Genomic DNA, 144179 nt, shown 5'->3' on the forward strand with positions numbered 1-144179 from the left:
CTTCTAAATCCATATAATCATGGCTTTAGTGTTATTACATCAAACTGTGTCTGGATTGCACAAAAGTGGACTTTAGTGTGGAGCTGAATGCTTTAACAAATAACATTAATTGTGTTTATAGTGTGAAGAAAAATGTTGGGTGGAGTGGTGGAAATTAGTGATTTATTTCAGTGAGGGCACTGTGGGATATAGTTTACACAGTGACCAATAAACCTATAATCCTAGCGCCCATTGTTACCCCAAGATCAGGTCGATGGTGGCATTTCTCCTGCTTTCAGTGGCTCGGTCTAACCACCGTGGAGCGAACAGAGGGTGGGTTAATATTATCTGCCACCTGTAAAGTGTCAGTTTTCAGAGAGTGGCACTGCTAAAATTCTGAAAAGTTGATCTCTTGTCAACTTCAGGCACCTTCAGAGGCTGCACAAAAAGCTATTTGAGCTTGGAGAAGCTCAGCTCAGCCTGTGCTCAGTCTCACATGCTTCTTTTTTTTTTTTTTTGGTAACTAAAAAAAAAAAGGCTCATGCTCACAGAAAAGCAACCCCAATGGATCCAGCCCCTCCACCCCCATGACAAATTTGTCATACTCAACATTAAGTGCATCATTTGCATTGGTTTCTATGACAACCAGGAGATAGTGATACACACACAGTATGTAGCTGGGACCTGGACCCATGGTTGCAATTTGAGATGTAATGCTGTATTATTCTCATCCTGCAAACCTTATTTTACTGCAGTGACTAGTCTTCTGATGAAGTGAAATCCCTGTTAGCTCTACGTGTCTTTTCTCATCAGACACTCCTCTGACTCTCAGTCCCAGTCCCCAGTCATGAAATATGCGGCCCTCTGATGAGACAGTTTGCTCTAACACAATGTTTATTTTACAGAAAACCCTCCTTTACAGTTCAGATTTCACACAAAAAGGTAATTGAACCCATAAGCTTTACTGTAACAAGAAGAGCACAGCCAAGCTGGCAACTCTCTAACCTAGAGTCAAAGCTTTTAGCCAGGCTAATCATTATTCTTGTCGATCATTAATTTTGTCTTCATTTTGGTGTTTGTCCATTTTTTTAAAATGATCATGGCACTTTGAACTGTCCTCAACTTTAAACATAAAAAAGATAAACAAAAATTACAGTTCTCTCATGGCTGGGCAATGGAATGGTTCTTAATCCCAAGTGTAGGCTTTGTCATGATGGTAATTAGCATGTCTGAGACATTTTGCAACTAGTATTTATCTGATCCAGCACATCCACTTCTAGAAACAGCATCTCTCTGAAGCTTGTGCATTTGATAAATAGACTTGTACAGTGAGTACCCTAGAGGATAATCCTAATGATCTGTTATGATCCACTGATATCTGTAGCTCCAGTCACCAAATACTGACTTTCTCATCGCTTCAGCTGGTACACAAAAATCTATCCTTCTTTCTTTCCATTCTCATTTCTCCCACAGTCATCTCTTCTCATGAATAACATTAGGTGAAGTACACTATTAAGGGCTTCATGATCAGCCCTTACCAATGTACTTTACTTAATATTATTGCCAGCCACCATTTGTGCTTTGTCAAGATCTTGAAATCCACTGTAGCTAGTTATTCATCTTTTCTTTGTGGCATCACCTAATTCTTGTAGAATGAGTGAGTCATGATTCAACCTCTGCAAATAGCCTCGTAGCCTCAATTCACACAGCTTGAATTGAGTAGAGATGTGTGAATACACTTATATGCTTTGTTTTACACGGGCTTTCATGGCTTATGTTTTTTTCTTTTTTACAAGTCAAAGTCATTGCATGTGATACATGTTCTGAATTCATCAAGTTATGAATCATGTATCAGGATCTTTATAGATTTCATTGTCTACAGAAAGAGACATGTGGGGAGATACAGTTCCAACATCTGATTCATTCAAGCTCAGAGTGGTGCTGTTATACACAGGGTAAACCACTCAGGCCTGTGCTGGCATTGTTATGGATAAATGTACTGTCAATATGTCTGAGCCCTAGACCAGAGGTGACTGACACACTCCCCCATATACTGAACACGCTAATTGCTTGGCCTGCTGTATGTGCTTTATAATAATTGTTCTTACTGGCTGCTAAAAGAGAGACTGGATAACTGAGACTATGACACAACATGTGACTTAGCCATTGGTGTAAAATATAAAGTACAAAGTTTATAATTCTATTCCATTACATTTCAGAAGGAAATATTGTCCATTTCCTTCACCGTATTTATTTCACTGTTAAAGCTGCATTTAAAAAACATATGATAAACCAATAAAATAAACTGCACAGTAAAAAATTAAACCAGTGGTCTAAGACCACTTTTAAAAAGCAGCGTCTAGTCACATTTCAGATTCCAGAGGTGTTATCATTTGTATTCAAGGCCCAATAAAGTATTCAATATTTCACTAAAATAGCAAAGATTATATTAAAGTCCAAAGGAATCACATCTTTTTCCACTGATTAAACACAAAAACATAAAGTCTAACATCAATTAAAGCTGAATTTCCCCCCTTTTTACTGGTTTTAATGAACTGCATTTTTGTTTACAAGTCAACCATTGGGGCTTGGGGAGTACTATGGCATATGTGAGAAGAGTTGCAAAAAGCCTTCTGTGGCTCCAGAGGGAGACGGAAGAAGTCTGATAAATCATCTGGGCCTAAAGGACTACAAGTTTGAAAAAGGAGTTAGAAAGAAGTGAACTTGCGAGACCTCTGCAGCCTTCTCCTCATCTCCATTTGAAGCTAGCAGCTCAAGGCTACATTAGCCACTAATAGAATAACACACCTGCAGCCTCTGATGGCTGTTGAGGTGCATTGTGAATAATGTAGACACCAGTATCTTTTATCACAAACACTGATATCACAATTTAATAACATAACATACTTTGATACATTCTTTATTGGATAATACTTACACGCTTTATTTAAGAGGCTAAATAGGTTTTCTAATGGAGTAAAATTTTAACTGCAGTATTGTTACTTTTAAGTAAAAGATCTATGTGCTTCTTGCACCATTAGCCTCAGCCAACTGATCCATCAGCACAGCGTAGGCACTTCACTTGTGCACAGCAGGTACCAGCTAATGCTCCAGCAATCATGAGCCAAGATGAGCATGTGAATTTAACACTTCACCTCAGACTCACCACCCATTTACACTGAGGTTATTGCTGGTGATTACTCTTCTCCACTGAGAGACGGCCATTAAAGCAGGATCACCTGCAGCATATAGATAGTTCACCCACAATTTAATTGATACTGTAAAACACTGATATTGAATGCTTGCTTTTACACCCCAGCAGAGGACTAATTAATAAGGCTGTCTGTTCAAAGTAATTGAGTTGAGAACATGACATTTTTTCAGAGATGTTGCATCTTGAAGTTAATGAATCTATCAGTATTTTTGTCACACTTTTCATATAGGAGCAGTTTGATTGTTTCTTGACACTGATGATGTTATTTGCACAGGCCATGTCTATTTCACTCTGCTTTCATCAGCTGAGAAACAGTGTCACTGCATGTCATGGATACATACATAATATTCTGTATTCTCTGATATAGCATCTCTGGGGACATTGAATCCATATTAGCTCCAATGAATAAAACATTTATAGAACAGAAGCTTAAAAGGATGCTGCTTTTCGTTTTTCTGAAAAGGATGTTAGTGGAAATAAATAACCGATGAGTGTTGTCATGTGCCTTAATTCATTAAGGGAGTGTGAATTGATTGGTTCCATTATAGCAAATTGCTGCTGGCAAACACAGACCATCATTAACTCTGAGTTTGAAGTTAGCAGATGAAATATTTTTAATGTTGTTAGCTTGAAACTGCCATTTAATAATTCACTAATTCACTGCTTTTCTTCTTAGACGTCTCTGTAAAATGTCTTGCTGGTCCTTGGGTTCTGGGTGGAAATCAATTCCTTTTCCACCATCCTTTCAAAGCGATCCATCTGTGGTTGCCGCGGAAACGTTCACATGAAACAACACCCAGAGGTATTTCTGAATGTTAATTTGCCTGAGACTGAGGCCAGAATCCATCATTGTCCTAACTAAGCTACTTACTCCTGCCTCTGTTTTCCAACCATCCATCTTAAATAAGGGTGGTCCTGTTGCATAAGAAACCAGCGAAAAGATGGATTTTATCTCTGCTAGAATCAACCCGGTCAGACGCAGAACATGAGTTTCTTCTGAGGATAAGATGCATAAAAGTAAAGCGTCAATGGCCTGTATTTGTGGGCTTGAGCAGTTACATGTATATTAGATTTACAGCGTCACTGGAAAAAAATATACATAGGGCAAAAGTATTGAAAAACCTGTAAGGGTGATAATAAATGACACATGGACACCAGTACAAATTGTAGTAATATAAAATAATGTCTCAAAAGCCATGTTTTGTTTTCCACAGGTGATGCTCAGTGTGGACATGATGCTCCGTCCTGCAGTTTTGTCCCAGTGTCACGCAGTTCGCTGATGGATGGATGATAGCTGACAGCAAGGCAGACAACATGTCAGAGCTTGTGTTTGGAACAGGAGGAAGCAGCAACGTGTCAGACCGAAGGTTGTGAGGTTGCATCTGAATGCTACATGATTCAGGATTCAGGATCTTGAGCCAACCTGGCCACAGCAGGGAAAGCAACCCACGGCTGACCCTGTTGATTTGGCAAAATCTTTTCTACGCACACTGGAGCGTGCTGGAAAATGTGCTGATGCCTGGGAGCTTGAGTGACTCATCTGAGTTTACAAATGAAGTGAGTAAGTAAATAAATGAGATTAAATCTTGGCCCTTCACTCAACAGCTTACTTACAGGTGGTCAGCACGAAGTTGTTAGAGCTTCTCTGGGATCCATGTGCCTCTCCTGTGCACATGGATCCTTCATTAGAACTGACAGCAACCACCAGGTGATATAACAGGTACAATGGCTCAGAAAAAAAACAGGGGGGAAGAGGTAAGGCATGAGGAGCATACATCTACATGTTATATAAAGTTAAATGTGTCAGGAGTCAGTCACTGTGTCATGCCTAGTGAGGGGCTTTTTATTTATTGGTCGGTATTGGTCATTACTACATGAATCGTAGCTCTGAATAAACAATTGGTGACAGTGGTCCTGTCTGCCTATTCTCTGTGGCATGACTCATTCTTGAATTGTTTGAATGAGCTTGAACCTGTACTGACTCTCTAAACCTTTAACATGATTTGATTTTGATTCTGTGGTTTTTATGATAATGATACAAAATCATAACACAAGAGGACAGACGCAGACAAGCGCTAAAAAAAAAAAAAGTAATACTACAAAATACATTAGTGCCATCAACAAAGACTGAAAAGACTAAAAAAGTTTTTCTGTCATGGGAGTGAGTTCTATTTATGCATTGTTTGAAAGTAAGTTGGATTGAATTTGGTACTTTTGGGTCAACACAAACTGTCTTTTTGCCTAGTGTCTATTAAAACAGTTACATGTATCAATACTTAGTAATAAGTTTTTATACAAGGTGTATGGGATCTTTGTTGTTGTGGTCAGTATCAACCAAAAGTGGTCCAAGGACGGACAACCGGTGAAACAGTGACAGAGTCATGGGCACCCAAGGTTTACTGAGGGGAGTTAGGGACAGCCCCTCTAGTCTGCTACTGTAGCAGCAACTGATGAAAACATTTCATCTGATTTAACTGGTTAACATTTTGGCATTATTCTTGGAACTTGCTGGTCCTGATTCCAGTGGTTTTAGCTTCTGAATCACTCAGGGATCACATTAACTGTGTAGCACGTTCAGTGAACAAATTACTGAACATACACTGTGCCCTCACAGTGAAAAGATCTAGTGCAGGTATTCCTTTGTACAAACGTTGTACGTTCGGTGAATGAATTACTGAACATGCACTGCTCCCTCCGATCTTGTTAGTGAGTGTATCTCTACGAAAGAATCGATAACCTGAATCACTCACTCACTCACTTTTGAACAAATCAGGAATGAGATACCACAATACCGCAATGTTCTGCTGGGTCCTGGATGTTACCTCGACATGTACCACCCACCTGAACATTGTTGGAGACCAGGTGCACCCATTCATGTCACTGGTACTCCTTGATGGCAGCGGCCCCTTTCAGCAGGACTATAATGCATCCTGCCACACTGCAAAAGTTGATCAAGAATGGTTTGAGCAACATGAAGAATTCTATTCTCCAGGTCTCAGCCTGATCCATCTGCAGGATGTCACATCCATGAAGGCCCCACCTCACTTACAGTGACTTAAAGGATCTGATGCTAACATCTTGGTGCCAGTTACCAGAGGACATCCTTCAGAGGTCTGTGGAGTCCATGCCATCGACATGTCAGCGCTGTCAGGCACAAGGAGGACCTCCACAATATTACATATTTATTAGTGTTTAGCTTAAAGATGCTTTATTTCTGGTCACAAATAAAATTAAGATGAAAAATTTGATACCCAAACTATCAGTGTGGAGCTGAAATTTTGCAGGTAAATAGGAAAGGTGAAGTGATTCATCTGTTCCTGGAAGTTAGTTAGATGGTTATTCAACTTTAGAAAATAGCTGAAAAATATGATATAATCATGTAATTTGTTAAATGAATAGTAAGAGGGGCTACATGGAAATCAGTTTAATTTGACAAAAGTGATTTACGGTGACTGTGTTGGGACCCAGAGGTTCATAAAGAAACAGTCAATAATAATGGATGTCCCAGGCATCCACAGTAATGTCAGCCCGCCTTCACTTTTGAAAACCTGACACTGAACTAACATTACACACTAATTAAAGCTCTAACAGTGTGTACACAGACAACACTGTTTTTCCTATGACCCCACTGAATTGATCCTGCTAAATTGAATTCTGCTCCCTTGTAGCAGACAATGGTTTCACTACACGCTACGCAAGCCACGTTACAGAGAGATTAATGCAAACACACAGGTCACTGCCTGTTTTGAAGGCAGGCGGATTCGGCTGCATGTGCAGACTTTTAGAAGGACGATCAATGCTGCCTAAAGGTTATTTGTCAGTGAGCCTCCTGATTATGCAGTGATTGCGAATAGATTGCCGGGGCGCTGCTGCCTCCTTCCATACCTTCGCTCCGCAATCCTTTTCTGCAGTGAAGTGTGAAAATTAAAGTGAATGTGGAGGAGGAGTCCCTCACTGAGGGTGGGAGAGGGGTGGGAGAGGAGGAGGAGAAAGAGGAAGATACCAGCAACACAAGCAGATAGAGCGCTGTGGAAGGACAGAGGCTTCAGTGTAAAAAGAGTATGAGCATGTTGACAGAGTAGGTCTGCTGGGAGTGTCGTTCCTGATCTGAGCAGAGTGCTGAAGCTTTGGATACTGTCCACACATCATCTGCCTGGTAGGTTTTTATCACACTGCATCTGCCTGATCTGCATGCTGATCCTGCTGCATGTGCAGAATAAAAATGTCTGAAAGAATCTATAGAATATTTGCAATTTGAATTTATGATATACAATTCAGAATTTTCCTGTTTTTAACCATTTGAACACAGGATGCAGAGATGTCATTGCTTCTTGACTGATATCTAAAGTTTGGTTGTTAATCTTCCCACCCAAATTGAGACAGATGAATATTTGATATCATGCATCTGACTCCAGCTCTGTGTCGCTTTATCTGTTCCTGCTCATCAGCCTCTCCTGTCAAAATGAAGATGTTTCCCCACAGTGTCTGGTTTAGACTGTGCCACATCCCCATCACCATCCTCCTCCACCTCCACCTCCATCTCTCTTGCAGCTTCATTACTCATTGTTTTGTTTCCGAAGATTCTAATCATACCCTCACATCCATCACTCCGAGTTCAGCCAAAGTCTTGAAATTCCACAACCTGTCAGGTCGCATGCTCGCTCTGTTACCAGCTCATAAAGCTGCTGTGGATCTATCCCTGTTTTCTTTGATCCACCCCCACCTCCCCATGAGACTGTTGCACATGCTCTGCTCTTGGGTCCTGATATCTTACTGCAGTCGGAAGATTTGATATCAGTCCAGATTGTCGTCCTTGGTGGGGAAAAAAGGGGGGGGGGGGGGGATTCAGCCACACCATAAAAGAGGCTGCTGAAGTCAGGCTTGGAAATAGAGCAATGAAGAAAATTCCTCTGCAGCAACAACCAGCTGATGCTATAACCCTTCCTCTTTATAAGGCTAATAAGTACACATTCTCATTTATTTTATATCCTCTTTAAAGTGTCATTCATTTACCATACGACTGTGATAAGTATATCCTCTTCATTTTGCTCTTAGTCACGATTCTGATTATGCAGATAGACTGGCAGCAGGGTTTATACTCAAAGGATGTTGAAAGTTTAATAATGTTTAATAATTAATTTCCAGCTGGCTATTGCTGAAATTTGAGGAATGGAGGCATAAAAGCCTGAAGATGACTTAAAATAATGTCACAACATATCAGTATTTAAAATCTGCGTTTTATATCCCTCTCCTCTCCTGCTTCATATTCTCTGGTTAGACAACAGCCAAAATAAAATCTAATCTACAAGTAGCTTTGTTGCAGTCTTAGCGCTGCAATATCATTTCAGCTCTACAAATTTCACAAGCAATCACACACTTGTTCTGCCACAGATATGAGGAGTTCATTAATAATGCAGCATGGTTAATTCAGGGTAGGATAATAAGCAACCTTGAGTCATGCTTCTTTTCAGATCAAGCTGCTTTCTTGCTTTAGGGTGATTCCATTAAAAAAAAGCATTTCTTGTCTCTGTTTTTTCATCTCAAAACACCGTGACGGTTGTAGCTTGAGCTTGACACAGCAATGTTATCAAATGTGTGGGTTGTTTTCTTTTTCCAGCTTCTTTTATGACTGGAAATTGCAACCACAACACAAATTCAGTGGCAGAACTCCAAGAAGATAATAGTTACATTATGGATGAAAATGCCTATATTAGATAGTATCTTAATTTGGGTCTTGTTTAGAGACAAAAACATCGAAAGTGCCATCTCTGTCTGCAGTCCACTGCTTGAAGGTGATATAACATGGATTTCTTTCTATACAGATTCCCTTTTAGGAGATGTCGGTTGTTAATGAAGTAAACATGGCAGATAAATTAGAATGTCTTCATTTTTTTCAGAAATTGACATGAAGAGCTGATTAAAAAATACACTTGAACCAAATGCAATGCATCTATTTCCAGCTGCGGCATGGCAGTTTGCCTGTGATCTGGCCTCTTTGTGATATCAGATGTGTCGATGCCTGCGCTGACAAGGAGTACTTGCAGTATTTTGAATAATATAGGAAGTGTAGTACTAATGTGAAAGTTTTAAATTCTCAACTTTCAATTCAATCCAGTTGATCAGCCCTGTATCCCAGAAATTATGCTTATGTACTACTAAGTCGTCTCCTAAATTCTGCTATGAATGAACTCCACAGAAACCAACAACTTTTTGACAGACAACAGCCTGATACTGGCATCAAATCTCAGCAAAGAAAATAACCAACGACACAGGATTTGCAGACCCAGCTGCTCATTAAACACAGTTCAATATGTTGATCCAGAAATAAATGAAGTGATGGACAGATGGGACTCAATTTAGTGTTTGGAGACATTGTCTCTTGTGTGTGTGTATGTGTGTCTTCACTATGACTCATCAACTTCACCATCAAGAGCAGCTCTGTACTTTCAAGCCCCAATTTTGCACCACTCACCATTCAGGAGTACGACAGTTTGACAAGCCTGAGAGTGCAGGTCAGACGTCACTGCAGACATCACAGTATGAGTGCAACACGCCACAGCACAACACTCTTAAACGACACTGCCTTCGGTCAGAAATTGTCAGAGATGAACCACCGTTCACCATAAACAGGTGATCACTTGTGATGTGTTAGTAACTAAAAGCAGAGGTCCCTCAGCAGAGATGGACTTCTGCTCTTTTCATTTTCACTCAGTGAGCTTAACGAGATGACAGCACTCAGACATCTCTGGGTTTAACACAGAATTCTTTGGATTAGAGAGGAGAGGAGCTGAAAACTTCAGTTTATATTTGAAGCCAACAAATGAATATAGTGTATACATGAATAAATGGCAGCAAAGCATTAAATTCTCATTTCAAAGATAACCTCCCTTTTCCCTCGCTTTGACTCTGACAGCAAATGACAGAAGGGTGTAAAGTAAGACATGAATAAATCATTACCATTTAAATAATGTTTCTATTTAAAGTGAAATTTAAACATATGGATCTACTGCACTGCAACCATAGTTGTAATTAGACACTGAGTATATTCCCAGTACACATCTGAGAGAAGGTCGCCAGCCAATTAAAACCAGCTTCTCATTCTTGTCTTATTAGTATGTGTGACATGACTCCACTGGGGATTAATTGGATAAAGAAATTTTCTGGTGCATACAGCCTTGTCAACTTTTTTAGTAAAATTTGAAAAGTTGCAAAGACAAACTCGTCATTAAACCCCTCTGAGTGAGCTCCTTTGTCATCATGTCAGCACTGACCACCAGTGCATGAACACTGGGAGATAGTATTCTCAGTTGATGTGATATTTCCACCCAGTAGACATGGTAAAACAGTCAGATGTTTTATGATAGTGGCTATAATTTGCTTGACACATGTCTCCTCTTTTCTCCCATTCCAGACCTGCAAAAATGTCTGATTTCGAGGATTTCACCAAGCCAGGAGGGCCAGCCAATGTATCTGAAAGCTACCAGCTGAACCCCACCAGCGTGATCGTGTCGGTGGTCTTCTCCCTCATCTTCCTGCTGGGTACCATAGGCAACAGCCTGGTGCTGGCCGTGTTGCTGCGGAGCGGACAGGTTGGATACAACACGACCAACCTGTTCATACTCAACCTGAGCGTGGCTGACTTCTTCTTCATCATCTTCTGCGTCCCTTTCCAAGCCACCATCTACTCCCTAGAGGGATGGGTGTTTGGCTCCTTCATGTGCAAAGTGGTGCACTTCTTCATCAACCTCACCATGTACGCCAGCAGCTTCACACTCGCCGCCGTCTCTGTTGACAGGTATGTGACTTGGTAAACACATTATAGTATTTTCTCATTTCAGCCTGCCCAGCAGTAGGTATGTGATGTTTGAGACATTCACACTTCAACGCAAAACATTTGGGTTTAAATTTACCTGGAGAAAATTATTGTAAACAGATGAGAGTCGATGTTGTTGTGCTGCTTTTCAAAATGGCCACATTTCTCACAAAGCCCTTTGCTTTGCTTTGAAGGATTACTCCTTCAGGGGCTGCAACTAATTAATCTGTCAGCTATTTTTATAATCAACCAGCTAATTGTTAAGTCTATTAAAACATCCCAGTATCAAAAGTCCTCAGAGCCTATGGAGACATCTTCAAATCACTTGTTTTATTCAATCAACAGTCCCAAATCCATGCAGCAAATATTCACATTTATGAAGGTGGGACCAGAGTGTGTTTGACATATTTGCTTAATGAATTACTTCTAATGATGATTAATATTCCTTGGATTAATTGGTTATCTCATAGCTTTACTTAAATGTCGGAAATGTTTAGGTTGAGGTCTGGGTCAGGAGGAAAATGTTCCGATATTCCTCCTTTTCCCCTTAGCATTAATTTATGGTCTCAAAATCTAAATCGCTCACTCAAATGACTAATTCATGCACTCATATGCCTGTAAATCCTTCCCTCAAATTAATTCATACTTTCCCTTGAATCAATATTCATGGAGATGGATTACTAATTGCCCCCTCAGATAACTTAATTCATTCCTTCAAATTAAAAGCTGGAGTCATCACCTTTACTCCTTTCGTCTTTGTCTTCTCTTCCCTCTCATGATGTATTTTTGTCATCCAAGTTCATAAAAACTGTTTCAAGGTCCCAGTGCTATAAAGTAACACCTGCAGTCCTCCAGTGAGAAAAAGTTCACGAAACACTCAGTAATACAGTGGCACAAATTATTAATCCAATAGAATGAATTATAATGTTCAAGGGTGTGAATCACTAAAGGAAGAAAAGGAGTAGCATTTTAAGCACGCAGAGTAATAATTTGAAGGAGGAGGTCTGAACATAACTTTCCTGCTGTTTTGTGCCATAAAAGGAATCCAGCAGATTTTCTAGCAGAATCATTAAATGCAACACAAAGACTGTTTGAAACACTTAACTCAAAATGAGGATGTATAATAAATTCCTGTTGCTCACCATTAATAAATGATCAGGTCCCTATGACTTTAAATATGCCAGCTAAATGTTGCATTCAGTTACACTGAAAAACAACATGTCAGACCCCAGCATTTGCCTCTGAAAGCAGAACAGCATATATTCTGACAGAAATATGAAACAATTTTTTTTTCTATCAAATTCATCATCAAATGTTAACAGCTACATGTTTTTGAATGATCTACTGATTTTTATGTCGCATTCACAAGCGATGGAGTGAAAGATGAGGTTTCCATCCAAATACCAAAAACATCTAGCAGGTGACAATTGACAGATCGGGGAGGATAGGTAGATAAAGTCATGTTGAGATAATCATTTGCAAATGATTACTATATAATCTAATAAAAATGAAATAAAACAGAAGCCTTACGTTCAACGCCCCTCACTTGCAAATGTGACACACTGGATCATCATCAGTACTGCATTAGTTAAACTAAAGTGTTGCTGCTTATTAACAGGAATCACACTGATGTCTTCTTATTAGTAACGAACAGTTTACAACAACAACATTATTATTAGTCTCTACATGCTCTGGTTTCTTTGATTTTCCTTTATCTCACAGTGTCATGGTTAGGTGCATTTAATTTTTTCTCATCTGCAGAAAGAAAAAAAACAACAACTCTGGGAACACTGAGAACAGCACAACTCCAGAGGTAGACAGTAATGGAATTAATCAAAGACCCATAAGACCTTACAGAGACTCTGAATCTGTAATTGAATATCTTATGAAACAATCATGCATTATCCCTGGCTGAAAATTATATCCCTCACAGAGTAAGCTCTAAGCCATCATTATAGCTGTTGGGCAACATTATCAGCCTAGTCAATATGGACAGAGTCGGTGCGCAGCTGCCCTCTGTAGCGGCAGACCTCCTCTGCTCACACCTCCTGTGTTTACACTTTAGAGGATTCAATAGATTTTTTAATCTAGCCAGCCAGACGTTTCCTCCTCAGTCTGTAAAAGAGCAGGAACATCTGAGTCGGGAGGTTAATAAATTTCTGCTGTTTTCGTCCTCAGTTCCTGTAAAGAAAAAAAAAAACACCTAGCAGCTTACAGTTACACTTTAGACCAGGAATCCCCAGCAGGGATTAAATCACAGTTCAGCCTGAGTGAACAGCACACACACACATACACATACACTCCTTTAATGGAAAGTACTTGCTGCTTGCAGTGTACTACCCCGAGGAGGCAGTTTATATGTTTACTGTAATTTTATGTTAGAGAACTACCCACTGTGAAAATGACTCTATATAAAACAAAACAATTCCATGTTATTGCTACTAATTTGCACTTGTTTGAGAACAAATACTTGAGATCTGGTGAGTGCATATAGCTAAAGTAACAGTACCTAAAAACATGATAATAGATGATGCAGAGTTGCACATGCAGTCTTCAACACCTGACAATGAAGGAATGAATATAGATATTTTTTTAACCCTTCTGCTTAAATATGTATGTGTTGTGGCTGCAGTTATAAATTTGCAGGTCTAGTCTAAATTCAGACACAAATCCAATGTGATCAGTGTGAGATCTATGCAGACATTTGGGGAGAAAATACTAAGACAGCTCATCTCATTCAACATGTTTCCCAGTCTGCTTTTCTACAGTTCAGTGGTCTCTGAATCACCAAAACATAATATGGAATCCCAACAAGAAACAGAAAAAACATCTTTTCAGCCATCAACAGACTGTCTATTAGGTCAGTCTTTCATAAAAAATCTGACAATTCTAGCCCAGCATGGAGAGTAATGTCTGAGTACTTGATGTCACTTAAGCCACTGAGCTTCCATATGTGACAAGTAGGTTCAATATATCTGTTTTTTTTCCCCTTTCATGTTGAATGTTAAGTGTCTTTGGCCCCATTTCAGTGAGATTTCAAAGACCAGAGAGGCTGTTTTCTCTGTTTCTGGAGAGCTGGCTGAAGTGTCCTGTAAAAGCAGAGCGGGGAGGACATGGATTTGCAGCTTTTACCTAGAATCCTCACCCTGGGCAAAGGAAACTGCAACACCTCAAATCTATCCATCAGAGAACATTAGCTCATGGAGCTGCATGTTGAAAATGGCAAATACAGCTGTAAATGTTCAAAAATGAGCAAAAGAGTATATGTGGGAGAAAGAAACAGTGTGTGGTGTCATATAATTGAAAGAGATTGATGCCACAAAAACCTCAGGCTCCTCTCTCATGATAGCACGTGGGTATGCTGGGATTTGTGCTTTTATCGCCTACCTGCTCAGCAACATCACAAAAAAAGAGAGCAAAACACAAGGCACAGTCATGTTCTGTGTTATTGTCAAGGTTTTACCAAGCCATGCGTGCAAGATCGGATCCTATTGAAAAGCCTGAAAAAAAAAGTGTCTGTTACATATTTCCCTAAGGTGATTTTTATTCAATAAAACATACAAAACAGCTGCAGTGCGAATGAACACAGAACCTCTGGTGTGAGCTTTGATGCTCGCAATAGTAAGTGCGGAGGTGGCAGCACCCTCGGTAGATAATCCCGTCATATAATTAAATTGTTGGTGAAGTTTCCAAAATCAATTCTCACGTTCCCTTCACTTATGCAGTGCTCACTATGTTTTATATGTCAGATGAAACCAGTTTTGAATAAGTTTAGCTTGTGAACCACTATGGAAATGGAAATTTAGACTTTAATATTACCATAATGATGGAATTGGTAGAATAATCAATAATTAGTCCCTCCTGGCCTATAATTAGCATGCTGTACCACTCTGGCTCAGCATGTCAGAATTCATGTGGTTTGGATCACATGGCCTATTATTATCATTTTTTCCCTTGTAGGTATCTGGCCATTCGCTACCCACTCCGCTCCAGGGAGTTACGAACCCCTTGCAATGCAGTGGTTGCCATGGTGATCATCTGGGGTCTCTCCTTGGTCTTTGCGGGCCCCTATCTCAGCTACTACGACCTGATTGATTATGCCAACAGTACCGTGTGCATCCCCGGCTGGGAGGAGCAGAACCGGAAGGTGCTGGACACGTGCACCTTCCTGTTCGGCTACGTCATCCCCGTGCTGATCGTGAGCCTCTCGTACACCCGAACCATCAAGTACCTGTGGACAGCCGTCGACCCTCTGGATGGCATGTCAGAGTCCAAGAGGGCCAAACGCAAAGTCACCAAAATGATCATCATTGTCACCGTACTTTTCTGCATATGCTGGCTTCCGTACCACGTGGTGATCCTGTGCTACCTGTACGGAGACTTCCCGTTCAATCAGACCACCTATGCCTTCAGGCTCCTCTCCCACTGCATGGCCTACGCCAACTCCTGCGTCAACCCCATTGTGTACGCCCTTGTGTCCAAGCACTTCCGCAAAGGCTTCAAGAAAGTGTTCAGCTGCATCCTTAGTAAAAATGGCAGAAATAAAGTTCACGTGGTTCACGTGGCCAACACTGTGCCTGGGTTTGAAGCAGGCTCCACGGAGGTGTCGCAGATGAACGAGGAGAACATACGACAGAATGAATGTGAAATGATTAACAGGCCGATCGCAGAGCCAAGAGAAGCCACAGTGACACTGAATTTGCCCTTTCAGCGGCAGACTTGACAAGTGATTCAGCTTTGCTGGCAGGCTTAGCACAGATCGCCTTTTGTAACAGACATTGCAGCTAATATCCTTAAAGATAAAAAGTGTTAATGTCTAATCACGATATTCACATTTTTTTGGAAAGACAAATGGTAGGTGATAAAAGGATTCATGCACATTTACACAGATAATACATCTTTTTTTTTAGTTAGTAGAAATATTTAGAACAGAAGGAAAAGGTTTTACTAAAAGTGAAAAATTCTCAGTGTTTCCTCTTTCCACCGTTTGCCTTAACCATAGCTTGCATTTTGGTATTTATCTGTTTTTGTTTTTTCAGTATCTGAAAATCCACATTATTCTAGCACTTTTTCAGAACAGCACAGAATGTGTCTCATAATGTGACAGTATGTTTCACCTGTTCCCTTTTCAAGTAGCCCCAAAGATGTTCAAAGGTTGGCAACTGTGCAAGGAAATCCACGCGAGTCAGCACCATTTACTGTTCGTTCGAGTTCAGACAGGGCTTGTGTAGCTCATGCATTTAAGTCAGAAGGAATGACATTCATCAGCATTCATGCTTCTCCTCTGCTGATGTGAGATCCATCCTGTGCAACACGTCAACAGGCCAGTTGTCACCACATCGCAGTATTTCCAACACCGTGTATGACTCTAAGTCCAGCTGCAGCCATAATCTTCAGTCTGATCAAACTTTTTTGAACCTAATAGTCTGTTATCAAGGTTGTAGTTTTTCTAAGTCTGTTCTGTTTGTTTTGTATCTTGCATGCAGATGCTGTTCTGTCTTGTCAAGATATTACTGATATATTGAATTATATATGTTTTACTCTTTCAGAAAATTCTTCTCAAACATCATATTCAGATATATTTCAGTTTAAAAGTTGGACTGAATACATTCTGGTGTAGGAGGTTCAAGAATCAGGTATTAAAAGGTATGAATTTAGTAAAAAAGAGAACTTCATTCGCTTTTGATAAATAATAGAAACAAACAGTTATCAACAGAAGACTTGAGTCTTTTTGGAAACCACTCGAAAACTGGCGCATTTTATTGCTTTACTCGTATTTTGCAATGATTGTATTCATGGCATGTTTCTCTTTGATGTTTCTCTCTTTAAATGTTATATATTTAAATGACTACATTGATCAATTGAAGAGTTGTGTATTTGAAAAAAGTGTGTGTTTAAAAATTGAACTGATTGTGAACTGATTATGATCATTTACTTTGTTTCTGAAAAACAAATGAAAGCAGATCCTCAGTATCTTTCTCTCTCTCTGTTTTGCTGTAAGCTTGTGTCCTACCTCAGAGCTGTAAAAAGAAAAATCTTCACGCCTTTTGGTTGTTCCTCTTTTGATTGTGTAAGATTTTCCTCAATTTTCCTCTCGAGAGACTAATTTCCAAACAGAACATTCTTATTTGCACTGACAAATATTCCTCCAGTGTGTTTACTGTGCCCTGTGCATCTACGGTGTACTATATCCTTAAGTGTGTTTGTTCTCAGAATGTCAAGTTTTCAAATGTAATAGCCTGTAGATTTTCTCATACATGTATGTATATATACACATATATAGATATAGATATATTTAAATAGATATTCATTAAAAATGTTTTAGAACACAATGTAATACACATTTTAATGACCAAATAAAAATATTTTCTGCCATCAGGTTTTATGGAGGTTTAATTTAACTCACAATGCACATATTTGTCACCAGATAGATAGATAGATCAATATTAAAAAATCATGAGCAGCAGCAGTGTCTCAGCCAGCACTGTCTAAGATCTAAACATCTCTGAATTTTTCTTGTGCCTTGGAGAATTAGAGGTTTTCCCACTTTCCCACCCACATGCAGTCCAGGAAACAGCATGAAACCACCAAAGGGTTTCACTACAGGCAGCAATAGGTCGCCCTCCTTATTAGCTGCTTGATATTCACATGGAGGCAGAAATGTCAGAGATAGAAATCCCAAAACAAATAAAGCAAAAACTCTTTGCATGATTAGACACCCTTAAAGCTTAGTGAGAAAATACATTCACTATCCACTTTTTTGGGTACACCTGTAGAATCTAATGCAATCCAGTACAACTGATCTGCCATATAGAGTACTTTCTATAATGCCTATAATGTTTGGTTTTTGTTGACACTGTCTTTGAAGTGTTAATTGAACTCTATGTCTGAGTATTTAGGTTGTAGTGAGTGGTGGTGTTGCACTGAACTTTAAGCTTATATCCATGTACTGATGAACATTGCATAACATTTTATATGATGAGACTGTTTGGTCCAAGCAACATTCTAACAGGTTTAAAACAATGATCTGCAGACACCTCAGATGGCTTCCTGGATTTTGAGTTATCGGTTCACTATGCTGTGTACATTCCCAGAGGCAATTTTTAGGTGGGTGGTTGGTCACATATGATCATCACTCCCCAGTCTCTGCTGCACTGAGCTTGAGGCTTGTAGGGAGTGATAAGGTCAAAGCATAGAAGTTAAATATAAACAGTTTATTCACATAATGTATTCCTTGTGTGTGCTTGCAGACTGAAATGCACAATTTTGATATTTGCTGTTTTTTTTAAACAACTGGACGACTGATTAATCTACTAACATGGAAAAGTCAAGGTAATGCTCTACATCTATTCCCAAAAGACAATAAATACCAGAAAATATATTGTATACATTTGCCTCTTACTGTATGTTTATACACAATGCAGCTTTTTGTTGCTGCTGTTTTCTGCTGCAGAAGTAAGAGATGGCATTAATGAACACACGCAGCACAACACAGCAGATCCCCAAGAGACTGCTATTGCTGTGGGAGGTGAGAAAAGAGCCGGCAGCATTGCGGGTCATGCTGCACTTTAAAGAAGGCACTAATGAATAAATTAGACTGTTGTTGTCATAAAAGAAGCAGACTAAATTGACATTAGGTAATGATGTCCTAACTTTTCAACTTCTTCCTTTAATTGGATCTCTGTCTGCACAGCAGGGCAAAAGAGAGAAGAAAGGAATCAACACAGCAGGATGTTGTACAAACAAATGTAACCATGCAGCATACAGTGCATGAGCAAAGTTTTGGTTGCAGAAATGGGCTGGGTGACCTAAGTGACAAATTCATCAGAGGTGTAAGGTGGACCAAGACAATGAAGGCATGTATTATAACCGTAAGATGTATCTTCTCTTAGTCCTTAATGGAAAACCAGAGAACAGGACACTTTAGTAATCCATTCATCAGCTACACATAAAAAGTTGCCCCAGGAACAAGCATCATTCATCAGTGTAAAAGACAGCACGTGCTAATGCCTCTCACACATTTCCACCAATGTGTCTACAAGCCCATGGAGTCCTGAGTGTCCCATTATAACAATTAAACACTTTTTTTTTTAGAGGTTAATCAATCATCCGAGTTCTCAATTGCTTAATCACATTTTATGAAACCCAGCAAACACCATATCATTTCATTTCATACTTTCAAATTTCCCCTCTGTATGAGCAGTCTGTTATCCTGCTCTGATGCGCATTTAAAGATATTTGATATGTACATTTAATTTCTGTGCGAAAGCGATGAGAAATTGATATAATTTTTGGAGAAAATGAGCCGTGCTTGTGCGCAGTGCACCGAGAATCATGATTTGTATTTAACAACTCATTTGAATTCATACGACTGAGGAAAACTGTAAAGCGTATCACCGAAGTGTCTTTAAAGTCACGGCTGCTAAACTTTGGAGTTCTCTCCTTTTATTGTGAAGCACTTTGTGATGTCTGATCTAGACAAGTGCTGCATATATGAATACATTTTACTTATTCTTACTACAGAGAGCAGCATTAGTGTCAAAGAGGTCTTGTTGAATTACCATCTTGCATATACTGCTCTTTACGGTGAGATTACGTAAGATACAACCAGCAGGATCCCTTAAGATTACTAAAAAAAAAATAAAGATAAAACTCGTGAAACAACACTAAGTATGACAATATACAGACAGTAGTATATCAACAAAACATGACAGAAAACAGAAATTCAATTACAATCACGTATCAAGTATCTGTTTTGAAATCTCTTCAAGCTTCATTTTCTCGCAATCACAAAAGAATGATTTTATGATCTCAACCCAAGACTCTCTCCCTATGATTCTCACATCATCTACTTTAATGAGCAATCTCTGCCGGTTATGTCTCCTGACACATTTGACATCAGCAGATAACTAACAGACAATTTATGCCTTCATGCAGCTGTAACCAAATATAAAGTCACTTTAATTAATATCCCTGGTTGTCAACAGTTATAGACAGAATATAGACAGAATTATACATAAAGAGATTTAGAAAAGATTTCTAACAAATTTCCAAAAGGTGGTAGAAAACCACATCACAGGAGGAAAAAAGTCTCAAGCAGAGGCTGCTGTTTGTTTTCTGATCACGCATGATTTACATATCAGAACCATGTGTTTTGTGTTATTTAATGCACACAAAAATATGCATTATTCTGGTTAATTGCCTTAACCATTACTGTTACAGCAAAGGTAAATTAAGGATGAAAATTTAATTGACAGTGATTCAGCTGACGTAAAAAGACGCACTGATCCACACCAACAAGAAGTCCATTATCAGGGAAGTTGGATGTGCTGCCGCTGAGGGAACAAAGCTTTTACTGAAACACACATCTCACACTTAAGTGACTAAATGTGTACCTACAAAGTGGGGTTAGAGAGTGGGTGTTCTCTTTTTTTTGTGAATGTTAATGCCTTATGTGATGTAGCCCAGGAAATTATGGCTGTTAGGTTGGAAGTGATTGTAGGAAATTTATACTTACATCACTGATAACCTTGACAGGGTCTGTGTTAGTGCTATGGTTGCTCTGGAAACCACTCTGCAGTTTATTATAGAGATCATTTAAGGGCATAGGGGCAGCTGCTATTTTTGACCAGTTTTGCTGAAAAAATGATGGCTTGAAACTCTCTAAAAAACATTTGTTTAAGAAGTAATGTTTTGTAAATGCTCCTTTATGTTCTGCAAGTACATGCATGTGTACTGTACAGACACACACATCTACTTAACAGCTAAAATTAGATTTAAGGAAGATGTGTGGAGTGGACACAGGGGATGATGGGAAGGTTTGAGTGATCAAGTTCTTCTGGACTGACTATATTAAGCTGCAGGAGAGGAAATTAGATTTCTCAGTTTAGTTACACCTGGCTGATTCCCCTACCAGACATGAATCCTTTGTTGACAAAGGGTGAAAATCTATTGTGTTTAAAAGTGGTGAGGGTTCGATGAAAGACTGAGTCAACCTATGGCAACTAATAATCCAAGACCTTAGGCAATGAAAGAAACCTTGGAGGAAGTAATTCAAAGACCTCTCCAAGACCTCTTTGTAGGAGTATCTATATGGCATAAGGAGAAATTTGAAGTTGTTTCATATGACCAAGGTTGTTTTTTTGTTGTTTTTTTTTTTGCTGACAGACCTATACATAAGACGCAGGAATCTAAGATCAGTTTATCAGTATGCAGTATCAGTGTGTAGCTGGTATGTTACTGAGAATAGTCCAAAACACAAACTGGGTTCACACACCTAAATGAATTAGATATTTTCATTTATTTGGTTTACACTGTTGAGTGAACGCTGGGGAAAATACACCATGCCTTCTTCAACATGCAAAAGTCTGTTAGAGTCATGGTTGGCTCCTTTTAGCTTTTCACCAGCAATCATTGTCAATCAACTAACTACCAACAGGTGTGCCAACTGGCTACCTGTGATCAGATCAGGTGTGCCTCATTAAAAACCTTGCAAGGACTCCTCCCAACTCTAAATTCCATGTTTAACAACCAACAGATGAAACTATACATTCACGGAAATATATGCAGTAGGATAGAAGCTCTAAACATGAGCATTATGATCAATTCCAAAAAAGAAAAAAATTAAACCACTATGGACAATAATAAAAAACTACACAATGAATGAAATGAATGAAAATGTCAGGGAAACCTTTATAAGTCATTGTAAGACAAAAGTTGGTTTAAGAAAATGTTCACAAGTTGTTACAGGAAAGGAAACAGGTTGAATTCCTCATTTAAATTAGCAGCAGACATAGGTGATTAATGCTAAAATCCAACCAGTTTCTCACTGAATTGGTGGTCTTTCTTGATCACCACCCTTTCGATACCAACACACTCTAATTGGGAAGCACAGTGCTTGCTGTCTCTTCAAACAGTGAACAACAAGGGAGGTAAAATCAACATGTCTGATGGATGACTTATTCTTTCTGTTAATTGGCAAAAAGTGTTTCCCACATAGATTTCGAATTCTTGACTTGATATGAAAATAATCACCTGAAAAAATAGTCTTGTTTTGGTAACATTGTCACAGGCACTACAATTTATACAATGAAAACAGCCTTTGATAAAAGAGTTTGATTGTTGGAAAGAGATGGGGATGTCTTATCGGTAAATAGAGTTTAAAGACTAAAAGCACATATTTTTTACAAATGATTTCATCTTTGAGCTAGCTTCCCTGTAAGTGAGCACATAATTAACAGGATATGGCTTCTTTTGTTTGTTTCTCTTGAGGTTTCAGATGTCTCTACTATGGATACTGATCTGTGATACTAATACCCTACTAGTATGTATACAACGGTGGTTTTTCCAAATGAATGACATAATTTCAAGACATTAAAAAAAAACGAAAATGCATACTAATATACACCGATTGGCCATAACACTAAAACCACTGTCAGCTGATGTGATAACATCCATCATCTTGTTACAATACAATGTTCTGCTGAGGAACCATGTGTCCTTCATTCATCTGATTGTTACTTTGACAACTACCACCCATCCAGACATTGTTTTAGACCAAGCACACACCCCCAATGGCAACAACACTCCCCAATGTCAGGGGCCTCCCCCAGCAGGATAATGCTCTCACCACACCACAAAAACTGCTCAGAAATGTCTCTTTTTCGTGTTTCATGAATCATGAAACACGTGTTTCAAGAGCCCCAGGTGCTGACCTGGCCTCCAGACTCCCCAGATCCCTATCTGACCTGACCCAGCATCTGTGGGATGATCCTGAACAAGTCAGATCCATGGAGGTCCCATCCTGCAACCAATAGGACCCAAAGGATCTGCTGCCAGTATCCTGGTGTCAGACACTACAGGAGATCTTCGGAGATCCCATGTCTAAGCCCTAACTGTTTTGCCAGTAGGAAGGGGACGTATGCAATATTAGGCAGGTCCCAAAGGTACTGAATCAGATTGGGGAGTTTAGAGCCCAGGTCAACAGCTTTGGCTCTTTGTCATATTCCTCAAAACATTTCTGAGCAGTTTTTGTGATGTGGTGGGAACATTATCCTGCTAGGGAAGGCCCCTGACATTGGGGAGTGTTGTTGCTATTGGAGGGGTGTGTGCTTGGTTTGTGACAATATTTAGGTGGGTGGTACATGACAAAGTAACATCTAGATGAATGTCAGGACCAAAGGTTCCTCAGCAGAACATTGTGTTATAACAAGATGATCGATGTTACTCACTTCATCCATCAATGGTCATTATGTTATGGCTGATCAGTGTACATTGCAGAATACAGATGAACAAAATTATGAATAAATTCAGTTTGAGTGGAGAGAATATCATTAAAATCAAAAGCAGAATTACAGGTCAGAGTTCTAGGTGAAAATCCCTAAAAGCAGCAACATCACCCAAATTTAAAATTTAAAGTAAAAGTTAAGTACCTAACATGAGTACTTTCCCACGCTCTGTCAGAATCAGGACCTGACATTTTCTTTTAATGACACAACACAGATTTCATTAGCGCATAAAAGACCAGTCCAACTTCAGTATTTTCCAATTGAATCATCTTATAATATATTATATTTGTATTTGTTTTGGATGGTGACTTAATCTTGACATTTTGCACAGTAGAGTCAAGAGTATGTAAGGTCTGACAACATGTTCCACCACAGGTTTGCCAGGAAACCGACTCGAATAATAACTATATAAGAGTATCTTGTCTTATGCCTCTGAGTAGGTCACTGGATCAACCTCTTGCTTGCTACAGTGTGTAAACCAGTGTATGTATTGCAGACCAAATGGTATGCAGTTCCTTTATATACAAGCTATTGCCTCATGGACTGAGGTTACAAAGTCAAGCCCCTACAACTCAAAGGAAGGAGTGAGTCAAACGAGCAGTGTTTACAGGCAAGTCAGCATGCTGGAGAGAGATCTTATCAACGGTATCACAAAGACACAACAGGTAGCAGGAAGTGAAGTCAAACTGTGTCTTTGAGTGGCGTGTATCAAAACACCTGTGGTGCTGCTGTGCAGCTGTGTTTACCACACGTCTGAGGCTGTTAAGACACAATTACACGAGGAATTTAAATAAGCATAAAAAACAGTCTAATCAGTGGCTGTTTGTTCAATTTAACTCCATGAGGTGGCTTTAGGCACTGACCAAACAACGTATTGGCATCACACAAGGGTCGTTTTAATTTTCTAATCTGAGCTGGGTGATTTGTCAGTAGTCCAGTATGAGCCTGTGGGTTGAGAGTTTGATTGGCATGAATCTGAGGGAGGACAAGTCAGACAACATGGCAGCAGAAGCAGCAGCAGTGTAGCCTTATTTGCTACATTTAAGCTGCTCTCCTAGGTACGAGATGTTGATTTGCTTGTGTTAGAAAAAGTAATAGTGGCACAATTCCTGGTAATCTCTGCAGGAAACTGATTCTGAGTCCTGATCAATATGTAAACAGCCAGAGAAAAAGAGAACAGTGCTCCATACTTGTCATGCTCTCAGATGATGAGGTCAGTGCAGGTTAAACAAGAGAATCTCTAATGTTTTATATCCAGAAAAAAATCCATTCACATCTGTATTTATGTTCAGTGCACACATTGATCCATAGTTCTATGCTTATGCATGCACATTATCTGATATGCTTGTCTGATATGTTTTGGTAGAAGGATCACTGAGATACTAATGTATCTGCTACTACAAGGAAACTAAGAGTGCCATCTTCAGTCTGCATCAAAACACTGCAGTTATGCTCAACTCCAAAACAAATGCAAGTCATCTGCCAATTGAAATGCTCCTGGGTGTGCTGTCAGTGCACAACAACACCACAACCACCACCTATACAGGTCCTTTAATCTACAGTACGTCCACCTGCACTAAATGAAGACACAGAACTCAAGCACTGGTTTATTGCATGTATTTATTGTCCAGGTACCTTTAAACGGTAACCATGCTAGTTAGTGAACAGAAACAGGTCTAGGGTACTGACCGTGCTTACTGGGCTGCTGGTTGATGACAATTGAAGTTGTACATATTTACATAGAAAAGGTGGAATAATGACAATCATTGAACAGGAACAACTTTGCAAAATAATAATAAAAAAACAATAACATCTAAACAAAAAAAATATAAAGCTAGTCCCTGGCATTTACGCCCTCACATCTGTCTGAAAGTCAAACTGCAGACATCATTAGCATAGTAATAAAGGCACTCTGATGTTTATATACATTTCATTGATCTTAAATAAGGGAAGTTCGCTTTTGGGGCTTTCACAGTAAGAATCATAACAGATTTGACACTCTATATTTCAAAAGAAATAAACAATGAAAATCAAGATAACACAAAGTATTTAACTTGATCATGTGTAATTCAGCAAACAAACGACCACTGGAGACAAATGTACTAAATATATTAAACTGATTTAAATTAGGAGTCTAAAAAAAGGCAGCATTGAAAAACACATCTAAAAACAAACAAACAGATAAACAAAAAAAGATATGCCCTCTGCTGGGTTTCTATGCAACACATACGATACAGCACTCTGGATTGAAGGTCCACTCATCTTTCTGCCTGCCGGCACAATGATGAGGTACAGAGAAGGAAAAAAAAAAAAATAGTAGCCTTGAATCTAAATGTCATGTAGCTTCCCCAGCGACTCTGAGTCATTGCTTTCAGTTTCATTTAGTGTGCTATTCAAGTGCAAAAGCCTCATTTACATTGCCAAATAGAGGAGACAGCGAATTTAAATTGGCTGTGACATTTTTTTCAGTATTGCAATAACAACAAAATCTAAAAGTGCTGCAAGCTTCATGAAGTGTTTCATCTGAATGTTTATATCGAGATGCATCGGAAAACTGCACTTTATCCACTGCAAAAAAACAAACATAAAACAGCCCATAAAAAATCCTAACAAGGATGCTGTGTAATAAGTACTGCCACAAAATGAAGGGGAATATAAGTGTGAAAGGATAATTCAAAACTGTACCTACCATCTACTTTTGTTCTCTTTGGTGTAACGTGATCTATCAAAAGTAGATCATTTGCACTAAACAATTCATTCCTGCCAGGCACAAGATGTAGCTGTGATAAGCTAGAGAAGGCTACAGATTAGAAATCAGTTCTTAAAGCAGCCCTTTCTTAACTGATCCATCAACTAAGCAGTGATTAAAAGTTTAGGATGGTAAGTCTTGGGGATAGCGGAAATTAATGTACAGACCTTGAAGCTGGGAAAAAAAAAACATTTGATGGAAACATAACTGCAAACATGTCAGTGTCTGTTGGTTCTCATCAGCTCCTGTGGATTTAAATCTGTGATTGCAGAACTTCAGAGAAACGTAAATAGGTCGAACTCTCTTCTATACAGGCTGTACAATGGGAGAGCACTTACAGTGTGTTTAAATATGGCTTTGTATGATCTTAAAAGCACAAACATATCAACATTTGATAGTTATTCTGGTGACATTCACTGGCCTTCTCATTCAAATGCTGTGATGTGGCCTCGGACGAACGAGTCCAAGTACCTCGCTGACAGGCATAACCTTCAGTGAGCAGGTCTAACACGAACCTCTAATGTTGGATAATGTCAAATTTACTTTTAAGTCATTTAGTGTTAAACTGGAAATAATTAAAATAAAATTTAATAACAAGTAGAATTATTATTTTCCAAAGTCTCTCTATTCTTGATTTAGGAGCGAATTCACCCTCTCCTCCTGCAGATCACTTGAACTTCATAGATATTTTTAAGCTGTCTTGGTTTTCCAGATCTTGTCTTGACTTGTCAGTTCATAGTGACATTTCAGACAGTGGAAATTTCAAGCTGGAAGTGCACTGATATCTTTTTATAGCCTCCACTGCTTTGTTAGCATCAATTCAATCGTCATTCAGATATCTTGGTTGTCAGGAGCCCATTGTTGTTGAGTGTTTCCAAAAGGTTTGGAGAGTCAGAGAATCTAAAAGCTTGGGAAATGTCATCAGCTGGCCTGTCTTACAAGTCCTGCTGAGTTAATGAAAGTCTGACTATTTACTGTTTCATTTTTTGTCTATTTTTGAAGTACATGAACAAAAAGTAAGTGCATTAATGTTTGTTAAAAACCAACATAATATGCGATTTGCCCAAACATGTGCATACAACTGTATGTGTGGCCTCAAATTATTCTGAACATTTTTCTAATGTTACTTATTAAATAATCCAATGTAGATTTTAGATGAGGGCAACGTAATTATAAACCAACTTGCATAGATTCACCTTGTGATTTCCAATCATATCTTTCTTTATAGTACAATTGCATCTACTGTTGTTATTCCAAGGCAATTTTCTGTATACTTTAGCTGGGTTGGGTAAAAACAATGCAGTGAATGACTGTACATAAACACAGCCATCAGCCACATCTACATGCAGTACATACCAAATCACCAGAAAAATAAAATAACCTGTGCAATCTGCAGTAATGCAACCCAATAAAACAGCATTGCAATAAATAATAACTTTGTGAAACTGTATCACAGAGGAACTGATGCTAATTTGTTAAAGCTGAGTTTCTGGTGATGTGTTAGATTAGGCTATAATGTGTTACTTATATGTCGAATCCATTACAACAGCAACACAAAGTTACACTTTGCTATTATACTGAATTACATTAGTCTGCAGTGGGGTGTCTATTTTTCTGGTCACTCTGTGTTTGGCGCTTTAGAAAACCATACTGCAGCCTACACCGAGACATAGTCAGTGGTATATAATACAATGACTGAATGCCCCAAAATAGTACTGGTAAGTGAAGTATTAAAAGCACTTAGAAGAGCATAAACATATAGAGTCCAGAGGGCTCTTACAATTAATGAGAAAACAAACAAACAAATAAATCAGCCCTATAAAGGATTTTGATCGTCTTCAACAGGGGCGACACTCCTGCTTCAATAGGATTGAAAATGAGCATTTTAAATACTTAAATAGATATAAAATTTTGTTATCTTTTAACACAAACTGTACACATTTCGTACCAATACATATAAAAATGACAAGTGTGATTACTTTAGAAAGGACACCCTCTGATACATCATATCAAAAATATGTAGCTTTAGTAGCACTTTTGTTCTTCATTTATCTAGTAAACTTTACAGTTCTACATTACACTCCAAGTGAACGAGGTTTTTTTTTTTCTTCTAGTTCAACGTCACTGCAGTGGCGTGACTACTGAGCCTCATTAGTCACAACCACTGCTTTGCTCTTCTTCTCTTCTACGGTATCACTTTCTTCTCTGCTCCTCCGTTCTTCATCCTAAAACACTTCCTCTTCACCATCCAATCGCTCCTCTGCCTGCCACATGCTGGCTCCTCGGCTTTCTTCCTCTTCAACGTGCACTTCAGTCAATTTTTTCGACTTTCCCGATAATCTTCTCCTCAAAGATGGGCAAGATAGCATCATCTTCACGCACCTCTTCGAACACCACCCCGCAGTCAAACTCGTCGCTAACCTTCTTGAAGTAATATCTAAAAAGTAAAACAGCAAAGTTTTCCATTTTAAAGGCTGAAACCTTCAATTAAACTGTGCCCAGCAGGCAAGACTTATGTTGTCTAATGTGTCTACATCAGGAACCAGTTTGATCAACCACAGACCCACCCCCTGCTTGCTGATAATTCATTGAATTCAGATTATAAGGTGTGATACAGCTGTAAATGTCCATAAAGATCAAACAGCACCATAAATCTCACCTGTAATTTCCTTTCTTTGTTAGCAGTTCTTTGAACTGGCCCAAAGTGACGACCCTCCCTTTAACAGACGTCCTGTACGGTATCTGCTCCTCACAGAAGTAATACGCCACAACAGTGTTTTCACACGGCTGCTTTTTAGTGGCTTTATGTCTGCAGATGGAGGGGAAAAAAAAAAAAAAACACAAAATCTGAAAAATGTGTCCACACATTTTTACATATAAGGACCAAAAACATGTTCACACGGACAAGAGTTTGCTAGCACTAAAGGGAATTACAAATACATGCTCATATTAATAAGTAACTGGAGAAACAATGACAGTGATGTAAAATTTCCATATAAACCAAGGGATGAATGAATTAAATAAATAAGTCAAGACACATGGAATAAACAGAATGAGGTTTAGCATCAGTCTGTGTGTGCCAACACCAGACAAACACCAGGCAAGTCTGCAGACAGATGGACATAAAGTCAAAAGAGTTTGTGGTACACAATCTTAATTACATTTTATGAAATGGGTTATGATTCATAAGGTGTTTGTAGTTTGGAGTTGTTGTGCTTGTGGCTTTTTTTTCCTGACAGATGTTTACATAACCTCACTGGGAATGAGGACCTCAGCCAGAGGTCACTGCATCGTGAAGGTTGAACTTTCTAATCAATAGATGCAATCATAAGGAGCAAGTGAAGAGACTAACCAGAGGCTAACGTCCTGCCGTTTTCTGATGACCTTTGGATTACAACAGACCAGTGAACAAATAATAACCCATTCTAGAGGAAAATGCACTAAGGTTATCTAAGAACAGCCTCAACATAAGGACAGAAGATGACAAGCAACAAGATGTAAGGGGGAAAAAAGTCACCAAATAACTAAAAATGGGGCTTAAAAAGAAATTATCTACAGATCTTGCAGTGGACAGTTTGTACAGTTTTCTCTGTGGACTATCTGGAACATTGTTCTCCTGGTTGAGTTCAAATGACATTTTTAGATGCTTAAAAACACCAACACAAAGGTCTTCCAGTATACAGAGGTTATCAGCAGATAGATATCTCAAAACCTCAGCAAATACTGATAAACTCATGAATATCTGCTGGATTCTTTAATATTTTGGGTGAACCGACCCTTGAAGACGCTTGCGACTGAGCTGAACTAAATGGGTGTACTCTCTACGATTTCCTCTGAAATGATAATCCTGGGTGTGGCACGATGCACAATGAGATAGTGTGGTTATCTCAGATGCTTTAAGGCTGAAAAGCCTGATAACTTTTGTATCAACTTGCACAACCACATAACTGCATTTTGTTTTTTTCACTGGTAAGAAAATGGATTTCAGTGACGTCTGAGAGTGATTAGGTTACTAAAGGTTTAGGATAAATGTACCTTTCCCCAGTTGTAGCCAGCAGTATAGTGTTTTCAGTTTGCCTGAATATTAAGTATTCAGTAGAGATTAAGAACTAGAACCACACAGCTGAGTGATGTCAATTCATGTCAGTTAGTCAACACATTTCAAAATGTTACATCAACCTGCAGGAGGTGGCCTGTTTTTCACCGGTCCAAAGTGGCACAGAATTTATGTGACAGTATATTATGGTAGAAATTCTTGAGATTATATATGTTACTTTGTTCCTTCTCTACTGAGTTTCTAATACTGGTGCAGATCAAACTCTGCAATGGCTGTGACACACTCACTGAAGCAATTATGGTACTTTAAGTACAGTACCTAGCAGCCAGCAAGAAAAATCAGAGTCACAGCTCAGTCAGAACTGAACACACAGACAGAGTATGTCATTATTTCTGTCCATCATGTGTGAACCTCCATAAATCCATTCTGAAAATAGAGAAGAAAGATGTTCCTTATAATTCCAGAACTGTGAATCATCACATTTAAAAGTTTTCTTCTGTATTAAAGCGATCCAGTGATAGCAGTTTGTACATTCATGGGTAGACTGCAAACGGAATTGCTAATAGATAATTCCGCACTCTTTTAACGGTCTCAGTCTTCTCTGAGGGGCTATCCACACACGTTGAAAACCCCTGGTGTAGGTCAGAATATTAAAAAATATAATTTGTTGTTACCACATTTCTATGTTAGCTTTTGCTGGTATTGCTGCTCAAATTAAAATGTCTGTTTTACTGACATAAATGATGCTTTACACTTTTATATCTTACACACTTTTATTACCTTTTTAGTGACAAAACAAACCCCACCACCACGTTCTTTCACCAGCATCCTTCTTCTTTTTCAGATTTCAACCTCTCAGCTATCTTTCATACATTTTCAAGTTTGGACATCAGAGGTACTGAAAGGTTCAGTCAATCACACACAAAGTACTGAAAGATTGAACCCCCCAGTCCTCACAGGTCTGACCAGAGGCTTCACCCACTGGCTGTGCCACATAACCTGCCTTTCATCTGCCTCTTGCACAGTTCCCCTGCTCCCCTCCATCTGTTAAGTACCCATCTGAGACAGCAGTAAAACATCAAACAGAAACATGTTTCTGACAAAACATCAAATATATATATATATATATATATATATATATATACACTCCGGCTAGTCTGCCTCTGCATGAACACAGAAAACATATATTCTTACTTCCTCTGTGATCTGGGAAATAACAAACTGGAGATCTGATATGTTTTCCACCATCAAGTCTTATCCTAGTTGTTTATGCGGTTTTTACCACGGCCATTTTCTCAGTGGCTGCCAGGTTTGTGTTAAAATCAAAGAGGGCTGCAGTCAGTTTAACCACTGAAACTGCTACAGTATAGCCGAGAAGGAGAAACTAGAAAGGATGCCACATGAAAGCAAACTCAGGGATAGGATACAGCACAGAGAGGAGGGAAGTGGCCATTACTGATTTCTAAATGGCTTTTTTAGTGGCTCTACAAACACACCTGGTAACTAGACTAGCAGTAATGAGGATGAGAAGTAAGGTGGGTTGCTGTGACCTATGGGGATTTTGGGGATAGCGGGAAAAGTTACTGGTAAGATATAGTGGACATACTCGGGCTCGGAGAGCTCGCTGTCAGAAACGGCGGGCACCACGCTGAGTGGAGGGAACAGTGCAGGCCTGACTGCGGTGCGACCCCTCTGGATCACCTCCATCACATACCTGAAGGACCGAACAACCCCAGCAGTTAGACAAAGATTGGGCCTCAGGAGCACACAGTCAGGAGAACAAAAGGGTGATTGTTTCATTTTGACAAAATGACTAAGAGGACAGATCCGGCTTCTTCCCTTGTGGATCGAGTTAAATAGATTCTGTTGAAAAACTGCACTGATTAACCTGACAGGTAAACGGGACATGTCCATCTCCTTACCTTTGCTTGGGCTGTAGAATTCCAGACTTAATCTTCTCCTCTTCAAGCCGCCGGCAAACCTCCTCCAGCTGGATAAGGGGGCTGGGGGCTGGGTTGGGTGGCATGGTGGGGTCCTGGATGAAAGGGTGAGACGGCTGCACGTTGTTCCGTGGTTGGCCGCTGACGCACGGGTACACCGAACCAGATCTCTCCACCGAGCAGACACGGGATCCCTCATGGCCCGTGGTTCTCTTGGATCCAGTGGTACTCCTACAATGTAGAGTTTGAAACGGAAACACGCTCATGGTTGTGTGGAAATTTTTGCTTACATAAACAGGGAAAGAACAAAGAAACAAACCTGCTGCAGTGGGCGAGGAATGCTTTCAAGTAACACAAGCAGTAATATTTTAGACCAGGCACAGAAGCACTCATATAAAGGTATCACTAACCCATATGGGCTTCTCTTATGTTGAACCATTTCTTTCTGTCCTTCCATCAACCACAAAAGGATCTTCTGGTTTTTCTCCATCTCTTCTCCAGGCCCCAGCATGTCATAAGGCCGCACGTCCTCACCTTTCTTGTGCACTCTTTTACACTGTGTGCCACCTTTGCTGCTGTACATTGGAAAAAAACAACTGGTAAGAGGTAAAGAAAAAAGCATTCTGGGTGAATTCATGCCATAACAATGCTAGAGTTTCTTACTTGTACCCTGTGTGCTCCATGGGGTTGGATCCCATGCCATCTGCATAACTGCGAGACTTTGATCCGTAATGACTCGCCTCCATGCCCCAGGGAAAGCTGCTGTGCACGCGCATGGCTGCCTCAGCCTCCATCTGCTCTTTTGACTTCCCCATACCTGCGTGGTGGATGTGATGCACATGCTTGTGGTGGTACAGGTGGCTGGTCTCTCCCTTGAGACCGTGCCGGGATGGGTGTTTACCCTGGCCCGACGACAGCGGCATTCCGAGTCCCATCCCTTTGCCCCCTGGGAAGCTGTCTGGCGAGCGCGACTTGGGGGAATGGCGGCCCGTCCCTGGCGACTGGCAGCCGGGAGTCTTCATGACTCGCTGGACGTGGTCATCCAGGATGCTCTCGGGGTTCTCCTCGTGAGCGTCTCTCAGGAGAGGACCGCTGTAGGTAATGTCGGCATAGCGGGAGTTGTAGTTCTGCGGATAGGCACCAGGGGGGAACCTGTGATTGGCTAATGATGTGGCTGGAGACATGATGACTTCATCACCATCCTCTTCCTTTAATACAGAAACACACACACACACACACACACAAAATAATATCATTTAGTGGGAAAAAAAACTATACTATACTATAACACCAATTTATAAGGATGGTGTTTAAATATCTATATGAGGCTTATACATCACAACATTTAAATAAAACTTAAAAGACATACTAAATATATCTACATGCATTTCATTCTTTTAACAGTTTATTTCCTAACACATAACTGAGACACTGACAAAACTGAGGGTGCATGTTGTACTCATTTCAGCCAGCAGATGGCAGATTTTCACCACACGCTAATATGAGTCCTCTTGTTCTTACTGCAGCGGTTTGGAGACAAACCAAAAATACAAGAGTATCAGCTAGATTCAGGGTAATATGCATGCACGCAGCACATTTGTGTCATTTCATGTACTGACAAGCAAAGCCAATACAGCCCCAGCTCTGACAGAATCTGCTCAGGGGGAATCACGGGGTGGGGTGCTGCAGGCATTCAGAGTAGGTTTTGATAAGCAGGAGCTGTGGGGAGTGGAGGATGTGCAGTGATGAAATAAGACACAGCAGCGGATGGAGAAATTCAGTCATCTGAAACTGGACACAAGGGCCTCACACCACTATTACTGCAAAACGTATGATAAAATGAAGCAGATATTTCACTCTGAGCGTAATATTTACTGATAAAAAAAACAATCACTTAATACATGATATCAGTGACACAGTTTAAAAGTGAAAACTATATTCAGAAGCATCTCTATCAAGATCTGAACCACTAAAAATGCTTGTAATGCAGCTGGAGCAGTGAGCACCATACGGCAGAGCTTTTATCTGTCCTGTGTAAAGTTAGAAACACTTTGGCAGAGAGAGGAGGAAGGGGAGAGAACAAAGAGATATAGTGGAAAGACAACAGTAGGTAGGGTTTTCACCATGCCCCAACTTTTTATGTCAGTTACGTTAATAATTAAATAAACCTTCACCTGCAAATGTGCCAAAAAAAATAAATAAAAGAGTTTGTCATTGTCCTGTGTGCTCACCATCCATTTGCTGTAACCATACCAAAAATGGCACAGAGGGATTCTCAGTCTGTTCCGACATAATCTGAACCTCTGTGTGCCCACACTGCTTTCTTCAATTCGACTACGCTTTAAAAGATGCCATATACAGCCAAATATATTTTGGCGTGTTTTTAATAAGTGATGTGTCTTCCGGTCTCTGCACCAGACCCAGATATCTGTGTTAGCTGAGCCCACTGGAAGTTATTCATGGAACCATGACATCTTCATTTGAGCACATTTTTTCCACTGGCTCCCGCTTTTTCCATCTGAAAATGAAAATCCTTGGCAAACAAAAGAAGATATTTGATGTTCTACAAGCTAGCTTCGGTGCTTTCTGGGAACCTAGTCTAGCTCATTTATACAGTACCGTGCCTCTCATTATGAATGCGAGCATATTGCACGTGTCCTGCGTGCTCTGTTATTTGTCAACACCAAATAAAAAAGACAATTCAGACAAGTGATGAATATCCAGCTCACATGGTCTTTTAGCCATTGATTACTTATGTGAGTAGCACGCTGCTGCTCTTGTATGTGAATTATTCAGTGTGTAGCTGGACTACAGGGCCCATTGTTCCAGAGCTGTGGGAAAGAGTTACCCATATTCTCACAGCAATAAAATAATAGCATCAATTTTTAACCCAATTTTTAAATCTGATTATATGCTTCAGACTTCCTTCATGCATTATAACCACGTCATTTTAATATCTCTCATCATGATGGTTAACAACTCAGCCCTAAGTCCACCTCCTTTCCCAGATGCACGTATGGGTACGCACGAATGATATGATGAGTATCACTTGTCATTTCACAGTTGCCTCCAGGTTTAATAAAGCAAAGCTCAAACTGTGTGATGGCAGTTTCTCTCCTTCCAGCGCCAAACCACATAAATTGTCTGCCTTGAGACTTAATACTTGGCTTTGTGTACTGAGAGAGATTTCATTTGTGGTAGCGGAGACCATTTCATCACCGTTCAAGTGACATCAAACAGGCGGCACGCTGTTCCAGGCTTACAAGTGGGCGAGTGTGCAGGTGCTCCATCCGACTGATCGACAAAGCCAGATCGTTGACAGGCCAAGGACTGAATTCTCCAAATGATTCATAATGTGTTTTTATTCCCCATTCAAAAGGCTGGCCTCATTAATTTCATTAAGGCCAGACGGATTTAAGTCTCCTTTGTTACTGAAAACTTTAAGCCCAGCGGCCAGGCACACGTCTCGTTTTCTGGCTTAGGAATGGGCTTTGGTGGCATCTACTGATACTCTTCAACCAGCAGTCTGCTTTTCCACTAACTATGGCCATAATTTATTGACTCATTCTTTTATTAAAGAAAATTAAAGTTATTAAAGTTAAGAAAGTCCTCTGATATTAACATTTGAAGAATGAGGATTTAAAATGAGGTCTGTATAACCTGAAGCTTTACACATATTTAGTCTTTCAGGTCTAAAAAAGCAAAACATACAGGTGTTCCAGCCTCTGAAATGCTGCATGTCTTGGATTCATATTGCTGGTTATATAGAATAATGGAATCTGAAGATGCCACCATGGGCTCTGGGAAATTATAGTGGGCACTTTTCACCATTTTCTGACATTATATTGACAATATAATCGATTTATCTAGAAAAAACTGGTCAAAACCGTTTCTACTTTAGGGATTCATAGTTCAATTTTCTTTGGTCACTAATATCATTCAGCTAGTGTCACCAAAGTTAATATTCAAATCTTGACTTATATGTCTAACTTTACTGAGTAAAAAATGAGAAAAGCTTGGAGCAAAAACATACGTGTCTCTTCTTCTTCCCTCAACTTTCTTGATTACATTATGCGAGAGGTCACATAGTCTCCAGACAGTGCTCTCCACTGTGAACCTCTGCTCCCAACTCCTGAGGGATGCTGCTTATTCACACGTTAAACCAAATTAAGAAAACAGTAGCCCTGGTTGTGCTTTACACAGTAGACAACTGGTTCAGGAAATAAAGGGAACATACCAATCGAACCCTCTTCAGTCGCTCCTCTAGTTTCTCCTGAGCCTCTCTCTCCCTCAGTACGCCCTCCAGTCTGCTGATCAGCTCTGCAGCAAACCTTTCTGGCTCCACATGAATGTCCTTTGGAATCCGGTTTGTGCGCTGGGAGGGGGGAGAAATGTCATACCATAAGTGTGTGTGTATTTCTTTTTGCCACCACTGCATTACTGTCAACAGCATATGGGCAGTTTTACCACCCTGACTCTTTAGATTCTGTCATTCCCCCACCTTTGGTGTGATCTTGCAGCTAAACTTCCCATTAAAAATTAATCATCTTGCCATAACATAGCTGTACCTATTTGATAAGGGTGCCTACACCAAAAAGGAATGAATCCAGATTTGACACACAGGCCTTTATACATAGTTTGCATTTCACAATAATTTTGGAATCACAAACATGGGACATAATAAATGAAGCGTAATTAAATGTACACATAATATCATTACCAAAGACATGAATGATATTTATTTGCTCTCCTGCTAGCACAAGATCCTGTACTATAATCGTGACAATTCAAAGCTGTTAACTCCAGATTTGGAACCAGTTTATCATAAAAAAAGAAAGGGTAGAAAAACAAAGTGACATTTTGAAAAAAAAAAACAACCTACAAGCCCTGTCAATCTTCTTATTGCCAGTGAAGTGAAGTCATGATTAATTTGTTGGGGCAGGGGAACGTGAGAGTTATGCTTTGGGGATTTGTTCGCTACTATACAGCCAATTCATGCATCCTAATAGGATGCTACGTGTGGAGTTTTAATTTGACTCTTTACTCCGCGGCCTAATTAGGGCCGGGGTTTTCCTACCAAGAGACAGCCTAAGCTGCAAAGGGAGGCATCAGGCTGTCACAGGGGAGGATTCATGTCTGCTAGGCTTCAGCACACACAGCTTAGGAAAGCATCAAGCTGCATTTAGACAGCCTTCTCTTTCACCATCAGCTATTCTTATACTCCATCACAGGCCCTGCGACACAGCAGAGCTTAAATATGCACACCTCCGATGGTGGAAGCGGAGGAAAATAAGGCAGAGACAGACAGTTAAAGAGAGAGAGGTGTAGAGGCAGAAAGTGAGAGGGAAGGGAAATAACCCATGAATAACTTACTGGAATATGAGGTAGTGGCACTCGCCCATTTGCTTTGGCACTTTCGTGCATCTCCCGGCGATGCTGTTTGCGGTATCTGTAGGGTGGCACCCCATCTCTAGAATTAACAACAAAGACATTTTTCATAAAACATCCTCATGAATAAACAACACAGGCAGCTTTGAAGTTGAAAGCTTCTCACTGCATTTTTGCCTCAAACGGACACCTAGTAAGTCTTGATTAATCAGTACAGCAGGACAGATATTCTCACAGGCTTATTGTGTCCCTCCTACACCACAAGTGGTCTGGCAGATTACAGTTACATGTTAACACATCCATGAGTCTGTAATTCTGTGTGGTATTGGCCATGCTGGGTTTTTACACTCTCCTGTGCTGGAAGCTCTGGACCAATTAGCTGATAACAGCCTCTAATCCATTCAGCTTCAAACACATTTTTGTCCAGTTGTGCAAGCTTTGAAGTTTCTTTGGCTTAATTCCCCTGCGCCATCCTTGCACCTAGAAAACATTATATTTTTCAAATCTTCTTTCACCAGCACATGCCTGGTTTCATGCCTGGCAACTGAAAAACAAGTCCTGCTTCAAGTGATCTCATATGGTAAAATGCACTGCTTTTGGCTCATCTGCTTTTGGACAAACTAAGCTGAGAAAGAACATTTGCTTTGGTCACTGCAAATTAACAAGTGACTATAAAGAATCACTTTGGAAACATTTAAAATCTGTTCTTGTCTCGTATTTGCAAAAGAGGTCAGTAGGTTAGCATTTCCATTTAAATGCATCCTGTCAGGAGAGTGTTGTTAGGATCCCTAATTAGCATTAAAGATCAATTCTAACAGCTTTTAACTGGTATGTCTAATGAGCAGATGGGACTTTAGTTGCTGCTCGTGTTGTAAAGTTTGAGCACAGGGTAAACGGGCAAGAAGTACAATTCTGAAGCCAATTAAACTTTTATTTCTGACTTCTAGCAACGCAAACTTATATGACATGCTTTCATTTTAAATAGCAACTGGGAATACTCAGTATAGCATTGGGTTCTGTCTTTCATTTCAATAACTCCAGTGTTCCAGCCTGACACGGCCTTTATGACCTTCTGTTACAACTTTATGCAAGAAAAGTGTCTTGTATGTGTGAATATGTGCGTGTGTGAGAGATGAGAAAATACGTACACACTACTGTCTGTAAGAGAAATTGTGTCTGCGTCGCTGGACATACTCTGCTGCTCACTATCGTTGGCGCTGGTGGCAGGAGCCATAGCGTAGCCAGTGTTGACATAGTATGGGTTGATGGGCTCCCGACATGGAGCGTGCCTGGAAAAATGAGGAAATACAGGAAATGCTGAGGAATAAAACTCATTTCTAGAAATAAACGATGAGGTCATAGACATGCTTGTAAAAGCACATTTATAAAGACAGTAGAAAGCTCTACGGCATGATCCTAAATTCAGAACATACAGTATTGTTTTATCATGAATAGTTAGATATTGTGATAGAAAATCTGTGGGCCAAATGTTTGTCTGTTCACAGCTGAAATTCTCTAAAGAACACAAAGCTTAAGCACAATTGTTTCATGATTTCATAACAGCTAAATGTCTTTCTGCTCTTGTGGTTTGGTTAGAATCAGTCAGGTGATTCATCTTTTTCTCTACCAGACATGTTAAAAAAAATAATGAAAAATGTCCTTTATAATTTACCACATCCCAAGGTGATGTCTTCAAATGTCTTGTTTTGTTTAGCCAACAGTCCAAAACCCAGAGATGAATTTACTCTCATTTATGACAAAGAAAAGCATAAAATCTTCATAAATGTTTGGCATTTTTGTTTAAGAAATGACGATTAGTTAGATTATCAAAATGGTTGTACTTTAAAGCCATGAAAACTATAGTAACATCTATGTAACATGTATGCTCAGTTAAGAGCATGCCATGGACCGCCATACCATTTCCTGCACCTGGTCAACCTCTGGCTTTATCACACCCAGCGATGCATTGGCTGGCAACACCTTTGTAAACACACAAAATTCAATACCAGAGTATTGAAAAGCAGAGGATAACTGCCAGCCTCATCCTGATGCACATCCTCCAGATAGCATCTACAGAATTACGGGGAAGCTTCATTTGACACCATTTATATTCTCAGTCATTGACTTTGCTGAACACATTTCTTACAGGGCTTTATACACATGAATTATAGATGTTAGGCATCATCTGTTTTTATTCAAATTGGAATTCCCTGAAGCATTTATCCCAAGCTTTCTCCCTGTTTGGAATGCACCCAGAGTTCAAAATGAAACCTTTGTGACCAACCGATTTCCATTTGCATCTCCGTTCGACAACAGCGAATAATTACAGCGGAGGGTTGGGTGAGGAGTTGGGACAAATAAAAAGTTCAGTCTGTGGAAAATGATTTTTAAAGTTGCGATTATACGCGGGAACATTTCTGATAATGAGAAACTAAAGGAATTGACAAGGGAAAGAATGAAAAGTTGCTCTAAGGCAATCTGCAATTTGATGCAAGACCGATGAGATGATTCCTGGAGCAACACTGTCCTGCAACACTGCTCCCAGCTCCCCAGCAATTAATGAGAACATCAACTTCTCATAATCACAAATAAATGATAACAGCAGTACAGTTCACTCACGTAAAGTCAACCATCCTTCACTTTGTTCAATTCTGGATTTTTTTCTCATCTAGCTTCACATCATCTCTTTGTTGCATTACATTTACGTTGGCTACATTTTGTTAACAACCGATTAAAGGAATAAAGCGCTAAAAAGTCCAGGTTGTGCATGATCAAGAAGACTGGGTAAATACATTTGTTTTCCAGGAAGGACCATTACTCACTTAAAAAAAACTCCTTAAACTCTCCATTTATTGCATTTGATATTTTGAAAAATTCTACCAAGATCTAGATAAGCAAATCCTCAACAACAGCTAATTCATACTCACATTTATTTCAGTTTATTTCATTCACACTGCCAATTAGAACATGGCATATTTTTGTATTCTATTTTCAAAAGAATGAAGACATTCTGATACAGAAAGTATTTATTTAAAATTCTTTTGAATTAAAGGCCAGTCTTTGTGTGACTACACCTCAGCTGCAGCTCAACAAATCAACAGTCTGGGAAAATGAAAAGGGGATTCTGTACTAAAGACTGATTGACATCCTTTTTATTTGATTATCTCTGATGTCTCATATATGTGGGGATCTGTTATGTTGGGATCTCTTAATGTCCCGTATGAACACGAGGAGAGATTACAGTAATAAAAACGTTTCAGTGTTCATGTGGACATCTGATTACTGCTGGAAGACAAGACTTGTATGAATGTGAACCTAACCTTTAACACACTGAAGTAATTCTTTTAGGACACATGTAACACATACAGTATGCTTATACTGGATTTTGTTGGCCAGATCTGTGCAAATTTCATTTATTCAACTTTGAATAGAAATTGTTTAAACTGTTAAAGGATATAGCTGGGTTTTTAATCAAACATACATCTCACTTTTGAGAGCATGGTTTGTCGTGGTGTCCTTAGCTACCTGCCACGTAAACTTCCACATGCCATTCTGTCCTCTCCCTCTAGCCAACCTCTCTGTCCTTCGTGTCAGCCGCTAAATGTTGTTGTTCATCTATACTGTATTCCCAAATTTGTCACAACTTAAGTCTGGCACGCAGACTGTTAGGGCCCTCAGCAGATCACTCACAGGCAACAACAAGTTTTCATTAAAATTACAAAGACAGTGAAGTCTTGCCTTTGAAGTACACATCTCAGTTGAATGAGAACAAAACTAAGCTGTTCACATTTCCAAAAAAATCTCCCTAAACATTAATGAATGTATAGGTCATTCTCTTTCAAGTCATTTTATTTTATTTTTTTTAAAGCTGATCTGAAAGACTGTTTAATGTCTTTTGTTGCCTGTCTCTGAAGAGATCAGACACAACTGATGTAAAATTTAGTTTCATAAAAACCCAACGGGCGTTGCTGAAAAACTATTTAAAAATGAAGTGTTTCTTCTCTGTAATTCTGGCGAAAATGCTTGATTGCTGAAATAATGATGTGAAAATAAACTCAAATGGCTGAAATGCCTGCGGTAGTTAAGTTTTCTCAAGTTTTTCCCCTCTTTCTCTCACATTTTTGTGATGATTTCAAGCAAACATCGAACTCCAACAAAACTGCCTTTGGTTGTTTTTTCGTTTTTTTAAATCATTCTTGTGCAAGCATTTGTGTATTCAACCAGAAAAGCTGCATGCAAACATTGGAGAATGTAATGAGATACAATGAGACTAGAGCATAGAAAGATGCGGCAGCAGACATCTGCAGCTGACCAGGCTGTGGCAGGTCTGACCCTAGCTCAGGCCAAACTACTGCCTGTACAGAACTGTGTTCAGTGTTTTTAGTCACAGAGCTGGTTCTATCTGGAAGTTACTGTCTGTCTATCAGATGATGTAAATTCCTGTGTATCCTCTGGTGCTGCAGCAGTAGAGGTCAAATATGGGTTTTCCAATCTTTCTCTTGGGTTGGGTTTAGTTTGCACAACTGAAAGATGACCCTGAACATGTTGTTACTGGAGGTTTTTAACTTTATGTGACCTTAATCCTCTGTTGGAAATGTAACCTTACTATATATACAACAAGCTTTACAAGTTTAAATTAGCAGTGATATAACTTACGTTGTGGTAGTGAGCAGTTACTGATGATTTTATTTCATCTTTCATTATTACACTTTCATTTGAAAAGACACAAAGCAAGTTCCTAAAGTCATTTAACATTACAATCTCTTAAGCTGGAGGATGACAAGTATGTACACAAGCACGCAGTTGGATTACTCACAGCCCTATAGAAATAAACACCGTCTGTTCTTTCTGTCATTGTACCAGCTGCTGCATATTAGACAGATTCAAACCACAAAATCATTAAAATCCACCAATATATTAACCACATTTACACCAGGTCTTGTTTTCCTTGATGAAATCTTTCTATTACTCTGATCTACTGTATTACAACATTGAGATAAACTTTTACCAGAAACCTTTATTAGCAAAGGCCAGCTTGAGCAAAAATCAAATTCTTTTTTTTTCTTTCCAAATTTAAATTTGACATTAACACTGTTAACCAGGTGTCAGTCTCAGTGTGACAGTGAGCCAGCATTCACAACACCAGGCCTGAAAACTAAAGCAACTTAAAGTAATTCAACCTTTGCTACGTTTAAAATTTCTATCTGTGCTTTTTAAACTGTGACAAGTCAAAATGTCTTCCAAGAAAAAATGCCGCTGGCACTTCGCTTCTCATTATGTATCATCCGTATATATTTTGGTCACATTACGCAAGCTGCACATTCAAAGGTTGTGATTTTTCAACCATAGCCAGTACTGCTAGGTTACATGAATATGAAAAATGGAATGTGTAATGTATAATGATCAAGTTAAGGTTTTATTCTTCTTAACAACCTGTCCAAATATGTCAAACCACTTCTCAAATCCTGCCTCAGAGTGAAGAAGAAGGGCTTGTTTAGAGCACACGACTCATCACCTCAATTAACCTGTCATCATGTCAAAGTCAGAAAGGTGGAAATTATACAAAGCACCAACATCAGGTTCAAAAGACAGACTAACTGGATCTGCAAGAATCACAAACAGCCACAAAATGCAGATGACTGACTCATCACAGGGAGAAGAAACAGTCAAGGAGCAGGAGAGATGCTGGTTATTCAGCTGAGCAGTTAACCTCAATGTTCTGTCGAGGATAACTGGCACTGGATCAAACAAACAGCTGAACACTGAATTTAAATCTGGACACAGCCCTCTAATTATGCGTTAATGGTCACATTAAAATAACAAAACAGAAATGTTTCTCAGCATCAATCAGCAGGCTTCAGCAGATTTGATGCTGCAGAGATTATACCAACATCTGGTTGAATCTACTGTGACCTGAAACACTGAAAAAATGGAAAGCATTTCCAAAGCATAGATGCCATAGATTGATTGCTGCTGTTGCACAAACACTGCTGGCCAACACAGTCAACCATTGCACAGCAACAAGAAAGTCCAAAGTAATCAAAAACTTTCTAAATTAACACGGTCACTTAACTATGGAAAAAGAAATTGTTTTTCCCATAAATGCGGACTTAATATTACGAGGAAGAGAAGGGCAAAGAGATGATTTCAGAAAGCTCCTCTATAAAACAAAATTGTGCGGAGCTCTTTCACTACAAAACCTTGTCCAATGTGAAAATGCAAACTTCCCAGAGTGCTTGCACAAGAAAAACAAGGAACACTTCTTCAACCCTTCTAACAGCAAGTTAACTTAGATTCACTTCACGCACCATCTTCCTCTTATCTCAGCTGTCTCTGGTGCTACACTCTGACTCTGTTTTTCCTTTCAAACTCGAGGCAGCATTGATGGCGGTGTGGGGTTTCAGGTTTATTTCTAATTCAGCAGTTTGCAGAGAAAAGCTGTGCGGTTAAGAGCTGAAGTCAAGCTTTCTAGATTGCTGGGAGGATTTACCTGTACTCGTGACTGTCTTGGAATCTGGCGCTGTTGGCAACTCGCTGCGGTGCCGTCTCCATTAGCAGCTTCTGAGTAAGCCGGTTGCTCGGCGTGGGGTCACACTCCGGCTGCTCCTCTGACTCGTGGTCGCATCTCCACTCCTCGTCTTCATTTAGAGTCGGTAAATAGCCCGACAGTCCCTTTCCATTCCCAGAAACAGAGCTCTGATCACTGTACAGCTTGGGGCTTTCTCCTCCTGTCCGCGTATATTCCAAATAAATGTCAGACTTAAGGAATAAAGGGTAGGTGTTTTCCTCCATCATAGTCTGTATCTCAGTCTGAGCCTGGTCAAACATTGCAGGATCAATGTGAAGTTTCATCACACAGTCTTTGATGAAGGACTTGGTGGCTGGTTTGATCTGCCTGGAAACAATTCCATTGTTGTCCAAGATGTATTTCTTATAGATAGCTTTTGCCAGCTTAACCTTCTTCTCCTCATTACCCTCGTTAGCTTCAAGTTTGCGGAAGCCGCTGCATGCAAACCAGAAGTCCAACATATCTGCGCACTCCTCCTGCTTGAGGAACGTCCTAAACAGTTGGATGCCATCCTGGTCATCCAGGAGGGAATGAAGAGATTCTGCCCACTTTAGGTAGGGTGGCGTCGGAGAGGCACTGCCCTCCGGCTCGTAACCCAGGTCCAAGTCGGGTCGCCTGGGTGTAGCCACGGACGCCTCGCATTTGAGGCTCTCATTCTTTGAGGAGAAGCCAAGGTTGCTGCATTGGCGTCCATCACTGCACACCAGCTCACCTTCTTCCCCTGGGACTGGAGGTCTGGGAGCATCCTCAGTGAAGCTGCCTCCCAGGTCTGCTATGTAGCCCCTTTTGTCGCTTATGCTCATAGTCCCAGCATCCATAAACCACGTCCCCGTAGAGCCCACACTGCACAACTATCAGATCCAGATCTCTACTTATGCCACTGCAAAAAAACTCCTGCAAGGAGGAAAAATATATAATGAGACGCAGCTTCATCACATCACTGATAGGCAGACTATTGCTAGTCCTGACAGGGAACTACTATTATATTTTAACACTTATTCTCAAATGAATGGCAAAAACTTCTATGCAGCAATTTACTGATGCTAAGTGCAGGTGAATTCAAATGAACATCTGTTCAAAAAGTTGATTGATTATGCGCCATACGCCCACTTAACAGAGGACAAACACCTCACGAGGAAAATTTTTTAGAATTCTGCACAGTTTGCATTTCTATCAGATTTTCATGAAAAACTCATCATGCGGCCAATTTCCAGCTGAACATTAAAATTAATGCAAATTCTGCAGAAATCCAGGGGATTTGAAAATGTGAGTAAAGCTCAAAAACCAGAAAGTAGCTTCTGGTTCACTTCTAATATGTAGCACGCTCTGTACGGTAGGGTGTTAATGTCAACTGTCTATATTCAGAATGTGTTACTACATTCTCACAATAACTGAATAATGTCTTAGCAAGAGACAATACAAGAATAAACTGAAGAAACGTTCATGCACTCAGTCTGTGGCCGCAGATTCTGCACAGCATCTGCAAACCTGAGCAGAAATTAAAAACCAAAGCCATTAGGCTTTTAATGTAGTTTGATAGTCTAGAGGCAGCTTTGTACCAGGCAGTAGGATGAATATGGTGCAGCATTAATGTAGTATCCAGTATCATCCCACTGATTTATATGCATAAGCATATCATTACTTTACGCAGCCACTCCAGTTACATCCAGATTAGCATTAGTGCATCACCACAGCCACAAATTCACTTGAGATTTATAAACTCAATAAGGAAGCAGTGGTGTCTCCACTGCAAATGATACTTTATTGATCCTTGTGTCATATTCTCTTCTTATTTCGTTCCCCTGCCGTTATAGTGAAAGGTCAGCTGCGGAATAGCATATGTAATGATTTTTGGGACTGAATGTCTTGTTCAAGGACACGTCCTGGTCCTCATGTATTGTGCCCAAGCTTCCTTGCTGGTGAAAGACACGGTAGCACCAATACAGTAGCCTATGTTAACCTCTATGGACCCATACATACTGATTATATTTAAGCTTCCCAGTCCTGGTGGAGTCAGTAACCATTTTAGTGCCAATGTCTTAATGTAACTGCAGTGAGGAAACTATCTTATTTTGACAAAAATTATGGTGACCAGTAATGACTCTGACCAATCAAAAGAGCACAGGAGTAAATGGTGAATCAAAAGACATTTAACATGAATGGCCCTGATTTCACTTTATGTTAGACCCTGAATCTAAATTACTTTCCTATTTATAGCTCTGCGCGCAGTTGACTCTAATGGTTTGCGGATTAAAAATAAATCTTGGGGGGGGGGAAAAGTAGGTTTATAATTTCACAAAGGCTGACAGCCGGCTTTACTCTATCTGTGATTTCACAAGAAAATATTTTTTAATGGTTGCTATCACATTCCCTTTAGGGCACACCCACTCTCTGTCTTGTCCAATACACGCACTAATCATTTTTCCTGATTGAACGAAGACGGTGCAGATAAAAAAAATAATAATTGGAAAGTGTTATTTTCTGCACTATTATTAAGTGTGAGCAGCACGTGCGCAGAGCATAAGGCCAGGTGTGGCTACTAAACTGAACGTAATGATGGTAAAAATGTTGTATACAAGCTAATATCATGCCTAGTTTAACAATGTCGGGGGTTAAAATGCTCAAGGATTAATCCTCAGGTCAGACTAGCTTACTGCTACCTGTATGTGTAATGATGCATCGGCACGAGAGATGGTCGGTTCGGCGCATTAATATTTAAATTGTCGGTTCTGCGGTCACAGGTGTGTGGCCCGACAGGGATATTTAGAAAGGGTTTAGGCGTGATTTCCGCCGGTCAGAGCCGAGTTCAGGAGATGTCCTTTCTTCCCTCTGAAACAGTATCAGTTTGTTGCTTTTGAAGTGAGCCTCTCATCACATTCATGTCTTGGCCTCTCCAGAACGAGCAGAACAGCAGCGGCGAGTGGGGGAGGGGAGCCAGAAACAAACTCCATACACACTCACTCACACACACACACACACACATACATATATACACACAGCACACACACGTACACACACACTCACAGCCAGGCCTTTCTGTGGCCGACGGACAAGTGCACAACTTTGTCACACTATTCACCTATTAATATCTGTGCCGTATCCGCTAACAGCCGCTAAACTAAACGAATAACATGACGACCGCAAACATTTCCCCTACCGTCTGAGGACACAGAGGGAATCCCACATCAATACCCGAACAGACTTAGAAACCAGCAAAGCGATGGCACATATCTCCCGACTACCGCAATCCCAATCTCTGAGCTGAGCGGAGCTGAAGGGGAGGGAGGAAAAAAAGTGACATATACTTAACCGGTGAAAATCTTCTCGCTGCTTTCGAGTGCATCGGGCGTTAGGACCGGCACAAGTCGCCGCGAACAGTGTCATAGTTGCGAACTGCAAGACTTTAAAAATAACAAAGAAAACAGTCTGCTCTGCACCTCTCCATGGCTGTCTCTCACTGTCTGTGCGGAGCTGAGGCTACACGGCAGATGATGCACAGCGCCTCGCCCGTTCACTACACAAATTACCAGTGTTTAGTTTTGGTACATGTGGTGCACTGATTTTTTTCCCTCCTCTCTCTCTCTTCTCCCTCTCTCTTTCTCAAGTGTGAAAATAAATATATAGAAGAAGAGAATGGTGTTTCCTCCCATGCTGTTTGAATTACAACCCACAGAAACATGGTCTATACTCAAAATGACTTCTGATTCCTTACAACCAAAGAAGGAGTATTGCACATTAGCTGTTAAATTCAATAACCTAATTCAAACCAATAACATCCACTGGGGGAAGAAATCATCACTTTCATCTCAATATCACTGTATGAGCTATCAATATTTATCAAAAATAAGTAATTAAGGCATTATTATATGTATATTATGCTGTAAATAAATGATAAAGATGTCTGTGCTAATACATATTAACCATGTCAGATCTACAGCTCACATAACATTAAAGGTGTATTCCAGCTCATTAGTAGCTACTGCATTTCAATTAACTTGGTGGACTTGCTGCAGTAGAGGCTGGGTCCTGGATCTGGATCCTACATTTCCCATAACGCTACTCAGTAGCATCTTTCAAGACTTCCCCTGCCTGGTAAATGCCATTGTCTTCCAGTTTGTGATGCAGACTTTAAATTATAACTTTATTGTCCAGCAGCAAGTGTTTTTACAAACTAAGTAGTAGTCATTATAATGGGTAGACTGAACTCTATGTGTAGAATTGATGTAATGTCCCTTTAAGTGTCCTATCTGGAAAGGCAGAGCCATGATCACAGCTTACATTTACACTGCGATGGAACGTAACTTTTGAGGTACCATTTTATACTATTTTATAGTTGTAGTTATAACGAGAGATTGAACTTTTTACCCCACCAGACCCGTAAATACAAGCTACTTTTCACATCATTATTTTATATCCAAAGCATATGGTTAGTTTATAAAATATGATTTGTCATTGACTGGGCAGCAATAAATGCAGCTTACTTGTACATGTCAGTGAATTAGTATTAGTATATATCCAATAATGAGTACTTTTACTTATGTACATTTTGCTGCCAATATTAATGTATTCTTACTTCATAACAACATGAGTACCCTATGTTTGGAGTCACTGTAATGAAGCATATAAAGTGCACATTTCACTCTTGGTTAAAGCAATGCTGTTTCATGATGTGAGAGGTGTTTATAGAGCAGGTTGGACGAGAACGTGCTTTGGAGGCAGAAAGTCTGCAAGTTTTCATTCCAACCAAAGACTGCACAAGATGACTTCACTGATTACTTTACACGAGCTGAAGGTGCTTTGATCAGTCAAATCAGCTTACCGAGCTACAAGTTTTACTCTTCCTGTTAGACCGTGCGTTCAGGCAGCCTCTGTCATAAATTTTTACCACCAGGAAGTTTCGCTAGAACAGCTGACAAAAGCACTAAAATACAAGTGGTAAACTTAGGGAAACTCCATGATACCTGAGTTTATGAGTTAAGATAGTTTACTTCAACACATAATGGAAACTTGCTAGCAGTACAGCAGGTTAACAGCAAATTCACACAACATACACGATTGTGTAGTAATTTCCAGGCTGCTAACGATGTGGAAAAATGAATTTTTACATCTGGTTTCCAATATATATACATCTTAGACTGTTTTTCACTGGTCTTAGTCATGTGTCATATTTACATGACTCACAGTGACTTGGCTGAGAATAAGTCTGCACACAGACCAACATTAATCTGCCTTCACATGTTCTAACAACTAGTGCTGATGCTTTGAAGCAAGAAATGTAATGCAGCAATGTTTCAGCTCAACTGAACATTTTTCTACATTTTACCAGCACCATTACACACGCACGCACGTGATTCGTGAGTCATTACTTTATGACTTTACAGTACAAAGACTGAGGGATAGACAAACTGCAGCAATAAAGACTGTTGTCAGTTTCTCTGCTTTCATACCAGGCAATCACTGAGCAGTTACTGAGTCCTGGATGAAAGGCTGGTGAAACATCATAAAAACATAAACGCATCTGATTATGTAATTACACCAGACTGTTTAAGAGCACCAGAAGGAACAGGAATACACATTTCACACTCTGTCTCATCATATCACCCGAATTGCCTGCTCAAATCTGGAACCCTGTTAAAGTGTGAATGGTACACAGTACTTACAATATTCATGCCGGCAACATAAAAGATGAAAAAGACCCAACACACTTCAGCTTCCTCAGGGCAAAATTGATTTTGGGCAGCAATAGTTTAAGCATACCGATACTCAAATACTCAGTTTTTTCTTCATCCAGCTACTGTAATTCTATTATTGTTTAATATTGTTGTCATTTCCATTAGCATTTCAGTGTTCCCACATGTCAAAGCAAAGTGGAAGGATTTCTTCCACTAGATATATTGACAAGCCTTCAGAACCTCAGGATTGAAGACATTTCAGCTTTCTTAAACATATCACATCATCATCCATGACTTCCAGACACTGACTTAAACAACCCCCTGTTGATATCTGGACAGGTTTCCATTACAATCACACACTATACATGTAACTAGGAGCTGCGACAGTTAGTCAATTAATTGATCAGTCAATCAACAGAAAATGAATGCCAAATGAATGCCAAAATTCTCTGGTTCCAGACCCAGTTATGTGTATTTTTTCCAGTTTAGTCTTTTATGGTAATAAGTAATTTCTTTTTGGACATGGGGGGGGGACAGCTTTGTTTGGACAAAACACAACAGATGGCAACACCTTAGGTGCTGGGAATATGTAGTGGATTTTTTAATGACCTATCAATTCATTGAGAGAATAAAATAATCAACATGTTAACTGATGATAATTAACAGATCAGTTGTCTTATGACAGACATTTGGCCTCCTCAGTCTTATTCATATCCATGTATTCTGATGAAACACCCAAGGTATAACATTGTTTCACATGGGCGTGACTGAAACCGTTCAAAACTAGCCTACAAAAAGACAAGAAAAATGCAAATCTGCCAACATGACTGTAAGAAATTGTTGCAACAGTGTCATGTGCAAATTTTGTTTGGGAAAACAACATTTCACCAATTCTAACACGTCAGGTATTTTGGTAGGTACTCAGAAGTTGAAGTGGATAATTATTTTGGGAGATCAGAGAGTGTCAGTGTGTAACCATCAGTAGACCAGGTGCACTGCTGCAAGTGATGAAGAGGGAGTCACTGACTTTCACTGAAAGCTAAAGAATTTTAGTTTAGTGGTTTGTGCTTTTGTAAGTGGTTCACATGATGATGATGAAGAACATGCTGATTTCTATGCAAATTAACATGCTTTACCTTGGGTCTGATTGTCTTCCTCACTTGTCCTACAGCAGTACGTCCATTCATTGAGGATTCCATGGTGCTGTTATTAAACACATGGGTCTGTAGTAATCTTAACATCCCTGTCTCCATCAAGTGGAAATCCCTGGCCAAAGCAGAATGTCGCCATAATAGTTTGTCTTTGCCATCCATTTGTTCCTGAAAAGAAAGAAATATTTGTTAAGGTGCCCTCTACTGAAACATAGTTTCCCCAACAGTGACTTCCTGTAAATAACAATTTAATAGATTGAAAATATTTCTCTCTCCCCATCTCAACCTCTCAGAACTGCATCTGACTGACTTTTACAGCTAGTGATAAAGACATACTAATGGAAACAAATATTACTTATTACCAGTGTGTTACATTTTACATCTGATAAGACATAACACATGAAATTCCACTGTTTGCAGTTTAGAGTCTCGAGAGAAGAATTCATTCATTCATTACTTCCAGGTGTCTGGGCCCATAATAAAGCATCAGCAGTCAAACTTAATATGATAAGATTAATTAAAGCGCTGAAATGATGTGATGTCATCCATGTGAGAATTGTAGCAATGTAAAAAGCCATGAAAGAGTCACCAGCCTAGTCTCTCACCAGCAGCTACAGTTTCTCAGTCAATCAAAAAAGGAGAGACATGAATTTTTTCTCCATTTCATTTTTAAAGAACTTCACACCTACTGGAATCTTTTATCTCTACTTATCTCTATCTCATTTTTTTCTGTGGACTACCAGGCATGTACTGAGCTCCATTGATGCAACACGTTGAACTGCTACTCTCGAGCTTTGTTTTTAATTCAACCACTGGACCACAATGATTGACATATTTTACGTTTTCTTTCCTTCCTTAAAGATGACTTTTAGGGCATTTCGCTTTTTTTGGATCATTAACCATGGAATGAATTATATTCATACATATCCCTGACTATCTCTGACCAGGATATTGTGGCTCTTGTACATGTATATCACTTATCTACCAGGATTATTATACAGCATTTAACATTTTTAAAATTACAGAAACAGCTGAGATGGTCATATTTCAAACGGCATCATTATGATGCACCAATAAAATTAAACATAATGCACCATTCAAAATTTTAACATAGATTTCTTTGGACTTTTCTTCTCCAGTATCACAGTATCAACTGATAATGCGTTTTGACTCATACTGGCATCCTATTTAAAAACAACCTTCACAAATACTTTTTGGTTTCAGTGGGGTAAGGTTTCAGTAATGCAAGAGCGAGAAGTCCTGTGACCTGAAGGTTGGTAAATGGAATCCCTTGAACAGCTAGAAACGTCTGAGAGTGGAAGGTGAATGAAGAATATTCTCCCCTTTTTCTGCAACTACAAACAAGAAGCCCTTAAGCAACTGGTCCACTGGAGCTGCTCAGCAGACAGAGGAACAATGGAAGACGTCTCTCTGCTCAGATCTGAGGTGTGACTGCATGAACCAGAGAAGGATATTTACGAAATCAGCTAAGTTTATGCAAAAGCTGCTTTCTGTGATAGAACAGTTAAAGAAACACAGTTGCAAAAAGTGAGAGAGTCAATATTTTACTGCTAATTCCTCTATATTTTCATCATTTATACTAATTTCTGATTGCAGAAAAGTGCAAATTCACAATTTTGTGGCTTTCAAAAGAGTTATTATAGTCATGGCAAGAAGGATGAACTGAAATGTGTGGATGATTTCAAAGCTCCCTTTTAAAAATTATTCTCAAGTTTTCAAATATTTTCAAATTCTTGAACAACCCCCTGAAGTTAAGTGTTTCCAGAGGACAACTTCATGTTTCCCAATTCAGCCCCTTTTTCGGTCGTCTTTTGTTCCACCTGTCACTGTGGATTTAGACTCCCCTTGTAGGCCTTCTTGGCTGAAATAGGCTTATCTCTTCTGAAGACTCTCTGATGAACAAAAGCCCATTAAGACGTTTAAATGAATGCTCCCATTCTGAGTCCACACAATAGAGATTTCTATTTTTCAAATTGGCTGTCTTCAGAGAATTCACTAAAAGTTATGATGAACAAAAGTAACAACAAACAAGATGTCTTTCAAAGCCCTCAGAAGTAGAAATGGAAAACACACATAGGGCTTATAGGCTAAATTAAGACACTTGAAACCATTCACACGATTAAGCAAGTTCTTTAGATAAGAGGGTTTTAATAAAAGTGTGACAGGACTATTAAAGCTATTCAGTATTTGTTTTAAGTTCTGAAAATGATCTGAAGAGTAAAATCAAAAGACTGTCAGAGAATGTATTCTGGAGTCCTGCTGATGTCCTTTGTCCAGGCTGAATATATCATGACTAACAAGCCTTGGACTGGATTAGGCACAGAGGATTGAGCAATTTGCAGACTTGAGTTTATTTTGCTGGATATTCTAGCTCCCACAGCTTCATATTCCACAAGAAGGGAAAAATCTTATTAAAAAGGCCCATATTTCCTACGGTGACATAATACCAAAGACATACATCCATAACCATGTACCAAATGGCGAAAGTACATTGTCAGACATCTGCCGGCTTGAAGAAATTCAAATTAATTTAAGCGTTCAGTCTATCGGGGTCTTGAGCAGTCTGGTCATGGGATGCATATTCACTGGTCAAATCAAATGATGTGCTTTGGTTTTGATGAGAGAGAGGACACAACAAAACCAGTATGGCACTGACATGAAAAACGATTAGAGACATGATACAACGATAAACAATACAATGGAAAGTTACTGGTAGCCGTCGTTTTCATCCTCAGAGATTCAAAAGCAGACGTACCTGCTGATTTACCTTACTGTGTGCTTCTTGGTTTTGTTGTGCTGAATCGCAGACTACTCCCTCCGCTTTTCTATGGATCGAGTATAGTCCTTCGTAGTCTGCAGTAAAGACTGCCGCCATCTTTAATCACAACAGAGTCCATCTGTCGATGGTTCTTCCCTTTCTACCCTCTCTTCCTCTGTTCCAGTCTCTCTGTTCCAGCCCTCTCTGTGTTTGTTGTGGGGGGTTCTTATTTTCCATCCAACATCAAACCACCATATCGACAGGCTTGTGGGCCGCCCAGTAGGGGGGCAGCTTGAACATGCTGCATTGGCTGTTGTCCTTTTCCAAGCCGCAGATTAACTGACCACATTTATTTTTCTCAGAATGATACAGATAGCCCGCAAAAAATTATTTAAGCTCTCAGGCCTTTGATTTCAACAAGCCTGGCCTCAAAGCTCCTCCATGATTGTCCCTGAATGCATCTTTTCCTTAGATGTCCTGATTGATGGGATTTGGAGCTCTCTTTGATTGAGGCCAAATCTGTATAACTACTTTCAATTTTGTAAATTCATTTAGCATAGATTCTGATAATTTAAATCCAAAAATTGTTTTGACTTTTTTTTTCCATTTACAACTGTCCTATCATATATATCATTAAAAAAAACTGCTTCCTTTTCAGCAAAGCTCAGCTGGAGTTCTTTGATCTCACCGATTGAAACCAAATTTGACCTGAGCAGCCTCGGACTACATTATAAGTGTAAGCAGACTCTGTCTGGCTGCTTTCATCCAACTAATGCATTTCATTTAAAGTGACACTTCCTTTTTGTTCCTCCTGGTCCCTTTTTACATTCAAAGCTTGAATGCAAAGGCGTATCTTGTTTACTGTCACTGTTTTGTTCCGCCAAACTCTTTCAATGAACAATAAGAGGAGTTGAATTTCAAAATGGTAGATGCTCTCACCTTCCTCTCCCGCTGTGTGGCTCGTCGGATCTTGTTTCTGTGGTCCGCCATGACTGGGTGCAGTCCCCTGCCTGCCACTCTGCAATACTTTTTCATACTCATGAACCTGTTTCTGATTCTTACTAGTCTGTTGCTGAAAGATGAGCATCTTTACTTTATATTGCAGCTTCAGCCGTGCGACCCTATTGGAGGAAACAAGGACCAGATGATTGTCTGCACAATCGTATTGTAGCTATGGTAACATACCCAACAGGCATGAGTGATGTGTACCTAATTGCTCCGTACACATTAAGCAACTGAAAAAATGGAAACATAAAATAAGCAGTGTTCTTCCAAATCAGATTAGATCCTTAAACATTACACATTTCAGCCCCAAAGGGATTTTTAATAAAGTGCATCACAAAATGATATTTTATTAAAACTTACATCTGTCTGCTGTATGAAGTTGTGAAAACAGCCCAGTGAATGAGGAGAATGGGGGAAAAAGATGGATGAAAAGAATTTTTAGAGAAAGGGGGAGAGATGATATTGCCTTTGTTATGTAGCTTCATCAGCTGCTTACCTTTCAAGTGGATTTCACACTTGCATGTCTTGTTGTGGCCAGGGTCAGATCCAGCATACCCTTCTCACAATGACCAATTTTCTCCTCACACTGCACCAGCAAAGACCCACGGTGTTGGCTTCCACTTGCATTTGCTTAGACTGTGATGGATTTAAATACATTTTATTTACAGAATTTAACATATCAGTCTATTGTATCTATTATACTCTGACAAAATTTTAAAAAAGTTGCAAAAGACCAGCAGGAGTGATATCATAATAAGATGCCAAAGAGATGATCTGTGATATGAAAAAAAAAAAATAGTGATGCCTGGTGCCAGGTTATTTTTAGTCATAGAAAACACTGAGTTTAGTTAAGCTAAAGGGCTTGTTAGCGCTAAATAGTTTACCACAACAAGCTCAATGGAAAGTTTGCAAAACTTCTCACCAATGCCTCGTGTTTTTAAACTGAAAATATTCCATCAGTAAGTTTAAGATTATGTTTTATTCTTTTACCTCTTTCTAAAATAGTCTATTAACACAAGGTCTAACTTTGCTATTGCTAATGTTATGCTAGCAAGAAACATTAGCCTTGCTAGAGCGCTAATTAACACATTACATCTAATTTGTTTAATTAGTACAAAAACAGGAGTGTAAAAACAACAATTCACAGTGACGGGTTATGTATCAGACTATTTTTTGGCCAGTTACCAGGCAACCAGCAAACCCTCCAGGAAGATGCTTAAGCTAAATTGGCCGGCTACTGAAATTGAAATAGTGAAATTTTGAATCTCACAAGGAGCCACAAGAAGGAGCCTTACAAAGACAATTAATGCTGCAATTTTAAATGGAAGTAGAGAATTTTATTTACTTTGCTGGCAGAAAGTAATAAAGTGATTTCAGTTGGACTATACCTGCTGAGGTACAGAGCTGTTCAGGTGGGCTAGCTTGGATGCGGCAAGTTTTCCTCCTCAGCTGCCAAGAATATTTGTGACAGTATGGCATAGTGTATTAGTATGTTTTATAAATGCCACATACATCCCACACTGTATTTGAATGTGTAAATTACCACATACAATAGATCTACTTTCTATTAAAGCTGATATTCTATTTCATTTACTGTTGAATGAATACAAACATCAACTCAAAACTGGTAGAGCCTTGACACATGCTTTGTTAAGTTAATTCATCACAGTGCGCATCATACCTGCTCTTATTCGAGTTATTTTTGAGGGACACTGCAGTGCAGACTTTTGAAATCACTGTGCTGCTTTGCCAAGGAAACTTGACCTGATACTTCTCTGATGTGTCCTCAGCCTCAGTGACTTCAGCATTATGTGTCTCAATAAAGATACCTACAGTACTCTGTCCCACTATTAATACTGATATTTTCAATTTTACTGACACTAACTCATGGAGCATTCCATGTAGAGAGATTATTAATAAACATTGTCTTCAAGATGTTTTACAGAAATGTGACTATTTTGAGATTAAATAAAAGCTCAGTAATCATATATAGCTGACATGATTGGACTAAGATGCTATGAGAAATATTTTTTAAAAAGCAGCCAGAGGAGGTTTACCAGATTAGTGCAGGGCATCATTTTGCTGGTCAGTTATCACAATTCAGACTTAGAAAATCTACTTGAGTCTCACTCTTGTTTACATAACAAAAGACAGAGCTCTGCACTGAAAAAGTGTGCCTGTTCGACAAAAAAATACATATTCTCACAGATTTGTGAGGGGAGGGGGGTAGGAGTATTCCTGCACAAATACAGCAAAATAAGATGATTTCTCAAAGCAATACACCGATAAATAATTCAATAGATTGCTACAGTAATACCTCTTATTCTCTCAGGGAGTGAGCTGCTTGGTGTTCCCCACATGAACAAAAATGCCCCAGATCCATGTGATCTCTGACTGGAACATATTGTATCTCTCAGGTTATGATGTTGCAGGGGTTTATGATAAAAAAAGCAGAGCTGCTAAAAAGAATTATAAAATAAACTATAAGAACCTCCAGCCATTTAAAGTCTATTATATTTACTCAAGGATGTTAATCCTGTTTTATCACTGATGGTGACTTAGTGTTAAGACATTAGAAGAGTTACATTCTGCTTGAGAAAACTTCACCTCAGGTGCATTGTGCTTTTATAAAGGGTTCATATGGTGAAGAACATGCTGATTCATATGCAAATCAGCATGTTTTACCTTTGGTCTGACTGTCTTCCTCATGAATCCTCCAGCAGAACGTCCATTCATTGAGGACTCCACTGCACAGTTAACAAACAAGCAGTAATGGTAAAATCCCTGTCATCTCCATGAAATGGAAATGCCTGGCCAAAGCAGAGTGCATAATAGTTTGTCTTTGCCATCCATTTGTTCCTGAAAAAGAAGAAATATGTGTAAACATTGATTTTAAAAATCTTACTTTATAATCTGTGCTGAAGTTTCATCATGATAGCAATAACACAGGTAAAACTCCTAAACCTTTTATGTCATAAACTGATAAAGCAGCATGGTGCCCTCTACTGAAACAACAGTGACTTCCTGTAAATAACAATTTAATGGATTGAAAATATTTCTCTCTCCCCATCTCAACCTTTCAGAACTGCATCTGACACTGTTACTGTTAGAAACACACAAAATCCAGACAGAATCAAACCTGGAACAGCACCCAAGATGACTGACTTTTACAGCTAGTGATAAAGACATACTAATGGAGACATACTACTTATTACCAGTGTGTTAGATTTTACATCTGATAAGACATAACACATGAAATTCCACTGTTTGCAGTTTAGAGCCTCGAGAGAAGAATTCATTCATTCATTACTTCCAGGTGTGTGGGCCCATAATAAAGCATCAGCTGTCAAACTTAATATGATAAGATTAATTAAAGAGCTGAAATGATGTGATGTCATCCATGTGAGAATTGTAGCAATGTAAAAAGCCATGAAAGAGTCACCAGCCTAGTCTCTCACCAGCAGCTACAGACCGTCAGAAGCAGTGTCTAGTGTTGAGAGACATCTCACACACAGAGGTTCAAGGTTACACTAATGATATACTCAAATACAGCAGGGAAATATGTATGATTTTTTTTTCAGATTTTCTGTTCCATTTTTAAAGCCTTTATGCTTTCAAAGAAATACAGCTCAACTACCAGCATTTTACAATGTTGAATTAGCATTATCTACAATCATATCCTCAAGTCAGCAGAAAACAATACACTTATCAAAAATATCTGGATTTTGGTTAATGTTCTTATGTATAAAAACAAGCTATTAACATTACCTCACTCATTATTTTAAGCCGTGGCTTGCTTTGGTCTATTGAAGGAAAATATCGTCACATTTCATAAGGATCTGATTTAAATATACCTATGTGCTTTATTCAGGAGGAGCTCCTCTTCGGGTCTATGTGCTGACGACGTGCTCTAAGCGGGTCAAGGTGAATACCCCACATCTGTGATTTTCACTGCTAACTCATTCCCAATGGAAATGAGTCTTATTCATTTTTCAAACAGCCTCTAGGATATCTGATCCAAAAAAAAGAAGAAGGAAAAAAAAGGGCCCTCAGGCAGGCATTCATCTTTGATGTTTTGAAAAGAAAGACAGTGAAAAGCTGCAGTCTGGCTTCATGCATATTGTATTGCTGGGAAAAGAATTACAAGCAGCCTAGTGGTTCTCATAGTGATTAGCTATGCAAGTTCAATCTAAGTCTGTTCAATTCTGATTTTAGAACAAAATATCTTGATGGCACCGCACAGTTTGCCATTAAATTTCGTTTGGATTTTCACATTCTCCAGCAGATTCCTAGTGATTTTGGTGACACCTCTGACTTTTCTCTGGCACCGTTCTCAAACTAAAATTTCCCCTTCTCCAGACTTTAACAAAGTGTGTTTTTTTGTGTGTATGTGTCTGTCGTCATACATTATTGAGGTAGCTCAAAAACGAATGGTTATATCACTTCAGTTGCTAAAACTTGTGACCCCAAGACCTTTTCCTCGTACTGAAATGTAATGGGTAGATTGATATGAGTTCATTCTTCCATTTTGGGCACTCCATATCTCACTTTGCATATATCCAACTTATAGCCTGTCTGAACCAACATTTTCTGAGTATATTATGACCCAGGGGATCTTACTAACCATTTCTATCAGTGGGGCAGGCTAAATATCAGAAACGCCTCTCTGTATTATACAGCAACATGACAATGACCATAAAGTTTAATCAACAACTGTCAAAAATACAATAAGAAACTGAATATTCTATCTTTCCTGAGCTTCATTAGCTTGGTGTACCTAATAAACTAACCGTTGAATGTGTCCTATACTTTTGTATTGTATGTAGTTACTTCAGCCTGCAGGTACGCCACCTTTAGTTTTATGTACGTCAGAGCTATACTGGACGTGCACTAGAAAGTTGGCTTTAGCGACATTAACATTTCTGTCAAACAGAGTGAGTGAGCAGCAGACATTGCAGGGTCTCACCTTCTTCTTTGTGCTTCTTTGTTGTTAACAGTGGCAGCGGGAGAGCAGAGACCTCTGCTTGCTGAAATCTGCTACAACAGACTGCAGACACATTGTTCTCACGTGGTAGATAACAGCCTCCCCTTGTGGCCGAGTTACAACAATACGTTCATACCGGTAGTTCAACCGAGAAGCTTGTATGGTCACGTGCATACAGAAGGGAAGAAGTCGAGCTGCGGTTATGTATGAGAGACAACAATTAGCCTACGGCACCCTTCTATCCAGTAAAACGCCAAAAATGCGAATGGTTGAATGTACAAAAAGGATTCGGAGAACGGATTTTAGCGCAGGCGCGGTGGCCAAGTGGTAAGGCGTCGGTCTCGTAAACCGAAGATCGCGGGTTCGAACCCCGTCCGTGCCTTTTGACAAAGGTTTCAGCTTATCAGCTTATGTGTCCCTCACCTCGTGTGTGTTCATAATACGATTCCTGAGTCCTGTAAAGATCTGTATGTGCAAACATATTGCTTGCAAATTCCACACTAGATCTCTCTGGGGAGATGTAATTTCCTCCCATCACTTTATTTTGATAGAAAGGCAGCCTATGCGTTTGAACAATTTTCATCCATGTCAAAGTAACACAGTACAGTAAAAACAAAGAAATCAGCTGTGATGCAACAGTTGCTCCACAAGATGAAGGTGTTTCACAGAAAGGCCTGCATTATGATGATACAGTCATCTAACACAATACAAGACACAGACCCCCTACTGTAAGTCAAGCAGATGATGTCAGTTGTTCTAAATTGTTGCAAATTATTGTAAAGTTACTCAAATAAACAAAGGCTACAAATACACAATACTGTGCTATGCTGTGTTTTTTTGGACACATACATTTTCTGTACCAAACTGAAACTTCCTCACATTGTGATTGTTATAACAACCACATCAATAATATATGAGATTATCTTTTAAGCGTTATTTGTTGGTACATTTAAAAAAAAAAAAAAACAAAAAAAACACACACACACACACACACACACACACACACACACACACATTTGGCACACTAACACTGCTACTTCTACATAAAAAACATTAAATCTGGCACTCTTGTGGACAAGTAATGCAAGAACCAGAACATGTAAAATGTGTGTTTTTAAGTAGAATTGTGTATTCACTGTCCTATATTTTCATGGAGGTCAATAAATTCAGTGATTTATGTGTATTTATGTGCATACACGTAATAGTAAAAGTCTTCTTCTTTCAATTGAAGTTATTCATAAATAGATAAATAAAAACAGGTGGAAATGGGTCCAAAATTGTTACTGCAGAAAGAAGTTTATTTCAGGGGAGTGTCTGTCAAAAGGAACCAAAGAAACAAAATGTGTTTGGTTAAAATACAGAAAAAAATAGAGCAGATATGGCAACATGAAATAAACCTAAGGTGAGTGTTTCAGATTCATGCTCATGGTGTGGGTAAAATTGTTGCTGTTGCTCCTGCAGAGATCTTCTAAATCGAATTTGAAAGTATAATTCCTCGAAACACGGTGGTTGTGTTTTGAAATGGCAGAGTGTGACCCCACCTGTGAATATCAGTAAATGTAACTGAACTTAATGAGATATTATTTCTCTCAAAATCCTTCATTAAATGTCCCCTGAAACTATGTTTTCACATCACGCCATAATTATGCACGCTCAGCTGACATTGATGTGGCAGACTAGCACCGTTTCCTGGGTAACGCTCTGTGTTGCAGCATCCATGATTCATATCTGGTTCATGCTGCAGCGTATCATCACATTCTGTGTGTTGAAGTGACCCTTTGTAAACTGACACGTGATGATAGCAGGCAAACAACTGGAAGCTGCCGCAGTGGTTTGCAAAACCCCATAGTCAGCAACAGCCACAGCACATCACTGGTGGATAATGTCCAACCTCCAGCTACAATCACTGTGAGGTGAAATGCTGCATTTAGCACATAAATCAGTACCTTAGTCATTGAAAATAAGATCCAGATGACAGAATTGCTGGTTAGAAAGCAAATCTGTCATGATGGTGCAAAAGGGGGTTTTGCTCATTTTGACACAAGGAGCAGCTCCAAGCGTGTAAACAAACCTAACGCATGAAGGTTTGATGTACTGTACAAGCAAAGATATCTTTAGGCTACTGCAAATGATAAATTCATATTGTCATATTGTTTATGGGGACTGCACAGTCAGATAGACCAAGATTATTTTTCACATGAGCACTAAAGAATGGCTCATATGCATTGTGCAGCCAAGGCCGTGTCATTGACATCTATTAGTGAGCTCCCTCTGTATTGGCACCAGCTTATTTCCATGGTAACAGGTATGATTTTTTTGGGAATGGCGTCAGTAATAATTAAAAAGACACTGATCCCATAATCCAAGAAAGTAATGTGACAAAGTACAAGTACTTTTTGTTGTTATTGAGGACTTGGCGCCTTTGAGCTTTGAGACAGGTGGTGAGAGAAAAAAGTAAAATGTTTTCAAATCTGGAATCAGTTTAATTTACATGCACATCATTCCATAACAATGTATATAGTGTACAATATAGGCGTAATGATGCCATGTCACTTTGGTGGAAATGAGTGTGTCACAACATTTCCTTTCCATAACAAGAATAGGAAAGCAATTATCAGTCACCTTCTACATAGTTTTGACTTTCACACCTGCTATTTAAACTCCAGATATAGAAACAGAGTAAGTGTCCACATTCCTTATGTTTTAATGATCCTACTTTTACTGCCTTTCCCCCTATATTCTAGTAGCACAGGTAGGGGCTGTATGGTGTAGGCTTGGAGAAAAAATATTATGCATGTGTCCTCATTACAGTCTCTCTTACTTCTCCAAGCTGGTTAAAGAGAAATCAGAGTAAAATAAGAGCCGTTCCTTCTCATTATGAAACAACACACGGTGGGAAATTCTGCAGTCTTGAGCAAAAACAGTATATACCTTGAAAATTGGAGCTAATTGGCCAGATGGAGTCACTACACGGAACAGTTAAGATTCTTCATCTTAGTCTTCATTCTTAAACACAGTTTGACCATATTCCCCACTTCTCCTATTCTGTCTCCAAGCACCTCAGGGCATTTTCTGGCTGCTGCCTTTTCTTGAACAGCTCATAAAATACTGTAAACTCAGCCCTCTGGTGGAATCCTCCAGTAATGATAGGTGATGCCCACATCATACTGTGTAAAACAGCTCTGTGTTTCAGCCTTTAGCACTAGTCTAAAGATGTAGAAAAAACAAAATGGAGTCAAGGTATTGTGTAAATGAACTGCTGTGTTGGATTACAGATTTTGCAAACATACTTGTTCCCTTCCTTATGTTTGTCATTGATCAGAATAACTAGTATACTTGAAATCATCACATTGATTATCACAAATATCAAACTCTAACTATTCCTTCAAATATTTACAAGCTTGAGAGCATATATATAGACAGTATATTACACATTACACATTTCTCCTCTGCCACATGAGACGTGTCTTCAAAGAAAAAACATAAAACATAAAATAGGAAGAGGAGGAGGAAGACAAAAGAGTCTGTAACATGCAGTATATTGGCAGCAGGTCCAGGTCTGCTGTGTGCTGCACGCACATTGATTTCTGTCTTTGTGTGGGCAGCAGCATTCTGAACTCAAAGGAGATTTTTTACACAATAAACGCATGGGATTGTAGCATGTCTAAAAAGGCAGACAAATGAAATTCTAGTAAGAAGTCATATTTTGTTCCGCACATGGTTTTTATTATTTATGTTTTGTGCTATATAAGACTTCTTTGTGTGCCATCTGGCTCTCAGCTGTGGAGCCAAACAGTTGATTAAAGAACGCAATTAGCGTGGAATAGGTTCTGTCGGCTCGCCGGGATTAAAGAACGGCCTCATTCACTGTGACAACCACACTGTCATGCATATGTAGGATTGGTGACCAGCACTTCCTCAAACACAGGATTTCTTAATGAGTGCCACGCCACTCATGACATGTTAATATGAGGTCAGCTGAGTCATTTTTGACTGGGTTTTACATGTCAGCCACAGCACAGTGTCAACTGCTGCTGCTGGAAGAAGAACCACTGGAGTATTATATGGCAAAATCTTAGCAGATGAAATGTAACAACCACCTGCAACTGAAGTATATGTTGTAATCAAAGAAAGTCTCATGGTCATCACTAAGATGCTGAAAAATAAACAAAATTCAACAGATTTCTAATATGACATAATACCACAAATTACTCACTATTTGTAACCACACCATTCCTAGATAGAAGCAAGACACCTGGACCAAAAGAGACGGCCATGTTTGTAGTTGTTATGTAGATTTTCACCTTCGTTTTGTGTCTCTTTATCATGATTTAACTTCTCTTTGATGTCAACTGAGTCTCTTTGTGACTACTTAATATCGCATTTTACTCATTTTGCAACTCTGTGATAATTATTTCTCTTCTTATTTGTTCTGCATCTCTTTGTGGCCATTTTGTATCTCTTTTGAGTTGTTTTGTGTCATACTGTGCTTCTCATATGTGTCTCTTTATAGTCATTTTGTATCTATTTGTGGTCTCTTTGTGACCTTTGTGACTCTCCTTGACTGACTTCATACAGAGGCTCTGGTCCAGGCCTGTGCCACCCCTGACCACCCCTCCGACCCCGCGTCTGGGCACAGAGTCCAGCCAAAGCGAACCATCACAACCTTCAAGTCAGGCAGATGGTCCACTCTGCTGAAGGTGCAGACAGATTCTTAAGGTAACGTCAAAGACTGACATAGACACAGACTGTATGATGAAGGCAACTGGCAATAGTACACAGAACAAGTGAGAGATCATCAACAAAGTCAAGAGCTGGAATCCTCGAAACATCACTTGAAGGCAGCAGGGACAGAGGAGAGGCATGTACTGCCAGAACACCACTCTGAGGAAAAGCCTCATCAACCTTCAGAGGCAGCAGGGAAAAGAACAGGATTGAGGCTGCTTTCATAGAGAGATTCAAGGGTTCATGAGAAGGATGCCTGGGCAGAAATTAAATGGAAACCTTGTGTAATGCAAAAACACATTCAGAGATTTACCCTTCATCAATTCAGTGCCCCTCAACAAATGTTAAACCAGATGATGATTTCACCCTAGTGCAACATTACCTTTGTGACATCAAAGATCATAATGAATTTGACTTTTATTAGCAGAGGTTAGAGGTAGAGGTAAAATATACAAATGAACGTATGGCACTCTCTCTGTCTGCCAAGTGTGTGACATCAGTGCTCTATAACTTCCCAGTGAAGGTTGGACACAATCGGGTAAGTGTTTGTGGGCCATGACCCAGATACTTATTTCCAGTCCTGGGCTGCACCACGGCATCATCTCCCATTTCAGGCCGTACTCACTCACTCATGAGTGGTGCACTGGTTCAACAAAGAAACTGTGTGTTTCCCTGTGTGAACTCATAGGTGGGGGCTTAGGAGTGTAAAAGCTCGCTGGAGCAGTAACATCTGGGAGGGCTGTGTTTACTGTGATGGTGACAGTATTTACTGGGTGTCAGAAGGGAAATGGAGGTTTCGACTTGACGGTTTGATCTGAAGGAGATTCCCTGAGCCAAACCCAAAACCAACTGTGGTCACCCAAAATAGAGTGATTTTCCGCATATCAAAGATTTAAACCTGCAGTCAATAACAGGCGCTTCATTTCTAGGAACTTCAATACATAAAACATGTTTTTAAAAATCTAAATAACAATTATACAAGCAATGATTTTTAAGTAAAAACTCTCATTTTTGTGTGTGTACCCATAAAAGCTTAGGGTCCTTTAGTGTCAATGGGCTTCAAGTTTAGTTTTATGAATATGGCACCATCTACAGGCGATATCTAGACCCCACATACTACAAACTAAGTGATGTCCTGCTGGTTTGGTGACATTTTTTTCCTGCAGAGGTTTCCCACTATGTAGTGGTTGTAGATGTCAAATGATTGTCTTCCTTTTAGCTCAGTGGAGAAAACGAGCCAATGAGATTATGCACATGAGAGGTTTCCTCACACCCTGGTCATAGTAGTGAGAGTGTATGAGATCACTTAATAGCTATGCAGTGACTATAACTCATTCTGCAGGCACCATGGGAAAGTGCTATTTAAGCACAATAATCTGTAACTGTGCTGTGATGCTCTCAAAATCTTAAAGGAACAAAACATTTTAAATCTTTTTACTCATGTTTTTACAGAAACACATACATTTTTAAATAAGCTGGCTTTCTAAGTAAATGTTTGCTAAGCTACAGTGTGACTGAAATAAAACTGAAATATTTCATACATGGGGAAGAAAGGAAAGACATTTGTGTCACAGCAGACTTTACATAGAAAAACCTCAGTTTGCCTATTAGCTCAATACATTTCCAAATACTTTTTTTAGACCTCAGTGAATGAGGTGTAGTCAAAAACACTGCCAGAGCACTGGGAGTCAACTTCAGGCGGGCAGGGCACTGCCCTGCATGGTAAATAAAACTACTGTTGTGAGGACCAGCTATCTGATTTTCCCCTCGCTGATTAACATTTCACCCTGTACTGAGCTGAGTTTCAGCAGAGAAATGCTCAAGTTGCTTTTTCAGTATGTGAATCTAACTGCACCTGAAATCCTCGTGACTCTCCAGACAATCACGGGGCACTTGTCAAATGTCAGGTGTTCATCTGCTGTAAAATCGTCTTAGGTCGTAATAGTGGTTTTGTCTTTTATTAAAACAACATTTGAAAACATAACACTAGTTTAAAAAAGCCTGGTAATGATCAATTAAAATCCATTCTTGTATTTACAAAAAGGCACACAGGACATGTAGATGCATTTATTGCGTCAGTAAATATTACACATCGGGTGATCGTAGCCGCATAGAAAATCGGGCCATAGGGCATATCTCCGGATAAAAGGTGCTTTTCTCAAACATTTGGCGGCGTCTCTGTCACACTTGCACAGCAGCTTTTCACACTTGTCCTTCAAATCATCTGTAATGAGGAACACAAATGTCTTATTTCTGAGACAAGCTGGAGGAAGGAGGACTTTCAAGAAATATGCATGTTTTTTAATGGTTTTCTCATTAACATTTAGAAAATTGTTGTGATTACTTGTTCTAATGCTTGCATAATCTTGGCTGTTGGTGCTACAAACAACTCCAGCTTTATTAATTTTGCTTCTTAATAGTTAATTTGGTGCAATTCCAGTGCAAATCACAGGGGACCTGCAGCAATTGTGAATAGTACAAATTCATTTTATATTAATATATTTTTAAAAAATCACAAACAACCCAGCATTACTTGTGTAGTTGGTACTTGTGTAGTGTCGGAGAGAATTAAAAAAAAATAAAAGGTGATTCAATATACGGTTGTCTTTGTATTATTTTTTTTTATATAAAGAACTGGATAAAATGTTAGAGTATGATAATAGAGCAAAAACAGATCAAGGCACAGAGTTGATCAGTCTCAGCTGAGAGGACAGAGCTCATCATCAGTGAGTCCGACAAAAAGGCACACATTCTGCTTCATATTTAAATAGTAGAGTACAACATAGGAGGACCAGGGAGGAATTCTCCCCAGGCCTTGAGCGCAGCAAACCTTAACTTTGAGTGATAAAAGTAACACGGATGGTATCTCTGGAACAATTTGCTCTTTCGCGGATTATGAAACACATCAAGTATCAAAGGTCATTAAAAGTTACGGAGGTGCTGAGGTTAGCATGAGACACATAAATGCATCAAAGAAAAGTTCATCTAATTGTTGAAGGTCGGTAAGGGTTACACTGAGTCATAAACACATCTAGATTTCAGCACCTACAGAGACTGTTGCATATTAAGGTAGGAAAGATTATTCTGCTCTTACATAGTTGTATAACTATGAAAAAAAATTATTTTGCTTTTACACTTAGGTTGTTCCTTTTTATAACCATACATTTGTGTGGTTTATGGGGGCTTAAAATACCATGAAATATATGTTGTAAACATCTTATTTTTCCCCTCCTATTCATAACCTCTGTGGATGTTTGTAGATCACACACAGCCTTATCTGTGTCTCACTTTCAGGTTTACCCATGTCAGTATGTGAAACTGGTCATGTTTCCATGCACTGCCACTAAAAGAAGAAAGCAGCAGCTACCTTATTTTCCAGATAACAAACGTAAAAATGTTGCATATGAATGCAAAAGTATATTTAAAAAATGCAATACCGCACTCAGCTTTCTTGTCCTCACAGGTCCACTTATACTGGTCTGTTTTGGTTTGGCATCCAAGACGTTCTGCATCTCCGTAACAGCAGTCATGCCTGTGGCAACACCTACATACAAGACAAATTAACATCAAGATTCATGTTTTATTTTGAAAGGCAGCAGCAGTCAAAACTCAGTCTAGACTGCACAGGGTCAAGAAAGCAGTAGGTGGATCGTCACAGCCCTGTGGTTTGAGTCACACCACTGCTATTTTAAAGGCAGGGCAGGATCACCACATGAGTTTTCTCAACAGATAGTTAGCAGCTAACCAATTTTGTGGGGGTTCAATGTCTTGCGGCAAAGAAGGAGAAGAAGGAGATGGCAATTAGGATTTGGGTGTGGAATTTTTTGGGCCTATTTTGAAGAAACCATTGGACCACGTGTGTCTGCCAAATTTGGACAACATCCCTTCCTTCCGCCCCATCGCACAGCATTTTGTGGTTCAGTCGATTCATTCACAAGCGGAAACTATGTGTACACATTAGGATGTAGGATGAATGAGAGGAGGAGGAAACAATGTGTACGCACCATTCCCGGAGTGGAGGGCTAAACACCACCAGAGCATGCTGAATTATATCTTTGGCACCACAAAATGTATAGGCAGGCCATATATAGAGTGTCAACATTACATTTTGGTAAACACTATCATCAGGTGTCAGCGCCTGACACTGACTTGTGTTTTCTTCTGTCAGGTTTAAAGAGGAGTGTGATTAAAGCTACTGCCTCACCAGTCTGCCTTGTCCCTGGGCCAGCCTTGACCACCCAGTCCACAGTAGCATCCGTACACCATATACGCCAGGGCAGATCTCCCCGTGCTGCACTTGATGGCCCCCGCCAGCTCGAGCAGCCCTCTTTTCGTCCGATGGGACCTGCGTGCCGCTGCAGAGGCCACGGCCACTGCAAAGAGCAATAAACAATGAGAGAGGAGGAAAAAACTCATCTGACTCCTTGGAAACAAGTCTCGTCCTCTTTGTTTTTGTTTTCAGAATTTGATATACAGCACAGTGGCTGGACACAACAACAGGAACACTGCAGAGTCACTGACACAGTCTCACAATCTCACATTTTGCGGGAGTATTGGCTTGTTTTATACTGTAAGATAATCCTGTTCTCCTGTTTTTGTCCATGCAGAAATCTATAAAGGTGCATGCACACCTGGCCTCTTTTTGTATCCACACTGAAACCCACATAGCCCCTCTAATGGTGAATAATACTCATACTCATACTGACTCTACTTATATTACTCCTCATTAACTCCACAAATGTACACTGAAAACCTCAACCAGCCTCAGACTTGAAATGATAGTGGAAAAGCACATGATGCTATGGAGCAATGTCAGTGTACTGTATTTGCACTTGCCACCTTAGAATAACACTCTCACTGAATCACCCTGCAAAACGTAAACACAAGCAGGCTGTTACCTGGCTGTTACAGACTCCCTCTGTATTCTAAAAAATGCCTTTTCAAGCTTTCTGCACTTCATCACCAATTGGAGCCTAAAAGGAGCAACTCACCAGATAACAGGAGAAGTATCCGGTAAAACGCAGTCATGGCACGCAACAGGCTTCTCAACTCTCCACACCAAGTGCTGTTCACTTCCACTCTGTGAGTGAAGCATTGGGTGGAGAGCTTTTTTTAGATGCTGTTTGAATAATCTCCTGAGCATCACTATTGGCCAGAAGCTAATCCAGTGTTTGTAGAACTGTACGCCCCCTGGAGGAAACAGCCTAGAGGGGTTTTTTTTTTTTTTTTTTACTGTTTCATCTCCAGGACCATGTGTTTTGTTCTTGATGAAATAGAATATTTTTATTTTAAATAGATACAAGACATTTAGGGGCTTTATGAAAATCAGACACACATTTGTCCATCATTCAAGACCTGTTTCATTTCTGTTTCTTAACTTTATTATTTCTTGCCTTAATGTTGTTTTTGTCTTTGCAGTGGCCTCAAAAAATCACAGACACAGAAATTCTAGGATGTTTCAGTGATCATGGACTACAAGAAAAGTTTATGACTCTCTGACTGAGAACTGCATGTTACATAACAGGCAGAAAGACAGAAAAAGCAGTCACCATGAATGTTAGTGACCAGAGTCACTCTGGATGGTCATTTCAATTCTAGATTAATGGTTAAAGAATAAGACTATTCTCATAGAGATAGAATATATACAGAAAATTAATTAATTAAATAAAAAACAAACCTTTATATAATAATAATATAAATATAAATCAATATAAAAAGTGTTACATGAGTTTAGGCATAAACTTCATGGGTAATTATTGCTCACATAGCACATTCCCAGTTACTTTTGGCAACACAATACGGCCACAGTTCCTCAAAACAAATGCAACCAGACTTGATAATTATGGTAATCATACACTAATAACATAGCTTTTCCTTCATAATCATAAAGAGACCTACCCATGCCTCCCATCCATCTTCTTCTCTTGTGAATAAACATGTCAGCGGGGTAAACAGAACAGACTCAGCTCATATAACAAACACTCAGAACATGCTGTAGCTATCATTATTGTCAGTATGATTTACTGAGCGGCACTCCAGGTGTCTAAGTTTAACAGGCAAAGTTGTTTATTTGACAAATTGCAGACTTCAACCAGAAATGGCACGAATTGTATCATATCTTTGCTTTTCATCTTTTTATAATGGTTCCTGAAAGTATATTTTCAGCTCTGTCACACTGGACTCCATTGTCATCCATAATGTGGTAATGTCAAGGCAGCTAAATCATAAAAGACATACGCTTTGGGTTTTGATAACAGAGGACATATTCACAGACTTTTTTTTTCTTTTTTTTGTGTGGAATTCAGTTCCTCAGTGACGCTCCTGCACAATGTGAGATAAGCGCCTCCTCCTGGCAGTTATTATAGCTGCCAGGATGACTGTACTGCATGAGGAAACACATCCCTGGATCCCTCTATATCTGATTATTCTCAGCTCAGTCTATCCATTGCCACAAAAAATCCAGCCAACGTTAAGATCATATCAAGCTGCTGAACACACCCTGACTCAAAAATTCAAAGTCAATTTGAAGCCTGAATAAGCCACAAATGTGCAATGAACTGAACACAGAACAAAATCCCAGGCAAGTTTTAGTGCTTTAATACTAGTTTACTCAACATTACACTCCCAGAAGACTGAGGGAGAGATAATATGTGCTTAGACAAATGATTCAAAAACACATTTTTCAGATTAAGTGAGAAAAACAGAAGGCAAAATGAGTTTCAGTCTGAGGAACATCCCGAGGATTATGTCACTATCAAACATTATTATGTCCCCAGTTTGGTGTGCTTGGAGGGGAAAAAATCTCTAAAGTGCACAACACAAATAACAAAACAGTGCTCTGCTGATGAAACTTTGTTCTGTTGTTTTTGCTCTGGCATAATGGATTTGACATTTTTCCACATCACTTATAAAATGCAGAAAGAGCAAGGCGCTTAATTAGTGCTGGTTTTCCTTTTGCTTTCTTGGATGTCTGAACTGTTTGCTGTCAGTCCACTTGGAAATCTGTGGGTGTGAGTAAGAATCAGACAGTAGCACCAAATGAATTTCAAGGAGGAGAAAGGAGTCAGCAGATGATGAAGAGGAAGACAAAGGTGTGCAGTGGGCTGCGTGCCTCCTCGCACAGATCTGTAGATATACATCTGCTGCTCTAATGTGTTTAGACTTGTTTTGAAAACTCTCGTTGAACTATGCCCCTAATTTGTACATGACAGAATGAAACACATGCAATTAAATTATGGAGGAAGGAAAGGAATAAGTGAATTAATTTATGTCAGAATTTCTTATTACTACATTTTGTTACTGTGGTTTGTCCTTGCTTTTATGTTTCATAATTGTGCAAATGAAAATAATGTTTGAGCACAGTGTTCTACACTGACATGCCCGCTTCCTTTTAAAAAGAAAATAATTGCGTTCATTAGGTTATAATTAGTGTTGGAGAGCAACTTTGAGTATGTGATTTATGTCCTCCTTAGTATCTGAACTGGTGTGTGAGGTTCAGTGTTAAGCAGAGGAACCTGTTAGGTAAGTTTTTTTTTCTTTTCCCAGTTACTCCCATCAAAGACTTTAAAATTCACTTGTTCATTATAACAGTAGGTCTGAACTACTAACACTTTATTTTACCTGAGGACCATCTGAAGCTCTCTTGAGGACCCTTCCCTAGAGTCTAATTTGTGAACCAAAGTTACAAAACTAAAGCAGGAGAGTATCTAAGATGTGTCAATGAATTAAAAGAGGAAAGAACCAGAAGAAAATCACAACTGGCAGGATGGAGAGTTGATGGGGAGACATAAAAATTTGCTTCAAGCACAACTTTCATTTATTTTAGAATCAAATGCATCTATATCTGTGTGTTTTCCGTTTATTCCTATCTGAATTTATGTATTTCCATGTACAGAATTATGTTTTAGTGATTTATGCTTGTTGAAGTTGCATTGTCATTTGTATGCGACATGTTGTCATGTGTCTCCACTACCTGCGGGTGGCAGCAGTATAATGGAGTCGATATTCGCTCTGCCGCCCATCACTTTAGAAGAAGAAGCAAAGGGCGGCCTTCAGCGATACAGCACATCTAGCTAAGTTATTTTAGCTAAAACGAAAAATCAGTTTCCCTCCTTTTAGATAACCGACGTAGGGTTTGTTTGGAATAAAGATCCATTCATGTAAGTATGTACGGCAGCCACCCGTGGCTCTTTTGAATGATATTTTCCGGGTCCCAGCCAGGAGCTAAACATGTACAGCTCGCTATTGTTTGCGCTGGGGAACTAGTTTAACTTGGACATGCCTTTGCTTTGTTGGGTTCAGGCTACTTCCTAGAAACTTAGATCCGGTAGCGTCGTGTAGCTGGTTAAGTCCATGTGTTTCCAGCACTGAGGAAACATGTTACAGCTTATTTGTGTGAAGGCAGCGGGTGGACTGTGTGGGCTACAAATTGCTAACCTTTGCTAGCAGGTGATGGTTGCTAACAAGAAGTCTCCTCGGTTGTCCACGGCCGCGGGTAACACACGTGCGCTAAATGGTGTGCGTCAATCATCGGACACCCCTTTCGCTCCCATAAAACTTAAGTTAAACAACATCATTCCCTACAGTCAGCCAGTCGTCTCGACACATGATTGTTTAGCATCTGGACACGATAGTGTTTCTAGAGTAAAGTTAATATTGGCTTCGCTGACCGAAGCAGGACAGGCGCACCCGCCTAAAGCTAACATGAAGTTACCACTATCTTTCCGCCCCATGAGTTGATCATTATATGGTGTTGTAACCCAGATCCTCATCCGATTAGCAGCTCGTTTTGAAGAAATGCAAAGATAAATGGCCAGGACTATTATAGATACTAAACATTAGCCATGACGAAGCAGGGTTGAGTTCTAATTTGGCGGTTTTACGTGCTGATGATTGTGATCCTTCACGTCAAAGCATTATAGATAGCTGACAATAACGTTATATGTTCCAATACAACGTACGTGACAACTCAAGATAAACTGCTTTTGTTGCTTGCAGGTGAAACAGCTTGAGTTTGTCAGAAAGTAGCCGCTGATGGAACGCCTAATTGTCATGTGTCCGATAATGGACCTCCTGCTTTCAGATGCTAAGTTTAAACAGTTCCCCAAGGCCAGTGAGCGCACCCCTTCTCATCCACAGCGTCAGACATTTAGTTTTCAGTCTTATTTGTGACACTGAACTGCGAATGCTTCTTTTGTTGATGCCATTAGCTCTCAAGCTAAGAAAGAATGTTCATTTCCGGAACCACACTTCGTCATTACCAAATGCGGAAGCGATAAAAACTGAAGTAGGCAGGGTAAAGCTTCATGAGGAATTAAAGTAATAATAGTGACTGTTCACAGTGAGTGAACTAGTGAGCTGCCAGTTAACCAGTTGGACAACCTGCCCATGGTGATTAATGATAAGATATGTTATGATGTTTAAAGTATGTCGTCACTGCTCAGGATTTTATCTGTGCGTCTGTGATTGTGGTCAATACAGTAATGTAAATCATAATTACAGGTGCTGACCGAGGAGTGAATATTACTACATGCAAACATGTCCGGAGCGTGTCAGGACAGAAGGAGTCGCTGGCAGGAAATCCAGAAAGGCTTGCAGTTCATTCAGTAAGTGTCAATATTTGTCATAGGTTGCCCCCAGTTTCTTGTGTATTAGCAAACATCTGGGTCCATCACTTGCTCTAGCAGAGAATTAACTGGTGATGTTTGAAAACACTTACTGGCTCTTCTGAGGGTATTTCCTGAACCCCCAAAGACTCTTCTAATCATCTGGATGAAAAAAATATTCTGTCTGCAGCACAACAGAAAAGGTTTTCAACCTGTTTCCTGCATTGCAACTTTATTTTGATACAGAAGCAGAGGCGCAACTTGGGAAACAGGTTAAAAGTCTTCCTCATCATTCAGTGAACAGATTTATTATTACGATTATTTGTTTTATCTAGATGGTTAAAAAAGTGTTCTAGAAGTACTTCCAAAACAGTGTTTTTTTTTGGCCTTCTAAAATATCAGCTGAGGTTTCTGAAGATGAAGAGTTTAATCGACTGTAAGTACACGTCTGCTGCTGCTGCCTGATTTAGCAAGTCCCATCAATGAAAAAGCTTTATCACCTTTCCATAGCCTACTCACTGCAAGAATGATTTGTCATCCTTGCATCATGCATTGCTGTTCAGATCAGCTGGATGTGAGTGAGTCAGCCAATTACTGACTTTACGTTAGTTTTGTTTTTAATATGGGTTATTTTTTATTAAGGCATCAGGTGGACTGACAGGATATACACATATTGTTTTAGAGCTGTGCCAGGCAGAGCAGTGCTGCATTTCATTTAATCTGACAAGGCCCTTTATTCTTAAAACAAAAGTGATACTTAAAATACTACAATGCATGTCATCGCTTTGCAGTCAACTTGAAACTTCACTGATGTCATGATGTGTAAAGTTCTCTGAAATGAATACACAAAATGTGATGCCACTTTTTTGAGCCATGTCATTTTAGTAATTAATTAAATGTCATTTAAAATATATCAACCAAAAAATCAAGGGCTAATAACTGACTGCTAAAAAAAGAGAAGCATAAGTGCTTCAACAACATTTGTTAGATCTTTCAATGTAATGAATTTGTACAGTCCTGCATTTAGCTGGTGTTATCTGTAAGATAAGGCTCCTGTATCCAGACACCCTTTGTGATGTGGCTGTTTTCTCCATTAGCTGAGAAGAGAAGAGCTCTGCATGCCTCAGTGAAAGTGTGATGGTCTAAACTAAAGCACAGTTACCCTCATAGTCCAGTGTGCAAGAGAGGAAAGACAACTTAAAATGCCAAAGTGCCACTGAACTAGAAACCTTTATGACAAAACAACATTGCTGCGACTATTACAAAAATTTTCCATCGTGACATTTAATGGTACATTAATTCAAATCATTAGCAGTTCACCCAAATGAGTAACAACTGGGGCAGTAACTTTGGTGATCAACATTAATGTTTAATTTTGTCTTTTTAAAAATGTATTTTGTGACAGTTTGAGACATCAGGAGTATATGTCACTATATTTACCTGGCTTTCATTGTTACTCAAAAATAGAAATATGAAATATAACGATTTAAAATATTCTCAATGCTGACTTGAATCTGGTTTTTGAGGGGTAATAGTTTGTTTACAGAATGCCGCTTTTGCTGACGTATTTGCATTGGGGAGCCAGCACAGTCAGCACCTGCACACATGGCAACCAATCAAACCCATGACACACACACACACACACACACACACACACACACACACACACACACACACACACACACACACACACACACACCTACACATCTTTCTGTTTTGATGCCCCTGTGTCTCAGGTTCAGATGAGTTTTATAATGAGTCCAAGACAAAATCCCCTGAATCAGCTTAAGCACTAACTGGTAAATCTTACAATTAAACCAAAACTAAATATCAAAAAATTTGTTGATATTAAGGAAATTTATTGTTGAAATTTATTTATTATTGAAATTTAAATAAATTGACATTTAGACTTTAATAAATATGTAGAATAATATTTAAAAATTGAGTGATTTAAGACTCACTTTGTAGTGAATTAATTGTCATGAGTTTTCATTGTGACTAGATTCCAATTAAGGCTTTCATTTCTCTCAGATTTATAATTTTTGTACAGCTGATGCTTTGAAAGGTTGTAACTTGAACCCTTTCGTTTTTTTTGCCTTCAGATCAACCCTCCCATTTCCTGGAAGTCAAGAGCAGTACGAGGTAAGCTGTGTAAATTTAACCTGCATTTCCCTGCCTCCATTTAGCATGAACACGTACTTACCTGAGTTACATTTATTCAGGGAACATGACATGAAAGAAAACCTGAGATTTTTTTTTTCTTTCTAATTGAAAGCACCTAAATAAAGGAAACGGCTGAGCTGCACTTTGTATATTTACCTTTTTTTTTATTGACTTGGTTCTTTGTGATTTCCAGGTGTTCATTAAGGACCTGGTGTGGAATCTTTTTGGAGAAGGAAATGACGTGTTTAAAGAGGGGGAATGGACAAAATCCATTGAGATGTACACCGAAGCCTTGAGCATAGCGGACTATGCTGACTCTGAAGAAATCTGTGTTCCAACAGGTTTACTGGAAAAGCTGTATGCAAATCGGGCTGCAGCGTACCTAAATGTTGTTCCGGTAAGTAGGTGGTGACCGTCACACTCTAGTCTCTTTCAGTTTCAGTCCAAAACACTTTGAATTCCCACTCCCTTTGGTCTTCAAGTTAACACAAACTGAATAACAAAAACAGTTAAATGGAACATGGAAAGTCCAAAATACACAAAGCTATTTTGGGTCTTATATATATGTAAATTGTGCAGTAGGAAAATTTACACATCGTGGAGGCTGTTCACCACGTCATGTTTGAGCCATTTTAAAAGTGACTTAATATGTCAGCCATGAGTGCTGGAATCTCCCGTGGTACTGACAAGATCCACAGACTGGCTTGCGTACACATTTATTATGCTTCATTTCCAGCACTTGACATCAGGGAAAGTTAAAAAAAGAGGATCTTTATACTGGCCTTACTTTCAGAGTTTACCAACTCTTCCTCTGAAAGACAATACTGCAGCATATTTATGTTGACAGCTCTCCACATTGACACTCTGTGCTCATCCAGTTTGACAGTCTTACTTAGTCTGTGGGCATATCAGGTTAATGTAATGCAGTGGGGTGGGGCGGCACCTTTTTTTTAATTTATTTTTTTTAAATAAATTTTAAGCTATCTTGCATACATCACATGATGTGTGTAAGTGACCCGGACCGGTAACTTCTTCGAGTTTCCGTTGGTTGCTTGGCAACCTCACAGAGATAAGACTCTAACAAATACATTACACTCAACATCTAACTGTCCCTTTTAAAGCAAGAAGCGTTATTGCTTGTAATTGTTGTTTGTATATACCAGTTTATTTACTTGTCTCTTCTATTACAGTCGATCTGAGATATATTTTAATCTGGAATTAATTTCAGTAACCTCATTTTGACAACATAATGAGATGCTTTTAGATCCCATAGATGTACGATAATTTGGTTTGTCAAGCAAAACTGATCAGCAATAAATTATGCAATAGTACGGTAGGAAGTTGAGAAATTGCTTCTTTTCATTAATAACTCAAATCATCTGAGACTTCCTGATGGACAAGTTTTTTCAACAAAACTACAAACTACATACTAAATTGAGTCCACTGAACACCTTACGACCTTTACTGGGCTTGTGGAGCAAGATTTCAAAATAATCTTAGACACTGTTGGCATATATCACATGTCAAATTCTGAGAATCAGTTGAGAAACTATCTACTAAAGAAAACTTCCATTTGGGAAGAAGTGGTGCTCTCAGAAACATCCAATCTCTCTTCCCTGTCAGTCTGTCTGCCCAGAGTCATGTTACATGGAAGTATAAAAACACTCTGCTATCCTCAGAGAGGCTTCACACCACACCCATACCTGACTCAACTCACCGAACACATAAAGTCAACTTATGATCAAAGAACAGTGTCTTTGTTGTCTCTGTTGGTTAAGTGCAGCATTTCTAACTCTGCGACATATCTTTTTTTCCCCTTAGGGACTGTATGACCAAGCATTAGAAGACTGTGAAAAGGCTCTCCATTTGAATGAGGGGAACTACAAAGCACTGTACAGAAAAGCAAAATCCTTGAAGGAGATGGGGAGACATCAAGAGGCCTATGAGACTGTTGCCAAATGTTCTCTAGCAGTGCCTCAGGTAGGGTGTGACATCAGTGTGTTTTTATCTTTATTTATCCAAATGTGCAGGAAATCCTGTCACTTTTTTGTCTCCCAGAAAATGTGTCAAAAATTAAGCAAATTGAAATGTCACACAGCCCGCCTGCAGGCACAGCTCACCCAGTGGAGTCCACAGGCTTCATTTAAAGATCAGCTGTGTATTAAAAGACGTGTGACTGCTAGTTTCCTACCTTTTGATATCAATTAAGAAGTTTCAGGTAAAACTGATGCAAGTTCATTATTGATGTAATTGGCAGCCACATTTAATTTGTGTTACAGACGTCTGCATCAGGGTTGACACTGACACATCCAGTCCAATTTCTTACATTTCTCTCCACTTTGTATTACAAATACAGTAAAAGGATAGGGATGCAATATATTTGACAGCTAAGTAGCTCTGATTTAAGATATAATAGCCTCATAGCTCCCTCACAGAGCATCACTGTCCCAAGTGCATAATTTCATATATGTGTATATGTCTGTGTGTGTGTGCTAATTGCTGAAATAAGTGCCAAAAGACCAGATCAGTCCTGAATAATCAAAAAAGTTTACTTTTTAAAAAATGTATGTATACACAGTAAACAAGGAATGCCTGTCGGGTTAAAACACAGAGAAATGTAGACTATCAGGTTGTTATTTAATAGCACGAAGAACTGCACAAAGATTAAGAGTGATCATTGTCCAGAGTGTGTTTGAATTATTGCTGTTAATTTCCATTGTTTCCTCAGGATCCCAGTGTCACACAGCTGACTCAGGACCTTGCCAAAATTTTGGGATTGAAAATCCGTAAAGCTTATGTGAGGAGTAAGGTATGTGTTTTTCAAACCCTCATAACACTTGTCATGTTCACTGAAACAAATTGACAGCCATATAAAGTGAGGTGGAATTCCCTAAGATTTATTTTTCTAAGAACCAGTTCTACATGTTATTGTTAATGTCATAACAAGTTTGGATTTGTACTCAGATTCATGGTTTTGACAGTTTTTAGGCATCAATGTAGGGCTGTCCTACTAACCAGGAACATAAAATCATAGTTAAATCAAATCAATTGGGTATTCTCTCCCTTTAACAGCCTGCCTTGAATGTTTTGCGAGGATCAAATTATCAAGATGCATCTTGTGAAAAGGTAAGCAACGTAACATTCTCCATTACAGTCTAAAATCTGTATCTTTACTCTCCCAAGAAATACATTCTTCAATGAAATTCTTTTATTTTCAGTTTTCCCATGGCTCATCTTCAGTTGAAGATATAGAAATTGGTAAGTGTAATATGTAATACAACTTTGATTTGATAATCAAAGCACGGCAGGATTAAAAGTCACTCATCTTATTTGTGTTTTAGAAGTGCCTCAGTTGACCCAGGATAGTAGTGCGTTGGCTTCAGTCCCGGCTCCCATCCAAGCTCCAGTGGCAGTGCACTCACCTCTGAATGATAGCAGTGGTGGATGAACTTCCTCCCAACAACATTATCTCATCTGTGACTCCGTCTGAGCCTCCGGGCTTCGAGTCCGTTTCCCTGCCTGTGTCTGTACCCACGTCAGCGACTCTTCCTGCCCTCACATTTGTAAATGGTTGCAGAACCGCGAAGCCTTGCCCGATGCTTGAAACCAGTCAAGATTTTGACGCAGACATTATAGGAGATGACCTAGATGATCTACTGGACCAAGCTGGCCCCGAATCAGGCATGGTTAGTGGACAGATGTGACCGCAGGGTGTCACTGGCGAATATAATGCGTCGATATCTGAACAGAAGCAGCTCATTTATTTATTTGTCTCTTTGTTTAGGTTATACCCACAGTGAAGGGGCCTCTTCCCTTGCCTACCAGTATTGCCTCAGGCAGTTCCATGTCAAGTGCATTCCTGATGCCATCACACATCAACCCCTTTCTCCACAGCGGTGCCCAACCGTGCACCGTGACTCTGCCCCCACTGTATCACAAGTCAGGGTCAAGTACGTATTTTGGTATGGACACTTTTGACCCCCTGCCTCCACCACTGGACTCATTGGATAGCCTCAGCATGACAGACTTTAAAACAGGTATAACACTTTTTACTTTGGTTCTATTACAGTTGATCTGAGTTCTATTACTCAATCAGTATCGGATTGAATTGGCAGGTTAAGTGTTGGGTGGTTGATGTTTTTTTTTTCCCCTTGTCAAACTTTCAGATTATGCTCCGAGTCCATTCATTCCACAGGTAATTATTGTATATATATTATTAATTATTAGGCGCTTTCAGTCTAGACATTGTTACAGGCTTATATTTTGTCATCTTTTTTTCTTATACAGCTAAACAATAAGGAAAGTCCCATGGGGATGGCTGTGGGTATGCCTGAAGTGAAGGGCCTTCCTGCTGCTGTGGATTTAGCAAAGAACCCCTTAGCTGAAACACATGAATTCAAACAAGCCTGCTCAATCTGCTACGTCAAAACTGGTGAGGAATTATTTTGTTTGTCTGTTGTTGTTTCTCTCTCAGGCAAGGGAAGTAGTGTTTGCTGTAATGCTGTTTTATTTTCATATTCACAGGGCCCGGTGTGTTGGATTACACACTTCATACTGAAGAGCATAAATGCAAAAAGGACGCTTTACTCGGCAGAATCAAACATTCGCCAGACAAAACGTGGAAGCTAATTCGGCCCAGACCAACAAAAACCCAATATGTTGGACCTTATTACATTTGCAAAGGTAACATAAATAAATCATAGTCAGTCATATTTTGGCTTCATTTTTTTATTTTTTGCATTAACATGAGCATTTCTTTTACCTGTAAATCTGATGATCACTTTGATTTTCTCAGAGAAAAAAAAATGATCAGAAATGACCACCTCATTTTGTGATAAAGATTACTTGTAAATAAAAAAATAAAATAAAAGGCAGTCCCCTTTGCATATTTAATTCTTTACTACTTCCTATATATGTTATTGTGTGCACTTTGCTATTGCTGCACTCAAAAGTCACTCCTGGAACAAGAGCTAAAATTCAAATGTGTTGTTTCAGAGGTGGCTGTTGGAAAAGAGTGCCTGTACCCTGGCCACTGCACATTTGCATATTGCCAGGAAGAGATTGACGTTTGGACTCTGGAGAGAAAAGGGTTTATCTCCAGGGAACTGCTCTTTGATCCTTTTGGACCCAACTCCAATGTCAGGTTGACTGTCCCCAAGATCTTACAGGAGCATCATGGGATATTCATGTTTCTCTGTGGGGTGAGTGTTTATTTAGTTTCATAATAAAAACTAGTTTGGTGTTGTGCATTTCAGATAATTACTGTGCTACTGGACTACTTGATGGTGTCAGTGATGCCTGCTGGCAGCATTGTTTTTCATTTCAGTGTGAGGAGGAAAAAAAAAAACACTTGTCTCATTGTAAATTAATGTTTCTTACAATAAACAATCTTCTGCTGTCAGGACAACAGATGATTGTTCCAAATGAGAGATGTGATTTTTCAGCACCTAAACAACAAAATTTGAAAAATAAGGCAATTACATATAAAAAGTGAAGGAGAATGTGAGAAATGTAATGTGCCTTTATTTGAGTTTTTCTCTTCTATGTAATCATTTTTCTTTTTCCAGTACTCATTAGTGGCTGGCAGCCTTGGAACAGTTATTATGGAGTTTTAAGTGGATACAAGAATAGAAGAATATAATGCATAAACACTGCCTACTGCATAGCTGGTTTACTGTGCTAGCCTGTCTTTTCATATTTCAACAAAACCTACTATTGTGGCAGAACCTCTGCAGTGACTCATGTTGCAACACAAGAGCCCAAAGTGACCAATCCAGAGACTTCCTATGAATGCCACCCCTGTCAGCCCTTTGTTATTGCCATAATAAATTTGCAGTGGTTTTATTTTAATGTGATCTGCAGGTATGCTTTGACCACAAACCCAGAATAATCAGCAAAACCAACAAAGATGACCCTTCACTTTGCTCTCATCCAGTGACAAAGCATGACTTTGAGGATCATAAGTAAGTCATTTCACATTTCCTAGGTCTAAAACCATCATTTCTTTTATTCATAGAAAAAGCATTTATCTTAGAAGTATTCATGAAGAGTACATTTGAATTCAGATTTGAGCTCAAATAATATAACAAGAGCAAACAAGACCTTGTGAGAGGAATAAGAGCGGCGATAAGATTGTGAGAATTGTCTGTCTTTTAGGTGCCTGGTCCACATTTTGAAGGAGAATACAGTCCGTTATTCCAAAATCAGACCCCTGAGTCCCCAGTGCCAGCTGGATCTCTGTCGCCATGAAGTCCGCTACGGCTGTGTGAGAGAGGACGACTGCTTCTACGCCCACAGCCTCATCGAGCTGAAGGTCTGGATGATGCAGCACGAGCTCGGTAAGACTTCTTTTTAAAAGTTTAACAGTTCTTCTAAAATGTCCTTTTCTTTCTCACAAACAAGTTTTTTTTACTGTGCTTTTGATTTTTTCCTTTTAACTTTTATTTTGCATCGCGTAGGTATTACACATGAAAGTATTGTCCAAGAGGCAAAAAAGTTTTGGAATGCAACAGCTTCATTGCAAGGAGTCCAGGTAAGCCATGAAGTCTGGTCACTGATTTTTCATCTTTATTGCTTGCTGCTGCTGTTTCCTGACATGTCAATGTGAGGTTACTTTTAATAAAACTCTCTAGCTTTGATTCCAGTTATGGTCTTTTTTCACTAATAATTTATGGGCTGAGGTGTTGCATGTGTCATCAGTGTGACACTTCCTTTTGCAGCATGACTGAGTGAAGTGCGTAAGCTCTCTGATTGGGTGATATGTTGGCTAAGTCTCTTGTAGTTGTTTCACTGTTGCCATGTCAAATCTGCGTTGACGACGGAGATTTTAATCCATTCTTCAAATCTCATCAGCAGCTTTCCAGTGCACAGAGGAGGTTTGGGCCTCCAAATCTGAAGATGATGTTTGTCTGTGGCCAGTGCTGGAGAAATGGCCAACTAAGCGAAGCTGACAAAAACAAGAAGTATTGCTCAGCCAAGGCAAGACACACGTGAGTATTTACAGGTCTTTGTATACAGGAAAAATTAACAGTTCAAACCAGAACATCATCACTAAGTCAGTCCTCTGTCTTTCTGAATCCAGGTGGGCAAAAGACAGACGAGTAGTGCTTGTAAGTTCCCATGAAAGGAAAAAGTGGACAACAGTTAGACCGCTTCCAACCAAAAAGCCAATCCCCTCTCAATTTGAGGTGCGAGCCAGACATTTTTCTACCCTGAAGTTACCTAAAAACTTTGAATACAAATCCCAGCAAGGATCACCAAATGTTATTTTTCTCTCTTAGATTTGCATGCATGTGACAGCTGGCAAGAAGTGCCAATACATTGGGAATTGCACATTTGCTCACAGTGTGGAAGAAAGAGACCTTTGGACCTACATGAAGGAAAACAACAGTGAGTTTTGTCAGGGAGTTGGGGCTCTCTTACTTGGTAGAATTTAATTAGCATGTGATGCACACACTCATTTTATCCTCCTCATTTAGTTCCAGATATGGATCAGCTTTATGAGCAGTGGCTGCAGTCTCAGAAGCCTGGCTGGGGTGAGGAGACCTCCAGTAACTCCATCAGGGAGAACGGCAAACAGATCCACATGCCAACAGACTACGCTGAGGAAGTGGTGAGTTTAAAAGCCCAGCAAATATAAACTAAAAGGCCACAGCTTCATTTTGGTTCGCACGTGACAAAGTGCTGCTGAAGTTAATTTCCTTTCTTAGTTTTTTCTTATCAGTTTACATTCTTCAACTGTCCTCTTGAGAAAATGCACTCATTAGAAGCAGTGTTGTATTGCTTTTGTACTTGATTGTTGATGCACTAAAACCTATTAGTGCCTAATGGTTAAACTGTGTGATAGAACATAACATTTTGATAGAATCTTGTTTTAAATTAGTTATTTGCAAAGTGATTAAAATAAAAAGCGATAAATTGGAATGATTAAGAAACAGATGGTAATTAGTCGTTTGTGTAAATGAGACTGCTCTGTTTTTTTTCTCTCTCAGGCTGGCAATCACTGTTGGCTATGTGGTAAAAACTGCAACAGTGAGAAGCAGTGGCAGCAGCATATCACTTCAGAAAAACACAAAGACAGAGTTTTCAACTCTGAGGATGATCAGAACTGCTGGCAGTATCGATTTCCCACAGGCACTTTCAAAGTTTGTGAGAGGTAAGATTATCTAACAATAGCATATGGTGTGTCTCTGGTTCCCAGTCTGATACCAATAGTTTTTAATGGTTAACATTTGATGTGGTGTTTTGACAGGTTCCTCAAAGGCACGTGCACAGAGGATGACTTCTGTAAGCTGGCACATGGGGATCAGGAGCTAAAAGAGTGGATGGAGCGCAGGGAATTCCTTTTGATGAAACTTGCCAAAGCCAAAAAAGACCATCTTATAGCACCAAATGACAATGACTTTGGAAAATACAGTTTTCTCCTTAAAGACATTAAATAATGATATCATGACAATATTCATGCTCACTTGCAAATAATGCAGTATTGTATTCAGACAGTCTTGAGTCAGGTGATACTTGAAGGCCTCTGAGGTGCACAGGAAATGGCCTGATCACAGCATGATTTTAAAGAGGGTGTTCAGGGCCGGCCCTCTGATTGGTGGCTGGTTTACTCTGATCAGAACTACAGGAGGGTTATCGTTAACAGCAAATACTGTAAGAGTGTAAGACACTTGAAGCTTTGCTATGCACCTTTCAGTAGATAATCTGAAAATGGTGATGAAAATAGCATGTGTAAACCTTGATCAGAGACATGTTCGGATACTTATCAGTTGACCTAAAATAAACTAATTTCTTTTCATAAACAGTTTGTATATGTTAATGACCTTTACTTTCCAATAAGTTTTAAGTATGGAATAAATAAATTGAGAGTTCAGTTGACATTCTTTTATTTTAATCCATCAACTTAGGTCATTTTCCATTTATCTAATAGTGTTACCAGTGTAATGGGCACCGCACCAAATAAAGCTTCTTTTTTTTTAACCTGCGTTTAAAATGCTGTGTTCTTTTTATTAATCACACATCTGTAAGCACTGGTGGACGAGTTATCTATTCCGATGTTTTACTTGAGTAAAAAAGTAATTCCACACTGTAAAAATCCCTCATTGCAAGTGAAAGTACGACACTGAAAAAAGTTAAGTAGATAATGTCATCTGCTCGGGCCCTAAAAATACTGCCTCCCTGTGACTGGTATTTTACAATATTGTATATTATTACTGCTACATTTCTGTGTAAGCAGCTTTTAAAAAGGAGTTGTAAGAGCAGAACATGAGTAAAAGTACTTAGTTACATCCCACCACTGTCTTAACATGTGGCTAGCAGAGATGAACTTGGATAATTTTTTTTGTCATTTCAATTTTATTCCTTTAAAAAAAAAAGACTTTGCAACCACAACCCCAATCTGTTAATCCTGATGTAGTATACATAAATATTCACATTTTTAGTAGAAAAAGAGCTTGAATACTAAAAAATCTGAATAATCTTTGTAATCTTTAATCTATGTGTAGAACCATCTGGCATCTTATATCCTCTGTAAAATAACAACAAATCATTACAAAGACAATGCTAGAACAATCTTACAGGTTTTTCTAAAGAAATAAGTTAATGACACAAGATGCCCTTGTATCAGTCATTTTTCTGCCTGCATCACATTTCACTGTCAAAATATACACAAATACACATCCGTCTTATGTCAAAGTCCTCTTGAATCCTACCTCACATACCCCACACCCAGCTGAACACAGGGGGCGACAGGGGCAGACCGTCCTTCCACCAGCAGCTCCGCATTCAGGCCAGCACCTGCTGCAGGTCCTCCACCTCCAGCCTCCACATCCTTCTGTGAATCGCGGCGAGCTCCGAGAGGTCTGCCATCTTCACTGCACGGATGACTGGCTCCGGGGAGATGGCCTGGATGACACCCATCACCATGACATACTTGCCTGTAACAACAGCAGCAGGTGGTCAATTACTCAGTGACAAAAGATTAAAGAAGCAAGGATGGTGGTGGAGAGAAATACGGGGAGATGTGGGTGTTTTTCATTCAAGTGCAGTCACTATTTTTAGGCTTAATGTGGCTGCTTTAGGGAAACTGCAATTAACTGGGCTGGCTGCTAATACTATGCTAGCGCATTAGTTGATTTCAACCAAAAAAAAAAGTATCGATTACTATATTGATACAGGTGATAGTGGCCCTGGTATTACTTTGTATCGCCCACCCCCAGTAGAGAACTAAAACAAAGGTATCACACATCTGAAACATAACATCTAACACAATCATAGTACGAGTTGCCCCAACTTCATCACAGTTTACATACCTTGGGACAAACATGGCTTCCCCTTAGGGATGTTGTTAACGCCCTGAACAGCAAACGTCCCCGTCTCATCCAACAGCAGCACGGTGTTTCGGTCCAGCTGCACCTCCAGCACAGTTCCCTGCATCCACACCAGTGAGACCGGCAGAGTCGACCCCTGCCCGGTCTGATAACAAAGCGTCCCCGCTGCCAGCTGTCCCCTGGCTCTCTGCGGTCCTCAGCTGCCCGGACAGCACTTTAACGGGGGGGACGTTTTCTTTCAACGGTTGTTTTCTTCGGTTTATACATTACCAACTAGACTGCCGTTATCGCCACACAGTCGTCCACGGCTGAAAATGTTTGCATTACCCGCGTGCCGCCAAGTGTACCGTTTAACCGGAAGAGGAGGGAGTGTTTTTCCGGCAGCAACAGGTCCCACCTGGAAGCTTTCAAAGTAAAAGCGTCATCTCACTCTTTCAATTTCTACTAAGCTCAAGAGGTGTCCAGGCCCCCTATTGACTCCAACTGTGCATGGTACTTGCGTTATTTCCCAAAGAATCCTAATGACACAGTTGGGTCCAGAAACATATTATTACAGCATTAGTCCTATCCGACTCCACTGAAGTTGGGAGGACAATTTGACAGTGTTTTTTTTTTTTTAAATTGCTTTCTAACAACAGATTCCAGCACTCTATACAATCTTTTGGTGATTGTAGGTAAAATAATGGACATTTTTAACCATTCTGGCTTTTTCTACACTGAAAAATCACTTCCATCACTACATCCTTTAATAAAATCACAATTATTAAATTGATGACTGTCAAATTAGCTCATTAAAATTTTAAGTTATGGTCTTAAAAGTAGTTTTTGAAACTAGTCTCTCTACAAAAAAAAAAAAAAAAAAAAAAAAAAAAAAAGCCATGAGATGGAACACCCAACATAGATTGCTAATTACTAATTTAGTTTTTTTTTTTTTTTTAATACTTGAGTTACTTCAGCTCTATCCCTATTGGTGATTTTGTTGTTTTTGCAATATACAACATTAAAGTCAAAAGTCAAGGGAACTGCCACCTGAGGGATTTATTTTTCAGTGACTTGACAACCCAAAACATAAAACTGAAACTACACCTGAGTAGCTTCAAAAGACCAGTGTTATGGTCCTTGGGTGGTCAAGTCCAGACTTAAGTCCAAGTCAGAACTTGTAGCAGGGCTGGAAAATTTGTCTTCAGTTAAAGCCCAACGCAACTATTGTCAAGATGTGCAAAAGTTTGGTACCACACAAAATGGACCAAAAATAGAAGTCAACAAAGTTTGTGTGGATTCAAAACAGACAGAACAAACAACAAAACCCTGTTGATTTCATTTCATTAAATAAGTTTTATTTCTTTAAGAATAACTGAAGAAAAGTGTTAGCAATTTCTGTACAATTGTTTCATTGTTTTCCCTTGGATTTGCTGCAAACCTTAGATGATCAACAGGGCTGAGAAATGTTACGCTGCCACATAGTGCACTTTTAACCTAAAAAGAATATGATTAGTCCACAGGCATCTGTCCGTTTCCTTCGAATATATTCCAACAAGTTCCATAAGCCTCACTACTGACTCCAGTTTCTTTCGTCATGGCTCCTCCTCTCAATCCCAGTTCATCATTGTCAAAAAAAGAGGCACATTAGAAATACTGCCATTTTCCAAGGACTGTGTCTTTGATTGCATCGACAAACTGTGCAGGCACCCAGTAGACCCAATACTGAGAGGCTTCTGTTGGACCCAATTGAAAAGCCTAAGAAAACGGGGAAAAAATGGAAAGCACATAAAATGGTTTCACATCTGTTCAAATTCTAAAAACAAAAACACAAGAGACAAAAATGGTTTTAAAGGAATATGATAAAGCAGGGCATCTGACAGTTAAAATAAATTCCTTTGCAATATATTTACAGCCCACACCACCAACAGCCATCAACAATGCAAAAACTACTGACTTTCACATTCACTAATGCTGCTGCTCACTCACAGTGGATCACTGATAACAGTGACTGAGGAACATTTCCTGCCCACTGACATTTTAAATAATTGTCATCTACTCCTCAAACATTTTCAACTCCTCAGTGATGCAGGAACATGCTTTGGGCAGCACTGTGATTACGCTACTCTGCATCAGGATATAATATCTCTGGCACTGCAGGTGTAACACCACATTGATCTAAATCAGAACATCAGTCAAATTCCCGCACATTTTTATTGGCTACACAGCTCAATCTTACTTTCATATTCAGTCAGTGGGAGGTGGTAGTAAACCTAAACAAGGAAGCATGAGCATCTGGAAACTCTGGAAATTTGTACTCTTACAATGACTAGCTCCCATGAAATTCACAGCTTTCTACTAATGTCAGCGTGTACAGATTATGTCCATGTAAAATAGTTAATTTTCTGGTTTTGTTTACTTCACATTCATGTAGAATGTACAGAACATCAATATGAGATATGAAATGCTGTTGTAAAATACAATTATAGGACCTCCTTCAGTAAAACATCAGTTATTCAGTGGACAGAATTATCAACTGAGCATTCTCCTAAATTTTATCATCTCTATATAAATGCTGTTATGCTGTACAATTTTTCTTCTCTTGAAAAACAGATCTTGATCTTCTCTGCACTACCTGATTAACTGAAGTTACCTCTCCCAACACTTCTATTTCTCTGACAATGAAGAACAGAAGTGCCTTTAGACATAAAGGTTAATCTAGAGAAGGCACTGACATTTACCGCTCCACTGCAGAGCCCAAAACAGCAAACAATGACCCCATCACTCTGATGTACACACACTGCAGTGACTCCAGCTAACAGCTCAACCTGCACTGTTTACTTACACAGGAGACCTTTTATAAATAAATTTGATAAATTTAGTGCATTGTAATGAATTTCAAAATTCTGAAATGTACCTTCTTAGCTTGGTTCAGCAGCAAGACCCATATGTGCAACAATTTTGGCCCCAGAGCATTTGGAATTTAGATTTTTTCATAATTTCATAAGTCTGGCATGCAGGTAGCAGCAAGAACAGTTACCATCATGTGATAGTCCTCGTGGCCTTCAATGGGTTCAGACACTACATTTTTAATGGAGCCCATTGGGACTTTCTCCGTTCTCTCTGTAGAGGGAAAAAAACAACAAAACAAAAATGAAGAAAATTGAATCACTGGTATCACCGGCAAAATGAGACCAGCCGTTATCTCACCCTTTGTCCCGATCCACAACTGATCCTGCTCCAGCTTGAATGTGAGTCTAACTTTTCCTCCGGACTTATTATACATTCCGGATAAAGGCACTGTTGGTAATCGTTCCTGTTAGCGGAACAAAGCAGCTTCTGGTTACATATTTAACAAATATCTGTGTCAAGTGCTTTTACCTGCTGTGGCAGTCAATACAAGACAAACAACAATAGGGATTGATCTCCCTTCATCTTCTCTCACCTTTGCTCCTTTAATAGCTGGCATTATGTCCTCTGGTTTACCTTTGTCCAAAACTTTCCTGTGTTGCTGAAATAGAAGTGCAGGTTTAAAACTCAAAACATCCACAAATATTTTACTCTATTCTGCACAAGTGTCCTTAATCTTACCTTTTGCCTACATAAAGGCTCTTTCTTGTTTTCTTCAGCTTTAACTTCCTGCTGGATGACCTCTTTGGGTGTATTCACAGCTAATACATCATTTATTGTAGATCCTACCACCATTATTTTTGCACCATTTGTAATCTTTATTTCACGTAGCGTCTTGTCCTCTGGAAGCAACCCTTTGTACATCACTTTCTGCATTGCCGGTGGAAGACCTAAAAAGACAAAGGTGAACAGTCATTAAGCTCTAAGTTTTTGTGATTCACACTCACCACCTATTATAGCATTTAGTCTAGGCTAAACTACTATGTGTTCTTACCAGTGAGTGAGTGGATCCTCTCTTTTAGTTTGGCTCCAGTGCTATCAACAGGAATCTTCAGATCATATTTATTCTTGTTCCAGATAATCTTCAAGTCCACCCTTTCCTGCTTATCATCTGCATCGTCCCCATTGCTAATACTAGAGTCCTGAGTTGTGGCGTTTCCTGCATCTGTGTGAGATGTAGCTTCGGCGTCACTTTTGTCAGCATCTTCACCTGGTGGTCCAGCTTCTTCTGGCTTCGCCTCAGTCTCCATTATCACTTCTTCACTTCCTGACAGAGCATGAAAAAATGATTTAGATCCATTAAATTAAATTCTATGTGGGTGCAAAGCTCAAAGGTGTTAGTTCTCAAAAAAGTATATCCCACATTTCCCACAGATTGAGTGTTCAGAAATAAAGATCTGGTAAGTCCTATTTACTATTAACAGAGACATTCAGCTTATATGTGTATCTTGCAACAATTACTTTACAGTAGTGTAGAGTGCACGCAATCTGTGGAAGACTGATAATTGTGTTTCTAGGAAAAGTAGTAGGGCTCCTCTATCTGTGTAGTAACCACAATCACATGTGGTCTGATAATGTTATGTTTTAGTTTTTAAAAAATAGAATTAGAAATAACAGAAATTTATTTCAATATGTAACCCATTACACAAACAATGAGGCAAGGCAATTAATCCCAACAAAACAGCACAGGGCAAATCAATACAACACAATGACACAATATAAAAGATATAAGGCTATATAAACTGGAGACTGAAGGTACAACTTATCACACCTCTTAAAACCATCGGACATCAAATGTAATCAGACAGAAATTTAATATCTGTACCATAACACTGCCAACATGCCAATTTGATCATACATATTTCTTAAGTTATTTAAAAGTAGATTTTTTTTCTCTAAAAGGTGCTACATGTTGTTGGTTCCTCACGAAAACTGTTACACAAATTCTCAGTAGTGCTATGATATCCTTATAGTTTCCTACAGTGTTTTATAGCAAAGGTGGACCAGCTCCACTAACATCATAAGATATTAAACTTTTATAAAATAAAACAACTAAGAGCAGATAAAATACATACATCAATTGTGTGAGTCTATGGTTTAGTCAGCCTTATCCTAACTAAATCAATCACAGATGTATCAGGCCCTGGGTGGGTTACCCCCTCTGCTAAAAAAGTTCCAGGGGGAAACCCAGTTTACTTTGTAAACACGTGCCTTCATCTCAAGTCAAATAATCTATCTGTAATTTTAAACAACTTTCAAGTAGTCACTTCTTTTTGATTATACAGGAATTGTACCGTTTTAATCTCTAAATTGTGAAGCAATTTAATTAACAGAGGTGTCGTTGGTACAATTTTGTGGCTCTATTTAAGGTATAAAAATATATATTTGTTTTCTATACATTTCTCTATTCTTCCAAACAATGAACAACTACAGTATGGAAATGTAACTGCAGCCAACAGTATAAAGTGTGTAATGAAGTCTAGTTTCGCTTTGCTGTTCGCCCCTTCTCTCCCTCTTTCTCGTGGTCTTTCTAGCTCTTTCCATCGCTCTTTTTTCTATCTACGGAGCAATTTTTTACTTCTGTGTTGGGCGAGGGGCTAAATATGAACGAACCACGCCTCAACCGAAACACATAATGTTTTGACCGAAGATATGAACTCATAAACCACTGGCTCTTGTAATACGGTTGGCCTTACTGGTTGTAAAACTGGTAATGTTAACGTATCATATAGTGTGTTGGTACTTCGTCGTTACCATTCATAACTTAACCACATTTAGTCAGCCCTTTAACAGCTAAAGTTATACAATTCAGACCCAACACAGTACTGGTTACATATTAACATGAACCTTAGTCCTCCACAAATCTACTTAAATTTGACTGATGTTAGCAGTCGTTAACGTTAGCTAGCTACAACAGTGGTGAACATTTTCAGAATAACGTTGCGGATAGACGTAAATTTACATTAAACTGCAATACTAGCGTCGTATATTAACTCGTCAGTTAAAAGCATGTGTTATTTCATTAAGGGTGTTTAAGCTCTGTGTAAAGATATGAAGGAAATACTGCAATATCTTCTCAATACCCACCATCCTGGGTCGCCATGATGATTGTGTACAATCTGTTGTAGGTTGTGGCAAAGAGATTACAGAGAGCAGGATGAGATCCGATACTCGGGAAGCAAAGGTCTACTAGAGCTACTAAAGTCGTGCTCAAGCGTACGTTAACGTGTAACAAAAAAACACACAAAGAAAAATCTATAGATATCATTAACTGACACGACACGTATAGCTTTACTTACCGTCACAACGTTAAAATATTTGTAGTTTCAGTTAGCCGGTGAGCAAAAGACAGAAAGGAAATGCGCATGCGTTAAAGAGAAATAACTACAAACAAAGTTGTTTTGTGATGAAAGCAGTTGAATTTGTGATAGACTAAATACTTTGTATATATTATGTGGTCAAATAAACCTAGCGCAAAAGGAAGATTTTCTCCAGAATCGCCGAAAATACAAATAGTGTAATGTTGCCACGGACGGGAATTTTAGCAAAAACGGAACTGAGTGGCAGCGAATCCTCTCGCTTCGCCACGCTTCTTTGTTGTTGTGGCAGCAAAAGCAGACACCGAGAGGTGGCACTTTACTGAGTGGCCATTGGTTAAGTTTTTCTTCTTCTTTTACATTGTAAGACGTTTTGGATTTAAAATGGTGTGTAATCGCCAACTATTGGATTTTATGAGACATCTCCAACTATCTTGAATTTAAATTTAAACTTTCTTCTCCAAGTCTTCACACAAATTTAATAAACCCCTTCACCTCCCCAGCTGAAGTCAGTGACATGGTAGAAACCCTTTAAATAACGTGAAGAAAGTCCACCTATCACATGCTGTGGGACAGTAACTTTCAGCTTTAGCAGTGGGCTACTGTTCATTAGCACACCCAATTTCCATGCTAAAATGTATAATTAAACCCTCTCTTTAGTTGATATTAAACACCCCTGAGGCTGAAGACCTTTCCTATTTTATCTTTCATGATCATTGTACTCACCATTGTTTTATGATCACCATCATCACATGATGATACAAGCATGTGATTAGAATTATAGTTTTTGAATGGGTTCTTTGATTTTAATGATAATCAGTTGATCAACGTGACTTTAATTAATAAACCCTAATGATGGAAAAAGTACTTAGATCATTTATTTACTTTACTTAGGTAAAAGCACTAATGGAAACACAATCACCTGAAGTGCCACTTTCACGATGCTTTGTTTTGTGCCACCTCAAAATGATTAAAAATAAGGTAAAACTATTAAAAGGAAAAGCAACAAATCCTCACAAATCCCTCATGTCTGCATTTGTATGCATGAAAAATTACATAAACGATCCAAACCTCAGCTTTGTACTCAAGTTCAGTACTTGAATAAAACTGTTTAGATATATTCCACTTCTGTTAACGATATTTAGAGTTTAAAAGCCTTCGTTATCACATAGTTCTCCCTCCCATGGGAGAATATTCCTCCTGGTTACCTCTGGAAGGCAGCAAAGCTAAATGAGTGTAAATTATTGCAAATTACACAAAGAGAAGAAGAAGCAGCAGCAAGAGGAGGAGGAGGAGGAGGACAGGGTGACGACAACCATGACGAATGAAGTCGAAGAAGAAAAAGGAAGAATACAAAAAAGTGATTTTAATTAAAGTCACAAGTTGTCATGCGTACTTGGTATGAGAGGAGGGAAGTGTCCTCATAACAGTTGTTTCTATCTGTGTCCCATACTCACCACTACTCCTTTTTTCCACTGTTGTTTGCGCATTAAACTGTAACTAAGCAGTTAGTAAAGTAAAGTTTAGTGGCGCGACTTTAAATGGATTTATTCAAGTCTTTCACGAGTCCGTATGGAAGTCTTTCCTAGATTTGTATGAGTCGACAGCTCAACACTACCGGTGGCAGTGAATTTAAAATGTATTGCTAGGACGGTTAAGGAAAACACCATGGCAGACAGAAGGACATTCAACGTTGTGATTTTGGGTGTGGGATTTTTGTTCATTTTCACCGCCTTCACCACTTGTGGGAACGTTGAAGTAAGTTTAAAAAAGACAAAAATAAAAAATGTATCACTGAGTTTTAACCATTTACTGTATATAACCTAAAATCCAAACTCTCTTACACCGACAGTCTGTTTGGTCTGTTTCCTCGCGGCTTATTTTCACAGAGCACTCAGACACTGCACTGAGCTGATATTTGATTTTTCTTAATGGATGGTCCAGATTTCCTGCCTCTCAGCTCTGTGAAACCTATTCAAAACTCTGAGAGCACCCCATGCTCCTCTTACACACACGTGCAACTATGTAAATATGTTATAGCATGTTTCCACAAGTGCGCGATTCTAAATGTAATTTAGCAACTCACATAAAAAAACAAAGAAAGTCGTATGGATTTGATGCTCTTATAATCATAACATTTCTGTTTTTATAAGTTATCCTGAATATTACTTTCATGCCGAAAACTAAATCTTTTTTATTGCTTGAACTTTTTTTCCCCTTTAGACACGGTTATTAAAATCTTAATCAGAAAAAGAAAGTCCAACAGCAAATGTCTCGTGGGCAGTTCGGGAACAGGCCAATCAGAGCTGTGTGTCATGTGTATCTCGTGTTTCTAATTTTCTTCAATGGTCAGTGAAATTATCAAACCGGATGAATGACTTGAGGACATAATTATGACCCATTCTGTCTGGTCTAACTCTGTTGCACTATTTTCCCATCTCTTTTTAGCAAACTGTGGTGAAAAGCCTGGAGAATGACACTTTCACTGGAAGTGGGTACCACAGGTAGGTCAGGCAGGCCCACATCCTCTGCTTGGCATGGATTAAAAGGAGCTTATTGCTTTTCATTTTCAATAACAAACCAGTAACTTTTAAAGTGAAAATGCTACAGTGATTTTTTTTGCCTCCTTTACAGTCTTGGAATCATCTATGGCGTCTTTTCCTTCTCAAATTTACTTGCACCAGCTGTCGTTACAGTAATTGGACCAAAAGTGACAATGTTTTTGAGTGGCCTGCTTTACAGGTAAACATTTCCGTGGTAATTACATACAGGATGCTGACAGAGATGAAAGCTGAAGCGTGTGTCTAATGACTGTCCCTCATGTCTTTTGTCTAGTGGGTACATTGCTGTGTTCATCGTCCCTTCAACATGGTCCTTTTACTTGACCTCTGTGCTCATCGGCATAGGAGCAGCCAGTAAGTACCTCTCCCAGATAAGAAATTATTTTATATTTAGTTACACTTATTTGTATGCACATTAAAGTGAAGGCACATGAGAAAAATAATGTTTTGAGATGTCTATCCTCAAAAGGAGGGGAAGAGTTGAGGATTTCAGTATTTTCATTTGTGTTGGTTTCCGTTATAACAACAAACTCTGTATCAGAAAGTGAAAATTTAAACAAAACAAGCAAATTCTCAGAATGGGAATACAGTATTTCCCCTACATTATGATACAGTAAGCTGAAACCTGGGTTATAATTCAATTAGTATATTATCTTTGTATTAATATTAGTTACATTTATTGTAATTTATCAGGGTATCTTGCTTATTTTTCTTACAGTATAGGGAGGTAACTTATGATTATTTTTGTTATCAATTTAAATGTTTGTTATTTTCTGGATTTATCATTTATAAAAGTGCTCATTCTAATTTCCATTAACTCAAGGTGATGTCTATTATACATAACAAAGAAAAGCTTCTAACCTTCATGTACGAGAAGCTGAAACCAGGAAATGTTTGACATTTTTGCTTGAAATGAGAAAAACAATTAGTCAATCATCAGAATAGTTGTTGATTAATTTTCTCTTGACTGTTTCTTGCAGAATAGGCAGGTTTCCAAAACTGTGCCTATCAGCATTTGAGCAGGATACAGTGCATTAGCAATATCTCAAGATACTGAGGCACATAAATACTTCAACTTTGTTGTTTTTTTTGCAGCCAATGCAAGCTCACTTTCTGTGTTAAAATCCAAATAGTGTTTAATCATGCATACAGGGATTATCATGACTGGGATGTGATGATGCATACAAACAGTATATCCCAAATTAGACCTTTAAATGGGTTAGGAGCTGTTTCTGTAAATAGTGTGCGGCACCTTGAGCTTGCTCAAAGATGTTAGTGAAAATCCAGAAAAAGCAGCTCTTTGCCGAGCATTTACTGAGGTGGGGGTGAAGAGAAATGATTTGAGTCTGTTTTTGAATGCAGCCTGAAATCGCTGCAGTGTGATGAATTTTTATCATGTCCCCGGGGTTTGGCGTGGTTAGATGCATTACTTACCAAAACAGAAAAATAATTTTTCACTTCATGTTGCCAATTAACAGACTGGTTAATTCCCCCCCCCCCCCCCCCAAAAAAAAAATGACCCCCCCCCCCCTCACCTGCCTACAGTGCTGTGGACAGCTCAAGGACACTTTCTGGTGGAAAACTCAGAGGCCTCCACCATCAACAGGAACACTGGGATGTTCTGGGCTCTGTTGCAGTGCAGGTACGCAGTTACTGACACTAATGTTAGTTTTTAAGTCTATTCAGTGGTAACAGATGAAACCTAACTCCATGCATTACCTCAAAGGTTTATTTAAATCACACTGCATTTTAACACTTGGATTATACTTTATGTGATTCTCTTAAAGGGTCGAATTAACTGCAACCTTTATTCTTTATTTGAACATTTAAACATCTTAAATTAACTACTAATATATTAGCCACATTATATCTGTCCTTCTCTGCTTTAGATTCAGTGCATAAAACACAATTCATCACCATGTTTTTTGTTTGATGCAACTGTTCCAGTTGATCAAAGCTATAACAACTCTGCAGCAGCCAAACTCATGTTGTGTTTGTATTTTTAGCCTGACGGGATATTACATTATCTTTTCTTTTGAAATATATTTAATAAATAATGTCACAACTTGTTATATCTGTCCGCAAGTCATTAGTTTCCCTATTAAAAAAAACACCTCTTAAAACCAGAGTTCTGCAGGTGAGAGTTTTGGCCTTTTCATCTCTGCACTGCCGCACACTGGCGTGGACAACTAATTCCTATTTGCTAAAATATGCAAATTGAATTAGTATAATAATTACATTGGCTGTCACCTGCGCCAAAGCCCACAATAGGGCAATGCTAATCTGACTCCGCAGCGGTGATCCCTGCCACAGTAAACTTATGAATCAGTTCTTCACAGCCTACAGACACACACGCACACACACACACACACACAGAATGCAGTCAGTGTTATCTTTTATGAATAACCCCTGTTATCCCTCACTGAGTCATTGCAACAGAATAATTGCACAAAATTTTAAGCTCTGTAATGCCCCAAGAGATTTGGTTCACGTAAAACTTGCTGGCCACGACAAATTGCACTGAGGATGTTGTAATTAAATGTTAGAGTGTACAAAAAATCTCAAATTTATCATTTGGAGTCTAATATTCACAGTTTGTAGCTCTGTTGTTTGTCTCTTCCAACTGTTGACAAATATCTGGATCTTTAGCTGCTAAATGATCCACTAAGTTCAACCAGCCAGTCGCTACCCCTGTCTGTTTACTGCTGGGCAGGTGGTCTACAGTGGGTTTTAAGAGCTTTTAGGCTAAAAACAGCTCCCTGCTGCTATGAGAGCTTTCTATAAATCTCCATAAGACTGAGTGGATATGAACATCTGAATATCTGTAATGTAATTACACTGAGCAAATTCTGTCTGCTGATGAGGATCATGTGATATGATCGAAAGAACCAGAACAGCTACTAAGTGGACTTTAGCCCTAAAGAGTTCTGAAAGGATTTAATGAGGCACAGAAAAAAGCAAAAGTGATTTGTCATGTTTGTCATTACACATTTGACTTTCTGTCTCATTCACAGCATGTTGTTTGGCAATCTTTACATTTACCTTGACTGGAATGGAAGAACAGAGATATCAGGTGGGGTTGACTTTGAGTAAGTACTCCCATGGCTGTGACAGGAAAATGTAGCATGATGGTGAAAGCAAAATATCAAGGGGATTATATGAATAATTGGCTATTCTGAACATGCTCTGGCTCGATGTTGTTAATATATCTCGTGTATTTTAATTAAAGTGGTTTATTTTAATCTTCCTCTCTCAGACAGGAGCAGGAAAAACATCTTTCTGTCCCTGCTGGTCACCTCTATACTCGGCACACTCAGCTTCCTGGTGTTGAGAAAGAGCCATCATGAAGAGGAGATGCTCTCTGAAGAGGAAGGGCGATCGCTGCTCTCAACTCGCATGATGTAAATCCTTTAGTTTAATTACACCTCTTTCACTGTAGTCTCACAAAATTACACAGGATATATAAAAATGTCTGATCCACTACTGAGAGGACACAGAGGGCATGAACCTGAAGTGATGGGGAAAAAAGGTGAGGACTGTGATTTATGTAAAAATGCACTAGTGAACATATAGTTGACCATGTTTAGCTTTAACTAAACCACCTAAGAAATTTTTCAGATAATCTGTCTTGGATCTTAAAAGGGTTTTCAAGATGACTTACAGCCATAGTTCTGCTGGGATTTTAAACCACTCTTGTCCTTCACAAAAATGACACCGACCATTTTTCTCTAGATCATTGCAATTTTGATAGAGTCGGGCCTAATCATAGCACTTCTTACAAGTAGGGTGCAATCAGGCAGACTTGGGACAGCTGGGATGGAGACTTCCTCGTTGAGAGTGACAGCAGTTTAAGACCCCAGCCACTTCAGGCACGGCCCTCCACATTATTCCAGACGTATTTACATTTCTATGACTTGAATCTGGACAAAGTTTGACTCGAATCAAGGGATGAAAAAAAAACATATAGATGACATCAAAGGAAAGTCATGGAGAAAGTATTATGTTTCAGGCAGGATCAGGCATCTTGTTAGCATCCAAATTTCTCTCAAACATATTCTCTCAGCCTGTTTCTGTGTGTTTTATGGTAGCAGATTGTGTTTAGAAACTGTTTTGGGTATCTGCTAAATGCAGGTATTAGATCCTTGCTTACTGGCTGAGCCTGAGTGTGTGCAGCAGCAAGCGTAACAAGGAATCCTATAGGGAGCAATCATTTTCTCTGAAAGTGCTGTTTTGCACTCTGTTGGGATTTTGAGGAGGTCTTGTGATCTCTTTGCAGCTAGAGTTTCTTTGTAAATTACTTCAACTGCTCTCCACTCACAGGAAGTTATATCATTATTTTTATTGATTCAATTTCAGCTTTGTAGAAGTTTAAATTGATTTATTTTCTGTTGTTTAGGTATAAGCACAGAGCAAGCACTGCAATGCAAGATGCCAAGTCAGAATTCAGTAAGTTTTATCAGTGTTTTTGGAATACCACATTTAAGTGTAAATCACCTGCTTTGGTAAAATTTGCACATTTACACTTTACATCTGCATGCATCTACTGTATTCATTATCTACCCATATTGATATGCATGTATGGATACATAATGAACTCTATGGTGTGTTCCAGATCCATACTATAAACTGGCTGTAAACAGATTTTTAGAAGGTTTTGTGTTCACACTGGAAAATTGACAAAATGAATTATACACCAACCGAACAATATGCATACTAAATACAATTGATTTGTGAGTGTGCTGCTGATGCACACTATTCTTCCACAATGCAATGCACAAAGGAAGTTAAAGAATGCTCACAGCTGAAAGCTCCAGAAAGATCTTGGAAAACAAAACAAAACCAAAAAATTGTAAAATTCAAAAAACAAAAAAAACATTTGTGAAATTTAACTGGCAGATGTTCCAAAGTCACAGTTTGACTGACATTTGATGTTGTACCTATTGCATCATGCTGATGTTCAGCATCTTAGTTTCGTGTGTCAGCTTGGCAACGTTTGCCAATTAGTACAAAGTGATTTTGCAGCTGAAGCTGATGGGAATGACATTTGTTTTGGAAATATATAGAACTGGGCTCACTGGCAAATTGCAAACTTTCAGGCCTCACCCACTCACTTTTTCCTTGAGGTGTAAATGCTTATCATCTGAGATTTTTCCACAGTTGAACTACTGAACTAGGAACTAAAGATCTTGTAGAGGTGTGTTATTTTTCTTTTCTCTCTCGGTTATTTGGCATACGGCAGGTAACCTCTAGTCTGTCTGCTGACAAGCAGTTTTGTTTTTCTTCAAATGAAAATTGCTTTCATGTGGATAAAAATCTAGCATTACAACAGAGTACACAGAAACTGCCTGCATGAGAGTTTATTTCAGATTATATCTCTTGTTTGTCAACTGGAAACTCTGCTGCACTTGCACCTGCCGTCAGTGCAGCCCCAAGTTGTTTGGATGATCAGATTGCTCTTTGTCTTTGCCTGTGTATCTGCTGTGTATGTAGACTTGTGTACACCTGCCTTAAAGGTATCGGTTTTTATCAAAGATGTGCACTGATTTATGTCAAGAAAGGGCACCCAGGCATGTATAAACAAACCTAGTGGGATTTCTTCTTTTAAAATCTGAATTTCCCTAACTGCCTGAGTGAAAGTCTCTCTTGGGTGTTTTTCCTCCTGCCTTTGAATGTGGCTTTTTGGCTTATTGAGACAGAATATTTTCTCATATTGTACCTGCACTGCACAACTTTAATTGTCAGAGGAAAATGGGCTTTAAACGTCTGCAGTTTTTTTTGCTCAGTACTTAGGTAAAGGAGGGAGTATTGGTGCTGGAAATCCAGCCCGTATTAGCAATTCAAATCAGTGTTTTGTGTCTCCCCCTGTTCAGAAACTATCCTGCAACTTCTGAAGACTAAAACTATACTTCTCCTGAGTCCCTGCATGGCATACAGCGGTAAGTGCTATGGGGAATGCGTTAATGTTATAAGTATTTTAGCCTCAAGTGAAGGCTTGCAGCTACAGCATGTCCTCCTTGTGCTCCAGGCCTTGAGCTATCTTTCTACAGTGGAGTGTACGGGACATGTATTGGAGCAACTACACAGTTTGGAGAATCAGCTAAAGGCTTGATTGGGATCTCTGGGATCGTGGTAGGCGTCGGAGAAATAGTGGGTACGTTAACATCTCTCTATCAAAAACCTGATTTACAGTCACTGAAGGTCACTGGTTTCACGTCAACGATGTTCTTTCTCATCAGGTGGAGGCTTGTTTGGATTGTTGTGTAAGAACAACCGCTTCAGACGGACATCTGTAGTGTTTCTGGGAATGGTCGTCCACTTTGTTGCTTTCTATTTGATCTTCCTAAACATCCCAGATGATGCTCCTGTCGTCTTAAAAACCACCACCCAAAAGAACCCATATCTAACCCCAAGGTAGTTAATTTATCTGATAGTTTAACAGTGAAAATATATCAGGAACGCCCCTCATGAATCAGTATTGTTTTAATAAGAACCATATTTCCTCCCTCAGTGTATCCATTGCCCTGCTGTGCAGCTTCTTGCTCGGACTCGGGGACAGTTGTTTCAACACACAGCTCTACAGCATATTAGGCCGTGTTTATGCTGAACACAGCACGCCCTGCTTTTGCCATCTTCAAATTCATCCAGGTAATCCCGACTTGCCAATTCTTAGACATTGTTAGCAGAGCCGAGGAAAGCTGGGTTAAAATGTTGTCTTGTCAAGTGTGAAATAAATTCACCTGAACCCCCATTAAAAAGGAAAAGAACAAGACCCAAAGACGCCTCTTAATCTCTCCCTTTTTCTTTGCTGCAAAATTGGTCTCTAACCAGAAATAAACCCTACAAATTGTGGTATTTTCTGTTTTATAAATATTAAAACATGAACATAATAGTAATTTAGATGTAGTATATGTAGTAAAAACAAATACTTGTTGAATAATAAGCATATTGCTGCATGGGTCTAATAAACAGAATATTCTCAGTTTATGCACAAATCAGAGTAGTTGCACAAACAATTGAAGTTTACTTAAAAAATCTGTGCAATCTCCTGTGAGTTGTCTTGCCAACAACCTCACCTGCAGCCTTACCTGGGAGTGTTGTGTCTCACTCTCCGGAGGTTAGCTGTTGCAGGGCATCTTGATTCCAGTCTTGAGAGAGTAACTGTGTCTGTCAAACAACAAAGTAACATCTGTCATCCCCCGTCAGTCTGTTTTTGCAGCTGTGGCGTTCTTCTACAGCGGTTACGTCCTGTTGATGTGGCAGCTCCTGCTGATGATCATCCTGGGCTTCACCGGGACGCTCTGCTTCTTCGTGGTGGAGAGGATGCAGAACTTCTCTGTAGACTTGCAGGAATATTAGAAGGAAGACATTGTGATGTCAGCATTGGTTGCCTTGTGGGACAGACACCTGGTGGTGAGAAGAACTGAGGCCATCAGAAAAACAATCCTGCGTCTTTTATATCATGAGGGGTTAACTTAAAATCTTTTTTTCTTCTAATGCACCTATGGTCGCACACATTTGGATAACATTCACACTTAAAATAGTTTGAATTGATGCCACAACTGGAGCCAAGTTGCCTTAAGGAAACCTTTGAATAGTACAGCATGAGCCTGGATTTTACCTTGCACATTTTCTGCTTCCTTTTCCCGGCACTACACAGTAGAACTGTTAATCATTTACTCTAACGTTCTGCTGCTCCTGACTTTACTGTAGTATCGTAAAAATAACCACTCACTTGCCTCGTACTTATTCTGCATTGCTTCCAGCTCAGGTTTGTTATTGAAGATAGTGTCATTGTTGAATATATTTTATGCATTTAAAAGTGTTAATAACTATTAAAGCTGTTCATAGTTTATCAGAATGATTGACAGTTAGATGAAAATAATGCAATATTGTTCCTGTCATTGTCTTTCAGAAAAAATGTTTAACTAATGCCTGACAATCATTGTTAACTTTTTTGTAAATTTTGCATATTAATACCAGGTTTGTGACTGTTTGATGAATAAAGCTCTGATGCATTTTGCATTTTCTGTAATTTAATTGAACGATTGGGAGAACTGAAAGAATCAGACTCTGATCTTTTTTTTAGTTTTGTGTTTGACTGACCTGAATTACAGAACTGCTTTGATATTCCCTTCAGCCTGCAGGTCCGGCACCATAACTCTTAGATTTCGGTCAAAAATACTTGAAAAAGGTCTTTTTTATATCTGTCTGTGTTCTAGATTTGAGGAGGATTCTGGGTTTTACTCACCATAACTTAACCAGGGTACACACCAAGGACTTGCTTGTATCACAAGACAAGATAAATCTACTGGATTTAATCCTGATTTGCCAAAATCCATGAGGCCATTAATCAAAAGTGGAGCAGGAGGAGAGGGTCTAGGTGGAAGAGAAAGGGTTACAGGCCCAGAGGTCTCACATTCCTTCGCTGGTAATTGACTATTGATTATATTATAATGAGAGTAAGCAGTTTTGTGTGATCTTAAGTCAACTGTGCCACTTACTTGACGACAACAATGCACTGATGGGCTAAGTGAAGTATACAGCATTTACTCACAGAATTAAATTCTGATGGGGTTCATATTATTGGTTTAGAGATAACCTTGTAAGGAAAGTAACTGGGTTTGGATAAGTCTATTACCTGCACTCTGGTATGTATAATGCATCAGCAGTTTATTAATCTGTGTTGTTTCTCAATTGAGAATCAGAATGTAATTATAAAAACCCCTTTTCACTTATTATTGTAACTCAGCAGCAGCAGCACTTCACTGAAAGCTGTCAAGATAAATCTATAAACTATTCATCACTTAATATTCATTTATTAGCAAATAATGAGCATATTCATAAAAGGAAACAGTGATTTCAATTTCAGCCGCAAGCGATTCCTCATGAAGTTAGACTATATAAAACCATTCTGCCATAAAAAAGCAAAGAGCACTGACTGAAAAAATGAAGCTGAGAAAAAAAAGGGGGGTGTGAAGTTTGAGGAGTCTTAGACTGTGTTGCATATTTTCAAGTTCTAAGACCCTAACTTAAGCTTATTAGGCTGATTAGTAATTACTGACTTTCTAAAACCTAAAAAAGACTTAATACTACACTGTATGTTCAGAAAAGCTAAAGGATACAAGAGATGCATTATCTACAAGCGAAGGGCAGCTCTATACATTGACGAGTTTTTACCACCTTTTCATGTTTTAAACATTTTTCATACTTAAATTCTGACTCATCAGGAAAGACAGCACATTTAATACCCTTTTCTTGTGCTGTCGTTTTATTACAATATTCCCACAAAATCATTTCAGCTGCTCCACGGAAATGTTCTGTCTTATACAGCCTTAATTTCCCAAAACAGCACTTTAGCTGACTGTGAATTTGGCTGAAAAGCAGATCAAATGTGTACATCAGTGCCGATCTACTTAATTTTGTCACATCCGCGCATACTTCGTGGATGTAATTAGCAGGCTTGATTGAAACGCACCTACGGGATACACGACTGGGGCTTGTTGGAGGTTTGAAATCGGAAATGAAGTGTCTTGGTAGGTATTGTATTTTTGGTGCTCGACAAGAGTTGTACTGTCAGGGTACTTAACCAGTGAGACCATTTTAATTTCAAAATCTGTCTGTGCCCAGGGGATTAATTCATTTAATTTATTAATTTTCATCTGTGACCTGCTTGATTGCCTCAGACTGTCAGTTTAACCAGAGAGCTGTGTTTATTACCACAGTTCTGTACCTGTAGCTCACTCAGTTATTAAATTTGAGGACTTGCCTCATTTCCATGAATTATGGAAATCACACATCTGAGGATATTTGTAGGAATAAGGTTGAGAACACAATTAAATAAGCCAATTTGAAAAGAGAAACATATCCTATCAAATTAGATGACAACCTTCTGTAAATTATATGCAGGATGAAATGAGCACAAACAGTTTTAACTGCTCATTTGTTTTTTTCCCCTCTGCTGGTAGCTTTCCACACAATAGATGTTGTTGCAGTCATCAGCAGCACAATTAAACTAATCATTCAGCAGTGTGTGTTCATTGTTCATGGATCAAAGGTTTGTGTGATCAGCGGTTGTCCTTACATTTATGAGAATTAGCCTCGCTTTAGTTAAGAACTCCAGACTGATTTCCATCCACGGCAGCAGAGAACAAGCTGAACTTACACTCTGCTAGAAAAATTACTGCTTTTTATTGTGGATCTTCGATCATGACCACCAGAAGCTGACAGAAAAACTGAGCTCCAAGGATCGGACATAATGCCAGTGTTGGACGGGGATGAACAGCACGTCTCCGGGCTGTAACACACATTCAAGATACGGAGCCTTAGCAAACTCCGGAAACCGCTCTGCGTCTGGATTCTCCACCTCCACCTGCATGGACAGAGTCAGAAATTGGAAATCCTGCATAAATTTGCAGGCTCAACATGTGCTATCTCTATGGACTGTCAATCCCACCTGACTGGTATTGTGAAGCAGCTGTGATTGATGAGGGTACAGTTTGTCTGTGTCCTCCGGGGAATATAGGCGAATGTATTTGCTTCCCACAACCTGATGTATATACAGGGGATATTTCATGTAGTAAACAAACTGCGATCATGTGACAGATCTTTGACATTGACTGGATTCATAAAAGCAGCGGGGTTATCGTCACCTGGGCCAAGAAGTTCTGTTGAGGGTCCTGGTGAAGAGGAGACACTGTGCCTCTGGGCCCAAACCATGCGTTTACAGTAATATTATCTTCATCTTCCTCACCAAGGCAACAATAATCAGGGAGGCGGATGTCTTCCTTCAGCTCTGGTATCTAAGGAAACATTAAACAAAAAAGTTAAATTAGATCAGGGACTCACACTAAATAATATCCTGTTGTTTCTTACCAGAATATTTGCAAAATAATATTTAAACAATGTTGTTTTTTTTTTCTGTTTACTCTGCATTTCCTACTTGTGTTTTAAGTATTTTTAGTTATGCTAAAAGTGTGGCTCGAAGGACGGCACTGTTGGTCTGTGAGTCTCTCCACCACTTTGGTCCAGAGTGAAATACATCAACAGCTACTGGATGAATTGCAATAAAATATTATAGACACATTCATATCCCCAACAGGATGAATTGTAATAACATTGGTGATCATCTATATTATCATCTAGCACCTAAAACATTATAAACATCAGCAAGAAAAGCTGCTAACATACACACACACACACACACACACACACACACACACACACACAAACACAAACACACACACACACACACACACACACATATACATATATATATATATATATATGTAACTATAGACTAGGTTAGGTATCAATCTGTCTTTTTCTCTTTCTCTTCCAACACTGATTCAGATTCTTCAGTTTAGGGTACCTGCCTGTACCTACCGATCAAAAATCAGTGCTCAGTGTGCTTCTCTGCATGTAACTCAGCGGGATCATTTTAATGAGAGACATGAGGCCACAGATTACTTTCATATTATTCAGTTCATACTATTTCCATTAGATAAAATAGAAAATTGAGTTAGTTATTTTTATTATGTAATAATAAGAAGAAATGAAAAAATATTCCCAAGATTGCTATTGCAATAAAATGATCTAGAGGCATTTACCTTTTACAGGTGTTAAAATAACAATAGACACATATAAATAAACACTTTATTACAGCTGATTCCTGAAAGATGGGGATACAGAGTGAAAAATACAGATGTGTAATGACTCCTCATTTGGCCTCATTCTGATCTATCAAACAGCCCAAAATACACAACTTTTAGCTTGACAAGGTGCCCTTTTCATAAAGTTCAATCCAGACAATGTATTGACTTCTACGGTAAAATTAGCACTAAAAAGTCAATACTGTTTAAAGTGATGAGGCGTGAGGACAGCTGAAATGAAACGAAGAATTCTATTCTCCTTTTCATTGTGCTGAAAATATCAGCTGAATAGTCAATTAGTAAACTGCCAAAATTAATACATGATTATTTTCATAATCATCTTGTTACTTTAAAAGTGAAGTATTGAAACCTACCTGATCAAAGAGTTGGTGCTGAGCCAGATAACCCAAACCTTTCACTTCATCCTGTGTGATTGTGATCCACAGAGAGAAATAGATGAAAATACTCTGTTAGAAATCACATTGTGATTTACCAGTGTAGCAGCATGACTTGATGAGGATGCACTTACTTTATTTAAAATATATCGATCGATGAATTCATTGACCGTAAGCAGCGTTTGCGACCATTCCTCGTCTGTGTACCTGGACCCCACTTCAATGGGAACGGTCCGACAACCAGCCACAGACCTCAAGTATTCTATGCTTTGCAGGAGGAAGAAAAAATGAATGAATTAAACATTACTGTAATGCCACGGTATAATTCACTAAAAAAACATCTTGTCATTCTCGATTCCAGCACTGCTCAAAAACATGTCTTGTGCACTCCTGGATGTCCTCCTCCACCATCAGAGTTGTGAGTCAGATGCCAGGAGCTGTATGTCAGATGTCAGCTAAAAGGAGTCGGCAGTGAGAGGGAGGACAGTGAAGGATATTCTTAAATGGAAAAGCAGCTGTATCAGACATTAACAGTCAGGGATCAGGGATGTAGTGACGACTTTAAAAAAAACTGAGCTCAGATTATGTTGTTCCCACTTACCAACATTTTAAGGCAATGAGTAAGACTGAAACTTGCACCATGCATCTTAGTGCTTTCTATCAAACTGGTGTAAATTGTATGTTCCCTGCTGGTGGTCCTTCAGTACCAGACTCCAGCAGGCTTTTCCTCTCTGGATTAGCGCACTCATCTGCTGTCACAAGTGCGATTCAGTCTGAATACACAAACACAAGTGGGGTGGAGGACCACTGGTGTACATGCTAATGCTAATAGTGCGAAAGCAAAGCTTATAATCAGAACCTATAATTTTTAACAGACATGGTGAGGTAATCTGGACAAAAATAGACAAACCGATATGGGGTTACTGTGATGAGGATACAAACTCCCATAATGCAAATGGCAATTTGAGACTGAGCAAGAAAACAAGCTGAGAAATCAAACCTCCAGGGGTGTTCATTGAGGGCAGGCCAGTGATCAATGACCCCTTCTAAAATCACAGGTTTGAGGGGCAGCAAGTAGTTGGCGTTGAAGCTCTCCAGTGACGGACACTTTATCCTGGGAACTGCCAACTCCTCTTTGATCACAGGAGCATGTGGGCTTTCGATCTTTATTCTCTGTTAATGATGTTGAGACAACAAGGGTTTGTCAATTCTTTAATTCACGTTTTTAGAGGGAAATAACAAGAAAAACAAACAACTGACCATATTTCTCTAGAGGAGAGCTGGAATTATTTGTCTATTAATTGGCTAATTGATTGACAGAAAATTAATCAGCAGCTATTGTGATGACCAATGAATAATTTCAGTCATTTTGTAAGAAAAAATGCCAATAATTTTTAAGTTCCAGGTTCTCAAATGTAAGGATGCGCTTATTTTCTTTGTCTTATGTGAAAGTAAATTCAATATACTACTTTGTGACATTTACTATAACTGAGCACTCATCTATGCTGCAATTTGACACTTATAGGTTGGGTGTTTTTTTTCTTTTTCTTTTTTAAGACAAAGGCAATCCCAAAAAGTCCCGCTAACCCTGCCTGAAACTCTCCATCTCAATTTTGATGGCATCTAAACAAAGTGATCTGACATTTGAGTGTCTGTTGCACTTTATCTTCGGTGACACATGATGGAGTGCATCAAGATGAAGAGCAGCAAGGGAAATACTACTCTAAAACTTCCAAAAGGCTTATTTTGAAACGTCATTCACTCTTTGTTACAAACTTTGAGTCATCAAGAATCTAATGAAAAAAAACTGCTCCTTTAAGATGAAAACTATCTGCCTAATAGGGCTGGGCAATAAAACGATAATGATAATTGTCGCAATACAATTTTATATTGCAATATGAAATTATGTTATCATTTTCCATGGTAGACATATAACAAATGGTTGATAAATGTTTGATATAATTAACTTTCATGCCTAAATTGCATTAGCAAGCACAGAAATGAATCACAAACCATTAATCATGTCACAGGAAAAGAAGAATACATTTGGCAAGTGCCTATCATGTTCTGACCATATAGAAGAGTGAGTTTAAATCCACATTTAAACATCTGTTTTTTTTTTTGTTGTTGTTTTTTTTTTCAAAATTCACTCAGGAGCAAAAATCAACTTTTAAATTTGGAAGAAATAATTTTCTTTCATTCATCGTGATAATTATAAATATCAACTGATACAAAATTATTTATTGTGGTATCACTTTTTGGCTATATGACCTGGCCCTACAACCCAACTAGTTTTACATGGATAAGTGAGCACAACTTTGATATTCGTTGTAGGTATACTAAATCCTCACCTAAATTAGAAAAAGAAGGCAATTTTTCTTTCATGATAGTGAAGTATTTTTCTTCCTTTTATTTTTCTTACTTTAATAAAAATGTGCTTTTGTAAATTTTATTGCGCCTCAGGGGCTGTTGGAAAACTGTTTTTTAAAGGTTGCATGATAATCTAATGCTGTTGAAGCATAAACTTACTCTCACTTCACATGCTTTCACTCCTCTTTTGATAGCACTAACTTATAAGTTCTGATAAACTTAAATGACTGACTCACTCAATGATGTGTTTTAAATAAAATGACCACTAACCTTAACCTCAGCATGTTCAGTTTCGTCATCTCCTTTAGAGGATTTTCTGACTTCGTTCTGCAGAATCCCAATGATTACCTGAAGTATATTATCCATGATGGCTGCACCCATGAGTAAACCCATGTCACAAGTCCTGACGGCCTGGAGGATCTCATCCTCTGATGGACCATCCCGACACAGAGCTGCCACTTTGAACAGGCAGCCGTAAGAGTAAACACGTCTCCACTCTTTGTCCACATGGCGCCACGTTCCTGTGTTGAGCTTCTCCCATGAAAAATCCAAAATGATCTGAGCGTTAAGCATACGGCTGGTGCTTGTAGTGTCATGGTACAGCTGCTGCCTGCAGCGTTTCAGGACATCCACCACACTTGACTCGACTTTGTCACTGAACTGCAGTAGAAACTGTTCCTCATTAAGGGGCAGAAGAGCAGAGATTTTAGACCACAGCGTAGCCATTGATGAGAGGGTCTTTATTGATGCTGTGGGACAGACAGTGGAGGTGAGTCAGGATAGCACTTATTCAGACTGAAATCCTGATGATAAAGCATTTATCATTTAAAGCTAAATTTTCCTGTGCTCTGTTTGTCTGACTTTAAAATCCACAGTGTTTTTCAGAGGCAAAGGTTGTAATTTAATCACCCTTTCTGTGTTCAGCTGGTGGGTCCACTGATGTCACAATTTGCACATGCATGCACTGACAGCCTCTTTGCTGCAGTCAAACAGATGTACATACACCTAATTTCCAAATTGGCAACTACAAAACGCAGGTGAGGGTATCCTGAGCCAGAGCTGCGAGTGTGACACATGCACAACGATGACACTCTGTCACACGGTGGCTGGAACTGCCAACTCTGCCTCCATGTGACTCCATCCACGTCTGGATGCTCTGTGTAGCTGGAGATGATGCCAGAGTACAAGGCCGCCAACTTTAAGCACTTGATTCATTTGAGTACATGAGCACAGCCTTGTGAACTTTAGAGCAGAGCAAACAGAGTCAGACTGAATGGTTGCATTTAAGCATCCCACATGCCTGAGGTAATCAACAGTGTCTGGGGCAGCTATTACCCTGAAGTGCACTGATTACAGTCTGATATCCTGCACAGTCACAAAAAACATGAAACATGTGTGCAACCTTTGACTTTAATTTGCAAAAATAATAAAACAAAGCAGACTTATTTGGGATGTGTGGGGAGTTCTGGCTCCACCGTCAAATGTTATTAAAGAATCATTAAAAAGGGTGGGCGGAGTGCAGCTCCACTGAACGTGCATCTCTTTCATTCTTAAATAAAGCAGTGGGAGGAAGATAACTCTATATATATATATATATATATATACACACACACACACACACATATAAATCTGAAATTCTGAAATTGGATTTGAATTGACTCCATCCATAACCACGCAGTCCGGTCTATTATCATGGTTAAATCACAATCTCACAAAAAATATAAAGAGATGCACAGAAAGAGCTGATGTCAGCTTTGTTGCTGCAAGGCGTGATCATAATAGTTAAAAATTAACAACCAACACAAGAAATTTGAAATCTGAATAAAATATGACACATATATCTGTAACTTGCAAAGTGTTTTCAAAAAATATTTAGTCTGAATACAGTTTGTGTTATTAATCAAAGTCTCCAGTATGTAGAGATAACAATAACCACAGCTCTAATATATCAGATATCATGAGGAACATTTTAAATATGACATAAAACAAAATACATATATATAAATGTTACAAAAACTGGTAATTAAAGTAACCAGTGTAACATGGGTGTTGTTAAGCTAATACCTACCGAGACAGCGACTCCACGAAACCGACACATTTTAAACACTACGAGTTTAAAGCTGAATTAAATACGTTAAATGTTATGTTTGCCGGTTGTTGTAATATTTAAACTATTATTATTTCAATATTATCTTTAAAATATAAGACTGTAACCACAACAACTGCTACCACTACTTCAGCCACTACTCTGCTGCCGGTGTGACAACAAAAATACACCGAGAGGGAACTAGGAAATCGGAAAACATTAGTTCCGTATTGCGTTTAAGGATTAAAAAAAACCCAAGAAGTTTTCCAAAAAAGATTTTATAATGCCTGAACTCAGTGGTATTACAATATAGCAATATCGAGGATGTCAGCCTTTTATGTTTACTTTATTTATATAGAGGAAACTTTGATTTGCATTAATTCTCTAGTCCAGTAGAGGGTGGTAATCTGCTCTTGCGCTAACCATGGCCAATTTGGCATTGAATTGCATTACAAATTAATACACGATTGGACTGTATAGGAGACCCACCAACACACACACACACACACACACACACACACACACCTGTTTGTCATGTGTTGCCAGCTTCCTGCTGCGCAAACACCCTCCCACGCTCTTCTCCCACACAGTCACATCTGTCCACAACCTCTCCAGCCCTGAAGCTAGTACAAGAATCGGTTCCTCTCTCATCTGAGGAATTCTTTCTTCTAAGATTATCAACCAACTGTGGCTAAGCTCAGTCAGTTAAAATAAAACAGTGCTCCTGTGACAGCACAGCCTGATTTACATACACTCAGAGACACATTAAATAAATGATGAAGCTGTCTCAACAGGTGAGTGCAGTCATTGTGTGGCGTTGAGACAACAATTCTTCCATCATAGTAAATGATGGCACAATTGTAACACAAACATTTGTTTTTTTTCCTCACTTTCCATTGCTCCTGCTGCTCAGAAAGTTTTATGTAAATACAGATATTCATAGAAGACTGATTGATATGTATCTGCTCATGCGAAGCTAAAACAATAATTGGGTTTGTCTTTTTGATGTCACACAGAGATATTTGAGTTTTTTCATGGTGGTGCAGGGGGGTCTGAACAAACATGATAGGAAACCTTCGGCAGGGAAGTCTAGAATCTATAAACACACGGCACTATTATCAAATGTCAAACACCCCATGAAATTCAAATAATCTCAGTGCATACTGCGGAGCTGTTCCTGTATGTAAAGCAGATGGAAACAAGAGAGAGACAGGCTGCCTTTCCAGGAATCACAGGGGATTTTAAAAATGTTTCATGCATTTCTGTTCATTCTCACTGTGTAAACAGTAGAATTCTCGTGGCTCGATCTATTGTTCACTTACTTGCATGGAGGTGAGAAATTACTGTAGAGGCCAAAACTGCAGCGTGTTGGTTTTTTTCCTCCTTAAATCTTTTGCTGTTGCTTTTGGAATAGAGAGACTTAAAGAAAAATGTGAATTACAAATTTAAATGTAAATCAATAAAAAGAAAGGGTGGAAAGCAGACAAAACCTTCACAGGGCTCGGTAAGCTGGAGGTTTGACCTACACAGGAAATTGAATTAAGGACAAATCCTCGTGCGTAACACCAAAAACAAATAATATTGTGCAACAGCAACAAGATTTTAGGCAAAAACAAAAGGAAAAAAAGATCTATGTCAGCCTGCACTGCAGCTGAAAAAAGCCCTGTCCCTGGCCTGGTCTCAGCTGGTCAAACACACTGTGTTCATTATTGTAAGGGATGCTGAGGGAGACATCCTCACACCACGATGTGAATGCTGTATTTGTGCACCTCTGCTTGTGTGAGCAAGGGTAGGTGGTCCCAGCAGGAGAGGCCGATGTATTATTCAGATGTGTCTGACTTTGTGGTTGTGAGACAGTGAGGGGCCACAATGAAGGTCAAAGGCCCAGCAATGTTATTCCTCCCTGCACAGTCAGCGCCGACTTGATGTACAGGCCGTCCTCCCAAATCTTCATTGGCATGGGGTCAGTGACCTTTCCCTGGCTCACGTGGAGGAAGGGGGTGATTGCTCCATCTGTTCCTCCCAGGGCCTCATTAGCCAGTGTCACTCAGGAAATAGCAAAGGTTTTGATTTTAAAATGTCATGTGTTCTATTTTTCATTTTTGAAGTTTAGGATTTTTACATGGGAATTCTCAAAAATTTTAAATTCTGTCACAGTCTTTTTTCAAGTCAAAAGATTTAGAGGTGCTGGAGGTCCAGATTCCCTTTGGGCAGAGTTAAGGTAGCTGTTTCCCCATGTTTCCAGTATTTGTACAAAGCTAAGCAAACTGGCTGCTGGCTGTAGCCTCACGTTTACTGTACAGATATGAAGGTGGTATTGATTTTCTCATATAACTCTTGACAAGAAAAACAAAAGAAGTTTTCAATCTAGTTGGCAAAATAATCCCATACAAGTTGCTGTTCTGGAGCTTTTGGTCACATCACATGATCTGTCTCAGCATTTGGAGAAAGCTCCAGAGCTGCAACTAACTGAATGAATCTTATGGTTGCACCATTCAGTTCACTTTGGCCCTCCTGATTCTTATAATGTTAATATTTATGCTTCCAGCATGCTTGGTTTGATCAAAAGTGAATTGATTGTTTTTCATATAAGTTTTCTCCGAGCAGATTTTTTGTAAATTAATTTTACTTTGAAGTGAACAGTATTAATTTTATGCCTCTACAAATAGAAGCCTTTCTTGATATGTTGTTTGGAATCTCAACTGTGCCGGAGTTTGTGCAGTAAACAATTAATTTGGTTTGTATTATCATAATTCCCTTTGAACCTGGGCTTGTCTCACCAGTGCTGTAACAAAAGTCTCAGCAGCAGCAGCAGCAGCAGCTCAGGGTTTGCCAGCAGCCAAACAGGGCAGGAGGGCAGCATGGACCGTGACTGTCAGCAGCGTATTCCCAGGGGCCCTGCGAGGGCTGAACCACCGGGACACCACAGGAGGGATGTAATCACCACCATTACGCTCCAGGTGCTGCTGAAATAAAAGAAGGAAACAAGCCTCTGGTGCTGTTGCCATGGATCAGAATCCAATTAAACACTGTTTAGCTCGACACAAACTGCCAGTCGTAGCCTGTTGACTCATGAAATTAATGTATTGTCGTGGCACAAAGAAACTGTTGCAACAGAGAGTGCAGCATGACCCGAGGCAGGACCCATTCAAACCTCTGCAGCTTCATTCTCTGGTGATGTAAATTTCATTAGGCAATTGAAGTGTCAGAGACGACACAATGTTGCATCTGTAATTTCCAAAACTCTTTTTTTTTTTTGGCACTGCTCAATTTTGAAGGTCATCTGTTTGCTTAAGCTTGCGCACATACACACATCATGTCAATACCCCACAAACGCAGTATCACATTTATCCCCAAGGTAATTTATGCATACATAAAAGCTAGTGGAGGTTAAAGGTTGCTACATTCCTTGGAAACCTGGTAATGGATATTTGGAAATACCCTGAAGAAGTAACAAATGAGAGGTGTAAAGTTAAATGTCCTGTGAAATCATCAGGAGATCTGAAACAAGCTGCCTTTACAGCCTCGGGGAGGTTTCCACAGACAATTATCCAGGGTGCACCAAGCCCTCAGCTGGGTGTGACTACAGGTCAGCGTCACAGGAGTGCTCGCTTTACAGATGTTGCCAGTAAAGTCAGAGGCAGTGGATGACAGAGCCTGTCCACCCGGGTTCACCACGAAGAAGACACAGGCCTTGCCAGCTCCTGGCGAACCTCCACAGAGCGGTGTTAGTGGAGTGCTCTCTAGCCTGCTCGCTCCAAGCAGGTGCTCAGTTCCAGTGGCTTAATGTGGGACACCAGAGTGCAGGCAGTCCGTCAAAACCACTTTGGATCAAATTAATGCAACCAGGTGTGCCCCTGCAGTTGGGGCTCAGGTGACACCTGCTACTTCCCTTTAATTAGAGCTCAAACAGCTGTTTCAGGATAGACAGAAAAGGGAGAGGGTCCCCAGGTTAGTCTGCTGCCTCGCTCACCGCTTGATACTGGTCACATTTGATTATTGCTGCAAGCTTTGGGGTAATGCTGATACATGAATCAATATCTGGAGGTGGGAAAATATATGGTGTCACCCTTTAGTAACGAATAAAACATGTAATAATGACACTGAATGTGTTTGCCTGCTTGAGTAATCCCCTGTTTTCACCTCTCCCTCAGTGCATTTATAAGAGGAGTATGGCACTTCTGGCCAAAAAGACTCAGTTCTGACAAATATGACTCACTTGCTAAGCAAGGTGAAGATAAAAGTGGAGGCAGTCTTCACCTCGTTATTCTAGTACTGTGAAGAATCTTCAGGGGGCTGCAAGCTCTTAGGGTAGTTTAGGCAGCTTTGATCTTTCTTGGATGCAGTAATAAGCATAGTGCAGATGAAGAGAGAGGGTATCCATCTTGAAATATGATTTCCCTTTGGTTCTTTAACAGGCTAAAAAGAGGTGGGTGGTCAGCTCCAGGGGCTCTGCTGGAAATTCTTAGCTCCTGACAAGGTGTGAGAGCGTAGAGCTCATACATACGACCGAAGGATCTGAACAAAGTGATATTACTCCAAATGTTCGGGAGCGCCTGCAGCTGGGGTGCCTGTGAATCATTGCTAAAGTTGCACATGCACCACCCCTACCCACCTGCCACCCCCGCCACCCCTCCAACCCCCATCATCCCCCACCCCCAGACACACATAGACACACAGTCTATAAATCTGTAAGTCACAAGGTGGAGGATCTGTATCATAAAGCTGCTTGAGGAGAAGACAGAACATTTCTAAATCTGTACGGTCTCTGCAGAGCATGCCTGACATGCTGCACATCTGAGGTACAGGAAAAGAAATAATTAATGACACTGGTTTGATGATTAATCTCTCTTCATACATATGCAAATATACAGTATATGCATTTTTAATAATATGCTAACAGTGTGCTGTCATCCGGGGATTTGATTTTACCTGTGGATTTTTTTTTCAAGCCTGTTTTTATGTTACTCTTCTTCTTTCCTTTGGCAAACACAAACCTGAATGCTCATTCTCGCCAACCCCTGTCCTGAAAGTGTGCAAAGGTCAGCCCGACACAAGAGGTTCATTTGCCAGCAGAGAGCAGTATTGTGGCAGCAAAGTCCTCCCCCCATCATGGCTTAATAATTCAGTATGCAAAGAGAAGGCAGAGATAGTCAGGTATGTCATGCTTCCTTTGTTGACAGTGTTTTGACTCCAAAGGCTTTTCATGGGGTCAGATTTATGAATGACATCCTCCAGTATTATAGAGAGAGGCTGTAAAACAGAGATTGAGACTTCAAAACCTCCTGTCAAGGCACAGAAAATAATCATTAGCTACGTACACTACATGGAAACTCACAAAGATTAGGTATTTACATATTTTTCAAAATACAGAACAATTATGTTTTCAGGTAAATATATAGGTGTGTCAGAGAAGAGAAAGCTCCTCATTGAAAGATTTGAAATTTTTAAGGATAAGTTGAATCAATCCAGTCCTATTTAAAAAAAACGCTAGAGTATTCATTTCTCTTTACCTTCCATATTTGTTGAATTTAAAGTTGAAGGATTATAAAATGAGCTTTTTCTTCTTTTTTTTCTTAGAAAAGAGAAAATTGATGTTTTTGTACCTACTACAGGTACAAAAAATACCCTTCATCCCTTTCTCTTTTTTGTACAAGCTCACAAAGGCAACAGAAGACCAGGATGACATTCAGAATTGAAAATGAACACGCACAAAAAAATGCATAACAGCACATACACCTGAGTCAAGAATGCCTTTTGGCAGTTTGTGAACAAATAAAAACTGTGGGTGTCTGACCTTGGTACACATTCCCAGCTTCAAACTGGGTCAGCAGTCACCTCTGCTCATGAAAAGGAGTCCACTCTTCATTTGTGCGCAAGTTGAAAATCTAATGCTCCTGGGTGAATGCAACCACAGAGCTGCATGTCAGTGTATGGGAGGGTAAATGTTTGCACTTGGAGGAAGATGGTTAATTTTCGTGGCACCTGTGACCTGCCACTGTTTCTGTCACAAACAACTGCCTCTGTGAATAAGGAGGGAGAGAGGAGGATGTATTGTGGCAGATTCAGAGGCAGAATCTTGCCCCCCCACCCACCCAACAGTCTTGAGTGGACATATGCAGAGCGCTGCCAAAATGTCATCACATGGTATTGATTTAGGAAACCTGAGGAGCTGATTGATGAGCTTTCCTGCCACTGTCTCTCTCTTCAACTCTGCATGTGTGACAGAGATGCTCCATATACATGGAAAGTCTTCATATCTTCCATTTAATGGTAATAGCAATCATTATCTTTCCAATCCCCCTTCAAAATGCACAAATATACACAAATGTATATTACTTTCTTTATAATAAGTCAGCATTTTTAATACGGGGGTTAAGGGAAGCCAAAACAGAAATAAAGCTTAGCAAAATAATTCAGTCCATCAACCACCTGCCTCTCCGAATGAACAAATACACAGACACATTCCTGAACATGCCCAAGGGCTCTTATCACATCCAGCTGTCAAATGGTTGCTGATCCGTCATCCAGGTTCTGTGTTCACATTTTGGCACTTTGACCCCTCCGAATAAATCTTTAATACATCTGGATGAGTAGCACATCCTTGGTTTTTGTGCTGAAATTTACAACAAAGAATTTACATTCTTACAAGGGGTGTGAGCGCCCCCCTCCCTCCCCCCTGTCTTATTAAAGGGCAATTGAGCAAGGAACAGACAAATTGTGGCCAGTGTTTCCTGCATTACAGATTTCCTATTACAAATTTTTCCTTTCTCGCTTTTGCTCCTCATCAAAAACAAATTGTGATATATTCCCAAGTCCTGCCACCTAACAAAAAAAAAAAACAAAACTGGTAACCTTGGAAACTGGAGTCCTGTTTGAAATGACTGTAACACTGGTCCTTCAAAATTTCATATTATTCAACCAACTTTCATGAATTGTGTTAGTCATTGAAGTTGATTTTTAAAAAATGGAGAATGTGTGTTCTCTCCTCATGTGAATGAGAAACCATGAACACCTTTAATTAAAAGTTTAAATCTCTACACCCTTCCATATAATGTATTCTTAAAAATATGTCAAAAAGTAGAATTAATAAAATGTCTTAAATGTCACTTAGGACACACAGCTGAACTGGCTGAAGGACTGCTGTCCTCCATAAGCTCCTTATATTTCCTTTGAAATCAAAACCCAAGCAATTCATTAGCTTCCTCTGTCTAGTTCAGAGACAATTTGCCTTGGGGGAGATTTGTCCTGCTTTGCCTGTGGGCCTTATGGTTTGTTTCATGGTAACGTCATTGTGTTTTTGACATTGACAGGCAGTCAATGAGAAGCTAATATAAAGTTAAATAAAAATAAGTATTAATTTCCTCCACTGATAGAATGACATTTATCAGCATAATTCACAACTCACCTTCATTTGCAGCAGAGTAAAGAGGATTTAGCAGTTCTGCAGTAATCAATAATGTACTTTGTGGACATAATCCATGAAAACAGTTAAAATGTGAGTGGGAAGACCCTTTGATTCTCTGTCTGGCCACAGAAAACATTTCCAGTTGCCACATTTTCTGCCGCTGAAACACTGAGATGAATCCTTTTCTTGTAGGATGTGAGAGATTTGGCAGTTCACTGACTCCAGGCAAACTTGGCAAGCCTCACTAGTTTGTATTTTAGCTTGGATAGACTGGGAGTCTCAAACTCAAGTCTCTCCCTGCTATGCCCCTGTAATCTTGATGCTAATTCTAAGTATAACATAGAAATACTGGGATTCATTATGGGAATATTGCAGCTGAGAGTAGCCTGTGTGAAATCATGAAAACAATTCAAGCTGTTCCCTTGCTGTCATCTTTTTTCACATTAGTCTAGTGACTCTTCTTCCAAATCAGAGAAGTAGAAAAAACAACCAAAACCTACTTTTTTTTTTTTTTTTTTTTTTTTTTTTTGATTAAAAGCATCCTGACTTAAACACCAGGAAGATGAAACATAGCTCCACTATATTTTGGCACTATCAAAGGTCATTTTGTAATTACTCAGAGATGATACATTAGCATGTGTGGTCTGTATAATTATTATCTTCATCATCTCCATCACTGGCATTATCACGGTAAATTAAATGCAACTGTATAATCTGAATGTGGATGCATCACACAAAACAGCCCATCCAAACCACCAAATCCACAAGCAACAACAAGCAACAAAAAACTCAAAATGCACTTATTTGTACAGATACATACATGCCATATGTACACTTTCACACTTGCAAAGTCCATATAGTGGCTTCAGAAAGTGTGCAGATCCCACAGGTGGACCTAATCAATTGTAGATGCACCTTGAGGATAATTAAAGCCAACAGGATGCACCTGAGTGTCCCAGCAAAGGCTCTGAATGCTTACAGATGAGAGAGTTCAGTTTTTAATTTTTAATAGATCTGCAAATTTTTCAAAAACATGTTTTCACCTTGTCATTATGAGTTACTAATTGCAGATTGATGTGCAAAAATGGCAATTTTATCCTTTAAAAATGAAATCTGCAACTCAATAAAGTGTGCACAAAGTGAAGGGGGTCTGAATACTTTCTGGAGCTACTGCATTCATACTTGTGCCTGCAAAGTAAACACATATCCCAAAATAAAAAATAATAATGCATGCAGGTTCAGCCTATAATTTTAGCACCAAGCACCAAGTTACTATTAGGAATCACTTCTATGCAAAAATATATTTTATTTTAACTCCCTTGAGATGGACTCTCAAAATTAAATATAGAGTCTCTCCAGCCCTCCTTGATTTAAGCTGGGAGGAATGATTTCAAATCTTGGAGAAAATAAAAACAGCAGAAGCTGTTCATGAGGAAAAAGAAAAGAACAACACGGATCTGATACACTTAAACATATGATGAATGAACACGATTGACCCAGTCATTAGGTAACTGAATGTTAATTCATCTCACATGTTAAGGCTAGCTAAGTTTCTGTAATGTACTGTACTGTATTTACTGTAAGACACCTGACTTTTTTCTCCATTTATCCCTTTTGCTAACTTTTGTTTCCATACCACTTGCACACCCAGCATGAATATTTTGTGAGAATGAAATAAACCAGATTGTAATTACACCACAACACAGAGTACCACTTCACTCCACAGATCTGATCAGAGGTATTTCAGCCTCTCTTTCAATTTATAAGCTTTGCATTGTTGCCACACATTTCTTTTTTTTTCTCAGAGTACAGTACACAGGGGCATGATTACCTCTCCACCTGTGTGATGGAGACATTTCCTCTGTGACTTGGGGTCCCTTCATGCTTTCATTACAACACAACCATACATCTTCTCTGTATCTTGATGGTGTGCGGGGAGTGCAGCAGCCATCTGGGGAAGCATACAGACATACAACACTGTATCATTTGTGGCAACCTATCAACACCAGCCTCACCTTTTTAATTCTGATTTAGAGGGAGAAGCGAGCGGTTGGGGCGGAGGTGCTGATGATACAATCCCCTTCATATCGGGTCTGCTGAACAAAAGAGACCGTGGAGACCAACTCTCCTCCAAGAGACACATGAATCATCACTGACAAGGCTCCTCCCCCCACAGTGTTGCCGCCATGAATTATCTACCTCTGTAAAGGCCTTGATCAATTAGTCAATCTCTCAAACGCGGCCCTCAATTAACAAGGTGATTCCCAATGCTGCTGGCTCCTAACATGTTGTGCATTACTTGACGCTGCCAATTAAAGCGGCGCTCTGCTACGGCACTCAGAGCCGATACGGGTAAGTATACTGAGGGATTCATCTATAACCACTCTGCTCCTGTGAAGCCGAAAATGAGGGGGTAGCGAGCATCTCTTAGATTGATGTGCTCAGGGATGCTGTTAGAGAATTGATTTTGTTATAAATTCAGAGAGAAGGTGCCAATCACCTGTGTTCGCAGCCAAAATCACCCAGTCTGAACAGAATTTGAAACGAAAGCAGGGCTAAAAGGAGATGTCTAGCAGGTTCAAACAGAATACAGATTGGCAGTGGGATGTGTGGGCCCCCAGTGCTCCAGAGCAACATGCCACTACCCTAAGTCCACTCCAATAGACCGTTGCATGTGTCAAGGGGACTCTGGTGCGTGAGGCTTGCTGTAATTGGAGCAATCTGTTCCCTTGGCTTGGAGCTGCTGAGGCTGTTACATGTTTGAAGTCATAACCCTGGCAAGATGTCCTCCATTTCCCACCGCTGGTGTGCTGTGTCGCCGCGTGTTCGAGACGCTCCAACCTCTGCATGCTCTTCCTAAATGTCCTTTGACATTTGCACCCCTGAATTTCCAGACTGGAAATTGTTTGATTTTATCTCGGTTAAATCTTTTAACTTTTAAGAAAAAGTTTAAGATTTTGGGAAATATCCTTATTTACATTCTTGCTAGCTACTTGCTACCACTGTTGTGTAGCTTAGTTTAGCATAAAGACTGGAAACAGGTGGAACCAGCTAGCCTAGTTCAGCCCAAATGTAACGAAATCTACGTATCAGCACCTCTAAACTCATTGATGAATATTTTGTATCTTGTTTGTTTAGCTGGTTAGCTGTTTCCCCCTATTTTCCAGTCTTTGTGCTAAGCTAAGCTAACCAGCTCCTGTCTCCAGCTACATACTTAGGAGAGTGGTATCAATCTTCACACATAAGACAGCAAATAAGTGTATTCCCTGAAGTGTCAAACCAGTCCATTAATCAAATCTAAACTTAGAATGAAACAAATACAGAATCCACGCACTGCTGATTATGATCAACTCTAAAATCCAAAAAAGAAACAACATTAGACATATTCATTTTTTTAGACTTTCACAATATTAGCTTTTTTCCCTTACAATTTAAAGTGAGCTTCATTTGCTTCATTTTATTGTACTGTTATGAACCAGAAATATCCCCATATTTTCTGTAAAATCAACCTGGGTGCTGTTACCATGTCTACAAATCAGTCTCCCATTCACTGGCTGTGAAAGAGCTCCATAATTTGCCTCTTGATGATGTCATGAAATGAGTGAGTGAATCAAATAACAAACATTATACTGGCCATTTCCAGGCATGTCTCATCTGCATATTGTTAGGTGTTATTTGTTTGACTTCACTCAGCACAGCAGTGACAATGTGGGAGAGGATATGGAGGGAAAATGTCCAGCAGGTCTCAGGTGAGCTCTGTAGAAGTGCTAACCCATGTAATAGAACAACTGTGTTCTCTCTCGGCTGGAGAGCACGACACATGAATGGCCACGCAAATCCTCGCATTAATATTGGAGTTGATAGACTCCCATCAAAGCTGCTGGGCCAGATGCATTACATTTCCTGGCTCATTGAAATCACCCCCCCCCCCTTTCTTTTTCAAATTAGACATGCTTTGTTGGAGAAGTGTCTTCCTTGGAGAAGAGATGAAGGCTGTAGATTTTTCTTTTTTTTCCGTTTTTTTCAGAGCCGACTCCTAAAACAATCGTGCTTACACTGTGATACATCTGCCTTTATCTTAAGTGGCTGTGGTTCTTCAAAAAGACCAGGATGTAATTTGGGGTAATGGCTAGCTCTGCACCTTGTTCTGCTCCTTCAAATAAACAAGCAAGACAAATCTTGTCTAGAGATATTCGTCTTACTCTCAGCCACGGTGATCCATAGGGTACTTGAACAAATCAATTTAATTTTCTAAATGCATCAAAACACTTACCTACCTACTGATTAAACCTTCAGTTTATAGTAAGTTGTCTTTGCTGTGGTGCTGTTCAACATATAGAAATACTGCCTCCTCCTATGTTCTCTCATCCAGAGCAGTTGCCACTCCGTAGGACTCCAGGAGAGGCCATCTCAATCATTTCATACATGTATCCCCACGTGGCCTGAATTGTACCTGACAGGCTGGATAATTGCAGGACTCCTGTGGGTCTCCCAGGTCCTGATAAAGGGAAAGGTTTTTTTTTTTTTTTTTTCGGTAGGAGCAGTTTTTTTTTTTTTTTTTTTAAATCAAAAGAGAATATTATACATGTGATAAGAATAATTAAATGTAATTAGCACACTTCTGCCTTGAGCTATATGTATGGTTTTGCCCTAAAGTGCTCACACAAGTAAATCAGGGAACCACTGATGCCTTGCCTTTCATCTATCTGGTCTCCAGCCTGCCAAGTGCTAATGTCACATCACCATATACATCAGGACCGCTGCCATTTAGTTAGATTTGGGTGTGACAACAGTTTGTTCACGTAATTCAAAGGCTTAGAAAATCAGGAAAATTAGGGGGGAAAATCAGAGTGAATTGCAGTGGCATAAAGCAAAAAAATAAAATAAATTTTCAGGAGATATTTCCTCTATGTCTCCACTACGTGCTTGTATGTGAAATTTAATGTGTTTAGGGCTGTAATATGTTGAATCATATGACAATGACACGTCAAGAAATAAATAAAGTTAAACTGTGCAGCAGAAACATAAGCAAGCCAAAGAATGTGCTCTCAAGTGTCTGTTAGATATACAGCAAATACAGGATACTGTACATAGTAGAGAGCAAGAAAATAAGATAAAAGGAATAAAAAAACATCTTACATTAACACAGAACTCTGTTAGAATAATTATGCATATAGTGTCCTTATTTTGTTGGTATGAAAGTATGTTTTTGCAGACTAAGTTAATTATGTTTTCCTCTACCTCCTCTCCCATAATGAGATTTGTGTCCAAATGAATATCTTATGCCAGCTGTGTTGTCAAGACAGAGAATGCAAAAAACATTTTTGCTTTGTTTTAGGTTTTATTGGTATCTGGCAGCATGAAATGGCTGGTTTCATCAATATCCACTCAATACACACACAAGATACTGAACACAAAGTGAATAAATACCAGATTTCACTGTACCAAACTATTTTCTTGGAATTCTTGTTTCTCTCATTTACTGTATATATTATCTCCAACTGTGCAAGACAAAACCATCGATTGCAAATGGAGCATCAACATCCTGTTAACATTTGAGTCCAGTGCTGATAACACTGCTATTCCAGGGCCACTGTTTATAGATGTTCATAGGAGTAATCAGCAACCTTATCAAGACTGTTTTACCCAAACAAAAGGTGGTATAAAAGAAATATGAAAGCTATTTTTCCGTGCAGTTATATTTCAAAAATAATCATACTGTTGTTCTAAACACATCTAAGGAACTATCTCTACTTGTTAAAATCCACAGCAGGTGATGTTTGTATTACCTACAAGGAAAATGAAACATACAAGTATAATTCCAAGGAGTCTTGCAAACTTTGAACGAATGGGTCACAAAAGATAAAAAAAAAAAAAATGAAAGATCATAGACTATCAAGCAGGTGGACACCATAGTTAAAAAAGACAATAGGGTGCAACAAGAGTCATTAAAAACAGCTGAAGTGGTATATCAAAAAATATTCTCTATTATTTTTGCACCCAGCAGATGTGCACATGACCTCCCTAACAGTTTAAAGTGATGCAAATCAATTTCGAATTCTTTTAGTGTTGAATACAAACACAAACAGCAGAGATCCAGACCTCTGTTAGATATGTTGACCCTTTACCAGACAGACCACAGACTTTTTTATGAATTCCTCTGATTATTACTATTATTATTATTATTTTATCGTGGCTACAAGATTCTCTGAAGAACTGATTCCTGGTGAGCTAAATGCCTCATAAATCGACTTTACAAATGGGTGTAATCCCACAGATGAATATTCAGTCACCACAGTGGGGGTCAATCAACTTTATAATTATAGTCTTTTACCACTGGGTGTCTGGTGTGTGGGTGGTCACCTAATGATGGAATACGTAGCGCAAAGAGAACATCCAGACTACAAACAGGAAGTCCATATGTTGAGTTTGAGCTGACTAAGGTTTTCTGAGAGGCATTTGCATGCACCTTATTCTTCCTTTTTTTGTATTGTGTTCTTTTACACCATTTTCTCACTTGTAGCCCCTACTGCACCTCCAGATGCCTGAGGAAGGGGGATCTCTGATTGAGTTGTTTCTCCTAAGGTTTCTTCTTTTTCTTCCAGTGCCGATCTTTTTCTTGAGTTTTTCCTTGTCTTCTTAAAGAGTTTGGGCTGGCGGGAACTGTTGTGAACCTGTAAAGCCCACTGAGACATTTTATGTGATATTGGGCTGTACAAATCAACTTGACTCGACTTGACTTCACAAGACTTCTCCTCTGGGCACTCCCGTTTCCTCAAGCAGTCCAAAGACATGCAGGTCAGCTTGACCGCAGCATTGGACATCACCATATGTGTGAATGCAAGTGTGAAAGTGTGTTAGTCAGTGATAGACGGCTGACCTGCCCTGGGTCTTTCCCTGCCTTTTGCTCCATGTGTGCTGGGATTCTCTCCAGCCTGAATAGAAGACAGCAGGTACAGACAATAGATGGATGGATGGATGAATTGGGGGTATGACACTAATTGTTGGTGTTCTGAACCTGGAGAGATTGAAATCAGCCATGTTTCATGTAGCAGATGGTCAGGCATAATGAATGAAGAGTCTGTGAGCTGGAAAGCAAACAGATTCATTTGTGTTACAATGAAATGACTGAACAAATTCAACTCACCAACTCACTGGTTTGGTTCAACAGACAGGCCTTAATGGGCTTCACAATTTTGTACATAGTATTTCGGTGTTGTTTTGCCTGTCAGACAGTTAACACAGGAGATTTGTCAGGCTACATCAAGCAGCCAGCCTGGACAAGCAGCACACCTTTTTTGTTTATAATTTAAATCATAAGTCAACACTTGCAGCACCAAATACACTACACTATAATACACCCTCTCTGAACTGGGTTACTCACTGGTAGTTCTCAAAACACAGTCCTGTCTGGCTCTACAGTGGTTTTACACTGGTTTAGAGTTAGACCTTCCTGGTTAACCAGCTCGCTTTATGTTTTTCCCTCGCTTCACAAGATTCTCTTTTGTTTTGTCTTTTTATTCCTTGCCAGCATGATACATGGTATAGTGGACATTATGTTGTCATGGTGGCATCTGTTAATATCTTACTCTGTGACTGTGATTCTGTGACTCTGTTACTCTGTGTCTGTGAGTTTGTGACTCTGTGACTTTGTTATTCTCTTATTCTGTGACTCTGTTACTCTGTGACTCAGTGACTGTGACACTGTGATGTTGTTACTCTGTGATTCTGTTATTCTTTAACTGTGTGACAGGTGACTCTGTGACTGCTTGACTGTGACTGTGATTCTGGTACTCTGTGACTCTGACTCTGACTCCAACTCTAACTCTGTGACTCTGTTACACTGTGACTCTGCAGACACATTCTTGTGTTAATAATAACATGGAGATGTGCTGCTATAAAAATACTTGCTAATTAATGAGATAATTGGCTTAATTAGGAAGAAAATTATTTATCTTGTAAACACAACAACACAACGATACATAGAAATAACTTACTGTGAGATACTTATATATCCCATATGGAGCAGACCTGAGGTGAGGTAAAATATTTTCTTTAACTTCATGTCAAAAATAAAAATGCATCTAAGTCCTTATATGACTCAATTTTACTCTGCTGACTAGTTCAGACTGGCCTGTCAGTGTAACACACATACACCTTGTATACCATTTACAGTTGTTAGCCATGCTGGAGGCAGGGTTCTATGAATGTCAGTGTTGGTCTATTGGTCCACTACTTTGGTCCAGACAGGAATTACTCCACAACTATAAGGTGGACTGTCATAAAACTTGGATCAGACATTCATAGTCCCCAGAGGATGAATCCATCCAATTTTTCAGTTTTCCCAATACTTTGGTTTGGTTTATGTCCAAATAGTTCAAAGCACCAGTATGTCTAAGTACAACCTCACAATCACTATCGTAGCTGTAGACTCTTAGTCTTATAACAAGTGAAAATCACCACTTTACATCAGCACAATTGCCAAAATTCCATAGTTTGGAAAATTTGTCTCAGTTGTATCTATCAAATAATTTAATATCCTCCTTCAGATTTATTCTGATGATTTTTTTTGTGAGTGCATTTAAACAGTGTGGGTCAGTTTGACCCATATCATAATGGATGTAATTATTTTTGCATTGTAATAGGAGGGTTAAATCTGTCCCTTTGTCTGTTAATGTCAGCCCTTGTGACCTCCATGTCTATAATTTACCCTTTTGTATGTGTGTGTGTGTGTGTGTGTGTGTGTGTGTGTGTCTGTTTGTGTGTGTGAGAGAGAGAGAGAGGTAAGACTGCAGTGTGGTTGGGAAAGAGTGCAAAGAGGTTTGCAACATCTTCATCAAAAATGAGTTGATTCTTTCACTGGAACAAGAATAAGTTCAGTTGTAGGCTTCTATAAACCAGGCTTACCAGATTTACTGACCGTGTGTTGTCATATATTTCAGTCGTAAAGCTGAGAATTTGTGTGAAACAATAGGAACAGCAAGTAAAAGGCAGATAAAACTGTAGTTATTTGAAGCTAAAATCGAGAAGGCTGGCCCTTGCAGAATATACTATGGGTTTAAAGACACTGAAAGTGAATTTAGAATTTCAAATATTGTCCTTTACATAAATGTATCTCATGAAAGGATGAATCATTGTGCTGGTAACAGAGGCCTGCCCTGAGCATAGGATCAGTCAGAATCAAGAGCTCTCTTTCTGTGGTGTAAAGCTACTCTAATAGCCGCCATAACTATACCTGCATACTAAAAGGACTCTTTTATTCATCCAAATTACTGTGCAGAGGAATCCAAAAAATATCACTTACACAGCTCAAATTTGCAGTGAGTGATAAGCTAAATGTGCCACCCAAAACATAACTGATTTATCAGTAATCCATTTAACAGGCCAGACAAGATCCAAGGTGGTAGCGGATAGCATGACCAATGAGCCCTGATAAGAAATGAGTGCTGACTCTCAACCTTTATCCTCTTCAGAAAAATCCAAATATACAGACTTGGTCTATTTGAATTTTGCTGACATTTTAAACAGGAGCCTCACACATTCAACCCAAACCCTATTTCCGTCAAGCAAATAAAGCAAAGCCCAAGATCTTGAATTCAGCAGCATATACAGTATAATGTGACTGCTTAATTTTAAAAACAATATTTACCTTTGTTATTCTTCTTTACCAGCTGAGTTTGGTTTCATCTACTTTTTGCAGCGCTCCACCATATTGTTGGTGAAGCTTTTTTGTGCCTTTAGCTTGATCATCAATGAAATATTTTCTTTTATACATGACCTTCATTCTTATGTTGCCTTATATTGCTTAATAATTTAAAATTAGCTGCAGCAGCCAAATACACCATGAAACCAAGTGATTATGATAAAGAGGAGTTTATTGAATGTTTAAATGATCTCACTGAATCAGCAGGTGGTATCTTGTTGTGGTCCTGTCTAACATTAAGTATCAAAATCTGTGTGAGCAGGAATTATGGGGCCACAAACTGTCATCAAGTTCTAATTTTCAACATTTCTCTCTTCTCTCTGTTTTTTTAACTGTTATTGTTTCAGTTGTATTATTACCAGCTTCCTTTATTAATGCAATATGTTCCCTTTATTATACTATGCAGGCTCGCTGGTACACTTATGTTTATTAACGTATAAATGCTCTGTTGTTTGCACACTATGACTGCAGATTTCTGCCACAATGTAAGATGGAATCATTAAAAACACTGCATTTGTTGTCACCAGCCTTAAAATAAATGAGGTTTTAGGTGAAATAGTAAACACAATTTTCCAACAGGAAAAAAAAAGTATTTCTACAACAGTGTGGTCATGTATTTAAAAGAGCCAATGAATGACACTTGGAAAATTTCAAAAGCGAGGCTCCCATATGTACTCTCAGCTTTGAAAACAACACAGTTTAGAGTATTATTTACAGGTCATGAAGCCTGAACACTGAGCATGAATAATAACAACCAACACCATCTGGGGAACTTCAAAGTTTCACATTAGCCAGTAATGAACATTAGTGTTATGAAGAGGGTCACTGAGCAAATCTAACTCACACAGAGTGTTCCTTCATTCGATGCACCCTTCGAGAAACCAGCAAATGTGGCAATAAACCAGTGAGTGAGTAGCCACTTTATAGCATGTGAATGAAACTGCATCCATTATAAACACTGTGGCTGCGGCTCCCTGCCCTGATCTTAAACTGCTGTGACTAGAAATCCAGGCAAATGTTTAAATGCTCTGCTCGCAACACAACACAATACAACAGGCACACTTCTGTTTGGACCAAAACACAATCTGAAAAGGTAGAACTAGACTCAACATGATCTCCTGTTTTAGGTATAGAACATGTCATAATTCTAAATATCATTTGCCTATGGAATTTGCAAAGAAAAACAAACATGCATCAATTCTATCTTGGCATGGCATTAGGGTTCATTCACCTTCATTATAAACAGAGGTGGCCACAAAGTGACACAAAACGACAACAACAAAATGATGTGGCTGCATTGTTTGTAGTCGCTTTGTGTCTCTTTCAGTTTGGGTTTTACATTTTTGCATCCAGGGGCCTCATAATCTGTCTATGGCTCCAGGCTATTTGGAGTCACAAATAGTAGCTGTTGTTATTATTTCATATTAGAATATTTAAAGTTGTTGATTTGGCATTCATTTATTATACTCAATAAATGATCTAACTATTAATAATACTAAATGTGAATCCTGACTAATTTTTCTAATTTCCCAAATGAGCCCCCCTTCTTTGGATCTCTGTCCCAGCCTGACCCTGATTATAAACAGGCTATAGGCTATAACTATCAAGGCTAAGTGACAACATTTTTCTGTTTTATGTACTTTTTGCACGCTGACACAGGCTGGCTGTGATGGCGTATTGATTCAGATCGAGAAGCTGCACCGAGATGAGGTGTGAAACAGGAAGAATATCTGTTTGTGAATACTGAGCAGCATACTTGGACATAATTTATCCCACTGTATCTCTTGACATTTTTTTTTTTTTGGTCCAACTTGTTTGGTATCATAACTCTGACAGAAGCCTCTTGTGCAGCAGCAGATGTGTGAAAATAGTCTCCATGTTGTGAGAGGCGAGCAAGAACAAGAACAAACTGGAATGTTTCTAATATGTCGCGTTTGCTTTTCTCTCCTCTTGCTGAGTGCTCTGCAACAACTCAAAACAATGCATTATTTATGTGTGTGTGATTTCTTCTCTCTCTCCCTCTCTCGATGAAGAAAGATCACTTTATGTACAAACGCTTGAGGGTATAGTGCCATGTCTTTCAACACTTCTCCACACATGCAAATGGTAGAAATGTAATTGAAAGTACAGCTGTAGGTTTAGAAATATCATCACAAAATGCAACAAAAATATCTATATGAAGCTCAATTATATATTTGTCTGATATATAAAAACAGGAGGCATCGGTGAGGAATAAAAACCAGTGTCTTGCCTCAAAAAGCTGGTGATTGAGGGCCTCAAGATTCACATCAGAGAGAGGCGTTGTCACTGATTTCATCAATCATCCAATCCATCCTTTCACTGTGACCTGAAGGACGCAGCATCCATAGTGATGATTAGTTTGGTGTTAGACTCATATTTGGTGGCAGTGAGGAAATCAAGGGGTTCAAGACCTGGATTTGTCAGCAAAGTCCTGCTGTCCACCGTCGAGGGCTCTCAGGGGAAGATTGAACGTGATGATGAGAATGACACAAACCTGCATTCTGTGTTACTTCTGTGGTTACTTGAGGAGGGAATCTTGACATGTTTGTTGAAACAGAACTGTGCTGCAGCACTGACTACTGGTCCGGGAGGAAGTGCCAGCAGCAGTGCAAGAGTGACACACTAATAAGATGGTAGGAATAAAGCAGCGAGGTACATGGATTGGATGGGAGCAGGTGATGGAGCATAGGATCTCTTGTTCTTAGCACTGATAGGCCAGGGCTCATTGTGTCAAGTTCAAGTTCCAGGCATTTTCAGTTTATTTTGTCTTCCTCAGCCTCTTCAACTTCTTCTGTGGGGTGACTATTATGCCCTCTGTGCCTCAAAAGAGAAAGACTGTAAGACATCTTAAGCTCTTAGCGCTGAGAGGAGAGAGTCATCACTGGTGTGACAGCCAGGTGCTGAAGGCGAGATACTCCAACTGCCGTGGCGTGGCTCCACTTTCATCAAAGCAGGAGAGAAGCCACAGCCGAGAGGGTCAGCGGAGCAGTTTAAGACAGACAGTTCAAAGTGTTGCAGTATTTTCAGCTCAAATTCACATCACTGTGACCATGCTGTGAGTCCAAACAATGTGCCAGTGTCTAAAATATCAGCACAGGTACTTAAAGCTAGCTGACTTTGTCCCAGGAGAACCTGCCAGAGGAGACCTGATGATGAGGAGATGACAGAGTATCAGGGCTTGACGGCACAGCTAGGAGTGATGTACACAGTATGTGTCTCATCAAGGAGGGTCACACAGATGTCTTTCCACAAACCCTGCAGTCTCCTGGCAGGCCTGAATTAACTGAGCTGGCATATGGGGCACCACTCCCTGTGGAAGTGGACCACCAAGAGGGAGATGGGTGCACAGGGCAGTAGCCCGGGGATCTGTAGCAGGATCATTTGTGAGAGTCTCCTGGGGCGTCGCAGATGTGCACATACTGCAGCAGTGGCTGGAAACAGGGAATTATGATGGTTACGGATAAAGAAGAGTGATCCATAGATTATACATGTTGCCCTGGACACCTTCCAAGGACTGATCAATCCTCCTCTTGTCTATCTGAGAGTGACAGACTTAAAAAGGGCTGATATATACACTGATCCTCAGATTACACTGATTATGTTCCCAAATGGATGAGTGGATGATGAACAGCTGTACACTGAAAACCAGTTTAACAGTGCATTTGAACACACATCATAGTAAGTATAACACTCACTTGCACCATTTTTCTACAGGAAAAGTATTATAATTTGATACTTTAAGTATGTTTCGCCCAGTAAAATTGAATACAGGCCACTGAGTACTTTTACATGGTGGTGCTTTTACTTAAGTAAAGGATCTGAATACTTCTTCCACCACTGTAGATTTTAAATATCCACAGCAAATTCAATACATAATTAGTAAAAGAAAAGTTTGATTAAACATTAATACAAACACATTCAAATCTGTTTTAGTCAGTTTTGGTTTTAAAAGATGTTATATTTACAAATTGTGTGGATTGATAAATTAAATATCACCATTAAATTACTAATACATGAAAGTTCCTGGTTTGAACAATTGTAATAAAAGTCCAGATTCTTCTCCTTACAAAATATATCTGCATATTATATGAAAGGAGCCAACAGTCCTAATATAATGCATGAGCAGAAAGGACTACACATTCAGTAACAGATATTCTATAACAGGAGAGGCCAGCTCCTCCGCTCTACTGTTTTATGCTGCCAAGGCTACAAGCACCTAGAGCTCTACAGCCTGTGTGTCTTTACAATAGAAGACGAGAATTCTCTCAAGCCCTCCTTCACAGCTTAAAGCTAAACAACAGTCCTCAGAGACGTCTGGTACAATGAAGCCTATTCATAAATACATGTAAGCATTTTATTTTGTCCTTGAGAGGAGGAACAATGGCAGATACTACTGGCGGAGGCTAATTGTTTGACATGACCAAGGTCAGGAGTTTTCATACTTTTATGCCTGTGCTTGAGAAAATGTGAGGATTCAGGCAAACATCTGTGAAGGCATCCACACACAGCTCTCTGAGTATTCAGGTTGTGTAACATCATGAGGTTTTTTGGCCCCATTCTCTTCGTACTTTGACTGTGAAATGAGACAATGACTGTGATGTTAAGAGTTCACGTTGTCAGCTTTGAGCGCTCCAGGGGATTTTCAATCATATCAAATGAACTGTTAGAGAGCCACAGACCCTTTTGTACTTCTGGCAGAAGTATTTGAACAGATTAAGAGTTGATCCTGTTATCACTATCTGTCGCCCTTTCTTATCAATTGCTGTTACAAACTGTTAGGTAGTAAGAATGGAAAATTGCTAGAATAACAACACAGTAGCACATCAGATGAATATCAATACTTTTACCTCAGAAACAACACAGTCAAAGTGTTATAGAAGCTGTAATCATTATAGGATATGATCAGAATTAAAAAAACAAGTGGGTAAAATAGCAGGAATTGCAGTGTTTTTGTCATTGTGGGATGGACGAAACGTCAGAGCTATGGAGCAGTGGCATTAAAAGACTGTACAAGTTCAGCTATGGGCTACAGATGAGCCTTCAGACAAGAATCGGTCTGGAAAGCCCAACACTGTCTGTCTGTTTCATTTGACTAATTTAGCTACGTCAGTCGGAGCTAGAGAGACGGCAGGTCGAGTGAGGCGGAGGCTGAGGTGAATGACAAAAGGGATTTCATCAGAGGGGGAAACAAAACAACCAGTTCACTAATCTGTTAGGATGCTCTGTGCTATGGCAGGGCATTATCTGATGCCTAATGATTGGTGGTGTGTGTTTGTCACAAGTCTAATGTGATGTGGTCTTATGCTGACCAAACCTAGGAGCATGATGTCTCTTGTTTTAAGACTTTGTTCCAGTGTTTGAGAATTACACTGTTTGGCATAATGAAGTCTTTAAATTCATGTATGATATCTCAAATAGTCTTATATGGATAGGGGAAAATAATTTTTAATACTCTGATTAATATGAATTTGTCTCACAGAGAGCACTGTGACTTAAAAGAAACAAACCATGACATTTAAAACCCATGTGAGTACATTTTATGTGTCTTTCAAGTCATTTTGATTAAATTTGGTTTGTGTCTCTATAAAAATTAGCCACTTTATTGCTGCATGAAACATGTCTGTGGGAAAAGTGTATTTTGAATGCTACCACTGGGGGGGCGACAGAGCCAGAAATTTTCAAAAGCTACACATAGGGGCTTTAAAGGTGTTATTTGAGCTTGAAGAATTTATTTGAGATGATGCACTCTGACTTTCCTTTGAAGTGTCTCTGAGACACATTGACATAAATTTTACAATACAAATCCAAACAATCCAATACTTTTCAAAAGAAAGGGTTTCTTCAAAGATTATTCTGAAAATGAAAATATTGTGAAGGTATAGAGCTTTACACACACAGTCTGAGTACTGATTAGCCTATAGAGGGCTTTACTGTAGATATAAGGTAAACTTTTTCAAGCAAATTACTTGCATCATAGGGGGTATTTTGATACAACATCTTTTTTGATCTAGAGTCAAAGATGTTTAAATCCTACATATATGGGCTTTAAAAATATCAAAATAGGGCAAGTATAGACTAAAAAGACTTTAAAACTCTGACACCACTTTGAAGTATCTCCAACAAGAGAATTCAAACACTGAAATTTCAAAAGAAAATATTTGTTCAATGTTTTTTTTTTAAATAAAAAAATCTAAAACTAGAGCTACAAGAAGACAATTCTGTGAGAAAAGACAATAACACAAAATTATAATATCAAGCCACAAATTTAACCTCCATTTATAGATGTAATGAGTGTCGCAGCTCTTGTGACGTCCTGCCACACAAACAAACAAGCAGCTCCAAACAGTCACACCTGGGGGCCTCCCTGTACACCCACTGCCTCAGTCTCAGCTGCTGAGGCGGATTAAGTTCTTTGCTCAAGGGCACCTCTAAGGTAGGTAATGAGCGAGGGGCAACCAGTGTTCACTCACCTCCCCGGATGCCAGCTTCTCTAACCTTTGGGCTATCTGAAGTCTCTGCTCATTAATCTTACAAGCTCATGCTGAATCAAGTAGATATACAGTACACAGTTTATATCCACATATAGGACAGTAAAGCAACCCTGTATGCAGAAACTAGCGATGGCTCTTTTGAGACCGACTCCAAATAACAAGGCTGCCATCTTGTTACAGCAGCTCAAATTTCTTCTGCAGCATTTAGCAGCACAGGAAGTGAAAGTGTCACTTACCTGGCATCAGGTGGGTTGAAGGCTTGAGCTGATGTTGATGGGCTCAAAGTGATGAATGTGGCAGACAGTTTCATTTTGTTTCGCCTGCATTAATGTAAAAGGTATGACTGCAGTTCACACACTGTCTCACACTCTGATCCATTAGAGGTAAATCAGGATGCATTAGACCCTTAGATGAAATATGCGCCCCACTCAGTTTTAAATTGCTGTTGTTTTTTTCATCTTGCATGCATGTCTAGTGGCTGTTTTTCAGTATTCACGATCAAACGAAAATGTATCTGTGATTATACATATTCATTTAAAAATAAAAGCTAAAGTTTAGGAGGTGAAAATGGAACTTGAGGTTGCATTGTTAGACTCATCAGTGTCTAGAGCTCTAGTTGTAACTGCTTTTAATTTATTTATTTTCTGAGACGCACTGACAGCGCAAACCTAGAGTCATCCAAAAAAAACGCAGTAAAGGCCGCTGAATTAATAAAGGGCTATGAGCTTTTACCAGAGTTGTGAGAGGAGAAGGCTGTGTTTACTTTAGCTGGCTTCTCAGCCGGCTCACTGCTGCTCTGACAGAACAAGCAGAGCCTGTACAGTCCCACGGCGGCTCCAGTGCATTTTACAGTACATATGTTCCTGCACTGGGCTTGTTTGTTTTTGTGAGACATATGCGTTTTATACCATTGTCACTGTCAGAAAAAGGTTGCAAGAGTGTTGCACTGAATTATAGAACATTTTCAATATATGGAGGCAGTGATAAATATATATTGTGATTGTACTGTGTTTTTTGTCTGCCAACATCAATCCTTCATGACTTACTATGACGTTATGAGGATGACATGTGGAGTTGAGGAAAGAGTTATCATGAGGTAAGGAATAATGATTAATTAGTTTCACTTACAGCAGGATTAATGTATCTTTCCGGCATTTGGTGTTTTCTTTCACTCTGATAGAAGAGGCCAGTTATCCTAGCCTGGCAGAATCCACATGATACTGTCTGACAAAATCAACATATGCAGGTTAATGACTACAGTTCTGTTGTGTATTTGGCTATATTGGCATTTAAAATGAATGATCACAGTTAAAGTTAGAAGTGATTAAAGCTTGTCTTTACTGCCAAAAAGCCCTAGACCCGCGTTGGGCTGCCATTTGGGAAAGCCCCCGTTTATCCTGTACACACTGAAATACACCAAACTGGCATTTTCAGACACTCTGGAGGCCACTCTGTAAAGGCTCCGTTTTGGATAGAGAAAAATGCCATTTTAATCTGGATGATGGTCTGAAACTGAAGGGAAAAGTTATATATATATAACAAATGATTTTTAGTGCCCACTGTACAGATATGAGGTCATTCAACTTACCATACAGCAGAGACAGCAGGATGAACCAAAATCTCATATAGGGGATACTATCACTGTAAATAAATAGAACTTACATTTAATCTTTTTAGTAATCAAACGTTTAGACTTTACATAATCATTGATAAAGTTGATCAAGTAGACCAACCTTATCAATGATAATGTAAAGTCTACATATAGTTAGTAAGAGCAATAATCACAATTTACACATTTCTGTTCTTTTACTGAACTCATCTCATAGTGGTTCAACCATTTAAATCCTAAACCCTTACAATCAAAATCCCAATGTGACGCTGGCAAACCTTTGAAGTCATCGATGAGGTTTTCACTTTGCAGAGGACAGCCTCTATGTCTCTGTGTTATCCCCTCCCCTCCTCCCTGCTCTCCGTCTCCATACCCTCACAGGGGTCGGCTCATGGGTATCTGTGAGGGTGAGACCAGCGAATGGTGTGCCCACAATGACAGAGCGCCGCAAAAAAATCATTTTGATGTAAGGGGTGAATAATGCAAACGTAATTACCGTGAGCTAATAACTTTAGGCAATTGAGCCAAACCCAGCTCAGTGTCTCTTTCTAATTGTGAGGACAGCTAAAACCGTTTCTCTTTCATTTAGGGTGATGCTCAGCACAAGTCCTGGTTCAGCAGCTCGAGCTGGTTTGAATGAGGTGATAGGGGGCGCCTTCGATGGCGGCGGCATGTAGGCTTTATTTCCCGGTTTGTCTCTTCAGTGTGAATAATTACACTGAAATTTGGGCAGACCGAAGATAAAGTGTGTATGGCTAATCCGATCATTTCCAGCGGAGTGTAGAAATTATGGTTCTTAGACGACACTAAAACAAATGTGGAGTGCAGAGAGTGCAGAACGTTTGAAGGGAAGCAGCTCCCGGAAATCTCCCCGTTCTTTCTTTTACTGTGATGTTAACCTTGACTGAAATAATTGTGGGTGTGCATGTGTTTGGACCAATCATTTTGATCAAACAACTGGAGCACTTTATTGTTTTCTACTGAGGAAAGACGTGTGCGGATGCCATCAAAAGGCCAGGATATTTACTGGACTCTGTTGTTGATTAGGCGGATCACATCTCAAAGGCTGCAAATCAGTCCCTTTGTTTTGCTTTTCAAAGAGACTAAAAGAAGAGGATTAAAGTCATTTCTAGACCCTTGGGCGAAATCTTCAACAAGGTTCAGAGAATTAATCAGTGTTTTGCCAAGACGGGGCGAAATTGTTGAAGAAAGAGACCATTTTATCAAGAAAAACTGCATTGTTCATTAAATTATATGTTTGTTCTTAATGCTGATGTTTTGCTTGCCTTTGTTAAACTCTCATTACTGCCTTTGCTAACTGTACAGGGAAGACAGACCATGATACAGTGCTGATTTTAGCCTACATTTTGCTGTACTGAAGTATAATACAATAGGATAATGCAAATTAGCATTTTAACATCAAAAATATGAGCAGAATTACAAGATCATTTTCTTTGTTATCTGACAGTTCATGTGAAAAGCTCAAGAGTTTGACAGTTTGACATGGTAGCGCCGACAAAAGCAAACCTCAGCGGTCGAATATCAAAGCTATTAAACCAAAGAAAGCTGGTAGCCTAAAGTCATTGACAGCACTGTTAGAAGTCTCTGCTAACAGACCTGATGTAAGTATAGTCATAACATTTCAACTAGCCAAACTGTCGCCTATCTTTCTTTTAAAGTCTCCACAGCTGAGTATCTGTTGTCAGATATCTGTCAGACCCTCATCATGTTCTTCAAACTGTAGTGGATGACTTTCAGTTGCCGTGATTGTTATAATGAGATGAAAAGTGTTTTGTCTATTATATATGTGGATATGTGGACTCAGTAATGCATCAGACAAAAACACTGTGCTTCCCTGGATGGGAGTTTTTCTTCCAAACACCTTCGAGATTTGTCATTCACACCCATTAGCTGGCACACACACCAGCATCTGAAGTCACTCTGTTTAGCTCTCCCCTTTAAATAGACTGCTTGTGTACAGTGGCGAAGGGTGTGCTTTCTCTTCCACATACAATAGCCTACTGTAATGACATCTGCTGCTAAGGTGTGATCAAACTTGTGTCGCTGCTGTCACAAACTGTTAGAAATGTGTTGTTTTCCACACGCTGATCAACCACAAGGCTGGATCAGCCATATGTTGCGGTGGCTGGTTATCCACCCTTCATTTCCTATACATTTATTTTTGCAGAAAGTGTTAAACAATGTTAGAAACGCGGCTATATTTTTAAACCAATCTTTCAAGTGTAAGAGGCATTATTTTCGTTTTTCCACTTGAATAGGCCCAGTCAACCTCAACCCCTCTAACCCCCTAACCTCCACTGACCACTAACCTCTGCTGCATCTGTGAAAGTGTTTCCTTGTGTATGTGCAGTGTGTGAGTGGGTATGTGCAGTGATGTACACACACAGTGTCACATGTCTGTTTTGAAGTAACCTCATATAAGCTCTTCAGTCATTGCAATTCCCTTTACAATTTTTTTATAGTGTCTGTCATTGTCACAATAATGTATATGGTAATTCCTACAATGGAATTCTCAAGACAGTTTTCACAGTTTTAATCTAACATGTCAAAGCATATATAATTATGTCCTAAACAGCTTTTTCATTTAGAAGTAAAAACAGGAGGCAGCTTCAACTAATGCCACTGTATATGGTGTAGCTGGTGTGTAAATGTGCAGTGGACACAGGCTGCAAATTTGCAAAAACACAATAAAAAAGGGTGGGAGGAACAGAAATAGGGCCAAGATTTTAATCGTGGTTTTCTGTGGAGCACTGTTGGTCCCTCCTGTGCAGATGGACACTTGGATGTGAGACTGGAGTCTGGAGAGGCGGGGCAGTTACACGGATGGATTTGCAGAAAGAGAAGAGAAAAAAAAATCATGCAGAATTTAAGGGTGTCAAAGACGAGTAACAGGCCACTGTAAGCAGGTAAAGGAAGCATGAATTATGATATGACTGTTCAGCCTGGGGTCACGTTTCCACACATCAGATATCAGATTTAGGATAGTTAACACTTTACTCCACATTCACATAGATACAGTTGATTATATTTGTCCAATACAACCACAGTCAAGCCCTACTGGTCCCAGTTTTGGGGGATGATACCTTGCTAAATGGCATCGCACCAATATTTTCTGTTTCCATGCTAATGCACAAATATTTTCTCTCCTTGTCTGTCTTTCTTGTCTGTACCTGTTGCCCAAACCTCCACCGCTAACACCTCCAGATTATGTGCCAGAACAGACAAATAAAAACAAAGCATGATTCACTGTGGCAGTTTGGCAGCGCTCAACAGGAACAGGAGTCTGGGAGGGTGGGCTGGGACAAACAGTATTTAAATTTTACAGAATGTACTGTAACACGCCGACTGTATTGACACAGATTCACAGAGTCAGCTACTGGGGGATAATAAATTGTACACTCCCCGCGGGAATTTCTATAGATTTAAATTGCTTGTTTGATAACATCCTGAAGGAGTGTTTTTGGAATTTACTGTTGCGTATTGACCAAACAAACTGATCCAAACTGATCCAACAGATGTTATTTAAAAGGCCTCCTCCAAATGTTCTGTCACTTTGTGGCACAGATGTTTAAGTCTCTAATGTATCTTAAATGCACATGTACCTATCACGAAAAAAATGCCTAAACATAAACTACATCAGTGCAGTGGTATACTACATTCAATACCAATTTGGAATAACTAGATTTTGCAAACTGCTGCTGGCAACAACTGTGAGCATATAGTGAATCTGCATCCTTATTCATGATCATCAGCTTGATTAATGACATGCTACGGATCCAATTCTTGGTAATTTAAGGTTGCTGTTAATTATCCTCGAACATCATTTTACACACACTGCAAAAAGAGTAAATTAATCAATAATGAAATAAATCTTAAATTAACAGAATCCTATTAACAAGATTCTGTTAATTTACTATTAAGTGAATCCCATTATCAATTCCCCCCATTCACTTTACTCTATGGCCAGGGCAGAAAACGATTTCACCTCTTTGATGGCAGGCCCTTACACTCAGTGTTATTGCACTCAGGAGGACTTGCACAGCACAGGAAAAAAATATATAGTGCAGCCATTAATTTGCCATCTCCAGAAAAGGGCATCAGTGATCTGTGAAATCACTTTGTTCGTTTGAGATGGTTGCACTTTCTGTTCATTTACGTCTGATAATGACTTAGATTATGTGAATCTCCCCCTGTCTGCCTGTCTCTTTTTTGGCATCTGCAGTATGTCAGACTGGAACATTCCCATGCCCTCGCTGTCTGTCTAATTCTACTCCTGACGAAAAGCTTAAACAGCCTCCGCTTTAAAGTAATCAAAAGAACATATTGGAGAATGGGAGCTGAGACACTCCCTCTGCTGAACGAGCCAGAGTTTTGTTTGCTGTGATCCATGAAATAATCTGTCAATGGGATAGGAAACGTGAAGCACTCCCATCGATTCTATTTTTTATTGTCAGTGTTCAGTTCTGCTCATGTGGTTTTTATTGCACCATGGGAAGTCTCTGGCGCTGCTCTGCCATCTATTGTTTCTCAACTTCTGTTCTGTGTGGGAAGCTGTAGATTCCGGTACAGTAACTACGCTGTTACTGCAGGAATCCAGTTTAGCAGCCTTTTTGGCAAAACCAACTGTTCTCCACAGATTCAACCTGGGCTTGAAATTATAATTAGTAAAATGTAATTGCACTTTTACACCATCAAACTCACTAGTGCTCTGAAAACGATGCCAATATACTGTATGAAACCACCAGAAATGTAAGGCTATAACTGATTTAATCAGAATGCTTGTTAACAAGCTGTTCACCATGTCCTTGTGTTTTGACTTCTACTGTTCCTCAGCCCTCACCTCCATGAATCAGAGAGAGCAGTAAAAAGCTGCACTGAATGTTTTCTTAAAGCAGCACTTACCAGTATTTTTGGGTAAAATGACTATGTGTAATGTGACAGGTGTCAAAGTGAAAGTAGAGGCAGAAGAGCTAATAAAACACCACAGTTTCCACCTGAAGCTCTGAGTGTTTTAGCGTATTTTAGTGCATACTACCTGCTCAACATCAAGTGACACGCAAAGCTAGCAACTAGCTAACGTAATCGAGGATATAGCTGCTAGAAAACAGATAGTCTCAGTTGGTGGAGACTAAAAGATGAAGGCAGGGTCAACACTGGACTTAAAACAGTCTACAGCCTGCCTAAATAAATGCTAATGATACTCAGTGTCTGCTGGATGTGTTAATAGGCACCTACTTGCTAATGTGTTAGCTATAATTCAAATGCAAAAATACACAATCTTGGGAGGCCAAAGAACTTTAGCAATGTTAATATTTTGTTTTACAAAGTATTTATTGCAGGCTAATCAGTGTAAAAGTATGACTGCAGACATTTATGGTTAAATATAGACTCAGCTGGTGTAAAAAGTATGGAATATAGCACTGTTTTCAGATGTAGCAGCTTTTAGTGAAGGCAGCCATAACCCCTAAGGATCCCTTAGAGGACATTTACAGTGAGAGCATTATCCCACTATAATATCTACTTTTAATTAAGTGAAAGATTAGTACTTCCTCCAACAGTGCTACAGCCTTAATGTCACCACTAGTTCCACTTCACTTCAAATTGAGGCAAACACTTTTCATCTCATTTCAGCTTATTCAAAAAGAAATAAAAATCATTTAATTCGGTTGATTCCAGACATCAGTGAGCTCCCAGGGGACAGAAGAGAGCCATAAATATTCCGGAAAGCACAGTGACACTTCCCAGCTTCATATTCAACTTTAAAAAGCACATTTTTGCTTTTAAGCCCATGTGATTTAGCAGCGGTGTTTCTCGCTCTCTCTCATGTTCAAACTGCCGTACAAAAGGTCACACCTGTAGCACAATGGCTTTCCATCCTGGTCTCACAGACTGCCATTTAGGTAGGTTTTTTCCCCCTCCTCTCTTCCCTCACTACTTCCTCAACATGAAATATGATGAGCAATAGAGGAGAAGAGGAGGCGGGGGGAAATGGAGGCCATTTAGGACAGTTTATTTGCTATTCCATCATGAAAAATGGACGTGTGCTATTGATGAAGACACGGTACCATAACTGAACCAATGGCGTATTCATATTCCACTTTGACTGCCATCGGCAGGACGGCAGGGTCTGATAATTAACACAGGCTATTTCTCAGCTTTATGCACACTTACACTGATTTATCTTTTTACTCAGCTTACACTGATGAATACATTTTTTCTATTTTTGATGGACCTCATTTTAACTAATATGGGATTAATTTGAAGTATTTAAGATAAATGATTATCTGCTTATTTGTCTCCATCCAATCCTAACTTAATTTTACCTTAAGATCAAAACATTTTCAGTAGCTGTAATTAAGATTCATCTTAACTATGACTAAAACTAACACTTTAATATAAATCTTCAGTTTTTAGCACATATACAATTATGTTGTGATATGGCTTTCATTTTGAAACTGCCTTATAAAAGGTCAAAAGGTCATAATTGGAGCACATGATATAATTCTGCTTAATTGAAACCATTTTTGATATTGTTTTTCCATAATTCATTTTTTTGTGTGAATTATAAGTTTGGTGCTGTTAGACATCTCTGTCATTTAACACATCCTGCACTGGAATACAAAGGATTTTTTGATAAATAGAATGTTTTGTAAAACACTGAGCTGGGACGTGGAACTGGGAAATCAGAAAATTCTCTTATTAGTCACAAATATTAGTAGACGTGTGGAAGCTCTGTAGCTGCAAAACTAATTGGTACCTCGGCTTCTACAACCCAACATATTTAGCTGTCTTTAATTTTTGATTTCTTTATTTTTGTGAAAATTCTATTATTATATTCTCTGACACCATTAAAAAAATATTTTCAAACATGGATTTTGTGAAAAGGATAATGTGAACCTGGTCATTTCTTGCATGAAAAAATACTGTAGTTTAGCAGCCCACAGCTCCCTGCTTACAATTGCGTTATTACACAACAATAATGTGACTTCAACAAACAAAGACTCTGTAGACACAAGCTATTTGACTGCATGGGTGATAACTTCAAAAATATCAGTCTATGGTAAACAACTCCAGAGGCTTTCTGTATGTGGATCAGAAGAAACACATCAAAATGTACACTTGGCTAAGATTTGCAGCTCACAGTAAAAGAAATTCTTCCCTTTTTTCAGTGTACTGTTGTTGGCTGTGGCTGAAAGAAACCCAATTAACCCGAGTTAGAGACAGAGCAACACTTCCAGCGGTACCCTTCT

General features: G+C 39.3%; 8 protein-coding genes and 1 non-coding gene across 15 annotated transcripts; 4 read left to right on the top strand and 5 right to left on the bottom strand.

Annotated features, from left to right (window-relative positions):
• The first annotated feature begins 7222 nt into the window (after positions 1-7222).
• galr2b (galanin receptor 2b) lies at positions 7223-18371 on the top strand. Its single transcript, XM_018704990.2, has 3 exons — positions 7223-7349; positions 10605-10988; positions 14967-18371. Exons 2-3 carry the CDS (start codon positions 10615-10617, stop codon positions 15727-15729), a joined length of 1137 nt encoding a protein of 378 aa, XP_018560506.1. The 5' UTR covers positions 7223-7349; positions 10605-10614; the 3' UTR covers positions 15730-18371.
• A 6525-nt stretch (positions 18372-24896) lies between these two features.
• Positions 24897-54757, bottom strand: axin1 (axin 1). 5 transcript variants are annotated; one of them, XM_051074086.1, is made up of 12 exons: positions 54537-54757; positions 50804-50986; positions 43918-44889; positions 38576-38716; positions 37413-37509; positions 36277-36414; positions 32703-33247; positions 32450-32614; positions 32022-32270; positions 31706-31813; positions 28702-28851; positions 24897-28479 (listed from the first exon to the last, which is right to left on the bottom strand). In XM_051074086.1, exons 3-12 carry the CDS (start codon positions 44811-44813, stop codon positions 28353-28355), a joined length of 2616 nt encoding a protein of 871 aa, XP_050930043.1. In that variant the 5' UTR covers positions 44814-44889; positions 50804-50986; positions 54537-54757; the 3' UTR covers positions 24897-28352. The 5 variants fall into 5 exon arrangements, with proteins under 5 accessions (XP_050930043.1, XP_050930044.1, XP_018560606.1 ...); XM_051074087.1 differs by lacking the exon at positions 54537-54757 and adding an exon at positions 53607-54508; XM_018705090.2 differs by lacking the exon at positions 54537-54757 and adding an exon at positions 53595-54508.
• Positions 54758-59896: 5139 nt separating this feature from the next.
• On the top strand, positions 59897-59968 carry trnat-cgu (transfer RNA threonine (anticodon CGU)). The gene has a single exon. It is a non-coding gene; the product is annotated as a tRNA-Thr (tRNA).
• A 6285-nt stretch (positions 59969-66253) lies between these two features.
• On the bottom strand, positions 66254-69446 carry pla2g10 (phospholipase A2 group X). Of its 2 annotated transcripts, XM_018705048.1 has the most exons (4): positions 69303-69446; positions 68516-68684; positions 67749-67855; positions 66254-66535 (listed from the first exon to the last, which is right to left on the bottom strand). In XM_018705048.1, the coding sequence occupies exons 1-4, from the start codon at positions 69337-69339 to the stop codon at positions 66387-66389; spliced, it is 462 nt and encodes a 153-aa protein (XP_018560564.1). In that variant the 5' UTR covers positions 69340-69446; the 3' UTR covers positions 66254-66386. The 2 variants fall into 2 exon arrangements, with proteins under 2 accessions (XP_018560564.1, XP_018560563.1); XM_018705047.1 differs by lacking the exon at positions 69303-69446 and having other exon boundaries at positions 68516-68727.
• Positions 69447-72310: 2864 nt separating this feature from the next.
• Positions 72311-85061, top strand: zc3h7a (zinc finger CCCH-type containing 7A). Its single transcript, XM_018705083.2, is given in 24 exon segments — positions 72311-72470; positions 73813-73916; positions 76019-76058; positions 76273-76476; positions 77901-78059; positions 78808-78888; positions 79152-79205; positions 79298-79337; positions 79421-79515; positions 79517-79765; positions 79864-80116; positions 80246-80274; positions 80367-80511; positions 80604-80762; positions 81075-81280; positions 81942-82042; positions 82236-82417; positions 82538-82611; positions 82935-83068; positions 83161-83266; positions 83360-83468; positions 83558-83691; positions 84071-84234; positions 84331-85061. Coding segments are annotated over 23 exon segments (2976 nt in total). The 5' UTR covers positions 72311-72470; positions 73813-73848; the 3' UTR covers positions 84521-85061.
• Positions 82878-86969, bottom strand: rmi2 (RecQ mediated genome instability 2). The gene is given in 5 exon segments (XM_018704995.2): positions 82878-83025; positions 85793-86017; positions 86393-86559; positions 86561-86662; positions 86965-86969. Coding segments are annotated over 4 exon segments (426 nt in total). The 3' UTR covers positions 82878-83025; positions 85793-85865.
• A 756-nt stretch (positions 86970-87725) lies between these two features.
• On the bottom strand, positions 87726-92834 carry ubfd1 (ubiquitin family domain containing 1). 2 transcript variants are annotated; one of them, XM_018705104.2, is made up of 7 exons: positions 92599-92834; positions 90294-90566; positions 89981-90189; positions 89835-89900; positions 89600-89705; positions 89430-89512; positions 87726-88147 (listed from the first exon to the last, which is right to left on the bottom strand). In XM_018705104.2, exons 2-7 carry the CDS (start codon positions 90547-90549, stop codon positions 88037-88039), a joined length of 831 nt encoding a protein of 276 aa, XP_018560620.1. In that variant the 5' UTR covers positions 90550-90566; positions 92599-92834; the 3' UTR covers positions 87726-88036. The 2 variants fall into 2 exon arrangements, with proteins under 2 accessions (XP_018560620.1, XP_050930046.1); XM_051074089.1 differs by lacking the exon at positions 92599-92834 and adding an exon at positions 92387-92547.
• Positions 92835-93888: 1054 nt separating this feature from the next.
• LOC108903011 (UNC93-like protein MFSD11) lies at positions 93889-103244 on the top strand. The gene is given in 14 exon segments (XM_018705084.2): positions 93889-94374; positions 95065-95120; positions 95251-95358; positions 95452-95531; positions 96723-96819; positions 98192-98250; positions 98434-98578; positions 99574-99623; positions 101048-101113; positions 101203-101328; positions 101414-101588; positions 101686-101791; positions 101793-101822; positions 102381-103244. Coding segments are annotated over 14 exon segments (1341 nt in total). The 5' UTR covers positions 93889-94284; the 3' UTR covers positions 102534-103244.
• A 2099-nt stretch (positions 103245-105343) lies between these two features.
• Positions 105344-111874, bottom strand: kdm8 (lysine (K)-specific demethylase 8). Its single transcript, XM_018705085.2, has 8 exons — positions 111659-111874; positions 109861-110339; positions 108221-108393; positions 107355-107487; positions 107200-107250; positions 105827-105976; positions 105631-105723; positions 105344-105546 (listed from the first exon to the last, which is right to left on the bottom strand). Exons 2-8 carry the CDS (start codon positions 110314-110316, stop codon positions 105382-105384), a joined length of 1221 nt encoding a protein of 406 aa, XP_018560601.1. The 5' UTR covers positions 110317-110339; positions 111659-111874; the 3' UTR covers positions 105344-105381.
• Between the last annotated feature and the right edge of the window lie 32305 nt (positions 111875-144179).

Source organism: Lates calcarifer, linkage group LG11 (genome assembly GCF_001640805.2).
Source record: "Lates calcarifer isolate ASB-BC8 linkage group LG11, TLL_Latcal_v3, whole genome shotgun sequence".
In the NCBI taxonomy this organism is placed as follows: Eukaryota; Metazoa; Chordata; class Actinopteri; family Centropomidae; genus Lates; species Lates calcarifer.

What these genes read in the sequence shown, in the direction of transcription:
- galr2b (XM_018704990.2), top strand. Translation starts at nt 10,615, where the DNA reads ATGTCTGATTTCGAGGATTTCACCAAGCCAGGAGGGCCAGCCAATGTA. An exon ending in GCCGCCGTCTCTGTTGACAG is followed by an intron (nt 10,989 to 14,966) that starts GTATGTGACTTG and finishes TTTCCCTTGTAG; the next exon opens with GTATCTGGCCATTCGCTACC.
- axin1 (XM_051074086.1), bottom strand. Translation starts at nt 44,813, where the DNA reads ATGGATGCTGGGACTATGAGCATAAGCGACAAAAGGGGCTACATAGCA. An exon ending in TCTCTTACAGACAGTAGTGT is followed by an intron (nt 37,510 to 38,575) that starts GTACGTATTTTC and finishes TGTTAATTCTAG; the next exon opens with AGATGGGGTGCCACCCTACA. An exon ending in ATGGAGCACACAGGGTACAA is followed by an intron (nt 32,615 to 32,702) that starts GTAAGAAACTCT and finishes TCCAATGTACAG; the next exon opens with CAGCAAAGGTGGCACACAGT.
- pla2g10 (XM_018705047.1), bottom strand. Translation starts at nt 68,727, where the DNA reads ATGAGTTTTTTCCTCCTCTCTCATTGTTTATTGCTCTTTGCAGTGGCC. An exon ending in CCCAGGGACAAGGCAGACTG is followed by an intron (nt 67,856 to 68,515) that starts GTGAGGCAGTAG and finishes TCTTGTATGTAG; the next exon opens with GTGTTGCCACAGGCATGACT. An exon ending in GGACAAGAAAGCTGAGTGCG is followed by an intron (nt 66,536 to 67,748) that starts GTATTGCATTTT and finishes TCCTCATTACAG; the next exon opens with ATGATTTGAAGGACAAGTGT.
- ubfd1 (XM_051074089.1), bottom strand. An exon ending in AGCCTTTATGTAGGCAAAAG is followed by an intron (nt 89,901 to 89,980) that starts GTAAGATTAAGG and finishes CTTCTATTTCAG; the next exon opens with CAACACAGGAAAGTTTTGGA. An exon ending in GTTGTGGATCGGGACAAAGG is followed by an intron (nt 89,513 to 89,599) that starts GTGAGATAACGG and finishes TTCCCTCTACAG; the next exon opens with AGAGAACGGAGAAAGTCCCA.
- kdm8 (XM_018705085.2), bottom strand. Translation starts at nt 110,316, where the DNA reads ATGGCTACGCTGTGGTCTAAAATCTCTGCTCTTCTGCCCCTTAATGAG. An exon ending in CTGAACATGCTGAGGTTAAG is followed by an intron (nt 108,394 to 109,860) that starts GTTAGTGGTCAT and finishes CATCATTAACAG; the next exon opens with AGAATAAAGATCGAAAGCCC. An exon ending in ATCGATATATTTTAAATAAA is followed by an intron (nt 107,251 to 107,354) that starts GTAAGTGCATCC and finishes ACAATCACACAG; the next exon opens with GATGAAGTGAAAGGTTTGGG.